This window comes from Hydra vulgaris, chromosome 02 (assembly GCF_038396675.1).
Source record: "Hydra vulgaris chromosome 02, alternate assembly HydraT2T_AEP".
Taxonomy (NCBI): domain Eukaryota; kingdom Metazoa; phylum Cnidaria; class Hydrozoa; order Anthoathecata; family Hydridae; genus Hydra; species Hydra vulgaris.
The window spans coordinates 23,658,037-23,802,215 of record NC_088921.1 but is presented as its reverse complement, the minus strand read 5'-3'; the positions used below and the strand labels follow the sequence as shown (position 1 = coordinate 23,802,215).

At 27.5% G+C, this 144,179-nt stretch overlaps 5 protein-coding genes across 10 annotated transcripts in view; 2 read left to right on the top strand and 3 right to left on the bottom strand.

Annotated features, from left to right (window-relative positions):
* The window catches only part of LOC100208376 (chordin-like protein 1), a 52,222-nt gene extending 51,666 nt beyond the window's left edge, over window positions 1-556 (bottom strand). Inside the window, exon 1 of one of the 2 annotated variants that reach the window (XM_065790348.1) lies at window positions 233-556. The gene's annotated coding sequence lies outside the window, so the exon portion shown is untranslated. Of the gene's footprint in view, window positions 31-232 lie in introns of those variants that run through there. The other variant, XM_065790349.1, reaches the window with a different exon arrangement.
* A 26,791-nt stretch (window positions 557-27,347) lies between these two features.
* Window positions 27,348-35,417, bottom strand: LOC105843101 (MATH and LRR domain-containing protein PFE0570w). The gene is made up of 3 exons (XM_065790347.1): window positions 34,756-35,417; window positions 33,421-34,620; window positions 27,348-30,365 (listed from the first exon to the last, which is right to left on the bottom strand). The coding sequence occupies exons 1-3, from the start codon at window positions 34,805-34,807 to the stop codon at window positions 28,084-28,086; spliced, it is 3,534 nt and encodes a 1,177-aa protein (XP_065646419.1). The 5' UTR covers window positions 34,808-35,417; the 3' UTR covers window positions 27,348-28,083.
* A 323-nt stretch (window positions 35,418-35,740) lies between these two features.
* LOC100198178 (uncharacterized) lies at window positions 35,741-121,324 on the top strand. Of its 2 annotated transcripts, XM_065790345.1 has the most exons (13): window positions 35,741-35,825; window positions 35,995-36,104; window positions 50,941-50,965; window positions 51,302-51,616; window positions 65,149-65,480; window positions 74,993-75,020; window positions 77,855-77,980; window positions 79,828-79,907; window positions 88,991-89,056; window positions 101,410-101,476; window positions 110,310-110,513; window positions 114,307-114,536; window positions 120,894-121,324. In XM_065790345.1, exons 2-13 carry the CDS (start codon window positions 36,015-36,017, stop codon window positions 121,161-121,163), a joined length of 1,833 nt encoding a protein of 610 aa, XP_065646417.1. In that variant the 5' UTR covers window positions 35,741-35,825; window positions 35,995-36,014; the 3' UTR covers window positions 121,164-121,324. The 2 variants fall into 2 exon arrangements, with proteins under 2 accessions (XP_065646417.1, XP_065646418.1); XM_065790346.1 differs by lacking the exons at window positions 35,741-35,825; window positions 35,995-36,104; window positions 50,941-50,965; window positions 51,302-51,616 and adding an exon at window positions 64,017-64,131.
* Window positions 121,325-124,723: 3,399 nt separating this feature from the next.
* LOC136076450 (uncharacterized) lies at window positions 124,724-128,939 on the bottom strand. Its single transcript, XM_065789833.1, has 4 exons — window positions 128,708-128,939; window positions 125,704-128,411; window positions 125,293-125,545; window positions 124,724-125,083 (listed from the first exon to the last, which is right to left on the bottom strand). Exons 1-4 carry the CDS (start codon window positions 128,855-128,857, stop codon window positions 124,859-124,861), a joined length of 3,336 nt encoding a protein of 1,111 aa, XP_065645905.1. The 5' UTR covers window positions 128,858-128,939; the 3' UTR covers window positions 124,724-124,858.
* A 12,984-nt stretch (window positions 128,940-141,923) lies between these two features.
* Window positions 141,924-144,179, top strand: part of LOC100198846 (uncharacterized) — a 97,683-nt gene continuing 95,427 nt past the window's right edge. For 3 of the 4 annotated variants that reach the window (XM_065790340.1, XM_065790339.1, XM_065790343.1), the window contains exon 1: window positions 142,002-142,147. In XM_065790340.1, the coding sequence (XP_065646412.1) occupies window positions 142,058-142,147 (90 nt within the window). In that variant the 5' untranslated portion in view covers window positions 142,002-142,057. Of the gene's footprint in view, window positions 142,148-144,179 lie in introns of all 4 variants that reach the window. The other variant, XM_065790341.1, reaches the window with a different exon arrangement.

The following is a 144,179-nucleotide window of genomic DNA, read 5'->3' as shown; positions in this document are numbered from 1 at the left end:
GTAAACTTTTCAAATAATTTTAATAGAAATAATATTTTTGTTTATGTTTTACTTTCTGTTTAATGTATTGTAATCGATAACTGTTTGTTATGAAAAATAATAGCAAATGATAATGATTAACAACATCTAAATTTATACTAAAAATATTGACTTAATTTATCTAAATAAAAAATTTAAAAAGACACACAAAAAACGTATTTATCATTATTATAAAATAAAGCAAACAACTTACTGTATAAAAATGTTCCTTCGCTCTCTCTATTGCGTACCTTAAGCAATTGCAACGTTTAAAATTATGACAACCAAATGCTTTGCTAACTTTTTTCCTGTTTAATTGCCTGTTTCTTGTAGTAGTAGCCGAATAATATCTGTTCATAAGAAACAATTGTCCAAAACTCAAGTTCCATAAATGGTTATAAAATAGATTAGCAGATCTCCAATGCATCGACGGTGCAAAGAATATTGTAGTTCTGCAAGAATTTGATATTATTTTATTCCAATAGATATTATTTCTATTGTATATAGGGCTGATAATAGTTTTTTTCTCGCTACCGGTATTTTAGACTTTATGTTACTTGGATGATTGAAGCTGGGAAGTAGGTCTGAAAAGCGCGTCATAGCCAGATAAAAATTCTAGTTTGACATTTTGCGGGAGCAACCCAAAATTTAAAATAATAAACGTTGAAGAATTTAATACCTCGTCATTTTTTTATATTAAGGTAACTAATATTAGCGTAATTAACGTTTTACACAATATAAATAAATTTCATTTTTTAGGGGGCTCAACAAAAAGCTTATCTGTAAAGCGATACGCACGGTGATAAACTCGTTTTTTGAGACTACGCACATAATAAAATATTTAGTTATTTTAATGCAAAAAAATAAATAAATATATAATAAAGATAAAAAGTTTTTTTATTTTAGGTTTTTACGCTCTAAACGTAGTCGTTTATAGATTTTACTAAAAGTTTTATCATAAGTTATACTTTTTTATGACTTTTAATGATTTTCTTTGAGTAGAACAGTTTTTTATATTTTCTCGTACTTATTTTATCCACTATTCACCTTTTTCACACAAATAGAAACTCTATTAGCAATTCACCACAGTTTTATATATTATATCTATATATTATATTTATTATATCTTACTATATTCTTTACACCTGTTATATCAACATATTATATTATAATATTTATTTATTGTAATATTAAATCAAGATTTTTATATAAATACAGCGATATATGTATATTTATATATTATACCGATATATTTTTTTATTATATACTGTTTCTTTTATTAATAAGATAAACCAATCGATTCTATTTTTATAGTTTTATAAGAAACAAGTTATAGTAAAGAAATTTAGTTAAATTCCTCTGGAGACCGAAAAAATAAATTAAAGACGTTCAGCATATTTTATGATTACATGATACTTAATGCTTGCAAGAACCACACCGTTATTTTTAAAGAATGCTTCCAAAGGCTTAATAAATAAAAGATGATAAAAGAATTTTTTTTTATTGCTAGAAAAATAATTCGTGTTATTAAACTATTAGTATTATAAAAAATGCAATTCTAAAGAAAACAATTGATCCGGAAAAACAGGAAGATCTACCATAAAATAGCTACCTATCGATGAGCAGAAACTAGGAAAATAGCTTTTACGTTATTGTAGTGTATAGCCATTAGAAAAAATACAGTGGTTTCAAAAGATATCGACACATCTAAATATTTTTGGTTCAATTCCAATTTAAATTAAAAAAAACTTAAATCAAAATATCATCTGATATTTTTTATGTTTCCAAATAAATTGCCCTTAAATTAATCTTGCATGAAGAAAATTTCTCTTAAATTAATCTTGCATGAAGATGACATTCAATCTTGCGTAAAGATGACATTCTAAATACTTTAGTGCTTAAAATGTTCTTGCAAACAAAAATAATAAAAGATAAATATAAAAACCTTAGTATTAACAAAGTTATTGGAATGCCATCAACTTGTCAATCTAAAAATAAATGATCGTAAATACCGTGGGAAAAATAAAATAATACTGCGCATACTGTAACCAGGTCCGGTATACACTTTTCTCAGTTGAGCTTAACGGACCTTAAACCAAGATTATATTTAAGTTTTTTAACCACTAGTATAGCAAATTGATAATATTACAATATTATCGATAATATTACAAATATTTGTAATCAGTTCTTTCGACAGTTGTCTTTACCCTGCTTTTAAAACAAGTATATTTCCGTTATTTCAAACAGTTCATAGTGCTATCTTTCTTTAAATTGTAATTGATGCTTTCAATGTCCAGCAAATCAATAACGCTTCGGGCATAATGAGTCAAAGTTAAATCAAACCAAATAATGAATATATCAGGATGTTCGTCATATTAAAATAGAATCAAAGTATTTTTAATGCAATCTTTTTCATGCTTTCCTTAGCCAGATTGCTTGATTAATGGTCCAGTTATGTGTTTAGGACTAGTTACTTATACTTTGCTATAGCAATATATACGTTGCTTTCAAGCTTGGATTCTTTTTGTACATGAGGTCAGGAGAAGTATTATTTTGGTTACTATAGTAAAAGGCATCATTTTTATCACCTGTTGAGCTTAGCAAAATTAAAACACTCTCGCAGTCAACACGAATAGCGAATCTTTTTATATGAAAATCTTTAGGTCAATTTTTTTTTCATTTTGTAAACTCTTCAAAGTTAAATTCAACTAATATAAAAAATTATCTCTTTTTTTTATCCTAGTATGATTTTATATTAGCTTGAGTTTGAATTTATGAATTTCATAAATCAATTATGTATGCATATATTACATTGATCATATATTACAATGATCGGACACACACGAGTGTCATTTCTTTCAGCATGGAAGTGACTGGTGTAGCGCTTTCTCATTAAATATATACTCGTGTGTCCGATCATTCATCTATATTGAATTTTAATTTGTAAACACTATCTTTGAACGAAATACATTTTGTATTACTAAATTTTATATGTTCTACAGTATTGTGCAAATTAGTTCGGACAGTGGTTGAAATAACACAATTATTTGCCACATTGAAGTTTTATTCAAAAAAAAACATGCCAATGGTACAAAATATGATATAATTAATAGGAGATATGAACTCCTTTTGCTTTTACAAGTATTTGAACACGATTTGGCATGGATTCGATCAAAGTTGAACACATTTTAGTCACTTGCTCATCATGATACCAGGTCCTAATTACAGCACTAATTAGCTTTGCCATTTTCGAACAATCTTCTTTCAGGAGTCTTTGTTTGATTATAGCCCATAAGTTTTCAATGGGATTGATGTCTGGAGAATTTCCAGGCCAGTCTAAAATCTCCAGTCCACTTTCTTCAAAGAATGTGCGCATTTTACGTGAAGTATGGCATGGTGCGTGATCCTGCTGAAAAATGCCATCTCCATCAGGAAAGTCCCTTGTCATACTAGGAAGCAAATGAGTCTCCAAAACAGCCTTGTATTTATCACTATTCATCATTCCCTCTACGTGAATGACTCGTTCAAGACATTTAGCACTAAAACTACCCCAAAACATCTTCTTAGGCGGATGTTTGGGTGCTTGTTGAATATGTCCTGACCGAAGCGGTTCACCTTTGCTTCGTCTCACAAACTTTGACCTGTAGCCATGGACTTCAAAATGCGATTCGTCGGAGAACACTACTTTTTTCCAGTCGTCTGCTGTCCATTGAGAATACCTACGTGCCCATTCAAGACGTTTTCTCTTCATAACCGATGTCAATAACTGTTTCTGAAGAGGTTTTCTGGCAAATCTGCCAACTTCAAGGAGCCTTCGTTGGACAGTTGAAGAAGAAATATTTACGCCTGATGTGGACAAATCTCTCTGAAGGTCTGCACTTGTTTTCTTAGGATTCTTTATACTTTCTCTGATGATAACTGTATCATCGCGAGGTGTTGTCTTGCGTTTTCTTCCACATCTTCCTTGTCGCAGTGTTGAAGATTCACCAGTGTCTTTTTTTTCTTTTCAAGATGTCACCAACGGTTGACTTGGCCACCTTCATTTTCTTAGAAATCTGTCTAATGCTCAAACCAGCATGTTCTTTAAGAGCTATAATGCTTGCACGTTTCTTGGGAGTGATGTCCATTGTGAATACGAGGTGAATAATCCGTCACAACCTCCGTCACATCCTTTCTGCACAAAGCCTGGAGTAGCACTGAAGCCACTGATGCGTTTGCTAGAATGTCTTCCCGGCAGCAAAGAGTTGCCAGACACCACTAGACTACAGTAAAACACTTATTTATCTGAAAAAACAAGAGAATCTTTAGTATCATAGCTAAAAGTTGGGCTCATTGTGAAAATTATTCCGATTTTGTCACTGTCCGAACTAATTTGCACAATACTGTATATCACTAATTTATATCTTAAATCTTGTGGTATTATTCTTTATAGTTTACGTCACTTTTTAACACCTACATAAACAGGTATTTTTTTTAAAGTAAAATCTTTCTTGCTGTATTCAAAGAAACGCTTTTTTAAAATTTTTGATTAATTTATGAAATCTCTCAACAGCTCTTGCATTGGGTTGTAGTTCTGTTATTTTATGTTTGTATATTTTCGTTTGCTCTCTTCTTTAATATTTTCTTTTAAATTAATCATTATACTTTCATTTTTTTAAATAACTCTTAATTAAAAATAAATAATCTTTTAAAAAATGGGACTTTATTTAATCATTTCATTTTTCTATCTGTAAGTCAAACAATATAAAATTAAAAAATATTTATATAACCAACAATCATTTATATAACCAACAATCAACAATCAAACGGGTTACTTAGCGTAATTATTTAAAAAGAGTCTAAAAAAAATCAAAAAAGAAACAACAAAAGATGTTTGAGTGTTTTCTCTCCATTTATATATTTAAAAAAAAAATTTGTTTTACAATAAAATATTTTAGGTAACAATTGTAAGTCAAAAAAACTTTTTTTTCCTGCGACAATTTAAAAACATTTTATTCGTAAGAACCACACAAACTTAAACACATTTTCTTCAACATAAAAATGCTTTAAAAATTGCTACTCCCTGCTCATTTACCACCATACCCCCGTCATACAATTATACCTCCATCATTCAATTATACCTATATCATACAACTATACCTCCATCATACAACTACATGCTACCATACTACTATAACTCAATTCTTTACCGTGTTTACCAAAGAAATCTCTTTATAAATGCAAAAAATGTTTTTTATAAGACATCCATTATAAAATGAGATTATTGTTCGTTCTAGAAAGTTCACATCAGCTGGAAAAAAAAATCTAAGCACGACATTTTACAGCATTAAAGTTTTCTTTAAATAACTTTATTTACAAAAACGTTTTAATTACATAACTACTTACGATAATTAAAATCATAAAAGGAGATAAAAGATGAGAGAAGGCGACTCATTCACTTAAAACTTTGTGTGATCAAGTTAAACTCAAAAGTAAACGTCAAAAATTCCAAAATGTTAAATAATAGCATAAAAAAACGCCCCGCAGAAACACATGATTTTCCTATCATTTAACAGTTGGGAAAATAAGTGCATATTTACATTTAAAAATTTATTACAAAAGCCATTGCATGAAGTTAGAAGAAAACAATAAAAATTACAAAAATTTTATTAAAAATGTAAAACATATAAAAATTTAAACAAATTAATCGAAGGAAAAAAAAAAAAAAATTCTGATTTTTTAGACTTCTTTTTTTTTATATCTAGACTTTTACCAATGATAAATATTTACAAGTTCACGTTTTTAAACATTCATAGAGAGTGTAAATCAATGTATTGACTCAATAACCAACTCAGTTTATCGAGTTAATATGGAATAAATTAGTATCCCTTTGATGAGATCCTAATCAAAACCAGCGAGATACAACAAAAAAATAAATTTAAAGCAGATTGGGGCTCAAAAAAGATAAGGATAAAAATACGTTATCACAATCTTTTCATAGAACCCGTTTTGTACAGGTTTAAATAATATATTGAAATGGTTAAAAGCTCGTCTTAAAATAATAATAATAACTAAGTTACCGTTAAAATAGTCAAGACAAAAATAAATTAATTAAAAAAAGAAAAAAGAAAAACTTTTCTTATAATCAAATTTTAAAAGTTTCTTTTTTTTTTGTTTGAAGCTTAAACGAATTTAAGGACTTCATCATAAATTTATATTTCTTTTTATAGTCATTCTATAATTTAGGTCCTCAATAAAATATACAAAAGGGCAATTTTTAGTTGTTATTACTATTTGATCTTGGATTGTGCTTTTCCTTTAAATTTATTTCCAACTTATTGTTGTAGTTTGCTGGCAAAATGTTGTTGTAGTATCTACACATAAAAATTAGATGCTGATAGATATTTGTTTTAAATATATTCATCATTTTCATATCTTTTATAAGAGGTTTTTCATGTTCTCTTTTATGTTTAAAGTATATAGTTTAAAGATACGGCAAGCGTGTTTTTGTAGCTTACAAATTTTTGAAGTTTTGTTGATTGCGTACTTCCCTATAATATATTTGCAAAGTTAATTAAAGAGTGGATTTGACCAAAATATATTAATTTGAGACTTAACATATTGAGGTATGGTCGAGCTCAATACACTACGCCAATAGTTTTTTTTTACTGTATATAATTTATATGGGGAAGCTAGGATAAATTTTTACTTATAAGAATTCCTAAGAACTTTATACTTGCTTGCTTTTTATTTATTGTATCATTTAAATAAAGTTCGCGCAACTTATAAGGAATGGTTAATTCTTGTATTTTTTCATGGAGTAGAGTAAAGATCTGAATTATCAGGGCTAGCCCGTTTGTCATGTAAAACAAGTTTGATTTTTTAATAGATCTTGAACTTGACCAAATCTCGTTTAAAGTAACCAGTCTGGCTAACAGGGCTAGCCAATTCATTTAAATAACTCAAATTCACTCATTCAAATAAATAACCCGATTCATTTAAATAACTCCTACGTGTAGAAGTTTTTACAATGCTAAAAACTTGTCGGCGTCTGTTGCTTATAATGATTATAGAACTAGGATTCATTTTCAAAAACACAGTTTTTGAAAATTTTTGAATAAAACATTATCGATAATAATTTTATTTTCGGATTTTGTAAAAACTTTCGAAAACTATCGAATTGCTAAAATAATTTCGAAAACTTAAATTTTATCTTGAAAAGTCATATTGATTTCAAAAATAAAAAGTAATTTTAATATATTAAATTAATTTCAAAATTTATGTTGAATTTCGAAAAGTTAAATAAATTTCGAAAAAAAAAAGTGTTACGAAAAGTTAAATTGCCATATCTTAAGCAGATCTTCGAATGATGTCCTTTCTCTTTCAGACAAGGTGCAAAAACGCATTGTAAACTCAGTTGGACATGTTCTTGCAGCCAGCTTTCAAAAAAGAAATTACAATAATAGAAAATCCTGACCGGAGCAAAAATAAGACAAACTTGTCTTATCACCAAGCCCCGTTGCATTTGTATTTTAAAACATTAAAAAAAAATACTTACTAGTAATAACAACTAGTAAGTGATAAATAAAGCAGTATAAGTACATACAAAACTTCAGCAATAAAATAAATTTTTGCTTACAATCTTCCAGCGGAATAATTGAAAAAAATAAAATAAGACAAATCATAAAAGATGTGAATCACAAAAAGTTGCGTTAGGTTTTATTAAAAATAACGCAATATAAGTGTTTAGGGCTGATTAACAAATATCTACAAAAACATTAAACAAAAAAGAAAAACAATAACTAAAGAAAATGTAATAATTTTGAATGATTTATTAAATTCAAAATTTTTTAAATTCCAAAACCTATTGTTTTTAAAAAAGATATTTGAAATCTAGTATATCGAAGTCCATGTTTAGTAAATGTCGTTTTGAAAAAGGCCTTAAAACTTTCCAAAGTACAGTTTGAAAAAAAGTTTTGTTGGTCATTAAAGAAAATTTTTCCAAACAAAAGGTCCCCGATATTGAACTTAGTACGAATTTAAGATGATTAGTGTATTTAATAAAATAAAAGCACTCCTAGTAAGTTTAAAGTCAATTCCCTTTTAATTATTATGTTATTGATTAAAAGATTGGGCTATTTAGGAGGAATGTTATCGGCTTTACTAGGTTTAACGAACAAGATAAACTTTGTTTCATCTACATTTAACGAAAGCCGGTTACTTTTAAACCACTCTAATCTTTCGTTAAATATTTTTAAAAGAACAATAATATCTTTATGCGAATAAAATAAATTAGTGTCATCCGCAAATAAGATAGTATTTTATATTTTTGATGCTAAACTTATTTCATATAAAGAAAAAATAATAATGGTCCTAAAATAGAACCTAAAATAGAATATAATTAAAAAAAGCAATAGCAATATCTATGATTTACAATTATTGTAATATGGTAATACAATAACAGTAAATTTTGTATTGTAATTCATCTTTATAACACAATAACAAGAACTAAGAAATAAGTTATGTTAAAAATTGAAATTTTTTTACTAATCCAGTGGCCGTGCCATGTAACCTTCAAATAAGGTGCAACTAATATTTTATGAATTATGAATTAAAGTACTAACTTTATGATATACTGAATAAAATAATTTATTTTTTTGCATATGAATAAGGCTGTCATGAGATAATACTTTGCAAATGCAATACTTAAAATAAATGTCATGAGATAATACTTTGTCATGAGGCAATACTTTGCAAACATTTAGAGTTTAGAAATATAAACCAAGACAGACTTGCTGTACTGCGTTTGGTTCAATCGACCGCTTTTTAAAAAATGATTCTTTGTTTTTGCGCAAAGTAAAGAACAATGTTTATTTGCTATTCTAAACAACCTCATTTTTCAAAAACAACCCCTTTCCGTTAAAATTTAACGGTACGGGGCTGATAGGTGATGATTAATCTGAGAATGTAGAAAAGATTGTTTAAAAATAAAAGTCGTTATTTTGTTTAGATAATCTAATATATAATTACTCAGGTCAATGATTCCCTGACTCTTTAACGCAGTAAGTTTTTACTCATTAGAGGTTAGTTATAATAATAAAAATAAATTATTTTCTCGCGCTTTAAGTAATTAATCAATTAGTTTAAACTTCATCATCCGGTGATACAGTTTATTATCAGTTTAGACTTAATTAAAAAAATATGTAAAATTTCACTTCACAAAGTAAATTATTATTTATTTAATTACAAATATATAATAAATTATATATTTGTATGATTTCAAATGAGTACAATAATATAAATTCTTAACAAATTATTCTTGAAACAGTTATATTATTGATCTCAAAATAAAATTTATATGTGTAAATGGTTTCTGGAAACGGGTACTACTAGCGTCCATGAACTTAATGATTATCAAGTGCAGGTAAAAGTATCTCAGAATGCAGTGGGAACTCAGAATTGAAAAGTTCCCACTGCATTCTGAGATCCTTTTAAAGTCAGTTTAGAAATAAACCAACATAGAATTCGATTTTTTTAATTAAACTCTGAAAGCGTTGAATAATCTGAATAAAGAATATAATAAGTCATAAATAAAAAATATTACTTGTAATCATTAAAAAATATTCTAAATTACAAAGACGTTGAAAAAAGTTGACAAGCAAATTTCTTAAAATTTCTTAAAATTGTCTTTTAAAATACCTAGCATTTTGAGGTGCTGCTCCTAACGTTTTGAGGTACCAAATCAAAAATTATATAACAAACTTAAATGATTACTTTTATAACTTTTATTTAAATAACATTAACAAATTTAAAAAAAAATGTAATGAACAAAAAATATAGAAATAAGATCCAGGTAAACTTTAGTTCAAAATCCGCGAATAGAGAATGCTATGATGTATTCTAAATAAAATCAGTTATAATAATGAAGTCTTCAACGTTATCTTCATCAGACTGAAACTGAAAGCATTTTTTAGGTCCTATTTTATAAAATGGTTTGATCATATTTGATTTTAGGCCTTTTTCATCTTGACATGATGCTTGACTACATGCAGGTTTCAAAACATTATGGCAACAGGCGCATTCTCGTAGCTTAGTTGCTGCATTCTTTCTTTCCACATGTACATTCTTTCCGCATGTACATTCTTATTTACATTTATAGAATGTCTCGATTTGTTGTTGTTGCTTGGATTTCCTTTCTTATATTAGCTTATTAGCTCGTTTTTGGCTTTATCTTCCTTGATTGAAGAAATCTTTTTTTCCCCTCTATTGAGTCGTGAACTTGGGTTACTCTAATATTTTCCTTGTCTAATTTAGGTGTTATTTTGTTTTCAGGCAACAAGTTAGATATTTCTTCCAGTGGTGTTGATTTATCAGATATCGTTTGATAAGCCTCCTTGGCACTTTTGTATTTATGCTTCCAATTTCTAGCTGAGTCATGGCAAACAACTTTTGGAGATGAAATTGTTACTGCTGCTTATAACTAATTTATTTCAATATTTTTATTAATATGAAGCTCAGCTCCTAAAAACTTATCTTTCTGCATCCACTTAACACTGAGTCTTCCACTTAAAATGACAACTTTTTAACCTGCATTTATGGTTGTTTGTTATAATGCCCACTGTGGCCTTAACTCTGTAAGTATATTTACGAAATCTTTTCTGTTGATTTTCATAAACGAAGAATTAGCACTACAGATTTATCACTTTTGTACTCAGAGTGCAATTTTTAATTGGTTTGATCAAGGAGCTGGGAAACCCCAGTTGTGTCAGGTGAAGTGATAAAAAGTCTAATATTTTTGCTTCTTAAAAATATCAATACATCACTGTCAAATCTTGAAGAGTGATCATCAGATAGCAAAACAACAGGGTTTTTTATTGTTTTTTTTCTAAAAAGTAATCAAATATTTGATATGCATCTAGAGATGTACTGTGAACCTGACTTCCACTGTCAGTTTAGAAAGTTTGGAGTTCGTGGAGTTTAGAAAGTTTGGAATTCGTTCAACTGCTTCTTTTGGAGCCATGTATACACTAATCCCTTTTCCCTTTAATATGATGTAGCACATTGCTATATCTCCTCCACAGGAAACAAAAAGATAGTTACGCATTCTCTATTTTCCTTATCATCTTTTGACAACTTTCCCCTTTCCCAGCATTCACTAAACCATTTGGAGTATCATCAAATCCATAATTTATAAACTGGGGAGTTTCATTGTGATTATAAATTCTAGTGATACCTATATCTTCCTGCCATACACCTGTTTCTAATTGATTTGCTTTAATGAAAATATTTCACTCTATAAGTTCTTAAGCTGATTCGCTAAGGTGGTTACATGCCATTTCTTTTGTGCAGTTAAGGGCATGATTTATGGATACAGTTCCTTGTCTCTTTTTGGTAATGATTTGATAGTTTGCATCCCAACGCTTCCAAAAAGCTAAGCGTTTTGTTTGGAATGCTTCTTGAGCATTTAGTGATAGCATTGTAATCTGATGTTCACGGAGGTTTCAACATTATCCTTGTTTATTGTTGATTCGGCACTACTCAACTGTTTTCTCTAACTGCTTACTTTTCATCACTATCACATCTCTTAGAACATTGCATCTTGATTTTCTTGCTGGTTTAACTATAAATGACTTTCCTATTTCATATTTATTTTCTGCTGCAAAGGAATATTAAAACACTCGCACTCTACTTTAGTAACTTCTCATACTTGCACTCTACTTTAGTAAACGCGCATTGGGTTAATTTATTTCGAAATCAAACAAAGAAAACTTACTAAAGTGTGTTTTGAAGGAGATTTCGTGATGAAAAGGTAAGCAAAATATTAATTTCATAACTTCGAGAAGAAATTGAATGCAAATAACTTTTTTTTTTCAAATTAACTTTCATTTACCTAGCGTTTTGAGGTCCCTTAACCAAGCATTGTGTGGTTAACCAAGCATTGTGTGGTTAACCAAGCATTGTGTGGTTAACCAAGCATTGTGTGGTGAAATGTAAAAAGTATAAAAGATAAGTAAACCAAACATTTAAAAATATATTCAGCATTGAAAATAAATAATATATGTAGAAATTCATCATTACCTAACCTAATGCAACAATACTACCTATTATTTAACCTGACATTCTGAGGTCCCTAATGAAAAAAGTATGTCCTAAATATATATCTAAAGACATATGAAAACTGTATTTAAAAACTACTAAAACTTTTTGGCAATCTAGCAGGAGTATTTTTTCAACTATCAAAAGTAAAAACACAGTATATGCTCAAATGTTTAAAGCTTAGAAGGATCTTAAAAACACCTAACATTTTGGGGTCCCTTTACCTGTATACGCAATACATTTTTTCTTTAACTTCCTTAGCTTCACTTTACCTCTCAAAACATATAAATTTTATATATGTAAATGACTGCTAAATAAAATGCCCACAGGCGCCCGTAAATTTATTAATATCCAAATAATAGTAAAGGCGTGGAAAAAGAGCCAAAATACATTAAAACAACTTTTGGACTTAAAAGTAGTAATACAACAGTAATTATTGTAATTAATTAGTAAACACTACAATAGTTATTGTAATTGTTTTTCACTAGAGCAAATACAATTATTTTAAGATTTAATGTATTGTTAGATCAAAAATAATAATTAGATGTTTAAATGTTTTTCATCAAAGCAATATAATACCAATAAATAATGTTTTTATTACTTCTATAGTATTACAATACAATACTGTTGTATTGTAATATCATATAATATTGTTGTATTGTATTGTGCAATAGTTGGAACCCTATGCTGTAAAGTTAACAAAATCAAGGCTTTGACGGCGCCAATAAAATAAGCAGATGTTGATGTACCTTGCTTTTGAATAAATTCGACTAAGCCAAATAGCACCTATGGCTAAAGTACCTTAGCCTGTTCTGTTTATTGCGTTCGGATGGTCTATTTTAAACTTTTTTTTAAAAAATTTACAGGGCTTTTAATCAATAATGAGTTTGATCTAACACAAAAATTTATAAATTTAAAATCTTTGCGCAAGTATTGCGAAAATTTTCCGACCAATCATTTATTTCTTTTTTAGAGGGATTTACAAAATATCTTAATTGATTACTGAGGAATGTAAGCTATTTATAAATATACATTTAACCGCTTTGGTTAAAAAATCTCATTATTTGTTGATAAGAAATTTCTCTTAATTGATTTCTTTGAGTAATATGCTCTGTTGAAGCTGTTTCAATGCTTTTTAACAACTTAGTAAAGTTGTTCTTTTTATGAGCTTAATGACAAGATAGAAACTTTTTTGGTATCTTAGATAAATTTTGCATTTTCCATTCCGTTTGGTAATCTTAACTTACTTTTTTTAAAGTGTACTTTTATTTGACTACCCTGCAAACATGTCGGTAGCGGACCATCGTCTGAACTACCGCTGTTGGAATTTTGAAAGCGGTCCGTAGCTTAATTTATCTACGGAATGCCAATAGTGGCTTGGTCACGTTGAGCCGTTGTTGTTTTTATACAGAATGCCAAATTCTGCAATGCAGCATTACGGACTAACGTCTGTTTGGCTGGACTTAGCGAGAGTGTCAAAACTTTTTCAAACGTAAAAGATATATAACATTCATATATGTCTAGTATTTCTAAGATTTGAATTTTAAAAATTTTACTATGTGAAAATTAAAAATATAAGAATATGTTATCGATAGATAAAATTATCTGTTTAAGTTTTCTTTTGAATGTGTTGTAATTCCACTCTTGAGTAAAATCAAAATATTTCAAAACTATTTTGTTCCATAATAAAAACTACTCGATAAGAGATACAAGATCTACCAAAATTTTGTATGCAAAAAAGGTTGTTGGATAAAGTTTTCGTTTCGGAGATTTTCGGAGTATTTTTTTTCTTTTATGTGAGTATAAATTATAAAAAGAATAAGGGAAAGTGTTAGTTTTACATTTATACATAATATTATATACATTAAGTTGATATGCATTAAGAATGTTTATTTTAAGTAAAAAAGGCCTGGGCATGAGTAAAACGGTATTTAAAGTTTATAAGACGTGCAATATGCTTCTGTTGACGATAATGAAGTTCTAGTGTACTTTTACTTACACCCACCCCATGCAGGATTAGCATAATTAATATGGCAATGAATAAATGAGTAATATAATTGAATTAAAGTATATTTATTTAAAAAAGGTCTTGATTTTTATAGCATTCCTATACTTTTAGCAATTTTATTATTTAGGTTGTTAACATGATTTTTCCATGTGAGATTTTCATCAACATCCAAGAAATTAGTAACTTTAGCTCTCTTTATTTCAGTATTATCAATATATAAGGAAGATGTATTCGAAAGAAGATTTTTCTTGAAGCTGGGTAAAATAAGGATCCATTTAGTTTTTTTGATATTTATTGATAGTTGGTTTGACCAGTTAGAAATTTTAATGATTTCACTATTCATTTTGTTGAATAATGTCGGTAAGTTATTGTCACTTAAAAAAAGATTTGTGTCATCGGCTAACATAATGTTGTCAAATTTATTGCTTTATAGAGATCATTAACATAAATTAAAAAGAGCAAAAGTATGGATACTTGTGGAACTCCGCATGATATATTTAATAAATTTGATGATGAGGTAGAATCTATTTTAACAAATTGTTTCCGATTTTTTAAATAGTTTTTTAATAATAATAATACACTCCCTGTGATTCCATAGAGTTGTAGTTTTTTAAAAAGAATTTCGTGATCAATAGTGTCAAAAGCTTTTGATAAGCCTATGAAGATGCCTAGAGTATGTTGTGATTTTTCAAATAAACTTGCAATACCTCTAGTAAGTTGAAGTATTGCATGTTCAGCAGAAATATTTTTATGAATCCAAATTGATTGTTGTATAATTATCAAAGATAATTGCTTTTTAAATAAGAGGAAGTTTTTATCGCTAATGAGTCGTTTTATAATTATTTGTTTTTGTAATAATTCAGTAGTTCTATTAACAGAGAAAAAATGGGAAAATGATCAGATGAATTACTTTTAAAAAATCTTTTTTTAAGCAATTTATTTGAAGTATCGGTTGTAATAATATTGTCTATTAATGAAGCTGATTTTGTTGCTTCCCTTATAGGTTTATTTATTAAAAGAATTTATTAAAATAATTGCTCCATTTTTAAACAAATTGTTATAAAAATTTTTAATGTTATTTATGTAATTGTCAAAAAAGTTCACCAATTAAATAATTTAATTTTTTTTCGTGAAAACCTCTTTTTATGATATCATTAATTAAAAAGTTATTAAAACTTATTATTGCGTCTGATGGTGATGATGACTTTTATTTAATTGCGTCTGATGGTGATGATGACTTGTATTTAATTGCGTCTGATGGTAAGCGATAGCAGCAGCTTAAAATTATATTTTTATTTTTTTCGGTAATAATTTCAATAGTCGAAAAAAAAAAAATCTCTTTATCGCCATCAGAAATTCTCATGTCAGGCCTGATAATAAACTGCAAATTATTGTTTACATAAATAAGAACACCTCCACCTCGCTTGTTTGTTTTGCGTGCAAGCGGGACCATATTAAGCCTGAGAGATGGAGACTTTCGTTCAATGCAATGTCGTCAGAGCTGCACCACGTTTCTGTTACGCATATTACGTTAAAAATCCGTACTTTTCGCTCACGAACTCCAAGAATTTTTTAATGTCTCCTACTTCACTTCTAAGGATTTTATTTTCTTCTGTTAAAAATGATAATCTTGTTTCTAATTTTTCTTCATTAAACAATTTCATGATGTTTTTTCATGTATGTCCATTATTTCTTTTAGCTGTGTTATTGTAAAATTATTTGCCGTGTTTTTTTTAATTTTTATTTTTTCAGTTGAAAAACTTCTTTCTCAAAATACACGTACGTACGTCCGTACCCTGCGTTGCGCTGCGTCAAATATATATATACATATATATTTATATTTATATATATATATATATATATATATATATATATATATATATATATATATATATATATATATATATATATATATATATAGGTATGTATATATACATATATATATATATATAGGGTAGATTAGGGTAATATGAGCACCTTAAGCGAAAATTGGAATAATTTCAAAAATAATTAAGCTGGATTCAAAATTTTTGCGAATAAATAATATTTAGGGATCCACTCATGATCCACTTAGATATTTGGGCACCCGAAATTTTTTCTTAAAAACACAGAGATTTTAAAAAAGTAGCAAAAGTGCTCATGTTACCCAGACCACTTGGTAATATGAGCACTTTAAATTAGCTCAAAAAAATAACATTAGTTAAGTAAAGAAATACCAACCTGACAATTAAAACTAATTTTTGGAATATAATGATTCGTTATTAACAAAACTTATCATTAAAAGATCAAATTTTAAGCCACTTTTTGTTGAAACAATACTACTTTGTTTTCCGCAAGAAAAAAAAAAAAAAATTAGTTCGTTATTTTTTTAATTTTATCAACTCAAACCTTTGAACAATAAAAATTCAATTTTTTTGAATTTAAATTACAGAAAAATATTTAGTATTGTTGAAATATTAAAAAGTTTTACTATATTTTATTTTTATTCAAAAAACCAATTAAAACCACTGCTTTTTTAGGACTTTAAACTAGGTAATTTCAATGAAAATCACTGGGTAATTTGAGCATGCTCATATTACACAAAAATGGCATCTTTAAATAAAGTCAAAACTAAATAGTTCTAGGCATTATTTTTCAAGCCAAAATGAATTGGATTTTTAGCTAACATTTTTTTCTTTATGAAAAAATTAATTTTTATTATTTTAGCACCAAAATTTCGCGCCACAGATTTATTCATGCGTGATGATATTATTTTAAAAATGCAAAAAATTTAACAGCGTTTTAATTAGATGATACCCATTACTTACTGCATATAGATTTACGCTAATTTTACTGATTCCTGTAATCAACACATAAAGTCGATTCAAAAAATACATAGCAACTTTAACTTCACTGCTTACATCTGAGAAATCTTTAAGTATGCTCATTTTACCAAGGTGCTCATATTACCCTAATCTACCCTATATATATATATATATATATATATATATATATATATATATATATATATATATATATATATATATATATATATATATATATATATATATATATATATATATATAGATATATATATATATATATATATATATATATATATATATATATATATATACATATATATATATATATATACACATATATATTAGAGATGTGCCGGGTACCCGGCAAATCGGCTGTTTTACCGGGTACCCGGTATCGGCCATTTGTTGCAGTAATAGGCACCGGGTATCTTTTTTTTTATTTAAATTGAATTTTCTTTTGGTTTCTACCAATAAACTTCAACCAATAAACTTCTTGATATAATTCTAAGAGCGTTATGTAGTCGATAACCACAAAGTTCTATTAACTTAAAACAATCTCACTTAAAATATTTTCTAATATATTTTTGCAAAAAAATTTATACGGGTACAAAAACTGTAATGCTAAATAAAATAGTTTGAGAATACGAATAAAATGAATGGGGGTAAAAAATATTTAATAGCTTCTTTTTATTCCGTTAGAACACAAGACAATTTTTCTTCTTTCGAATGCCGATAGCGCTTTTCATTTGATTCAAGCACAAATCATAAAAGTAGAGATATAAGGTAAATATTTTACATATTTTAAAAATTATCGTTTTATATAAAATAATCGAAAACGTATGATATACGTTTTATATAAAATAATCAAACGTACTTTCATTATCTTTATAGAAATTTTATTTGAAAGAAAAATTATGAATAAAAAAAGTATAGCGTGGAAGTTTTTTAATATAAGCACGACTCCTCATATGAGCAAGTGCAAACGATGTGATAGTTTAGTTACGAGAGGAGGAAAACCTTTAAAGTCTTATGGAACTACAGCAATGGTAAAACATTTGCGTTTAGAGCACTCCAAAGAGTTTGAACTTGCGGGGAAAAAAAAGGTTTAATCATTTCCGTCTATTTCTGAAACCTCAGTTGCTTCTACCACCAATACAGTATAAAGTAACATTATTAAGGCTTTAAACAAAAAAAAACTATGAAATATTGATGACCACAGATCTATTCGAATCCATAAAATAAAAAGAAAACTTATCACATTAGATATTCAGCCATTTTCTATTGTTGAAGATAAGATTTAATGAACTGATTAAAGATGCTTACCCCAATTACAAATTAACATGTAGAACATATTTCAGCCCAAACGTAATCCCTAGCATGTATGATGAACTGTTTGAAGATATAAAAATAAAAATCTCCGCGGCAAACTATTTGTCTCTGACGACAGATATTTGGACAGCGGATACTGCGAAAATTGCATTCTTAAGCATTAATGGACATTGGATAGATCCAACTAAATTTTCCCAAGAAACTGCTGTTTTTCGAGTAATTCATTTTCCGGAAAATCACACAGGTGTTCATATAAAAGAGTATTTACAAAAAGGTTTAGAATCTTTTGAAATCCCGTTAAGCAAAATTCATCTTATTGTTACCGATAATGCATGCAATATGAAGGCTGCAGTAAAAAACAGTGGAATGATATCAATTCCATGCTTTATCCATACTTTGCAGCTATGTATTCATGACTCTATATTTAACCAAAAAACCATCAAGGAAATTTTAACTTTATGCAGATAAATAACGACTCATTTTAATCATTCACCAATAGCATGTGCAAAATTAAAATCAATTCAGCAGCAATTAAGTACTGAACCTCACAAAATGAAACAAGATGTTCCAACTCGCTGGAACAGTTCATTTGAAATGCTACAAAGTACGTTTGAACAAAAAGTTCCTTTGGCCACTAATGCAGCAGTGTTTGATGAAATTAAACTTCCTAAATTATCAATGGGGAATAGTCGAAAAACTTTGTTTACATTCTTGCTCCATTTGAAAACTTAACAAATGTGGTAAAAAAATTTGGTAGGAGGGACGAAACTTGCGCAAAAATTATACCATCTGTTCTTGCATTAAAAGTTTTATTACAAAAAGCTTCATCAAGTGATAAATACGCTAGGAATATGACGATGATTGATGAACTAATAAAATCTGTTATCTAAAAGACTTGATAAATTTTTGCTTAATAAAATGTTATGTGTATCAACATTTTTTTATCCACGATATAAATTACTTTATCAACATGCAGATGAAAATGTTATTATAGAGTGGGTTGAAGAAGCATGGAAACAAATGCAAGGAGCGCAAGATGTTGACTCGATGTTCCAATAGTAAAAGCTCCAGCCTCTACTGGATTCATTCAGCCTCTACTGGATTCATTAGCAATGATGATTGTTTTAAAGATGTAGCTTTTATGAGAACTGGAAGAAAGCAGAGTGAAAAACGTTCCGATGCAGAAAGAGAACTAATAGATATTGAAGTTGCTGACATAATTAAGAAGCAAACAATATTAAGGTCTGCAATTACTCAAGAAAAGACAACTATTTATCTCTGCCTCTTTTAGAAAATACAGGTTGTCCGTTTTTGTGGTGGATTAAATGTGAAATGCAATTTGAAAAACTAAAAAAGATGGCATTAAAATATCTTACAGCACCTCCGTCATCAATAGAAAGTGAAAGGTTATTTAGTGCTGGTGGGGACATATACGAAGCAACAAGGAGCAGACAAAAAGCAGATAACGAAGAATACCTAATGCTTGTTCATTACAATCTAAAGTTAATAAAACTAATAAAATAAGATACAGCAAATAAGTGTTGTTTAAGTTCTTTTTATTTGTTTAAATTTGTTTTATTTTAATCACACTACAGTCGAGAAAGTCTACCCTTTTTTTGCAATTCTTTGTCTCTCTTAATCTTTTATTTTCCTTAATAAAACTTTCATTGGCGGAACTTCAAATTTTTCCCCCTTCCACACAAAATATTATTTAGGCCCGAATCTTCAGGAGAGAAAAATAATTTTAACATAAGTATAGTTATTAAAAAACCGTTGTACAACTTTTGAAAAAATTTAGGGCCATACAACTCAGACCCCTTACCCTGCGTTGCGGAGTTTTGCTAAATGGTAGTTCCGCCACATAACTTTTGATTAGTTAGCGTAAAAAGCGTATTTTGTGTGAATAGTTCATCGCTAGAGATTTCACAAGTTTTTATTCCATCTTTTAAAAAAATGGACTCGGTGCCGGGTACCCGGAATCGGACCCGGTTTTTCAGCCAGGTACCCGGAATCGGAGACTCGGGATAAACTGGTTTCGGCACGGCACTAATATATATATATATATATATATATATATATATATATATATATATATATATATATATATATATATATATATATATATATATATATATATATGTATATATATATTAGAACTATTAGAAGTTCTAATATATATATTAGAACTATAGAAGTTCTATTGGAAAATTAAATTTTAATAGAAATTCTATTACAGGATTTAATTTCAATAGCTAATCCATAATAGAATTTCTATTGAATATTAGTGAACATAAGTGAATATTAACGTTGTCTATTATAGAAATACCGCTGATATAATTTAGTACTTTAGTATTTGTTGATGAAGTTAGGTTATTTTGAAGTGGAAAATTAAGTATAAATTATTAAATATTATTATATTTAGAAGGTAAATGCTTTTCTTTTTATATGCATTCATGCAAAGCAGTAAAAATCATATAATTATAATTTTCATCACAATAAGTTGAGTTATCAAAATGTTTAGCTAATAGGTAATAAACTAGTTAAATTTATAATATTGGTAATATTTTTTAACTGCTTATTAAAAAAAACTTGCAATTTTATTCTAGCGATTTACAATTTTCTTTATAAATTAATTACTGAGATCTTGAATTTTTAAGTTAAAAGTGTATGCAAACGCGATACAGGTAGAACCATGTTTTTGTGTTGAGTACGCACTAGGTTTTGTTATAGTACGAGGATAGTACGAATTAACAAAGAAACACAAATTATGTGTACATATTTGATATAAAATTAAAAGGGCGGACTCAAAGTACGAACAAAAGAATAAATACAAATTTAGTCCATTATTTATTCAAAAATATTTAGCTGTATATATTTATATCAATAGGGTTCAGTGGCGGATCCTGCATTTTTTGATCTTTGAGATAGCTAACTTCCAGACATGGAGCTAACTCTAAACATTTATATGTTTATACTTATGTTAAATAATGAGGATTTGCAAAAAATTGCGATGATTGGAGGCTGGCAACAAAAAAGCCCTAAATTTTTTGCAACACCTGCCCCAAACGTGAGAGCAACAAGTTGATGAAATATTTTTTGTAATATTTTGAACTAGACTTATATTCATCGATAATTTTTAAGTTTCATAGTATTATCTCTAAGCGTTCAAAAATTATGACGATATAGAATTTAAAACCCCCTCAATTTGAGGGGGTTGTATGCTGGATCCGCCTATGGAGTTAATACATAGATATAATTGTTCTAATAAAATACTTTTCTTACAATAGCATGGACTCAAAAAGAACTTATATGTGTGGAGCCAGAAAAAGGAAATTAAAAAAGGAGGCTGATGATAGATTATGTAAAAACAATAAAAAGATATCCTTATTTTTTTCATCAGTAGAACAGAAACCTAGTGAAGTAGTTGCAGATAAAGATATCAATGTCATTACTAGTACTTCTCAAGCAACCCAACAAGAAGAAATGTTATCTGTTTCAATTAACTTAGAGCACAATGAAATTTCGAAAGATCATAATGAATCTCGTTATAAAAGTAATGTAGATATTTTCGCAAATCCTAACAATCTCACCACTGCAATGCAAGTTTAAGAAACAGATCCAGAACCAAATATATTTCAGGAATTAAATTCATTAACAACAGATATGGGGTATTTTAAAGGAAAATTTCTTGTTATTCCAAAATTCTGAATTCAGCATATTGTAAACTATGTTGGTTATTTTCAAATAACAAAAATAACCAATGGCGTTCGAGAGTTCGAGACTGGAAAGGGCTAAGTAAAAAAATAAAAAGTCATGCTAATAGCCTAAAACATATTGAAGCATATCAAGTATACGATCATTGGAAACAAAACAGGACACTTAATGAGGATACAGAAACATTAATTCGTCATAAAGCTTCATTTTGAAAGATGGTATTAGAAAGGTTATTTAACATCACTTTAATGTTAACAAAAAACTCACTTGCATTTAGAGGTCACAGTGAAGTGTTGGCAGATGAAATTTACAATGGCAAATTTTTGTCTCATGTTAATTTGCTGTCAAAGTACGACGATACAATGAAACAAGTACTCAATAAGCCTAAAGGCACTATAAAATATCTTAGTCCAGCTATCCAAAATGAAGTGATTCAATGTTTAAGCCGAAATTTAGAAAGAACATTATTATTGGAAATAAATGAATCTGCCTTTTTTTTCCATTATTGATACCCATATCCGGAGTTTGGCATCCATAGTTGACACAACTCAAGACTTATCGATACGTTCACATAATTCGCAAACAGGACACTCAACCTTGTCAAATAGAGATTAAAAAAACATTTTTGGGTTTTTATGAAATAAAGGACCATTTGGCAGTAGGTTTAACCAATCAATTGTTATTATTGCTTAAAAATAAAGGAATAGATTTAAAAAAGTATATAATTTATAGTTACGCCTCTGATACGTAGGATACGTAGTATCCGTTATTCAATGCTAGTTACGCGGATTTACACTATTCCCGACGATATATATATATATATATATATATATATATATATATATATATATATATATATATATATATATATATATATATATATATAATATATATATATATATATATATATATATATATATATATATATATATATATATATATATATATATATACATATATATATATATATATATACATATATATATATATATACATATATATATATATACATATATATATATACATATATATATATATATATATATATATATATATATATATATTATATATATATATATATATATATATATATATATATATATATATATATATATATAAGCATATAAAATTAAATTAAAGTGTCGTATGATTTGGGAAAAAGCATTACTAACCCAAAATAACATGTGTTACTTAAGTACTAATACTTCTACAAGTTTTTAGTTTGTCAATCGTGTTTACCCAAAAATACAAAGTAAATTGATTTTTTTTTTTGCTTGAAAAAATGCCTCAGACGTGCTTCTGACCATGAAACAATTCAAATTTAATTAATTCATGTTCTTTTTGTGTAACTAATTGTATATTTAAAAAGTTTCTTTTTTTTTTTTGTAAATTAAACTTATAAGATTTGTTTTTATTTTATTTTAAACTAATTTGATTTTCCTCATATTTTTACAGTCATTAAAACTTGAATTTTTTTGAGCTTTTAGACAAAGTGTTAAATGTCCAGTGGCGGACGCAAAATGCCAGTTCTTATTTACACAGCTTTGTACCATAAATAGAGGAATGCAATGTGTTCCTCTATTTATGTTACAAAGCTATGTAAATAAGAACGTGTTACTATATATAGACGCAAATCGATGACAACTGTGATATCTTTTCTCCGACTACTGTGGTAGCATTTTTGAGAGCTGTGATGCTAATGTGAATGCTATAAAAATATTTGCTAATAAAGAAATGTTGCATAAATAAAATATTTAGATGTTTTTTTTTTAATTTATTTCAAAGGTTCCTGCTAATGATGAACATTTGATCAAAAAACGTTGAGAACTAAAAAATACGAATTTGAAACAATTTCTATATCATCCGCAATACATTTCTTGGGATTAAAGTAATAATAAGCGGGTTTATACATAAAGTAGACAAGTTTTTCGTAAAAAAGACCAGCAAATTGCAGTATCTTTAAGACAAAAAGACAAAAAGAAATTGTTTAACACAAAAAGAAATTGTTTAACATTAAATTACAGCAGCAAATAAATTTGACTCAAGCGTTAACAACTATAATGATACCGATGACAGTATTGCAAACAACTTATCTAAAAGATGCATTATAGCAAAATAATAGTGACCTGTAAATGAATGAGTTGAAATAATTAAGTTAGAAATAATAAGTTTATTCATGCAAAAAAAAACTACGTTAATTTTGTATTTTTGGATGAACACGATTGACAAACCAAAGACTTGTAGAAGTATTGGTAACGCATGTTATTTTGAGTTAGTAATGCTTTTTCCTAAGTTATACAACGCCTTTTGCACCTCTTAACGTTAATCTTGTATTGGCCTTTTTTGAACTCTGGACTTAGTTTCATCTGAAGTATCTGATTTAATTATTTAATTGCTTTGTTTTTTTGAAATCATTGTCTTGCTTTAGTTTCTTGAGTATCTAAGATGTACTTTTCTAGCATCTCAGATGGCCTTCTGACATTCAACTCCCGGGACTCTTTTGGTTTATTTCTGCTTCGACATGATGGTGCTGTAAAACTTTTTTTTAAATTACCTATTCTGTAAAATTTTAGTACGTTTGAGAAGACTTCTTTAATGTTGTTGTTAAATTTTGAAGTTGGCAAATTGTCGGGTTTAGATGCTGACAAATGATAGATGATGACGTATGTTTTTTAATGGTTTGTTTTGTCAGTAAAAAATACATAAATTTTTGTGTTGTATAAGTAATAATTATATGGTCGGGGCGAACAGAGAACAAGTTTATTTTCCTACTAATTCTATATTTACTTGTCAGTACTTCTATTCAACTACAAGTTAAATCCTTTAGCTCCGGTGACGCCTTTAAAAATACAAAAACAACGGCTGGATTTCAAACTACTAGTTTATTTTCTTCTAAAATCAGCGAAATTGATCAATCAATATTACAAATTATCAAAACTTTCTGAGTATTATCTCAGCCAGTTTCATTATCTTCAACCCAGCCTTTATTATCCTACAAGCTTATATTTTTCATTCTCGTGCCAGCAAAAGCGTACTACGCGTATGCTGAAATTAATAAACCAGTGGCTTAAACTCCAGCGTTTATTTTTTTTTTCCTGTAAATGCGTCACTGGAGCTAAAAGATATTGCTTAAAGTTGGCGAATTTTGAACAGTTTGGTGAACGTTTGCTGCAAACATCATGGAATCCAAATACACAGCTTCCAATTGGACGTTAGTTTAAGAAGCCCATTATTTTATCTACAAAGTAGTAATAATTTGGGAAACGAATAAATTCTATACTTCTTTTATTTATTTGTTTGTCCCTTATATTTTTTATTTTGACAATTTGCACAATTTTGTGCAAGATAATAATTAGTAAAATTTAATTTCGTGCATTTGACCAAGTAAAATTTAATTCAATGTCAAATCAAGTAAAATTTAATTTAATGTCAAACGAAGTAAAGTTTAACTTCCTACAGTTAGTTTATATAATAATTTTAGCAGATTTATTCAAGAAGATTGAAAATTTCGTATATTTCTGTGTAAGTTTATTAAATTACATAGCTATTTTAGCATTTGAGCCGGTTTTGGAATTTAAAACAAACGTGGGCCTGGGGTTAATTAAAGTTCCCTGTAATCCAGCCTTTATATAGGCTTTTTCAATTTTTAGGATTTGTAAAAACCGATTAGGATTATAAAAGACTTTAAAGAATAAACTTCACTTGCCTATTATTATTCTGAAAATGCACTAAAACTATATTTTGCGTTAATGCTTAAAAGAAAACTAAGAAGTAATTGGGAACTTTTATAAAACAGTAAAATAAAATAAACAATAAAAAGGAATTATTTGAATGGCCGAAGTCATTATACTCAGTACAAATTGACGCTCTAGGGATTAGATTATCAAATGTTGTAGTTGTTGGGAAAATAGACGTAGACTATGCCGGTTTGACACTAAAAATGTTCTTTTGATATTGTCGTACATACCTGGAGTATAATTATTGCTGGTTTGTATTTTTGTATTACCTATAGTTTTTATTGTAGTTGCAAGTGGTGTTAAAACATCTGGGTCACTATCGGAAAATGTGACCAAAAATTTGATTTGAAATATTGCATTAATTAAAAGAATTCAAATTATGCTGATTACTACCTTTTGTTTTAATTTTTTCTTTTTGTCTTAAATCAGTCATTAGTAACTTTAACATAGAGCAGCTGTGACGCAGAGGTTAGACCGCTTGCTTTAGAAGCTAGAGATTCAGGGTTCGAAGCAATTTTTGGGCATATTTCGCACTATAGATAAGGAAAGAGCCGCGAAGTTCCTAGTTAAATGCTCTTCCACATGCTCTTTGACAAGACCGTTAGGTCTTCTTGGGGCACTTAAAACAAAAATAAAAGATAAAAACATTGGTTTTTAAATTATTTCAAACCAGAAAATGCAATTAAAAACGTCATTAGGAAAAAATTAAATAATGCACAAAATGTAATACTTTGGAAATATATATCGAGCAGATTGCACGAAATATAATGCCTTTAGTAATTCGTGCAGAACTTCTTTATATTAAAAAATATTAGTTTTTTTATTTATTTTTTTATTTTAATTTTTATTTTTCTAAACATATTTGGTAAAATTGAGTGGCGACTCGTACTTATTTCAAAGAAGTGGCATACTCCATTGTTGCACAGTTACGTTTAAAAGTTAGGTGTAAAAAGATTTGAGTTTTTTCATTTTATGCGAAAAACCATTTTATAGTGACTTGAAACATCTTTTTTATTATAAATATTTGGACTACCGAAGTGACATTAACACTAACTGGAAAGAAAACGATTTTATAACCGCAAAACCACACTTTTATAAAATTAAATAAAAAAAAGTGTGATTTTTATGATGCGAAAGGCTGTTCGCACAAAATTGGATGCTGCCCAAAATTCAACTTATCCAAGTTGAATAAAAATTTCTTAAACTTAAAAAGTTAAAGTAAAACTTCTTTTTATTAAATTATTAAAATCTATAGCTACATTTAACTCTGTAAGTAATTTACGCCAAGTTTGTTTAACGTGGAAATATATAAAGTTCAGAAATTGTCGTTTATTGTTACCCCAAGTTTACTATACATTATCTATCTTAAACAACGAGCCAAATGATAATCGATCTTTTTTTTTTAATTACTATCAATGAAATATAAAAAACGTTAAAATAAAATATTTTAACATCTATACTTACTTCTAGGTAACAACTTTAATAAATATAGCTGAGAAAATCGTTAAGCTTCAGTTGTTTTTGTTGGTAACAATATTCAAAAAATCTACAGCCTCTATAAAACATGTTAATTGCCTTCTATGCTTTGTGTCTAATAGAAAAATGGTGGAGTAATAAAATAATTACGCCGTAGCTTTTATTGTTTAAAAAAAAAAAAAAGAATTCTTACAGCACATTTATTTCACATTAATTTTTACAATTATTATAATAAAAATTTATAATCAAATATTTACAATATGTTTTCGTGTGTGTTTTAGTATTCTTTGTAAATATTTTATTTTTTTCCCTTTAAATGATAAAAAAATCTTTAACAATTCTTAATGTAAATCGAGCTAATAACAAACCTTATTTAATACTTTTTAATAATAAAGATCTTTTTTACCATTTCGTTGTTTGTATTCAATTTTTCATCACCAGCACCTTATATGCCTGTCATCCTTTTTTTTCCTTCGTTAGTAATATTTTTTTTTTTATTACATATCGATCGCGGCGTTTGGGGGGTTAGGGGCATAAACCCCTCCCTCAACCCCCCCAAAAGTTTTTTTTCAAACTTTAAAAATGAAATATAAAGTTCAATATATAATATAAAAAGTATATAAAAAATATTATTTGACACCCTGCACATGATTAAAACCGGCAGCCTTGTATCCAATCTCTTTTTTTATTGTTTCCTTGTATTCAATTTTTTTAAATCTTTCTTTCGTTGTTTATATTTAATCTTTTAATAAAAAATCTGAGCATATTGTTTGTTTTGTTTTGGATAAGCTTTTAAAAACAGTTTACTTTATATTGAAATCAACAATAATGTTAATGGTTGATAATTACTAAGTTTGAGTTCTTATTTCAAAATGTTTATCGATATTTTTTATCTACTTTCAAAGTTGATATAGTTTATCATTTAATTATTAGTTTTGATATCTTTAGCACTTGTTACATTAAACAGTATTATTTTATCACGAGCATTGTTCGCCTCTAATTGTTTGTCTAACTTGCGGAGTAGGTTGGGAAAAGTTTTTATTATTTCAATATGTATTTTTTTATTGTTTTTAAGAACTTCAATTGGATCTCTAACTATTTCAACAGGAATACTAAGTATACTATCTCTTCTATTATTGTCTGAGCCTATAATATCAAATACAGCTTCTATTGGAATTTTATTTGAAATATTTTTTCTAAAATGAAAATCAACTTTGGGTAGAATTGATCTAGTGATATCAGCAGGATCAGTATCATCATTTTCTTCATCTTTGAACCAAGCGTTATCTGTAAACTTTTTGTAAGTTAAATCAGGGACAATAACATTTCTTTCATTTATTAGAGGTGTAAAGTGTTTCATCACGCGTGGTGTTAAGTGATGGAATTTTCTGGAATGTTTTTTCTTTTTAAAAACAGCATGTTGAGGAATAATTGGTTTAAAAAGTTGACTTTCTGTTTTATTGGTGTTATCTTCTGATACTAATGTTAAATTTGGTCTTAACTCTATTGTGTAATTTGCAGGTTCTTCACTGTGAAACGTTTCTTTCACTTTTTCTTTCAAAGACAGCTCTGGAGTATCTTCATTAATATCAAAATTATCAGGAGTTTCGCTAAAACTTTTTTTATAGGCTGCAACATCAACTATTTTATTGTTGGAAATTGGTTTTATAAACCTTTTTCTGCTGATATCTTCGTCGATTTTAATGGTTTTATCATCAATTGTAGTAAAATTACGATCTTGAGGAATACGTAGAGATGCCAAATTTAATAGAGATTGATTTTCTAATAACTTTCGCCTTTCTGAAGATTTATCGCTTACACGATTGTATATTGAAATATAATGAGTGCTATTTCTAATTATAGGATTACTTAGTGAAATCAAGGAGGATTTTCCTTGTTCATTCATGTTTTTATTTTTTCCTTGTTCATTCATGTTTTTATTTAGTTCTTTGTTTTTATCATTTTTGTTATCTTTTATCGTTGTTAAAATAAAGTCTTTGGTTTCACCTAATGCATCTGTAGATGCCGAAGAAATGAGGTTATGACGGTTTGAAATCCACGAATTTTCTAAACTAGAATCAAATTTTTTTAAGAAAAATAAAGGTTTTTCTTGCACATTATTACTGGATTCTTTTATAACATTATTCGGCTCGTTAGCATTATCATTATCGTTGTAAAACTTTGCGTGGGGCACAAATGAATCAGATAAGTTTGGTTTTGGGTTATTAATTGGTAGTTTCAAAGAGTTTTGTTTTGCAGAGTCAAATGAAGAATCCGATGTTCTTCTTTCGGAAGTAAATATCAATTTAGAATGTTTGTTTTTAGTTTTTTCGGTATTTTCATAATCATACTTTTTTAGGTTTAAACGACTTTTTCTAAGTAGCTTTTTTCTTAAGTACTGTTGTTCTTCGTTATTCAAAATTCCTTGCTGCGCATTTGTGTGAGACTCTAATAAACTTGAAACTTGTTTCAGATTTTTTTCTTTAGATTCATTAACAATCTGTTTATTTTTTTGATTAGAGTCCGATTTTTCTTTATCTTTTATTTCTTTATTTTTTATTTTGTAGTCAATTTTAGTTTGTTTATTTTTAATTTCTTCTTTCATTTTTTGTAATTTTTTTTCTTTCTCTTTAAGTAATTCTTTCTGGCGTTCAATTTCATTTAATTCTTCATCCAGCCTTTCGTTGTCCTGTTTAATTTCATTATCGTTAATTGCGGCGTCTTTTGTGTTACCTTCATTCATAAAATTTGTTTTTGAATTTGTTTTTTCGTCTATCTTTGCAGTGTTTGAAATTGAATTAGCAACGGTAAAATTTGATTCTTTAACTGGATTGGGCGGAAACTCAGTGCCTAGCTTTGAAAATTTTTTAATCCATTCTGAATTAGATTTTCCGTTAGTATTTTTTATTAGAAATGTTTTTAACTCATCTGTATTTTTTAAAAAATCGTAAACATTAGTGCCCAGTTTTTCTTCTTCTTTCTCTTCGTGATTTGATTCTTCAACTTGAGAAGTTTCAACACTTTCATTTTTTAAAAGTTTTTTGATTTCATTTAGAAGTTGCTGATTTATTTCTTTTTCGCTTTTGTTTTTAGCAAGCAATGTTTCTTCATATCTATCTCTGTCTTCATTTTGACTTTCATCAACTTTGCTTGATCCACTTTGTAAGTTTCCATTCTGCGAGTTCCCATTTATTGAATTAACTTCTAAAATCCGAAAAAAAATTAAACTTCGTAACAAATCAACATTAAGTAAATATAATATTTGAATTGAAAAGCTAAAAAAAACTAAAATGCTTCTATTATCAAACCTTTAACAAACAAGTTTTTGAGCACAATTGAAATTCTTTCTAAATATTTTTCAAGACTAAATTAAATTTCATCAACCATTATGAACTTTATCAAAAGTTGAAACTATACTAAGTTTTCTACTTGGCCCATTTCCCCTTCGTCTATTCACCCTCCGGCTGACTTTTACTCAAGAAAAAAATCTAATACCGCATATATAAATCATAAAATAGTATTTAATAGAGTAACAGGTAAATCAAGTCATAGTACTTTTATTTAAACAAATAGTAAATAATAGTAATTCCAACCATAAAAAATTCATGAAAACCAACATAAAATGTCAAATTACAGATGGTTAAACATATGCAGCAAAAATCTCAGAACGTTTTGTAAAAAATTATTTTTTGATTTTCTTTAAAGATTGTAATAAAGATTTGCAATTCTTTGCAAGGTAAATTTTCACTTTTACATTAAGTTGAAATTTACTTGTAAGGTAATTTATAGAAAGCAAGTAGAAGCATGTTATGCCTTGCTTGGACATGAAATTAGAAACTTGTTGGACAACAAATTAGAAACACAATTTAAAACCATTTCATATTAAAAGTTCGAAGCCTACAATAGCAAAATTTCAAAGCATCTAAATGTTTCTTGAAATTGGTTAGAGTTGTTTTTAAAAGAAGAAGACTAAATAAAACACACCCTTTACAGAAAAAAAGTTTGTTTATCAAGAATGAAAACTTAGCCAAAAGCTCAGGTGACATATGCTGTAAAACATATTCACAAATTACTAAAAATGTGCCTTCCAGAGCAGTATAAGATACTTAATAGAGACTAGCGTATATGAAAAAGTCTCCTAGACGAAGTTACTTGTAGCAAAAATAAACAGAGAAAAACTTGCATTGAATACATTACTGACAGGATATCTAGAAGATCACGTGATCTTATTATGAAGTTCTTTACAATCTATACAACACATCAAATAAACAATATTTTTTGACAATCTATTCCACAAGAAAAAAAAACAATATTCTAATAATATTCATAATCTAACAATATATAATAACAATATAACAAACAAAAGAAAGTATAAATAAAAAAATACTAAAAAAAAATAAATAAAATAAATAAATAACAAAAAACATAAAAATTCTCCAAATGAAATAACTAGAATTAAAAACTAACGATCATAAATTTGTTTGAAATTTTGGCCGTTTGCGTATATGTTAAATTTGCATTTTTTGTTTGTGAGTGACCTTTTTTAATAAGAAAATTAAATTGATATTTTTTCATTACTTTTGTTCAAATATTTATCAATTTATAATGACGCAGACGTTGGCATATGGTCAGGTGCCAAGGGCGCAACGTTTAAAAGGCGTCAAAATCATTTCAGATAAATCGCATATACCTAACTTGTGTAATTGTCAAGGAAATAAATTGCATATTATTGGTTTTTCCCAATAAAGGATGTCATTGTTTTTGTTATAAAGCTGTTATGAGAATAAGCATAATTCGTGCGCGAATGCATTTACAAAATAAACTGAATATGCAACAAACTTGGTTTTCGTTTATCTTGGTGTTGAAAAATGATAAATTTAATAAATTTACAAATCTTTAAAATTGTTTCTTTATTTGCTTTGTGTCAGACAAAGAATCAGTGTTAAATGAAGTTTTACAAATGCAGAGACGTAAAGCTATATTTTGATTAATAATACCTGTTTTTAATAAAGTGTTGTGATTTGAATTTGAAGTCTAATATATTTATTTATATATCTGTGAATTTTGTACTGTAGTGTTAATATTTTCCGATATATATATATATATATATATATATATATATATATATATATATATATATATATATATATATATATATATATATATATATATATATATATATATATATTATACATGCTATAAATATAGATTTATGATTTGAATTTGAGAATACTAGTTGCAAAATTTGTTTTGTAGTGTAAATACTTTTGTGTCATTTTTTAGAACTATTCTGTTTCTATATAATTTTTCTCATTTTCTACAAGTCGGTAATATTACATCTATAAGCAAGGCCGCAGATTGGAAGGGAGTGGGGGCAAAAAAGGACAGTTTGTCCCGGGCGGCAGATATTCAAGGGCGTTTAATGAAAAGAAGGTAACTATAAAAAGAAGATCCTTTTTCTATAACATTGGGAAATTTTTACAAATAAGGGCACCAATCAGAATTGCTGTCCCAGGCGGCGCGACAGCTCTCGGCGGCCCTGTCTATAAACAGAATCAGAAATATTGCAGAAGAACTTAACTTTTTAACGGGTGAAGCATTTTAGAATATGACCGCAGATCAATTAGAAAAGCAAGATGAATTGATATGCAAAAAATATTCGGATATTGGAACAATTAAAAATTGAATGTTTCAAATACCAAATTGCACCCATTATACAAGTGAAACATGCCATCTGAAATTGCTAAATATTTTAGAAGAATGGGAACTGAAAGAATCATACCCAAACATGGAAAAACTTTAAGATTATTTCCTACATTGCCAATAAATATAGCTACAGGTGAAAAAAGTTTCAGCAAATTGAAATTAATCAAAAACTATTTATAATTAAAAATTATTGTTTATGATTTTTATGGTAATGTTTTTTTATGGATAGCTAATAATGATTTATATTTATAAATCATTACTTTTAATATATACATAAACATGTATATATATATATGTTTATGTATATAAATAACTTGTTAAAAACTAGTACACCACTTCCTGGCAAAGTGACGCACTTCAGACATAACTGTTTTGAACAAATATCTAAAATCTAAATTTGATGTTGTTATCTGACTTGGTTTAAATTGATGAAAACATCACTTTAAACGTTTGTAAACGCTACTTATTTTTAAATAGCAAATGACGTCATCGAGACAATAAATTTATTATTGCGTCACCAACTTTATTGCAATTTACTGTATTAAATTTTTACCTTGATTCTCAGAAGTTTCTTTACTTATTGTTAAACGAACTTTTGCATTGCTTTTACTATCTGGTTCGAATTCTACTTTTCGTTGTTGGTTAGAAACTTCGACATGATTAAACAATTTTTTTTGTGATGGCTTTGAATCCCTTTCGATGTTTGGTTCTGCTTGGTTGTTAAACAGTTTTTTGATTACTTTAAACAAGCGTATATTTGTATTATCTATTAAGCCTTTTGACTCGTGACGCAAACTCTCGTCATGTCTGATATCATTTACTTTAGTTGAATAACTTTGTTTCAATTCAGAACTTAGCGGATCTTTAATCAAATCCAATGCAGATTTATTTTTTTCAAATGTATTGAGTTCATTCTCTTGCATTCCAGATAATAGCTTTTGAGCGTTTTTCAAAAAGTTTTTGTTTGTTTTTAAAGCCTTGTACAATTTGAACGTTAAAGATGTTGTAGGATCATGGTGAATTAAACTTACAGTTGGTCTTGGTTGTTCTCGATTGGTCACAGTTGGTGAACTAACAAAATTAACAGTCTCCTTAAGTAAATCTACTGAAATATTTTTAGCGGGTTGTAAATCTGCGGAGTAGTTCTCTTTAATTGTGTTCTCATTTACCCATTTGTCTTCTTTTATTGTATCTATTTCTCTACCATGTTCATCTTCAATTGTCATTGAGTTAGGAATAGTAATAACTGCAACATCGCTATTTTGGCTGTTTACTATCGGTGCAACCGTTGGACTAATAGAATTAAAGCCAACAGGTGATTCAAGAGGGTCAATTGTTGGTCTTGTGTCCATACTGCTTTCAATGTACCTATTTATTTTAGCATTCATCTGATTAGCTTGATTTTCTAATATATGATCTTGCGACATTCCATTTTCGTCGCCATGGTGAACTATATTAATAAGTTTTCTAAGTTGATCTGCCATCCCGGTGTTATCTGATGTGTATTCGTAAAGCCCGTATTTGTCAACATCACTAGCAATAGAATATGCGTCATTTTTACCGCTAAATGACCCGTCTTTTATTGTTGTACTAACTGGAACATTAATTGTAGAAATACCGTTTAAATTTTGATATTGGTTGTTTGGTTTGTTTGATTGAATATACTCATTAACTTGGTTTCGCCTTTGTTTTTGATTCGTGGTTGGAATGATTTCTGCAAGAATTTCGTCATTTTCATTTATTCGAGCCTTCACTAAAACCCAAATTAAGCTATGTTTATTTTATCTTTGCATCAATAATAATGAAACATATCTCAAAGATTTTGCAGGTATCCATTAGTCACTGATTTTATTTACTTAAGTGAAAAATGGTAATAAACCGTACTTACCATTGCAGCAACAATGAAGCACCAAAAAAAGAATAACTTCATAGCGCGCCATTGTTAACGTTAATGAAGTCAATACTTTTCATAAAGTTTTAACATTTAACTCATATTCAAGTAATTATGTTTTTAAAAAGAAGTTCCTAGTCTCTCGCTAGTCTCTCATTTCTCTTAATAAGATGTAAAACTCTCGACAAATAGAACTTTTTAGCTTTTTTGAAGCGTCGAGGTCAGGTCAACTTACAAATACAACAATTCTTCGAAAAATAAATTTACTCATCAAACTTAAAATCAAAAAATATAAAATATTGAAGTTATATTGAATTGCAAATCACGCTTTTTGAAGTATTTACCCTAAAAAATTAATTGCTAATTTTTATTGTAAGCATAAAATTCAGTTTGAAAGTTTAATCAGGCTGCACAAAACTATCTGCTCAAAGTGGGCGAAGTTTGACGGCTGAGTTTGTTGTAACCAACCAACCGTGCTTCATCTCGTTTGAACAAGTTAAGTGGCTTGGACGGTTTGTTGTAGCAACTTTCTGAAAAATTGTTTCAAAAGAAATGCTTGTCGAATTAGATACGAATTTGACATTACTTAGTCTAAAACCCAATCTGTAGAATGTACGCGAGATAAATATTTATTTTACACTAATACTCGATATTTGCTTTAAAGAAGATTATTAATCAATGTTTATACAAAAAATATACTTCTGTTTTTTAAATAATAAAACACCCACAGCATACATTTAATAAAAAAAAAACGTGTAATGTGCATTAGTTCAAAATAAACGTAAAAAATATATCTCAAACAAAACGTAAAAACTCAGATTAGAAATTTTTTAAATATTTTTTTTGAAATAATTTCAGTAGTCATAATAGTAATAAATTCAGTAGTGAAAAGAGATTTTGTAAGTGATGTCAAATGTTTTTTTTTTTTTGTACAACTTTTAACATAAGCTCTTAATAGCAACATTTATTTTATAAGTTATTTATTAGAGTATTTTAGAAGTTAAAAATGCCATTTGGCAACATAGTGGTATTAGACACTAAATTGGTTTGTGGTAAATCTTATTAAGGTATGTTATAGGTCGTTTTAGAGCAAAATATTTAATGCATATTTTTTTTGGCAACTTTAATGCGTGATAATGATTAACTAACAGTACATGTTGTGTATAATTTGTTTTACTTTCAATACATGTAATCATCATAGAAATTTTTTTACTTTATAATTAAATTCATGCTTAGTTTAAAAATATATTCCAAACATGGTGTTAACTGAACTGCAGATGTCAACAAAGTTTCGTCAAGTATTACTTTTGGTATTGGTGTGTTTTTTAATGCAGTCTGTTAGTAAGGTAACTTTTAATTTAAAATTTTACTGCAACTAAAAACACATACTTCCCAAATACTTGCCAAATAACCAATATAACCAATATGTCAAATAAAAATCCACCAATACGTCAAACAAAAACCGGCACAACGTTAATATAACTTTAGTTCAAAAATAACTTGTGATCTGAGTAGTAAAATTATTTATCTAATACTTTAATTTTATTCTTTGTAAACTATATTATAAAGCTATTGTGTAAACAGAAACGATTCTATAAATAAAATCAGGGGATGAGGGGGTGTCGATAATACTTAAAAAGTACCGACTAGTTCCTTAAAAAAAAAAAGGGGTCTTCAAAACTAAAATTCACATGATTGAAATGTGTCAAATATCTGACTAAATTCGTCAAAAAATCAAATATAACTAGAAAATCGCCTGCTTTGGGGGAAAAAGAAGATAAAAGTACCCTTAATTTAAATTGTTGAGAGCATTTTTGGTCTCAACACGGATCTTTATTTATTAATTGCACTAAAATTTTATTTTATTATTATTATTCAGTGATCAAATACAAATACAATAATCTATTTATAATTTGATGAAGAGGTGCTACACCAGGCCCCCCTATACTGACGAACATGGAGATACAGGAGCTACAGACAAAGCAGCAATTGTATCTATAAAGTTACTTTCTTATGTTGTTTTTGAAAGCGTTGATGGATTGAGCGTTCACTGCTTCTTGCGAAAGCGCATTCTATGGGGCGACAATTCTATTTGAAAAAAAGTTATACCGCTCCTCGCAGTTTTTTACCATCTGACGTTCTAGTTTATGGTTATGGCCTCTTAGAATATACTTATCTTTACTTTTTGAAAATTTTTGCGGGACGACAAAACTAAAAAGCTCGAGTTTACGATGTGTGTGAGTGTGTGTAAATTTATGCATACAATAGAACGCTCAATGTTCTAAAAGAACAGACCAATAATAAATCAAATAGAAAATCACTTATTAAATTTTTTTCATTTTACACTGTGTTTCATCTATAAAAACTCATCTATATATATATATATATATATATATATATATATATATATATTATATATATATATATATATATATATATATATATTTATATTTAAACAACTTTAAAAAGTATTCTACACAATAGAGTGCTCAATGTTCTTAAAAGAACAGAGCAATTATATATTATATTTTATATATATATATATATATATATATATATATATATATATATATATATATATATATATATATATATATATATATATATACACAATTCTTTGTTCTGATTATTTCCAATACTTTTTGAGATTTTTTGTTAGACTATTTATAAGAAATTTAATTCCGGATTAACCCGGTTGATGGGCGCATGTTATCATAAAGGTGATGCGCCCGGCCATCAAAAAACAAGGTCCCCCGATTTTTTAAACGTATATGTCATTACACTTGTATGTTTTTTGGAACTTCTATATCACTCCTGCAAGGGTATAAAAATATAAAAAATGACTAGCTTTTTAATACATGAAATAATATGACTAAGAATGGAATGAGAATGCTAATCAAAACAGAAAAATAAAAAAAACTAATTTTTTCAGTTTGCTTTAAAGTTTCTAGTTTGTTTTTTGTCACATGTCATAATTAACTTTTTTGTCATAAGCATAATAACTTTTTTTTGTTATATGCATAATTAACTTTTTTGTCATATGCATAATTAACTTCTTTGTCATATGCATAATTAACTTTTTAATGTAGTTCAAATATAATTTTTTTTTTAAATTGATAAAAACGTGGAAAGAGCATAACTTATATTATCAGCATAACTTCTGTTATCAGCATAACTTATATTATCAGCATAACTTATGTTATCAGCATAACTTCTTTTATCAGCATAACTTACATTATCAGCATAACTTATGCTATCAGCATAAATATAAACATAACTTAAATTTAAAAAGTAAAGAGGATAACTAAAGCGTTATACCGCTTAGTATTAGTATTATTTCAAAGCCGTACAAGCATTAAAATACGAGAAACTAGATGGGCATTTTTTTTTTATTAGAAGTTAGTGAGAACAGCGAAAGTGAAGTAGTTTTAAATGATAGTGGCGAATTTAGAATTAAACACTTTTCCATTATCATAAACAAGTTGAAAAGTACTTGAAATTAAAGCAAAAGTATAAATTTTAAAGATGCGTAATCTTCAAAATTTATAATTTAACATAGTGACATTGCCAACGTGAAAGCAAGAAAAGTTCTCCCTAAATAAAAAAGTAATTTTTGTTTTGCTACATTTATTTTTAAATATGTTTTTTTAGGAATAGGACTTCCTTATAACTTTTTGCAATCGGTTCCGAAGACCCTTAGTTCGGCCTTGATGAAACATATTGTAAATTTTTACCACACTTCACAGCTCAAAAATTTACCAAACAATCCTATTTAATAATAGTTTTATTTAAGATAAGAGGCCGGGTGAATAAAAAAAAGCAATTGCTTTTACTTATTAATTGGTCAGTTTTACGTGAATTTTTGTGCCAAACTTTAGCAGTTTTGCACAAATTTTATTCACGTAAAATTATGCAATTTACTCAGTAATTGCTCAGCCTTACGTGAATAAAAACTTAACCATAATTGCTGAAATTTTTATTAACGTAATGCTGACCAATTACTGAGTAAAAACAATTGCTTTTTTTTATTCACCCGGCCTAAGGTTTAGTAAATTCAATGGGATATAATCAATCAGTTTTATCTAACTTATAAAACTAAAATTTAAAATTAGTTTTTTCTAAAACCGCCATTTAACTGTATACAATTGTTAATTTAAAAAAAAATTATAGTCATCTGCAAATATAAAATATAAATATTGATAAGAAATATAGGTCATATGCTGTAAGAACATTAGTGGTAAATTAAAATAATGGTACATTAAACCCTAAAATTAAGCAACGGCTAAAATAGTAAATAACACGTGTCATTGAGTGTTTAACTGTTGTTTTGAATTCTTTTCATATAAACTGCTTTCTGTTGTTAGATAATCTTTAAACGAAAGATAATTTTTTTCAGTTCCATGTTGAAGTTTATTTAGCAGTATGCCATAATTTGCGGTATTGAAGGCTTCGGTCAGCTCAATCAAAACCTCTAATGTAAAAAAGCCATTATATAGAGCGTCAGATATATAATTGACTAGTTCAACTATTGAGATTTCAGTTGAAAAATTTCTTTGGAAACTATTTTTGATACAACATTTCTTTATTAGTAAGATAATCATAGAGTCTATTAAACATTATAAGCTTAAGTAATATAAAATACAAAAAGTCAAAATATATTTTGGTTTGTTGATTGATATGTTTGCATCACCTCTACCTTTAAAAATTATTTTTACCTTTAAAAAATGTTGTTTGAGCAATTTTTAAATTATCAGGAAAACTATCTGATTTATTAGAAAGTTTAAAGATATGAAATAGCGAATTTTTAATGACATTAAGTAAATATTTTACAACATAGATGCTAATTTTATCAAAAACTGCGCTTATATCCTTAAAGTCTATTAAAAGTCTCATTAAATCTCACAAATCTTTTTTTTTCTATAAATTAGGTTTAATCTTTAGTGTATTAAGTATCTTTAAATAAAAATGAGACCTTGTTTCATTTTTATTTAAAGATAAAAATTCTGTAGCTGACAGGTACAAGGAACTTGTACCTGTCAGCTACAGAATTTTTGTTTAAATTGTATACAAAATATACAGAGTTTTTGTTTAAATTGTATACAAAATTGTATACAATTTAAACAAAAAAAAACAAAGCGAACTTTATTATTCGTTCATCAGCATGTGTTTAGAAATGATACGGAGCATCATTTTGAAATATTAACCTCCTGTAACAACCTTAAAACCAATTATTTTTCCATAATTTCAAAAAAAAAACAGATTTTATAGAACTAGCTAAGTAGGGTTTTTTTTTTGAGCACTTGTTGTTTTGGTTGCGCCTTTAATTAAATATATTTATAAACAATATCGTTTTTTAAATATCTGATGAATTCCATCGTGACGGAATCACCGATTAATATGCGTGACGGAATCACCAATTTATGGACATAAATCGGTAACTCCGTCACGCATATTATTATATTAATATTATATGATTATTATGTATTTATAGTTTTTTAGTATAAGAAGTATTTCGGGCCAATGTGTGACAAACACATATATCATATAGAATAACAATATGCACATTACAGTTATTTTATTTTAATAACATAAATGTGGAAAAGAAGCTCAAATCGGTGATTCCGCCACGATGTAATTCATCATCTATAGAAAAGTATTTCGTTTCTATAAACAAATAGAACCCGCTATGTAGTCACTTAGAACGGTCATGGTCGGAAAACTAGTTAAAAAAATCAAACTTTTTCTCCGCAGAATTGCCGAGAAAAGGTTTGGCTTCCTAACTAAAAAAAGTAAAAAACATTTCTTTCAGGCAAACATTTAACTTGCTTATGATAATGGAAAAGCGTTTAGTTCTAATAAATGTTCTAAACACTACTCAATTTTTGTTATTGTAATTATAATATTTAAGCGATGTGCATCCCATGTACAACGTACTCATCCACGGGGCCGTAGATAAGCTGATCTCCGATATAAACATTTGAATCTCGGTATGTTTAAAGTTTTTAATCTTTTTCATTTGAAAAGAGTTATAGTATGAGCAATACAGCAACGAATACAGAATATTTCACACTTACAAGTAGATTTATGCAACCCTTAAAAACACTATCGCTCGATATTTAAGATGTAGGTATTACAACAATGTTAAAAAAATTTATTGTTAAGAGACAGATTGCTTCTAATCCTCCTCATTATTCCCCTACCCCCTACTAGTTTAAAAAAATTTGTCTTCGACCATGCTAACTAAATAATAACATTAACTTAACATAAAACAGAATGAAAATTCAAACAGAAAACACGTTTGAATTTTAATTTCATTGAACAGTAACTACTTGTTTATGTATTTTAATTTAGGTTCAAAGAATTAAACTACATCGATTGCAGAACCGTTTTTAGGCCATTCTGGCCCATTCTGTTATTGAAATAACAAAATAACTTAACAAAAAAAATCCGTACTTCAGCACGATTTTTTTTTACATGTCTTACTTAACAAATAAATATAACTGCATTAGATCAAAAACCAACTAGTAAATGTTATAGATAATTACAATACGTGAATCCAAAAAATAAGCAAAGGAAAATCAGATATTTGTGCTTTACAAATCGTGACTTTAGCCATATCTTGTGTTATCTCCACCTTTTAAAAAAATTTAGTTATTGATAATATTATGTACATCAGAATAATGTTTTTCTACTGTATTGAAACCTAAGTTATAAAGTAAAAAATTTGCGAAGAAAACTTATCTAATAAAAATGTTTTTGCATGTCGTCTCCTAAAGTTTATTTATCAAATCCTTTTATCTCAAAACTCAAAAATGTGGAGATAAAACAGGATAAAACAAAGTATTGACTTTTTCTAAATAATACATTGTTTTCATCTGGTTACATGATTGTATTATAAGTAGATAAAATATTTTGATACCTTTACGCGGCTTTTTAAATCATCGAAATGATCGATCACACCTTTCGCGTTTTTTAAGAGGAACGCTTTTAGTTTGAAGAACAGCTATAAAGTATAGCCATTTCTGTCCACTTTTTGACCTGTAACTATTCTTCACCCTTTTTAAAGTTGAAAAGGGCCTATCTCCTGTATAATTTGTAGCAGTAGCAGAGAGAAACACTAGTAAAACATCATTGACATTAAGGAGAGTGGATTCAATTTCTTTGATCAAATAACTAGAGGTAAACCCAGATAATTTGTTTTCTGATTTTACCGGTACCGGTATTTACGGGTACCAATTTCAATTTAAGCGGGAAATAAATACTCGATAAATTTATAAAAATTTTGGGCTTACATGTGATTTTTGTTGCGACGGTATCGTGCGCTCAAAACTTTTATGAATCTATCCAAACAATGCGGACATTTATTTTCCAAATAAATGCTTGTGTTAAAGTACACTTTTTTTTTATCCACATCTGGAAAACGGACTAGGAATCCAAAATGAGAAAGAAGTAGAGCCTTTGTCTTTCAATCATTACTAAAAGTTGATACATGATTGACAATTATTTCTCTCTTATTGGACATGGGCACAACAAGTTTATTTATTTTTCTAATATACTTGTAACGCATGTAGTTGTAGTGTGCTTGTTTAATTTCTGTCACCCAGCACACTCCTAACTCAAAATATGTAACAACAAATAACTTTCAAAATATGAAACAACGATTGACATTTAGGCCCAATCAGACTTTTTAAAGTTGTATTGCTAGCAATTTTTGTTGAAGACTGGTTTACCAAGAAGTTTTCTGGTATTAGAGTCAAAAGCGACTTATCTGCCATATCTTTCTTTAATACATTTGTTATCAAAGCATGTTTACTAAACAAGACAAACGGGATGACTTCTTTAGACAAGTACCATTGATGATAACGGAGCTTATCTTGTGTCCATTTCTCAATTATTTCTCTTATTATTATCTCTCCCAGTGAAGTCTTATGCCTCAATTCGTCATGTTGATGTTTGCGTACTCCATTTCGTTTCTGTTAAGCAAAATACTTGTAAGTGCCCTTCAATATTATAGGTTCTTTTTTAATCTGTCAAAACAGAGTGCTATACCGTTTATTCACCACTGTCAAATCAATTTCAATTGCTTAAAGCATTTTGTTTACTTTGTTGTACTTTCCTATAGTTGTGCTCTTGATGACAATGTGCCGTTTCCGGCTGATCTATTTTTTTTAGAAGTCTACTAGCTTCTACTATAGTGTTCTACTCTACTATAGTGATGCGTTTTATCATTATTCAACTCTTTTGAGATCACCTTGAAGTTTAAACGCATGGTTCGTATGTACAATTACATAAAATTTATTGACCTATATCTAGGAACTTAAAAAACAATATATATCAAACATAAAATGCAACAGACGAATTTTGCTTCTTCTACATACGTTCAAATTTATCGTTATATTTTCATATTTTGTTTTTTTATTCTAAATAAATAGATTCAAGATATGAATAGAATAAAAAGAGTCTATTCTGCCTTTTTTTAAATCTTTTTAATGTCTTGCCTGCGCTGGACACGGGCAAAGACGGGGCTGATCGATTGACATCTATGACGAAATTAAAACAGTTTTCTAAATTTTTAATAGGTATTTTTGATACCTATTAAAAATTTAGAAAATTTTTTCTAAATTTAGTCCTAAAAATGTAGAAGATTTTTTTTTGTCTTGTTTTTTTAGTGCTTTTCGACATTGAGCTAAAACAAAGAGATATAATAGCTGGAGGAAGAACGAAGTTAAAATACGTCATTTCTCAAGGAACAGTCGTAAGGCCGGTTTCCACAAGACGAAATATTCGCGCGAAGCGACATTTTTCGTCGAAAAGTATGCGCAGATAAAACATTTCTGGCAATTATGCTTGTGCAGCGTTTTCGCTGCAGTGAAAAAAAAGTCGGATTCATTTCGACTTTTTGCGATCGCCATAAACCAAACCAATCAAATTTTGAATAATTATATCACGTTATTCAACAGTAAAAAAAGCGAAAGCATGTTGCTTTTAAAGTGGCAAAGAAACAAAGTTCTTAACCTGGTGTTCTTATTGATTTTCTATAAACTCACTCTGAACATTGGCAAACATTAGTAAATTCATCAAATATAGAGCAAGACTTAAATCAAGAATTTACATATGTAAGTTGGAACACTGTCAATTCCGAAAGTTACACTTCATAAAAAGGTTTATCTTCAAGTGGCCACACGAAGATAAACTTTTTTGTAAAAAACCCTACATGGAGTTAAATCTACGGTTAGTTTTTGCAGTAACAGTTTTTAAACAGAAATGTTCATATCAGAGTTTAGCATTTATTTTCTCATACTTCTTTATAAAAAACCTTATATTAAATTATTATATTACAAAATGATATCACATCTTACATACAAAAACAGAAGTTTTAAATTTAATGCCTGGAAAGAAATTTCCACATGCTTTAAAGTAAAAAGTATGCTGAAAAAGTAATAATCGCTTTTAGTTAAAAATGCAGCGAAACCTTATGCTGCCATTTTTATTGTTGACAACGAAAAAAAGTAGCGCAAAAGAAAGTAAGTGGAAATCAAAACGGCATTTCGTCGTAGCGAAAAAATTCGCCTTGCGCGACTATTTCATTTTGTGGAAAACGGCCTTTAGATGTAACATAATTTTCTATTAAACACCGCGTAGTTATCATAATTTAAAGTTAACCAATCATAATCCACTTTTAACAAAAATTATCCAATGATATTCAAAACTTTATATATAATTAAAGCATTGCAAATAAACATGGAAGTTTAAAAAAGTTTGTAAACAATATTTAGAGTTAGTTTATTCTTATTTTTTTTGTTGTGTTTTTGAAAAAAATTGTTTACGCTGCTAATTATTTACAAAATGATTTTTACTATAACTTTAATTGGAATTTTATTACTTACGTAAGCACTGTTGTACTTTTTTTCGTTCAACTTTTACATAACCTTAACAGGCCATGAACACGAGCGGCGTTCACCTTTTATTAATCAGCAAGTGAACATGAACTGCCACCTCAATTTTTTGCGTTTGCGTACATACATTTGTTGTACCCTTCAACTAAAATATGTATAAATCACTTTCAAAAAATGAGTTAGTTAACTGATCAGTGGATGGTAATTGGATTTTATTTTTTTGCCAAGTTTTACTCGACATATGCTGCTTGAAATAGGGGTGAAAAGTGTATATATATATATATATATATATATATATATATATATATATATATATATATATATATATATATATATATATATATATATATATATATATATATATATATATATATATATATATATATATATATATATATATATACAAATTATTTAGAAGACATGTTTACAGACCTAAACAACAATCTATCTTATCTAGCAGCACTACTTGCATGTTCTAACTATTTGTCAGTCAATGCATGTAAACAGTAAAGAAAGAAAATTATTAAGAATGTTTTCATTTTTATCAGAATAAATCATTCCGATCGTAATAATTACTTTCATATCAATCAGCAAAACAACTCTACAGAAAACAGATGTTTATTCATTATTGCTAAAAACAATTTCAAAAATTTTTTCTCTAAAGGCAAAGGGGTCGTCCATAAAGGACGTCATTCAGAATTTAAATACTAACTATAAGTTAAAGTTTATTGGCTCCCTTCCGCAGATATTTTAATAGAAAATAAGGCACTATAATACTCTAAAAATCTCTGCGCACGAGAGCCAACAATCTCCTTCTTACCATCAGTTAAACTTAGTATGACGTCCTTTATGGATAACCCTAAAGCCCACTATTCTTAGGTTATAAAATTTTGTATTTCATCTTAAAAATTAATCTATCGTGACCTGGAGAATCTTATTCTCAGGTCATGAAATCTTGTATTTCAAAAATTACGCTCTCGTGACTTTTGGAGAATCTTTAATATTATCTATAATAAAGACAAATCCGTTATTCAATCTCTCTTGTATAGTTCAGGTTATGTCCTATCTCTTATAGACAAAGCTGAATTTTTTGTTAAAAACTTCTCATCAATATCATCTCTTGATTCCATTAGTCGTGTTCTACCTGATATAGCCAACAAACAGGTCAATCCATTGCCTAACCTTCGTATAAGACCAGCTTCTGCATCTAAAGTGATTTCCTGCTTAGACTCTTGCAGCTTGTGATCCGGACAAAATACCTGTTTTAGTCTTGCATAAGTGTTCTCCGGAGCTGTCGTCTGTACTTTCAAAACTATTTCACAAGTGCTTATTAGAGTCTTGTTTTCCAGCCTGCTGGAAAGTGGCATCTTTTATTCCTATTTTCAAAAACTCTGGAGAGCAATCCAACTTGTCAAACTACTGTCCCATTAGTATTCTTACTTTCATAAGCAAAGTTTTTTGAGTCTTTAACAGTCACAAAAAAATGACGAGACTTTATTGAATGACGAGTAACATGAGAATAAATTTTAGTAGATGGCACAAAAGACGCTAGCTTTTTAGAGCAGTGCCTATTATTGTATTTTTAGAAAAGAGGAAGAGAAGCAACACTACGACGGTGTGATGATGGTTGGATCGTGGCTGCATGAGCAGGTCCAACTATGTTTACAATGCTGTAGCAGAAGTGAGATTCTTTTCAAGAATCTCACTTCTGATCAAATTTACCCTCTAAGCAATCATAGAGTGTTGGCTTATTATCATGACAAGAATAAATGGTAATATTATCAGCGAACAATGCCTCCTTAGATGTAAAAATATCTGGAAGATCGTTAATGTAAATTGAGAAAAACTTGAGAAACCCCTGAAGTTACAGAATTCGAGGACAACTTTTATACTACGATAGGAAAGAAAGGATTCAATAATCTTAAAGATGTTACTAGATACACCGTAAGAAGAAAGCTTATGGAGAAGACCAGCATGCAAAACTTTATCAAAAGTTTTAGAAATGTCAAGTGCGATGGTCTTAACCTCTCCACCTTTATCTAATGCAGGATAAAACCTGTCGCTTATTACTGTTAGAAAATCAGCTCTAGAACAAGAAGATCGAAATCCATATTGATGATCAGAAAGTAAGTTATTAGATTCAAGATGAGAGATTAAGTGTTTGTTAATTAAAAATTCAAAAGCCTTGCTTATGATAGGGAAAGGACTAATGGGGCGGTAGTTGGACAACTCAGATCGCTCTCCAGAATCTTTGAAATTAGAAGATAACAGATGCCGGAAAGCGGCATCTGTTATCTTCTACAGCTTATTGTCGAGTTGGAAAGTTGACGATTTGTGTTAGAGATTTAGAAAGGCAAAAGTTGAGGGCCTTAATGCCTGTAGAATTCGCAGACACTAGAGCCAAGCCATTTAGTGTGATTTTGTGAAAATTACAAAAAACAACGATATTGGCTGAAGGATAAAGAGAAAGTGCTAGGTCAATTTGATTAGAAATAAGATTGAAAAAAGTGCAGTCTTGAGATGAAGGAGAGCGATATAGAACAAAGAGAAAGACGATAGAATGAAATGGAGCTAAATGAAAGCACACAAAGAGTAGTCTGTGGATTAGTTACCGACAAATGGGTGAACTCTTATGAATGTAAATGCCCAGGCCAAGCATGTAATTATTGGAGTCTTTATGAATTAAGAAAGATAACCATCAACACTAAGATCACAAGACGAGACAGCCGAACTCAAATTAGTCTCACAATGAGCAAGTAGGTCTTGTGAACTTTGCAAGAGATAAGACTCAATAGAAGAAAAGTTACTTTAAAGACCACAAATATTAGTGAATGATAGGTTTAGAGAACTCGGTGATATTTTTTGTGCTTTATAGTTTTTGGTACTTTATTCATTTTTAAATTTTTTAAAGGACATGACTCAAATTATAGATAGTACTCAGTACACTCTTTAATTGTCCAAGCAATGGCCTCAATACTATTAATAAACCCTAAGCCGTAAGAATGGGCTCCAAATGTGGTCTCGACAATGCATACCAAAAATACAAGCAGGAACACCGTTCATGCGCAACATGGCAATGTTAAATCTCTGATATTTTTCAGCTGTTGGTGGAATCAGTCTCTTTGAAAGCTACCACAGATTTCGATAAACCTGACTTATAGCCAGTCTCAGAACCATAAAACTGAGTTTTAGAGCTGTACTCTCATTAGGAGATAACAGAATGAGTTACCTAGTAAAAACAAAAATGCAAGGAAAACCCATGCATTGAGTCAAGAAGATCCAGCATTTAACATCATAAACTGGAAACAATGTATTATAATTACACCTGCACCAGCCTAATAGATGAAGAAGAGGTGCGAGGCTGGCCAACAGATAGAATCTGTTTACCCTTTAAGTTTTTGCCTAGGAGGCCTTTTACAAGAAAGTAGTCGGATGCGTTTAACATCTGCCCAAGATGAATATTTTTATCGAGACACCATCTCTAGCCTTTACTTAACCAAGAGCCCAAGGAAGGGGGTGTTTTAAGATAGAATTGGCTTCTCCTAGCCTTTGCCTAAAAAAGAATATCCTACAAGGCAGGCACCTTCCTTTCATTTTTCATAATTCCCGTTTTTAAAGTAAGAAATATAATTAAATTTCACCACTTTTTTTTTCGTTTAAGAAAGGACCACACTCTAATTCTTTGTAATAACTCTAGTTAAACTATTTCGGACATCTAAAAAAAAAATCGAGCTACATCAGCATTTTTGTAGCTCTCTCCAGTAAAATTGTGATAAAGGTCAAAATTACAGGTGTTTTGTTTATTATTACATATTTTAAGTCGTTTATTGGATTCCTTGCCTCAAAATATGTAAGTGTACACATTTTCAGCTTTTATTGCACACAGAACAGAAACAATGACCAAAACCATTTTTAAAATGGCAGGTTTTTGTTAGTTCAAGGCAATGTTTAAAGAGTCATATCTTTGAAACCATTTTGAATTAGACGATAAAATTTTGGAAATATTCATAACTTATTAAAATCTTTGAGTGGTGTAAAAATTATCAAAATTTGAGATTTAGGGTTGCATGCCTTGGATGTTTTCACATGGAATCGCCCAATATAGAAAAAGCGGTGTTCCACAAGGTTCTGTACTTGGAACATTTTTGTTTTTGTTACATATCAATAATTTCTCCTCTAAAATTAATAATAAATGCAAACTTTATGCAGATGATAACAAAATTGTTGCTGTGGTTAACAACCAAGTAGACTCAAAAAGCTTGCAAGACGATATTAATAATCTAACTGAATTGCCTGACAATGACAGGGATGATAAATTTCAACATCAGAAAATGTAAAATCATGCATTTTGGAAAACGTAATAAGAATTTTGAATATTATATAAAAAAATTCAAAAACTATAGAGAAAGACATTGGTTTATATTAAACTAAAGAGAAAGACATTGGTTAATATCAAACTATAGAGAAAGACATTGGTTAATATCAAACTATAGAGAAAGACATTGGGTAATATCAAACTATAGAGAAAGACATTGGTTAATATCAAACTATAGAGAAAGACATTGGTGTGTTAATACAAATACTATGAAGCTGAATCACCATGTAATAATGTTGTAAATAAAGCAAATAGTCGATTAGGACAATTAATCAAATCATTTACTTACTAAGACAAAAACACAATGAAGATTTTGTACTGTATTTTTGTTAGACCATTCTTGAACATGCATCACCAGTATAGAATCCTTATAATAAAAATGATGATAAATAAATGAATGATGATAAATGATGAATAATAAAAATCATAAATTAGAAATTGTTCAACAATAAGCAAATAAATTGATTCCAGTTAAAGCATCTACCTTATGAAGAAAGGTTAAAAAAACTCTAACTAACTTCCTTAAAAACCGGGGGAATAAGATATGATTTAATTCAATATTTAAAATTTTTCAGAACCTGGACAAAGTGTTTTGGTATCAGCAACCAAAAAAAGTAATTTCTGTTTCAGCAAATGGTCCGCTGCAAACATTAGAGGACATAAAGCACGTGTAGATATTGAGCTTATAAAAAGAAACAAACCAAAAGAAAATTTTCTGACAAACAGAGTTACAAAATTAACTACCAGAAGAAATCATTTCTGCAAAAAGTGTAAAAACCTTTAAGAACAAGCTTGATAAACACGGATATTATCAAACTCTGATCTCTATGAATATTACAAAACTGTAATTGGCGGTTTTTACATAAAGTACATTTTATGTAAAAACCATTAAACTTATTTAAGAAAACTAATTAAATTTATGTTTTTTCAAAAAACCACAAAAATCCAACCTAATAGACTGCAATGATTTTTATTTTTGTAATAAAAATAAAAACTAAGGTTTTACAGAACAACAGAAACTTCTGTTTTTATTTTTATTTATTAACTGTTTACACACATCAACTGACAAATAGGAAGAACATGTAAGGAGTGCTGCTACATTGTTTGACAAATAGTTAGAACATGCAAGTAGTGATGCTACATATACATATATATATATATATATATATATATATATATATATATATATATATATATATTTATGTGTACATATATATACATATTTATGTATATATATACATATTTATGTATATATATACATATATACACACACATATATATATATAATTATGTATATATATACATATATATATATATATATATATATATATATATATATATATATATATATATATATATATATATATATATATATATATATATATATATATATATATATATATATATGTATATTTTCAAAAAACCACAAAAATCCAACCTAATAGACTGCAATGATTTTTATTTTTGTAATAAAAATAAAAACTAAGGTTTTTACAGAACAACAGAAATTTCTGTTTTTATTTTTATTTATTAACTGTTTACACACATCAACTGACAAATAGGAAGAACATGTAAGGAGTGCTGCTACATTGTTTGACAAATAGTTAGAACATGCAAGTAGTGATGCTACATATACATATACATATATATATATATATATATATACATATATATATATATATATATATATATATATATATATATATATATACATATATATATATATATATATATATATACATATATATATATATATATACATATATATATATATATATATATACATATATATATATATATATATATATATATATATATATATATAATACATATATATATATATATGTATACATATACGTATTCATAGCTTTATAATAACTTTAACTGTTTGAACATTTTTTTCTCTTTTAGTTGCACCAAGAGAATATTGCACAAGGTAACATTTGAAACCATATTATTGTTAGCGCACAAATTCAAAAGCTCATTTTATTCCATGATTATGCCATTAGTATTTAAATTTATATAAAACTATTCCTATTGCACAAGATGCATCTTAGAACACGCTACTGTGTCCTCGCAACGATGTCACTACGCTACAATTTCTACATTGTGTAAAGCAAAGTTATTCAATTATTGCCTGTCCTTACTTCTTGACCAAGACAAAGCATAGAAAACAACCTTGTTAATCATGTTTTAAAACCAGAAAAACTTAATGAACTGAATTTGTGTTGAAATACTTGTTGAAATATTTGTGTTATATACTTTCGTTTAGATTCACACCTTTGTTTGATGGCTTCAGGTAAAAACTGTCTGGAACAGAGTTCAGAAATAGTAACTAACACTAAACAAGAACATATTTTCTTATCCTGCAAAGTTGATACAAATTATATAAAAGTCTCTCAAATAAGATGGACAAGAAACAACAAGGAAATCAACTTGGGTCCACCTTACACAATTACATGGGAGAAAGGAAAAGTGTTAATGATTCGACCTGTGATTATTGGTATTACTGATGGTTATTACGAATGCATTGCAAGTTTAGGAACAGTTGAAATAAAAAAAAGTGTCAAAGTTATTGTAAAAAATGGTAAAAATATTTATATTTATTTAATAATCGATTGTTTATCAATATTTTTATATTCAATAACATTGATTGTTATATTCAATAACATTGATTGTTAATCAATATTTTTATATTCAATAACAACCAATTCATATACAATAATAAACAATTCATTTTCAATAACCAATTCAAATTCAATAACAATCAATTCATATTAAATAACAACCTATTCATATTAAATAATAACCATTTCATATTTAATAACAACCAATTTATATTCATTAATAACCTATTTCTGCAGCTCAATAGTTTTATATTTCTTTATAATAAAGAAATAATAAAAAAAAATAAGAATAATAAAACTAATAAAATCTATAATATATAATAAACTTTCAAAATTTTGACAATTTAAAACATTTATTTTTGTAAACAAATGATAATAGTTTAAAAGATTTACGGCTTTGCAGATTTTGCTCCGAGAATGAGCCACAAAATAATAGTTCGTTTGATAATATATTCTTAAAATAATTTACGCTAGAAACCTCAAAACTTATCATATCTCAAATAAAACAATTTTTAAAAAATTTGAACAGAATACTGCAGATCTTTATTTAGTCAGCGTATTTTTTGAATTAAGAGATTATTATATCGCACCAAGATGTTTTTGAGAACATTCAAGTTTATATATGTTTCCATGTATGTCCGTAAAACAAATTTTTTTTGTTGTACCGTAAACTTTTACTTAGAATCATGGCTATCTAGAAATACAGGCCTTGACAACGCGCCGAATTTTTTTTTGACTGGAGGCCGAGTGAAGCGCTAATAAATAGAGTGGATGTGGACAAGAAAAGCAAATTAAGTATATTATTAATTAGATCTAGGAGTCTTATAAGTAAAATTATACAATAAAGTTCTAAGGTTAATAAAATATAATAAAGTTATAACATAACATATTAAAATTTAAATAGACTGAATGTCATGACAGTTTTATAACTTTTTGTCTTGACTCCTTGGAGCATCTTGGAGATTTAATAATTGCTAAATTTTTTAGAAATATGTTTGCTAAAGTGCGGCAGTGTCTTTCATCAATACCAAATTGAAACTTTTACGATACAGATAAAAATTGTTTCATCAAAAATGATTGACAAAATTCTTCTGATAACTGCTCAAACAAAATAAAACAAAAAATGCACCACTGAACAATGTTATCAAAGGGAATAACAAGACCACCTCTATTCAGGTCATCAATATAGGCACCAAATTTTATATAATAAAATTTTGTATCAGTATAATCATAGCCATTTTTTCTTTGAACGTAACCAGCGATATATACAATTGAAAGCAATGATTCTGCTTGAACTTTATCTTCTAATTCTGGTAAGTTATCAAAAATCTCACATTCCTGCTCATTTAAACGTCGAAAACAATTATTACAGGAATGACCATTAAAACAATCATCAAAACACTGCATTTCTAATTGGAGAGAAAGTTTTGCATGTTGGATTCTAACTTTTTCTATGACAGACTGAGCAGTAATAAAATAGGTTCCTCCAGAACCCTGCCTAAGCTTGCTGAAAGCTTTCTCCAATGGATCGGTTGTGAACCACCCCAGGATAACATAGTCATTTCCACAATCCAAAAGATACCTTGCCATGTTAACTAAGCCCCTACATACATGAGAAATAGATTTAGAAGTATCTTTTGAAAGCTGCTTAACACGTTTAGGGCCTGACTTTTTCATTCTTTCAACCATATCTGCTACATCCAATAAGAATAACAGACTTTTATCTGTGTGTGATCTTATAACTGAACGGTCCTCATCTTTATAACGAATATCTGCTCCAACACCTTTCACATTACAAATTTTCCAAAACTTCACAAATATAGAAATAAACTTGATGGTGCCAATAACATCATTCTTTTTAATGGATGGATGATTTTTTAATGCTGCAATTGTTTCATCACAGAAAACTCGCAAACAAGTACTAACTTTCTGCCGCTCAATTGGTTTGGTGAGATGGAAATATCATTTAATTTGCTAAGCTTTAAAAGATTGCCAGACTCTAACTCATAAAGATTCTTTAAATCAGCCCATTTTGCTATATGTTTATTACCATCAAACTCAAAAACTAATTCTCCGTTTTCTTCAGTTAACCAATTATTACGAACACACTTCATAACATGAACAAAATCAAATAACAAAAATGTGTGCTCGTCATCTCCGCACCAAGGTTTTCCTTCAATTTTATTCATAATTTTGAAAAATCTTTGATTTACTCTATTTCCATCAGCAATAACCGATAACAATTTTGCATTGGGTTGATTGTTAATCATTTCAATAATTGGTTTGCATTGATTTAAAAGAAAATCAGAATCTAAGCAACTGATTGGAATCATTTTTATAAGAAACTCTGGTCCACGAAATAAACATTTTACCATTATAGCCAACATAGTTTTGGCAAGGACACCGGGTTGATCAGCAGAATACCCAAACAATGTACCTCCATGATAAGTTAATATAGATTTGATATAAACTTCATCAACCAACAATACACATTTACGCTGTGTATCTTCAATACTCATCAAAACATTTTTTAAAAATTCCATACTATCTTGTGATCCAACTTTTGAAGTGATTCTTGTCAAAGTTCTAATACTTGGTAATTTATAGTCATTGGAAATACGACTGTACAGTAACCTGGATATTGCAAAATATTCAAATGCACTAGTAATTATATCAGCAGAGTAAGTAAATTCACTAATTTTCTTTAGAAACATACTCTCCATATGTTCGAGTAATATTTTTTTTTTATGGCAAATATCTTCGTTTTTTAAATATCGAATAATCTCATCGAAGACAGACCAATACTTACAATAAGATGATGACTTACTTGATAGAAGAATAGGAATACTGCAAGATGATCCAAGGTGAAACGAAGTCAATGTTAAATCCCTATTAATAATAACCAAAAACTTTGCAATACCACATATAAATTCTTTTGACTGAACGTAAACAACATCATTATTATCATTTATGTTGTATACAATAAGATCATTATTCTGCAAAAGTCTCTCCTTGATGTTATCAAATCGAGAAAGATCATATTCTCTAAAACTATCTAGTTCATCTGATGATGTATTTCTTATAGTGAATGATGAAAGTTTTGTTGGTCTGGGTTTAGAAGGAGGTAAACTAAGACAGCTAGATGGTATGTTAGGAAAGACAGTCGGTGGTTCTGTAGGACTCTCTTTTGCACGATATGATGTAAATGATTTGCAATCTACAGGCCAGTGAAAACGACACACAACAGTGTACTTGTTAACAACCAGATTTTTCCTAGGAATAGCTTTTATCCATTTGTCTTTTTCGTATTCATCGCTAGGAAATCGATAAGTGGACACCTTTGTAGTTGATGACGCATAACCACTATTACAACATGGTACACAACATTTTCGAGGCATATTTGATAATTCTTTATTGAATAGTATTGAATTCTTATATTGAAATATATTGCACTTCTCATTAACATTTATCTAAAAGTGCGAAGTGTTCAATTAAAAAACGTAAGTTAGATTAGAAAACGGTACAAAGTCGCTAAAAATTTGTGTTTACGCCAATCGCTGTAGAGTATTACTATCGTAAAACAAAAATAATTAAATATCGTGGAAATCCAGCCATATTCAATCGGCCTCCAGTCAAAAAAAATTTCGGCGCGTTGTCAAGGCCTGTATTTCTAGATAGCCATGCTTAGAATACAAATCTTTTTTTTTTTTAAGTTGTAAATATGGCAAGTACTTATATGAATCTGTTCAAACATTAAACATCAAAATGTTAAAAATAGTTTATGTTTTGATTATTTAAAGTTTTACTTTGTTTATTGGTTTTGATTATTCCTTAAAAAACGATTTAAATATTTCGGATATTTTTCTCAAAAAAACTAGTCAGAATACTTTGTACACAACCTCAGCTAGTGTAGCAGCTTGTTGTCTAAGTTGCATAATTTTTGTTTATTAATTTATTATGCATGTAAAATCTAAAGAAGTTTGTTAGCCTACTATAGTTATGTTTTATTGCTATAGTATAACATACTTTATTGTATACATTTTTTCGCATATGGGGTAACTTTGAATAAGGTTCAAAGTAACCCCACTACATAAATAGTCAAAAATATGAAACAACCTAAAAAATTTCTTTGTCATACATGTATTAGATATAATATTATTATGAATAAAAATTAAAGTATCATTTGTATAAACAGTTAGTCACACATACATACACATTGTTTTTGTATTTGAACACACACAGACATAAATATTTATATACGTGTGTGTATAAACATAAACACATACACATATATAAACATATGTGTGTGTCTACATCGTAGACACACTCACATATATATAAATATATATATATATATATACATATATGTGTATATATATATATATATATATATATATATATATATATATATATATATACACATACATATATAAACATATATGTGTGTCTACATCGTAGACACACACTCACACATATAAATATATATATATATATATATATATATATATATATATATATATATATATATATATATATATATATACATGCATATATAAACATATGTGTGTGTGTCTACATCGTAGACACACACACGCACATATATATATATATATATTTATTTATATATATATATATATATATATATATATATATATATATATATATCTGTGTGTGTCTGTGTATCTAAATAATATTTTTGCAAAACACTAATAAATTTTAAATCTTGTATGAAAAATATGTCATGTAATATGTGTATGAACATTCAATATTGTGTTGAATTAGGTTTGTTGAAAGTACTGTTATTTATCTTTAAATTTGTTTTTGTTTAGCATTTCATAGCAGTACTATCCCAGGTTTATACAAAAAAAAAACTGACGTAAGGCAGTATATAAATTATACTGAGTGCCAGTTTTAAAATTTTTGTTAACAATAAACATTATAAGATGAAAGCATTAGATGTTCATTGGGTGCAAGTTACCACCTTGCATAATAGAGTTTAAAAACTTAATCCGAAAACACATGAAAAATCCATAGTATACAAATATACAAAAATGTGCTTCTAGTCAAATTGTCTCTCGATATGTTTATAAAGCTGACCATTTATGGAAAACAAGGGCCAAAAGTGGACCACTTAATGTACAATACAATTAAAGTCTGGACGGTTTGTTTCTATTCACTCTTTTGACTGGTTTGTTTTTGTTTTTTGTCAAATTGTAGGAGTTAAAGTTCCTATTAGCTATAATCTAAGCAATCTATACAATGAAAAGGTACTTGAATTTACTAAAGAAAATAGTATCATATTGCGAAGAAAACAGTATCTTGTTATATAACTGGTATCTCTACCCATTTATTGCAACCTCATGATGTTACATTGTATGGACCTCTTTAATAGTATTAGAGAAAAATACTTGATCAATCGAAAACCTCTTGTGCCAAAAAAAGAACAGACAATTACAAAAAATAAATCTCCTTTGTTCTTTCTTTGCTTATATACATTACATTTTTTCAGATCAAAAGGTAATCAGCAACTTAATAGCTTAGTGGTTTTGAAAGAAATATGGGATTTACCCATTAGGTATAAGTATAATCTTCAATCCTTTGCCAGATGGTAGTTGTAATTTTAGTAAGCCAAGCAGTAATTAGTTTACTTAACTATTGTTTTATGTTGATTTCAAGGAAAAATCAGGCTCAAAAGGAATGTTTTTTCAATCATTTAGTCACTGCTTTAATATTTGCATTTTATATCTCATTTTCTCATAACAATCCCAGTTCCCCAAAATTCCTTTTTTTTTCTTTACACACTCTTTTCAAATTTTTTTCCAGAATTTGATACTCATTAATCTTGATAATCTTTATGAACAAACAACCTGATCTTGCATGGTATCCATGGTACCTTTTTTTTTTTTTCAACATTTTTACTTCCAACAAGGCTGCAAGCAAGATAATGATTAATAGATTACAAAACAAGACTTAAAAGATTGCAAATTATATAAATTAGGATAACAAGATGAAGGAAGCGAATTCCAAAAGACTGATGCTCATGGAAAATAACTAGATAAATAAGCGTTCTTGGGGCACTTAAGAACACACACAGTAAAAGAACGAGACTTGGCACAAGAAGATGGCACAAGAGATCCTAGCTCTTTAGAGCAGAGCCAATTATAGAAAAGAGAAGCAACATGATGACGATATGATAAAGGGCTATGTTTATAATGTGTTTTTGCACCTTGTCTAAAAGAGAGAAAGCATTACTGGAAGATCCACTCCAGATATGGCAACAGTATTCCATACAAAGAAGAATTTGAGATTTATTGATATGAAAGATAGAATCCTTAGTAAGAAAGTGGCGAGCACAATAAAAAGATGCAACCTTAGCAGATACTAATTTTGTAATCGATTTGATTTGATCCAAGAAAGATTGGGAGTAAGAGTTAATCCTAGAAGATGAAGGGTAAATGACTCATTGAGTACATTACCGCTCATAAATATAGAAAGATCTAGATTATTGTGATAACAATAAGCTGAAAAAATTTGAGTTTTATCTGAGTTAAAGTTAACCTTCCACTAAGAGCCCCATGCTGTAGCAAAAGTGAGATCCTTTTTAAGCTCCAATACCCCTTCCAAGCAATCAGAGAGTGTCGGCTTCTTATCAAGACAAGAATAAATAGTAGTGTCATCAGCGAGCAATGCTACCTTAGGTGTGAGTGTTTCTGGAAGATTAAGTGTTTGTTAATTAAAGACTTGCTTATGATAGTTAGAAGACAAATGGGATGGTAGTTAGACAGTTCAGATTGCTCTCCAGAGTTTTTCGAAAATAGGGATAACAGATGCCACTTTCCAACAGGCTGGCAAACAAGACTCTGAAAAGCATGCATGAAATAGTTTTGAAAGTATAGACAACAGGACTGGAGAACACTTCGCAAGGCTATAACAGGTATGTTGTCCGGACCACAAGCTGTAGAAGAGTCTAAGCAGGAAATCACATTAGATACAATAATGTCACAAATCTACCTGATCATCTTGTCAGGGTTTTCAAAAATTCAGGGTTTTCAATTTTTTTGTTAAATTTTTATTTGCAATTTTTTAATAATAAGTTTAAAAGTCCTGACTTGAGTCCAAATAGGTTTCAGTAAAAGAAGAGAAAAATAATTTTTTTTTTTGTCATATTAAAAGTCTTTTATTATGACAAAAAATTTGTTAAGATAAGTTATATTAAGCTTGTTGTCAGGGCTTCATTATAAAAAATAAAATATCAATTAATGTACAATAGGCCGGGTGAATAAAAAAAAAGCAATTGCTTTTACTCAGCATTTTTGAAGTAATTGTTCAGCTTTACATGAATAAAAATTTTAGCTAACTCTCTAAAATTTTTATTCATGTAAAGCTAAGCAATTTACTCCCAAAACACTAAGTAATTGTTCAGCTTTACGTGAATAAAAAGTTCTAAAGTTTCCTTTTCATGAAAACTAGTGGAGTAGATATTTATTAATTTGTTAAAGAATTATTTTGTTTATTGCAAAAAAAACATTTTTTAAGGTATTTTTTTAGTGCATATTTTTATTAGATTTAAGTTTTTAACTTTTTATTTATAATAGACAGGAATGTATTTTTAAAATATTGATTTTTTAAACTAACAATAAGCATTTTGCTAAAAAAGTTGAAAATTATTAATTTAATTTTAATGACAAAAATCAATATTTTATATTGTATTAACTTTTTATATACTTATTTTTATATATTTATATGTAAATATATATTTATACATCTATCTTCTAAACATTTAATTTTTAGTAATTATGTCTGATGATTATTTATTTTATTTTGTCTGTTAGATTAGTTTAAACATTAAGTTTTCAAAGTTAAAAAATGTATATACATTAGGACAGTGCTAATCTAAATTAGCAGGAATAATGATATCAGTAAATGGATTTAATTATGAGGGGCATATCACTGATGATCTTATACTGTAATGACTATATGTGAGGACTCCGCTAAAAATTTTGCGACTCAGACTCCATGACTCCACAGCCCTGGTGTAAACCATCCCACCACCTTTTTATAATTCTCTCTATATAAAATGATTAGACGGATGGTATTTTTAATTTACCGAATACCATCCTGTTACTTTTTTTTTCCACTTCAAGCACTATATTTATATATATCTTATACTGCTGATTTAGGTGAGCAGTGTGACATCATACTGAAATAGCCTGCTGCCGGGGGCTTTTGTACATACATCGACTGACAAATAGCCTGACTTGCAGCAGAGTGCTGCTAAGTCGACTGAGGGTTTGGGATGGGGAAGCAGTCTTTTCATTAATTTTTCATTTTTTTGTTTTTTTCGTCTTTTTCTAAAAGAGCTGTATCGATTTAGATAAGCAAAAAAAGTGAGCAAATGCTAACATAAATAATCTACAGTAGATATATATGTATATATATATATATATATATATATATATATATATATATATATATATATATATATATATATATATATATATATATACAGGGCAGCCAGAAATAATTTTTATACCGCGTTTTTGCCGTACTGGGAATTTTTATTGTTGTTGTTCTAGAAAATGTTGGGAATTTCCTAGAAAAGGTCCTAAAAAACTCAAAAAACACTTTAAAAAAAAAAAAAGATCGTTGACTTTTGGGAATTTTAAGCCCATTGAAAATTTCGGATATATATATATATATATATATATATATATATATATACATATACATATACATATATATATATATATACATATATATATATATATATATATATATATATATATATATACATATATATATATATATATATATATATATATATATATATATATATATATATATATATATATATATATATATATATGTATATGTATTCTTGGATATTCTCGGCAACAACTTCTAGACATTGTTAAACATTACAAACCATCCCAACCAAAAAACAGCCAACAAATTAACACAAATAATACCATAACACTTCCGTGGGTTCCTAAATTAAGCCTTTTTATTAGACGTGAGTTTCAAAAAGTTGGCATAAAAACAGTTTTTTGTTTTGGAAGATCTTTATTGAACAAAATAAATTAAGCTACAACGAAACAGTTACCCGGTTGTTTGCAAACTTGAATGTACATGTGACGCTTTTCATATGGGTGAAACCAGTAAAAAGATAAAAACACGTATAGCTGAACACCAAAAAAACGTGACTATAGCAAACTGGAAAGCGCCTGGAATTGTCAAACATGCACGACATTGCAAAGTTATAATTAATTGGAATAATCCTAAAACACTTTCATTTATCCCAAATAATTATACTAGAAAGATCAGGGAGGCAATTGAAATAGACAGATTGCAATGTTGTTACCCAAAAAATAAAATTCTAAACTGAGACAATGGCAACCTAGTGATGACTCACCATTGGAAACCATTTTTTGTTTTTATTTAATTTTAATTTAAATAAACTTTTATAATATTACACAGGAATGGCATCATTATTATAAGCAACAAATTTTAGTTTGAAAATGGCTCCAGCTATATGAGCTGAAGTAACATTTAAAATTAAAAATTTTTTATAAGTTTAATAAATAGTATGTTACCATAATGATGTTTTTTCAATTTTATATACGTATATATGTGTATGTTTATATATATATATATATATATATATATATATATATATATATATATATATATATATATATATATATATATATATATATATATATATATGTATGTACATATATATATATATATATATATATATATATATATATATATATATATATATATATATATATATATATATATATATATATATATTAGGGTGGTGGTAAAAACAACTTTTTTTGAAAATGTCAGCTGACAACCCCTAAATGTGTTTTATATAATAAAATAATACTGGATTTAAAAATTTTTTGAATAAAAAATATTTTTACGGGTGCCACAAGGCCCTTATACATCAAACAGGTCCCTAATAATATAAAAAAAAAAGTTTTTCAAAAGTATGTCATGTTGGGTCTCAAATGATGCAAAAATATATAAAAATTTCAAAAATATGAATCATTTTATAATTAAATTTTTATTCTAGATTTTAGTAAACAAAAAGTTACGTTTTTTAACTAAAAATGAAAAATAGGGAATTTAACAAGATTTTTTTATTATAATTTTTTTTATCTATGTTTTTTTATAAAATGAATATTATTTTTGAAATTTGTATATGATTTTGCTTCGTTTGAGACCCAACATGACATACTTTTGAAAAACTTTTTTTTATATATTATTAGGGACCTGTTTGATGTATTATGGCCTTGTGGCACCCGTAAAAATATTTTTTATTCAAAAAATTTTTAAATATAGTATTATTTTATTATATAAAACACATTTAGGGGTTGTCAGCTGACATTTTCAAAATTTCAAAGTTGTTTTTAGCACCACCCTAATATATATGTATATATATATATATGTATATATATAAATATATATATATAAGTATATATATATATATGTATATGTATATATATAAATACATATATATATATTTTATAAATGTATATATATATATATATATATATATATATATATATATATATATATATATATATATATAAATATATATATATAAGTATATATATATATATATGTATATGTATATATATAAATACATATATATATATATATATGTATATATATATATGTATATGTATATATATTATATATATATATATATATATATATATATATATATATATATATATATATATATATATATATATATATATACATATACATTTATAAATGCAGCAATAGGCCCACACGGATAATGTCACAAAAAAATAGGAAGGCTTCAGTACATACAACAACTATCAAATAGCCTGACCCAAAACGGAGTGCTGCTATATCGACTGAGGGTTTGACATTTGGTAGCAATCTTTTTTTTCATTATTCTTTGTTTTTTTCTTCTTTTTCTGAAATATTAAAGCACACTTTTAAATGTTTAGAGTGCAAAAATAATATTAGAAAATTGCGATTTAACCTTTAAATTGAGTATTGTATAGCATATATATATATATATATATATATATATATATATATATATATATATATATATATATATATATATATATATATATATATATATATATATATATATGTAAAGTTTTTTGAAAAAATATTTAATTGTTTTTTATTTTAATATATATTATTCAATATTTTGCTGATCTATTGTGATCAGTGTCATCAAATATAAAAAAAATCGTTACAAAGAAAATCGTTATGATAAAAACAAACCTTTCAAAAGATAATGTCAAAAAGAGCATGAAAAAATACAAAATAATATTAAATGTTGATGTCAGATAATAAAAAATTGCCCCCAAGGTTTTATTGTGGCGTTATCACCATTCCTATTAAGAACATTTTCGCTACTTCCTAACGCTTGTCAAACTTTAACTTTGTTTATGTCCAGGTTTCTCAAATTTTCCGAATATGATTTTCTAGAGCTACTGATATGGTTTTCGGGTTTAACCAGTCAAAGGTTTTTTATTATTTTTCTGGTGCTCAATACATCTTAATATAGTTTTCTTTTTGGTTTCATTAATGTATATAGAGTTGCACAAACATTTTATTTGATAGATGCCTGGGTTTGTATTTGGAGGAAGTTTCGTTTTATTGTTACATAATATATTGTTTAAATTTGGAGTTGATGTAAATATAACTTTTATGTTTTTTAAATTCTTTTCTAAGTTTGGGACAAGCATATATATTTATAGGGCATTTCCATTTCTGTGCGTGATTTTTTATTTTTCTTTGTTTTAGCAATTAAAACCTGCTCCTTAAAGCAATATGCTTGCTACTATGATTTTCTTAAAAAAAATTTATAGCAAAAATATTTTTATCATGTTTTAGGTTACCTGAATAAGTTAAATATATATGTTTTGATCATTTTATTTTTTTTGCATAATAATATTGCTACAGTTTGAAAATAAACAACAGTTTTCAAAATGCTATACTTTAGCTAGAAATAATTGATGACTGCCATTTCTCATCAAAAATATATTAAATATGAGTCATAGAAGTATAATATTTCACTTAAAATACTCACAAGCAATTTATTTTGTTAAAAATATCTACATTAAATTAACAAATTTGCTAATCTGTACGTGACTTCCGTGTGTGATCATTCATGAACTGCATTTAAACGATTGGTGTGACTCCATGATACATAGTGCAATCCTGTAACTTTCTTAGAAGCTTATCTAATGTTTAAAAAATTTTTTTAAAAAGTATATATAACGCTGAAACTTATATTTTCCTAGAAATTAAAGTTTATTTATCTAGTAACTAAAATTTGAGTTTTTCTGTTCTGTGCGTGATTCAGCTTCAAACTTTATTTATTCTTTGTTAACATTACTAATGTAAACCATATTTTTACAAAATATTTATATAGGTTAGAATTAAATGAGAGCAAATTGGAGATCGCCAGGTTTGTTATTATGAAGATAATAGACAAAACATATACGAGTTTCCGTGCATGATTTTTTGGAAATGCTATATATATATATATATATATATATATATATATATATATATATATATATATATATATATATATATATATATATAAATATATAGTTCTATAGTTTGTTGCATTTGGCAAGCACGGAAAGAAAAAAATGATTCCTACGCCAACACATACGTCACTTTTAATTACTTTTGATTTTCGTCCAACATTTGCGTGTTGGACGAAAGTCAAAACCATTAATTTAATTACAAATTAATCGTTTTTTAAAAAAATCACAAAATCGCAAATTTAATTGACCAGAATGTTTTTAAAAACATTCTGAATGTTTTTAACAATAATAAACAATGTTTTTATTTTTATTATTTTTAATAAAATGTTTTTATTTTTAATTTTTTTAATAAAATGTTTTTATTTTTATTATTATTACTGTAAATCATGCGCAGAGTGTTGCTACATTGACTTTCTTATAGCCTGACTCGGTAGGGAGTACTGCTACATCGACTAACAAATAGCCTGATTCGCAAAGGAGTGCTTCTATATCGACTGACAAATAGCCTGACTCGCAGCAGAGTGCTGCTACATCTACTATCTTTTAGCCTGACCCGCAAGGGAGTGCTGCTACATCGACTAAGGGTTTGGTTGGGGCAGGAAGTCCATCAATTGATAAAAAAAAATTCCGGTCTTGCATTTTAATTTTTACTTTTTGTCAACAAAATATGGAAAAAACTTTCTGACAACATATAAGAGTTCTATATATATATATATATATATATATATATATATATATATATATATATATATATATATATATATATATATATGTATGTATATAGATATGTATATATGTATATAGATATATATATATACATATATATAAATATATATATACATAAATAGATAGATAGATAGATATAGATAGATATTTATATATGTAGATGTTATTAACAGTGCATATAACTATATAGTTTTTTCATATAGAGTTACCAAGTGGTTTCCCGATTATTAAAACACACCCTGTAGATATACGCCAACCTGAAAGAAAAATTATTGATTTTAACTGTGTGGTTTCTGGTAAACAACCACTGCAAGTAGTATGGTTTCACAACAGGATCCCAATTACTTGCAACAATAACCATCATGTATGTACATACAATTCATTGGAAAGTAGTGATTTATTTATATCAAACTTGAGCCTTCGCAATGTATCAAACTCTCACACTGGATTTTACCAATGCGTTGCTTTTAACGAATATGGACAAGCGGTATCCTATCAAGCTATGTTTACTGTGGCTCCCAAAAGAATCAGGAAAGTAAGTTAATTATTTTTTAAATTTAATTAAATCAAATAAGAGATTAAGATCAATTTAAACAAAACAAACAAATGTCATCAAATGAGTGCAAATCTAAAAGACAAAAAAAAATGTATGAGTGCAAATCAAAAAGATCCTAAGGCCGCTTTTTGAAAAAAATTAAGACCACAGGGACCACATTTAAAGCTTTTAGTCATTTTAATAATAATTTTTAAGCCTATACATGACACAAGAATATAGTATAACCATAACTTTATTTGTGTTATTTTTGTTAGGGCCTTAATCTCATGTATTTAGAAAAAAAAAAATTTAAAAAAACTATATTTTTGTTAATAAAATTTCAAACAAAAAATTAAGTTAAAGATTTATTTTAAAGTCAAGTAAAAGTTGTGAAAGTTGATTCCTTGTGTGAAAATTACAAAATAACAAATAATCATGTGGAATAAGATCAAATAAAAGTCAGAACATAGAAATGTTACAAATGATAGATAAACCTATGGTCGGCCTTGTAATGAATAAAAAATGTGGTGTGTGATGTCATTAAATTTTATATTTGCATTTCCTATTTAACAACATTTACTTTTTAAAACTACTGCAATTCACACCAAAATTACCTTCAAAAACATTTAAGTTGAGAATTAACTAAAAAAGTTATGCAATTTTGTTATGTAGAAATGATATGAGATATTTATTTTGCTTGTGATTATTTAAAATATAAAATAGTTCATTTTTTCTTTCAAAGAGACTCCCAAAAGCCAAGACAAATATTTATTTTGTAAATAAACATTAGAAAAGTTCTTAGTTAATTAAAATAACAAAAACAAATTATTTATTGAGATATTATATTTATTGAGATATATATAACAAAAAACATTTGTTTTTTATGTTTTTGGTTGAGAGGTTAGAATTAACTTCACGAATCTGCATAGTTTTTTCAGTTGTAAAAATATCTGGTTCGAATAATAAACATACTTACAGGCGTGGTCAGGAACGGCGTGTTATTTATATGTCCATTATATGTCAACACAAATAATAGTTTGTTCTGATGATTTGACCACAGCTAATAACATTTCATAAATGCACTGTTTAAAATATATTTTTGATTATACCTTACTTTTATCTATTAATGTTTTTATATTAGCAAATAACTCTTATATAAAGTAACAATTTACTGATAATGATTTTTGTGTTAAGTATCAAATAAAGTATATAATTTTTAAAATTTACAGTATATAAATTAAATAAGTAAGCATTTTTTATAAAAAACGGTACTAAAAAAATTAATTTTGTTTTTATAAATGACGACTTTCTTGGACAAAGATAGTCTCTTCAGCAGGGATGCAGAGTCCCAAAAAGGGCTCTGGATTTGAAAGTCAAAAAAAGATTTTTTCTACCCAGTTTTTGGTATCCAGGTGCTCTAAAAATATAAATAAGCTTATGGACTACTTTTGGGATAAAATTAAGAATTTTAGGTTAAAGAAACAATCAATTTTTATACTTTTGGAGCCTTTGTATAATAACAGCAAGAACTCCAGGACTTTGGGCTAAACAACAAGTTCCAAGTCATTTAATCTTGTGAGTTTTTTCAACATTGCAGATCATACTAATATTTTTAGAGAATTTTCCTGGATACTAGAGACCAAGAAAGTATAATATTATAAATATTAATAGAGATATAAAGCTGGAGTATTTTCGGGACTCTACATCACTGCTCTTCAATGAACTTTTTTCAAGTATCATTAAAATTTATCCACTTCAAGAGATAAAAAAATAATTTGTTGATAAAAATTTACATATGTTTTTGAAATTCACCACAGTTAAATATTTTTCACAATCTGTAATGTTTTTATATTAATGAAAAACGCTTAAATGAAATAAGAAAACAATGCTAATGGTTTTTTATACTAAGTGTTAATGAATATTATATAAATTTTTTTTTTATTCATATAATTTTTTATGGTTTATGTTAATCTTTAAAAATTATATATACAAATAAAAAAAAAAACAATGTATAAGTGTATGTTTGAACAAAGCATGAAATGGTTTTAAAAAGAGGTAATTTATTATCTATTTTAATTGCGTAATTATTTAATAGTATGTATTTTCATAGAAACTTACTATTTCTTAATTAGTAAAAAAAAAAAAAGACATGATTTAAATTATTTTTAATAATAATTAGAAAATATTATTTGCATGGTCATATATTATTGGCCAAATATGGGGTGCGATCCTATGCCTACCTGACCTTACTGCACTTATATAGATTGGGTTTTCCCTTTTTATAAAAAAACGTTTACACTATATAAAGCTTTTAGTTCAACTGTAGACTTTTGACGGAATAAAAATATTTTTTTGACTTTTGACGGAATAAAAATTAAATAAAGATTACAACTTTCATACTTATTTTTATTTCAATTAAAATATTTTGTTTTCATTTACTGTGAAATCAAATGAATCAGTGTTTTTAAAAGGGCTGATTTGCTCAAAACCCGTTTTTTGAGAAAACTAAAAAAAACTCTTTATATCTTCTTATTTTAAACATACAGAATTTGTGTAATATTTTTTTAAAATATGTATGCAAGAGTAACATCTTAGTACACTTTGATATTTGTTATAACATTCCGTTTGTTAATAATTAAAATACGAAATTTCGAAAAATTGGGCATTTAAAAAAAAAAAATAATATTTTTATTTTATTTTTTATACTTCACCTCCCCAAAGCCGAGAAGGCCACTACAGATGAGGAGGCTACTTGTGGTTATCACCCTCTCTCAACTCTATAACTCCGAAACACGAACCTTGACGAACAAGGCCGCTGCGCGGAGAAACAAGTTGAATTTAGGAAGGAAAACAAATTAAAACTCTTTAAGAACTACAACTATGCACTTTAAAACAATGTTTAAACATGACAGTAATAAATATAATATATATATATATATATATATATATATATATATATATATATATATATATATATATATATATATATATATATATATATATATGAATTAATATCTAAAATAGCTATCAGTAAGCATTAAGTTTTGGCATATTAGTCTAGTTCTTCCTCAAAGTCACTTTCAGAGAGATTCTCACATTTATTAGTTGGCCAGGAGTACAGCTCGTTATAAAACTCGTTGAATTCTTCAAGAATAAATTCTTTTAATTTGTTAAGGTCTTCCACCTTGGCTTTTTTCAGTGTAACTTTGCCATTTGGATAAGCTAAACTATCCACTTGTGGTACAGTACCCTTGTGTTTGGACATAAAAAAGTATGACAGACCAAACCATTAATATTGGTGAATGGCTTTTTTTATCATGCTCATATACAAAATGAAACAAATTACTAATAGAAAAATAAACCTTCTTTTCTTATGGGGTATTTTTACTTTTGGTTTGTGAAGAAATGCAAGATTTTTTGTAATATTTCGGGCTCCAAGTTTTAAAATTCAAAAATTCAGTTGCATCTACTATTTCTTCCATTGTAAACTTTTATGATCTGGAGCCGCGAATAATAAGCTCAGTGAGTTGATGCATGTGATAAAGATGGTCATATGTTTTTAAAACACTTGAAATTATACCTAAGTCCCTATTGCAAGGGAGAAAACTATACCCTATCATTGGGAAGAACTGTTCCACTTTATCAAACCTACCACTGTCAGTTAAGTATAAACAAAAATGTGATAGGGTTTAATTTTTCTTTTGTCTACTACAGTTGTCACTAAACAAATGTAATTTATTATACTTTGGTGGAACTGAGACCAAATAATCATTTAAAAAAGTTGCAACTTCATTAGGTCTTTTTTTTCCTTGACCTTCATTGTATATATATATACATGACTTTTTTTATCTTTGATGTTATGTATAGAAAAAACATTGGTGATATTTTTTATAATATTAGTAGAATTTCATGTAAACATAAGTTTAAAATGATTTAAATAAATTACATATAAATGTATATATACTAGCAGAAAGCAACCTGTAATACAGGTTATGGTCGGTCTGTTACATAATTAATTTATAGTGGCTGTTTTCCACAATTTAAAGTTGTGAAACCTTAACTAATACCCTTTTAGAAAAATGCCTTCAAGTTGAAAAAATATCAACTAAATTCTTGTAATATTTTTTATAACATAAACTTTAATTAGTTGTTAAGATTAATATGAACTTAACTTATATTATACAGGAGTTATTAATTTTTTGGTATCCCCTTGATTAGTTTTTCTTTAAAAAAGAAAATCTTAAAAACTATAAATGCACACAAAATAAATAAATTTATTAAAAATAACTAAGTTTATTATAAATAACTAAGCAATTGAGTACAAATACGTTTCAAACAAAAAAAATTTAATTTACAATCAAACATGTGTGTAACAAATTTAAAAAAATATGTAAACTTAGATCTTTTATATTGCATTAATGCATCATATGACAAACCTAAAATAAAAATTGTAGCAGATAAGTAGACATAAAAGAAAAGAAAAAAACAAACAAAGTGGAAAACAATTTACCTGCTTTTGGTAACCTGTTGTCATACTTCAGTTGAACAATTAAAAAACAATTAAAATTTTAATTAAAAAAGACCAAAGCAAATCAAATATACAACATAATATATTATAAAAAAAAAAAATTAAAAAAAAAAAAATCACCGAAGAAAAAGTGGCAACAAAAAAGTTATAAATATCTTCACTGATATAAGACATTTACAACCTTTTGGTTGCTGTTTTTTCTTTGGTATCTCCCAACACCCCGGTATGGATGAGCCCTCCATTTGAAGGAGGGCTTATCCATACCGCCATTACTACATTAATTATTGAAGGACCTCTCAGAGAGAGGCCCTGGGTGTTGGGAGCAATAATTTCTGTAGTGCTCAAATGTTAACAAATCTAGAATTACAAAAGTTCTCAAATGTTAACGAATCTAAAATGACAAATAAAAGAATATAATTAAAGTTATAAATATTTGCAAATTTTTTTAGTCAAAATATAAAGCATAACCTCACCATTTTCAAAGGTAACAGAAGATGATACTAAAGATATTTAAAAAAAAAAAAGAGAGTAAATTAAAAAGGGTTAAACATGAAAAATTTTATTTTAATAAAAATATGAGTAAAATGCAAAAAGTTAAAAAATGTCATATTTATTAAATAATTCTTTCACTTATTGCACATATTTGTCCATACAAAATATATAAAATATGAAACACAACCCTATCAGTTCTGCTTCTACCAGACACTAAAGATAAAAAAATATACCTCAAAATAATCGATAAAATAATATTTACATATAAATAAATATATAATTATAATTTTTTTACCTATTCCCCTCATTTTCTCCATAAAGTTGCCTAAAGTAAGAAAAAAGATAACTGAAGCTAAAACTAACTAAAAATAAACTAAACCAAAACTATAAACTAAAATAAACTTTAAATCATAATATCTGTACCTCAGAAGACAAAGGTCGGTTGCCCAGTTTTTTGTGAATATGAGTTATATTTGAGACCTTTTTAGTTTTTTCAGTATCTACACAGATACTGTGTGTAAAGACTGTTGTCCTATAACAATGTGAAACAAAATTAGGTCAATATAAAAGGTCTGGTGTCCCCACAATGTTCAAAGGAAAAACGTCTGTTGTCCAGAAATGACTTTTCACTTTTTTTATTTAACTTTTTATTTTTATTTTTGTCAAAAAAAATATTTCATGTGCCTTAAGACAAATTAAGTAAAACACGAAAAAAATTACATAAATTTAACCATCAAGATTAAGCCAATAAAGACTAATTATTTTACTATTTCCTCTCTCCTAAACAATTTCTAAAATGTGACAACCGACTTTTGACTTCTGAGGTACAGATATAAATGCTTCATTTATTTAACTATACTAATCATATAATTTATACTTAGTTTTTGTTCTGCTCTAACAGTCTACAACCTTATCAATAAACTATAATTATTTTCTACAACTCAGTGTAATTATACATAGATATATTTTTTAAGTAATTGAAAAATTTTTAAAATTATAATATATAAGATTTTAAAAACCTGAAAGTTTAAACCTATTTCAAAGAAAACAGTAATATTAAAAAGTATTTTTATTCCTTTTTTAAAAGTAAAAATGCTTTTTACCTTACTTTCTCCAATAATACTGTCGTCATCTAAACAGAAAACCAAACAAATATTCAAGTGGATTCTTTCTTAAATCTTCTTTAATTACTTCATTACTAAAACTAACAGCACACAAACAAAACTGCATTTGTTTTTGGCATTACATTATTACAAATTACTTACGATTAGCATATTCAATTAATTAAATTATGATTAGCAGTTTTAATCAATGCTAAAATTCAATATTATATTTTTTGTATGTGTCTAACTCATTACGCAACTAATTAGTTTATTTACTAATATGTGCAGTAAACACATCTGGACATAAGAGCCAACTTGTCTCAACTCCATTTTTTGTGAATGAGTTAAGTACAAATTTGATATTTATGTTGCATATTCCGTCTGGGCCTTCTAATAGTTATTCATTATGGTTTAACAGGAAACCACAATCTTAAATCCATTTTATGAGCCAAAAAATCTTAAAATAGTTTTTTTACTTTACTATTACATTTATACTTACAAAATACTATCACATTTTGCTACCAAAAATGTTTTAAATTGGCATTTAAGGGTTATGTAATGCTCATAGTTTTTAACGTGACATAATTTCATGTTTGCAAACCAAGCTGACCGGACCTGGGTCTTGTTAAGTCTGCTCAACACTGGCCATTTCTATATTATTTGTATGGTCTCTTTATTTCAATAATTTTTAGTAAACGGTAATTTGCTATAATAATTTGCTACCATTTCCTAAAAATTCCTTTTGTTATTCAAAATTTAATTTTCTTAAATATTTTGACACTAATAAAGAGGTCCCTCCCCTCTTTTTGCTTTAATGATGGCCAGGTGAGTAGAGTTATTTTTATTTAGAGAAATCAAGTTTTTGATGAAGACCTTTTACCAAAATAATAAAATGTAAAACAATGATTTACATAGATAAGAATTTTTTATTTTTTTCCTCAAAAGTGTTGCAAATGCAGACTAAGCTTATTAATTAGTTAGATTTAATAAAACCTGTAATAACTAATTAATTAGTGTTAATTAATTAGTTAAACATTTAATAAAACTTAAGTAACTCGATATTTGACAAATGCGCAAAACTACAATATTCTCCATGTTTTTAAAGGTTTTTAGTTTGTTTTTAGTTATGACCTCCCGTTTAAAAAGATCCCCTAAGATGTGTACAACAAATTATTAGGCATAAAATAGAGAAAGGTAAAAAAAAAGTTGAACTAATTGCATATATTTATATCTTTATAACTAAAAAAAATTTACAATAAAAGGAAATCAGGTTTTTTTTTATAAATCGTATAAATGCATCATATCGTAAATCTAAAATAAAAAAGTAATGAAATTATGATATCATAATTACAAAAAAAAAATACATCACATAAAAATTGAAAATTGATTTACCTATTTATAGTAACCTATTTTGATATTGCAGTTAATATAAACATTTATAGAAAGTGTAACTATAAAATCTGTTTTAAAGTACAAAAGAATTAACAATACTAAAAAAAATTATATCTAGCATTTTGTCAATTATTAATTTCAACTCGCCTAAGCCTATCTCTTTCATTTCTGTGACGATTAACTTGCCTATTAACATTTCCATTTTTTTAAACTAATATCTGCTTCTATCCTAATATCATCCATTTAATAAACTTCACTTTTAATAGAAAGTAAAAAGTTTAAGTAAAAAATCTTTAAAGAATCTTGAAGATTGTGATCTTTTCTATATAATTGATCTTTTCTATATAATTTTTCTACTCTAAATAGTTCACACAAATAATTTTTAATAATAAGACACTGTCATTTAAAATAAATTATACAATAATCTTATGATTTTAAAAAAAAAAACATCAGCTAGGAGATGTTTAAACAAAAAATTAACTTGTAAATTTTTTTATTTAGATTTAAAAAAATTAATTTAAATAAATAAATCAGCAAATAATTCTAATAATAAACATACTGCTAATACAGAAAAATTAAAAAAAAACGTTGTAAACCCTTTTTTGCAAACTTAAATATTATTTCTTTAAAAAAAATTTTACAAAAAAAAATTCACAAAACTTTACATTATTTTGTTCTTCTATACCACATAAATACATCACCTGATAAATCTAAAATAAAAATGTAACGAATGAGTAAATAAATAAGAAAAAGATTGCATCGAAAAATGAAAATCATGTACCTTATAGAGAAAAGCTGTTGTGATTTACCAGAGTAGTTGTTGTTAAATATTATTATTTCATGTTAGCATTTAGAAAATAATTTATGCTGGTAAATCATGATTCCAAAATGTTTATAGCAAAATCAGAGAGTATACTAAAGTATACTCTCTGATTTTAATTGTTTAAATATTTTTGTGGTTCATTCTTGAAATTGCTTAAATGGAATGATTTTTTTTGAAAGTTGCGCACCGAAGTCCTGCACCAAGCTAAATGTTAAAAAGCAACAGGTATTCAAAATTGCAATGTGCTAAAAGATTTGGGATAAAAAACATACAGGAGTAGAAAGGTAATACCAAACAGTTAATGCAATGTAAAAAATGTGTAGATGGCATGCCATAATTGAAGCTTAAAAATTATGTATATATGTATGTGTGCCGCACTTAGAAAATACATTAAGAGGGTATAAGAATGTATGAATGTAAGGTAAATTTATAGAATGTGAAGAGATGTGTATAATTTAAATGCATGCCATAGAAAGATTTTTATGCACAAAAAAAATAAATGGTTACAAAGCAAATATACAAGCAATGGATTTAAAAGTAAAACAATGAAAAGTTAAAAGGTGCTAGAATTTGAACCACAGCCATTCTGTGTATGAAAAAAACACCTTATTCAAATAAGCTAATTGTGTGTATACTGATGAAACAAATAAATTTAATTATATAATTAAAAGGGTAAAAATTAATGTAGAAAGTAAAGCCTATGAGGTATATATATATGCATATATTAACAAACCAACATATGAGTGTATATAAACATATAAGTATGCATTACATAGACGTATTCACATAGGGACATAATATACTTGTTACCTTAAAACAATACAAATATATTTTACAAACAGATAGCAATTTATATTTACCTTACCCAATTTTGTTGCTGAAAATGAAAACCACCCTAAAAAAACAAAAATAAAAACAGTACACAAATTATTTAAATTATTAATTAGTTTTAATTTTTTTTTTCCATTTAAATTTGTTAATTTTCTATTTTGATTTTTGAACAAATTATTGAAACGCTTAATATAATAAAACTTGCAAACAACCGTGACCAAGTTGTTTTAAATTTACTTAGACTTGATATTTAATCATTCATGAATATATTTTTTAGTGATTTCTTAGTTGTAAGGTTTATAAATGTGTTTTGGAACTTAAGTTTTATGACTTTTTTATTTAGACAACACTTAATCATAAGTTAAAGCCTGGTATGTATTTTTATTGCTTAATTCATACCTTTACAATTTGTATGTATTACAATCATATACATTTAAGTATACTTTGTTTAATTACACTTATATTATTAGCATAGACGTTTAAATATACTTTGTTAATTATACTTATATTAAAAGCATATTACAATCATAGACATGCATTTTATTTATTTTTACTCTGGTATGCTTAAAACATGGGGGGAAGGTGGTAAAAGGTGGTGTAAATTTTCTTAAATCTTATTTCAATGTATAACTGGTCTATAATCAAAATTTCGTAAATCTAAATTATTACTTTTTATAGGACATCCACAAAACAATTTAATTCTAGTGTGGCTTCCTGTCAAATACATATTTTTTAACAGCTGTTTCATCATAATTTCAATAAAATTATATACATTCCTTAAAAATCTTTTTAAGGTTTCAATAGAGTAACAGTAGCAGATTTACAAAATAAACTTATTGATCAAATAAAATTAAGTTTTAAAATTTGAGGTTAAAACAGAGTCCTTAAAACAGAGTTTTAAAGACTCTGTTTTAACCTAAAATTTTAAAACTTAATTTTATTTGATCAATAAGTTTATTTTGTAAATCTGCTACTGTTACTCTATTGAAACTGGTCATTCAAGAGATACTCATAGCCTCATGTGATCGTATTGATTGACTAGGATGATGTTTTATGAATGACAAAAACCAATTAGTTCCTGTAGACTTCCATTCCTTTCATTTTTGTGGATACTTTTATACAATTTCTCTCTGGACATTTAAAAGCTAAATATCTTGTAGACAATTCTTAGACAATGGAACATTCCTGAGCGTTTATAGCAATATTCAGCTTCCATAAACAGAGAAAAAACTTGGCTTCTTAAAATTAGTTGTTACATCAACAATTATTCAATCAATATTCTGATGTTTAGTCTTTTTGATTTGGTTTTATGAATTATTTCATAAAGAATTAATCTACGAGGGAATTATGGTGTTGCAATCATTAATGATTGTGCAAATAAAAATTTCCAAAACTTTATTTTTTTGTCCATAGGGAATTGTTATTTAGCAATCATTACATAAACATCGAAGGAGAATTTGAAGGTGTATTGAAAAATCAAGGGAATTGTTTCAAACTCATTTATAGATTACAAATACTTACATTTCCAAATGTCCACAGGTAACCTTTTGAATTAATAAGAAACACAAAATACTGAAAAGAATTCTCTTAAACAAAAGCACTTCTTCTTTTTTTATAAAAAAAAAAAAAAGTTTTTAATTTCCTTTTGCTTATAATAGTCTATTATAATTATTAAATATATAATAATTATCTATAATAATATTAATTATATATGGAGAGATTATATATGGACTTATTATATATGGAGATTATATATGGACTAATTATATATGGAGAGATTATATATGGACTTATATTTTACAAAAAAAACTTCTATTATAATCTATGATAGAGAGTTCAATATTTTACGTAATGAATTAGTTAGCCTACGATTAGAAAAAAACTTCTTTAATAAAAATTGCCAAACTAAATTTTACATTCAACATTTTACTATTTTACATTTCTTCAAAACTAAATTTAAAATTTTAAAATCATATTTAATTTGAGTCTTAAATTAAAAAATTTTTTTTGAAACAATTCGCTTCTTTAAAAAATTCTTAGTAACAAATAAGTAGCCTCTTTGTCTGCAGTGACCTTCTTGATCTTGAGGAGGTGAATTAACAAAAAAAGTTGCAGTTAAATGCTTTTTTTACGACCTAATTTTTTATGAATAAACGTCACATAAATGAAGTTAGAAGATAATTTTTAAATATTCCAAAAAAAAAAGTTTTCGATTAACTGTAATGCGATGTTTAATTTTACAAAAAAGTGAACGCTTTCAAAACTTACAAAATAAGCAAGCTGCGTAATGTTTCTTAACAAGGCCTTTTTTTTTTTTGGCTGATCTAGTTCTATTGCTTAATCTCTAAATTTGTAAAAAAAATAAAAAAGTTGTAAAAAAATAAAAATAAAATAGTATTTTTGTTTAAAAACTTTTTAGATTTTATTTAAGAAGTATTTTATAAAAAACATTTAAACACTCGTACAATTTTCTTATGTTCTAATTAATAATAGAAAAGCAGAAAACAAACTTTGACACTGTGACTTTAAAAATATAGTGGTACCGGTGGGCGACCACGAGTGTACACCTCTGGTCTACTGACATATCAACTATAGACAACATTGTCTATATCAACTATCTACTATAGACAATGTTGTCTATGGTAGTCTGTTCTCTTCCTGTGTCTGAAGTCTTTCCTAATATTTTATCATTCTTTAAGTTCGTTTCTCTTCTTGTTTACGCTTTGTTTATTTTTAATTATCTCTTTATATTAGTTTGGTTTTTTCATCACATTTTTTAAATGTGCCAACTTATCAAAATATGCAAAAAAATGTGTCCAAGTTGTTAAAGAAAAGTTATGTGCATAGACATATAAAGACATGTAACTGCACGCCTTTTCTGAAAAGGCTTGGTACTGAAACTGAATGCTTTTTCAGTAAAGCGTTATCAACAATGTTTCATGTGCAGCTAAGTTCATGTTTATTGACAAATAAAAAAAAGCAGGAAAAAAAAATTTAACACATCTTCTAGAGTATATTTCAGAGTGTATTTTTTTTATATCTTTAATTTGTTTATAAAAACTTATTCAAGTTCATCCCCTGCTTTTATTTGTTTATAGTAGATTACAATGAATATCAGTCTGTTTGTGTTTCTTTATAATAATATTTTTTTATTTAAATTTTATTAATAACTTCTTAATGATTATTAAATTATTAAATCGTATAGCACATTGTAACGGCTATATAAATGATTCAGTGGCTCATGATGTTTACAGGATACACATCACTCTTAGAATTTGCTGTGAAGGTCATAAAACTCCTTATCCAAATTTGCAATGGTCTAATCCTTCTTGTAAGTAAAAGTTTTAAGACTTTTTTAATTTATTCCAAATAAACTAAGAGTTACACATATGTAAGAGCTAAGAGTTATATGTATATGTATATATATATATATATCTCTAGATATATATATATATATATATATATATATATATATATATATTTAAACAACTTTAAAAAGTATTCTACACAATAGAGTGCTCAATGTTCTTAAAAGAACAGAGCAATTACATATTATATATATAATATATAATTATAATTATATATATATATGTATATAATTATATATATTTATATAATATAATTAATATATAATTATATATAATTATATATATATATACATATATATATATATATATATATATATATATATATATGTATATATATATATATATATATATATATATATATATATATATATATATATATATGTATATACATATATATATATATATATACATATATATATATATACATATATATATATATATATATATATATATATATATATATATATATATATATATATATATATACACACATATATATATATACATATATATATATACACATATATATATATATATATATATGTATATATATATATATATATATATATATATATATATATATATATATATATATATATATTTGGACCTTGGCAAGAGTAAATGAGTGCAAGAGCAGAGAAAAACTCTCCTAAAAAGAACATGGTGAGCTATGCGAGCTGCGCCTCTAAATAGTCTTATGAGAACTTTTAGTTTTTGCACAAGCTATCTGTTTATTCATTATAAATAAATTCAAATAAATTGCTTATTAAATACAAAATTCTGTTTCATACTTGCTACAATTTTACAATATGTAATGTTAATGTTTTAAGAATATATAAATGACAATCATCATTTATTGCGCCATGAAAAAATTCTTTAGATAATCGCTGTTTTCAGGTTTTCACACAAGCTATCTATTTTTAGGTTTTCACACAAGCTATCCATTTTTAGTTTTTCACACAAACTATCCATTTACTTATTAACAGCATTACTTAATTGATAAAAAATTTGACAAAGAGCTATAAATGTTTTTACTGCTTATAAAAAATGTTTTATATTTTCTTATTGTAATAGAATTCAGACATTTTAAGAAAATATTACAATTAAAAATTCCACAATAAAAGTGAATAATATATTAAAGTAATTAATATTTAAAATATATAATTTATTACATAAAATAAAAATTATTATGCAATAGCTTAGAGTGCAATAACTTTATAGTTTATTAGTTAAATAATTTTATATTTTATCAATTTAAATTAGATTGTAATAATTTTATATTTATCACTCAGCCCAATCTAATCAAAAGCATTTGCATTCAATCAGGGCACTATTTAAATTTTTTTTGCGACTGTGTCTTTTAAAAAAGCATTATAATTAATTATGCAATTAATTTTTTTTATAAAAGTGACTTGGTGTTTTTCATTTCATCAAGAGAAAAATTATATTTTTGCGAGAGCCGTAAATTGTACCCATAAACCATTTAGGGGAGTGATAGAGAGAGCAAGAGCTAATGCTCTTGCTTCCCGCCGAGGCCTGTATATATATATATACATGTATATATATATACATGTATATATATATATACATGTATATATATATATACATGTATAGATATATATATTTGTTTAGATATATTCATGTATATATATATACATGTATATATATATATATATATATATATATATATATTATATATATATATATATATATATATATATATATATATATATATATATATATATATATATATATATATATATATATGCATACATACATGTATTATTTAATAATCAGTTTTTAATTGCAGTTGGGAATAATACAGTGAAGAGTTTGGTACTTGGTATATTTCCTATATTTGGTCATTATGGATGCTTCTTATTAGACAAAGTAAAAATGTTTATAAATTTATTTATTACCAAATGTTAATATATTTACAAAATAATTAATAATATAAAAAATTTTTGTGTTGTTTTTTTTAAGAGAGAGATTTCCAAAGCTTTATATATAGTGCTTTTGGTATAAATTTTGAAGGGCCTAAAGAGCATTTTGTTACAACTTTAGTTGGCAGGATTGAGACAACTGCATAGTTTATTGCTTTGTGTTTCGTGCATCTATGATAAAGTCAAGTTCTCTAATAATTTAAAACAGCATTGAACATTAAAAATTATATTTACCACAAAGTTGTTTCAATCTTTTTTTATCTATTTTTTTGGTCATTGAAGTAAATTTTCATCTGCTGAATCATACCTCCTGCAAAGTTTACCAGACCTTATGTAAGGACCTTATATTTAGCTGTTTCATCTTTAAATCTTGAAGGAATACCAAAGTGATAAGTTGTTTTCATAACTTAAATAAACCTTAGAAGTTGAGAGTTAATAAAAATTACCAAAGCAAGTTATTTATCAAGGTATTAACAAAAAACTTTTCAGCTATTTTTTAACTTTGTCATCTTTTTTCTATTTCTGAGCCTGATTCTGGCAGTTCTGATTATTATTATTATTATTAGTAGTAGTAGTAGTGGTAGTGGTAGTAGTAGTAGTAGTGGTAGTGGTAGTGGTAGTGGTAGTGGTAGTGGTAGTAGTAGTAGTAGTAATAATAATAATAATAATATTAATAATAAAACCAATAATTGATTTTTATTGATTAAATCGATTAAATTGTATTATTTTGTATTAATAGATATACTTTTTAAATTTATGGAACTGAAACATTTTTTAGCTTTAAACTAACCTGATAATGCAAACCTTTTAGTTCTAAATTATTAAAAGAAATTTTAATAAATAAAATTTCTTTTAATAAATTCATAGTCTTTAGAAGGTATGATTTTTAATGACGGTTAAACCAACAAAATTATAGTCAGAAAGGGTCTTTTCTGCCACAAGACGACAAGACTATTTTGCAGTAAAATTAGAAGTCAATTAAGTTACCAAAGTTTAGATAGTTCAAGCTTTCTCTGAGCATATTTCTAAGTAAAAAATAAAGTAACCTTACTGAAATTTACTGAATTAAATAATGATTTCCCTGGTTTTTGCAAACCTTAAAACTTACAACTTTACACGCTTATTTTTTTTTTTTTTTTGTGCTTTGTTCTCTTTCTAAATTTGTACTTTTTGACAAAGCCTTTTCAGGATTTACATTATCATCACACTTCATACCATTACCTTAAGACCAAGTAGGATTTCTTATGTGTTTTTTTTTTTTTTTAATGATGGTCGGCTGATGTCTTTAGTCTTTCTAATGAAAGTTGAGACTTCTGTGGAATCTACTAAATTCGAGCAGGCTTAAAAGCTTTTTTTTTTTTTTGTCACATCACTCAATCCTATGGTTTACTTCTCTATGCAGATATTGTTTCTAATTTTTTTTTTTTTAAAAAGAACAACTCAATTTTTAGAACAACTTCTTTAGGAACAAATTTTTTATCATTTTTATCATAAGAATTAATGCAAAAAAGCATTGTCTGAAGGTTAACTGAATATTGCTGTCTGAAGGTTATTGGTTAAAGGTCATTGTGTGAAAGTCGTTGTCTAAAGGTCTACTATTTTCAGATTACTAAATCTGTTTTTATCTCAGAATCTCTTATATATAAGATTGATTGCTACAACAAGTAGGACAATGTATCTCTTATGATAAGATTGATCTAGTTTACCTCTCTCAAGAGGTAAACTAGACCAATCTTATGTATAAGAGATGGTAGATCTCAAGATCTACCATCTCTTATCGTAAGAGATCTTGTTTAACTCTTGTTTACCTCTGAAGATACAACCTCTTAAGGTAACAAGATCAATCTTATGTATAAGCAGAAATATTTGCAAAGTACTTTTCCTTCAAATCATATTTTATTTTTGATAACTAGCAGTAAGCAACCCGTAATACAGGTTAGTAATAAATAAATAACAATTTAACTTGATATATTATCTGAAAAATATAAAATACGAAATCATCTATATATAGGGCTGCCATTATTCCGGTTTTTCCGCTGAAGAATGCTATAAAAGTTTTTATTAGCGCTCTCCTTGTGCACATTGTGCTCTCCTTCATAAAAATCGGGACAATGACAACCTTATCTATATAATATAACCTTTTTGGTTTTGCTTGCTTTTATTGGTCTTGGCATTTAGTAAAGACCATGTAACTAAAGATATTAGGTTCTTTTTAATAACAGCAAGCACTAGAGAAGGAAAGCCAAGTATAACTTTCCAATACCTAAAAAAAAATCATCTTAAACAATCATGTTAAACTACAAAAGCATTATTTTACATATTTATTATTGTGTTTTAGAATAGGTAAGTTTATTAATAAAGGGGAGCATTACTTTACATTTTTATTATTGTATTCATGAATTAGTGACTCGTAAAACATTTCTTAAACATGGTCATTATCAATTATGGTACCAAAAAATACATAAGAGTTTAGTAATAACATAGTGTTCCAATAATTCTCTTCTTTATTAATAAACTTTCTTTAAACAGAGAGGTGACAACACAAGAACTTGAACATCAGAATTAAATCACCTCTTATTCTTCTTTCTTCAAGTATTGTAAGACCTAACATAACTCTTTGCTGCTTGGCGGTGTGATGATTTGATGAAATAAACTTTCATGTATTATTCAATCGTCCTTCGTCGTCAAAGTATATTATGCGTGGTTATAATCAAAGACTTGCACAGCAAAAGTACTCAATTGCATGCCAAGAAAGAAATTCTTCACAAACCATGTTGTGTTGCAGCAGAAAACCCTGCCGCAAAAAGTAATTGACGCGACTTCCGTCAACATTTTCAAAAATCGACTAGATGAACATTTAAATTAGTTAAATTAGTTAAAATTTTTAAACGATAACAGGAAATAAACTCTCTCCACATATGTTTTCAGTATACTATTATGTTCTTAAAGTAAGGTGCTTGTGTCGCAGGTGTGCAAAAGTATCTTAAGACTGTTAGTATAAAGGTGCCTGATGCAGCATATCTTTGTTGGTAATTTAAACATAGTGAACATTCATGATTTTTCAAAAGTCTATAAATTTATTATGGATTGTTGTAAATATTTAAATTATTGACCACTAAAATAAACTAAACTAAACTTAAAAAAGCAAGTTAGGCAGCGTTTGTAGTCTTGTGTTACATACTCACCCAATCTTTAGTATTTTAATGACATCTATATTCTACTTTTTTCAAACCGTGTTGTATTTAAAACTACCTGACACATACAGAACTAAATGAGCACATGAAAGATGTTTACTTGTAACAGTATTATTTTTTCAAATTTTGTGTTTGTTAGCCTGATGTAAAAAAAGTAAAGATTATGTAAGTACATAATCTACATTATATTATTTAAATGTTAATACCAGAATCGGCAACCTGCTGCTCGCAAGCAGGTTGCCGACCCTGGTACAAACATTTGATGTTAAAATCTCAATGTTATAATGCAATTCTCTAGCTCCATGCGCAAATACTATTATAATATTGAAAACAAGATGTTAGTAGCTCTTTAAAAAATAAATTTTTTTTTTGTTATTTATAAACTTTGGGTCTTCTCTTTAAAAAATTGCTAACCCCTTGTTTATACAAATTATCAAATGCATTATTTTGTTATGCTAGACTATTAGATTTAGTTTTCTTTCAATGTGGAATTGGATTAGGTCTAAAGTTAAAGTAAGAAGGATTGGCACATTCATGTTTTGTGACTTCACTATATATAAATTATGACAAAAATATTATGATAAATATTTAACATTATCTAGGAGTAGGTCTGTTGATGGGCCCGTTGGTTACTACCGTTATCCCAAAATCCCAAATTACCTAAATGCTAATGTTATCCATGCAAAAACAATATATATATATATATATATATATATATATATATATATATATATATATATATATATATATATATATATATATATAATATATATATATATATATATATATATATATATATGTATTTTATAACTTTCAGATTAATTATATATAAATATATATATATATATATATTTTAAGTTTGCAATTAATAATCGTAATATAACAGCTTAAAAATAAAAACTTGTTTTGTAAAAGAAGATACTGAAGATCTTATCAAAAATTTCAATAGTTACAATTTCTTTATCATAGTAAGAATTGCGGAAAACATAGAGGATACTCTCCTTCATCAAAGTTTTAATGTTTCTCTTTGTTCTTTTAAATTCCATAACTGGAACACTTTTATATACTTAAAAAATGTTTATAAGTTAAAAGTTGAACTAAGTTTTTTTTTCTAAACATTTTACTTTTAAACACTTTTTCTTGAAGTTGTAATCTACTACTAATACTACTATCAAAAAATATTTAATTTTTTTTTCATATTTTTTTAATTGTACATAAGAAAGGGGGGAGGTATAATAATTGATGACGTTATTTTATTGAGGGGTCTCTGAAAGTTTGACAAGTTGTTGACAATGTGAGAGAGGGGGAGGTAAAAATTGCCAAAAAATTGTTGGCGTAATTAATGGACAGCCCCTTAGTTACAGTCATAGAAGTTGTTATAATAATCTTTAACTTATCAGTCGTGATATCGTAGAATATCTGAAAGTAATAAGAAACAAAAAGTTAAGTATTATAAAAAGTAGCTACATGTAAGGTTGAATTTCGATTCAAATATAAATGATAGCACTTATCTGATGGGTTTAAGAAACTATAATTGGTAACTTTGAAAAAAAAAATGTATAATGGTATGTCGCTTAACAAGTTCTAGTATTTATATTTTGATACTGATTATAGTAAGATGAAAACATACTTATCATAAACTATTAATTAACAACATTTGAAAATAAATTTGTGTACTTTTTTCTACCACACATCATTATATTTGGTTGCAGGCAAAAGTAATAAAAAGATTCGGTTTACCACATCTTTTTATTACTTTAACTTTTTAATAGCGTTTTCATAGTTTTTTAAGACTTCCTAAGTATATAGAAAACTATAATGCACCTTAGTCTAACTTTATGATTGTTACCAAGGTTGCTTACAATTTCATGTAAGGCATCATATCGCGTGCTTCTCAGTTTGCTTTGGTTATTTATATGAAAGCTAGACACTTTAATTTTAATGTATGCATCAGCAGCATATTGCTGAAGTAGTTTCTTGTCATAAATTACACAGCTCACCAAAAGAAAATTTTTTTTCTGGTGCTGAGCAAACAATCTGTTTTTTGTATAGCATTTCTTATTTTGTTTTTAAATATACAACTCATTTTTCACCATCACGTCAAGTTGCAAAGATATTTTGGTTCAAATCTTTAGTATTTAGGGTAGAATCCCTAATATTGTCACAAAAAAATTATTCAAAAGTATGTCAACCTGGGTCTCAAAAGAAGCATATTTTCATAGAGATTTTTGAAAACTTTAATTATGCCATCTTTTGGAAAAGAAAAGTAAATAAACTGTAGGATCTAAGTTAGCTGAAATACTCAATATAAGTTCTAAATGACCTTTTGGGTAAATAACTTCTCTGGAAGCATGTGGAACACCATCTTCTCTAACGAATACAACTGCAACTTCAGTAACTATAGTTTGCAAATAAAACATTAAATTATCTAAGCAAAGTTGATTGCTATGTTATTGTTTTCTAAAGTTTACTTTTGCAAGTTGGTCAGAGATATCAAAAATCAAAGTATTAATTGTATAAAATTGTAAAAACATATCTAAAAAGAGATAAATAATGTTCAACGAAACATAAATCAACGAAAATAAAATATCAACGAAAACCTGCAAACCTAATAACTAAGATATTATTTGGTAATAAAACAAAAACACAATGTTAAATTCTCTATCTATAAAACAATTTTATTTAACTATTTAAAACTGTTTTAAAAGAGAAAAAATAAAAAAATAAAATGCCTTATGTAAAACAGTATATTTAAAAAAAAAAATCAAATGCAATTACTTTAGAATATATGATATATAAACCTCTACAATTTAACTCGTTAGTTTAACCTTTGGTTTACGAGGTCAAAAATTAAATAACAAGTATTAAAAATAGTTTTATTATTCAACAATTTTTAAAATAAAAACCTATAACAATTTAATTTAAGATTTATTGAAATCCATATTTTTTTATTAGTTTATATAGATATAAAAGTATATAGTACTTACTAAATAAAAACAAATACAAACTGATTATGAAATGAACTTAAATTTATTTAATATATAAAACAACATTTATTAGTATCAAATATTTTTTATGCAACAAAGAATGCAGACTACAATGCACAACATAGTTAATAAAAATGAAGTTATGTCAGTCAGTATATACTTAATAACACAACATTCTTTTGACAACTTCCAGCAGAATTTTTTTTTACTTTGTCTTTTCCTTCCCCTATAACATTTTAAAGTTATGTTACGTCACAATTGGTTACAATTGATAACAAGGTTACATTCTCTAATTATTATTTAAATATTAAGTAAATAAACTTGAAAATGCAGTAAATATTTGTTTATCGATACTATATTGCTAAATACTATCTTTTGTTTTATTTTTATTGTAAAATAGCTTCGTCTCAATTGGTTACTTTGTCACGAAAAAAAATAAAGTCTTAATTTACAACATTATGTCTCAATTGTTTTTTTAAATAACTTTTTAAAGTGTAATTAATTGAGACGTAACGTAACATAACTTAATCTAGATTTGAGACGTAACTAAAATACGTCTCAAACTTAAATTTTTTTAACGTTACATTATGTCTAAATTGGTTACCCTTTTAAAAAAAAAGACGTAATAAAACATAAAAATATTTATAATGTGACTAACCCACAAGTGTGGGTTAATTTTTTAAAAAATTAACACGTTGTGTTTTCAATAATCAAATACATAAACAATCAAATATATAAATAATAATGTTAATAGAAAAATTTTGTTAAATACCGTAACTCATGAGTTACTGTATTTAACAATGCGTTTGTCGAGGCATTTGTAACTAAAATTTTTTTTTATAACTGCTAATTATCACCGTTTATTTTAATTGTAAAATAGATTCGTCTTAATTAGTTACATTTTTTATTGTAACTAATTTGTCACTAAAAAAAAAAAGAAGTTACAATTCGCAAAATTACGTCTCAATTATTTTATTTAAACTTATAAAAGTGCAACTTTTAAAAATTGTAAACTGAAACGTAACTTAATGTTAAGAAAAATCTATATTTGAGACGTATTTTAACTAGATTTTGTTACGTTACATTACATTATTTTTTTGTCAATAATACAAGTGTAATACTTCACAAGTTTTTATAAACCCATAAGCAAAAATGTATATAAAATGTCAACCTTTCTTATGTTATACTTTATATATCATGCACATCAAATTGCTTATGCCAATTGTGTAGTTCGCACTTTGCCAATTGTGTAGTTCGCACTATGCCAATTGTGTAGTTCGCACTTTTTGCTTGGTTACGCAAAAATAACGGACGTTTTGAAAGAAAATATACATATAGATATAGAGAAATATAAAATATACTGAAATATACGCAAATTTATGTATATAAACTTGCATGTCCACAAATAACAGTCTTATTTTATTTAACTTTTCATGTTAAATATGTAAATAAAATCCTTCTACTGACAATAATCTTTATCTATAAATAATAAAATGAATTGAACTTACTAAAAAGGCCCTCAGGTCCTTCTAACTGCACTGAAAAATAAAACAATGCTTGCCTAAAATGTTCTAAAAAGACTAAAGACAAAACTGAAACCATTTACTAAAAAAGAAACATACTAAAAAGCCTATTTTACCAGTCATTTTAGTACTAACTTCTTCTAAAAAAAGAAAGCAGGCTATGAAAATTAAAAAAATAAAAGCAACCAAAAACAAACAAACAATTATTTTAATTTTTATTTTAGTTTTTAAACAATGAACAACATAAATTCTTCTTGAAACTAAAAATTTATCAGCTCTAATTTGCTTGCAGACCTTGCTTAAAAGACCACGTGGAATACAGAACCGCATATAGAAAAGCCTAGAAACTACTTTAAAATGATGTAAGTCGACTACTATTAACTATTAAATTATAGTATTAATATAAAGATTACATTTTTCCTATCATTCCTGAGAAAGTTAGTCCATGGTTAGTCCATTGTTTTACATCTTAATCAAACTAATAAATTTTAACCAACACCTAATTGTTACAGTTGTTGTTTAATAATAGTTTGCTGTTAATATTTGTTGCAATACTGCTAAAATTCAACTGAAATACTAATGAATGAAAACACTTATGTTGAGTCCTCCACTTTACATCTCAGATTATCTTTCTCTTCCGGCCTCTCATGGCAACCATTTGTTGTTTACTTCTTATTACTCTGCTATTTACAATTATTTATTTTTTTAATCAGAATCAGTTTTTATGCAGATTTATGTTTTTTTAATGCAAATAATTGGGTTTTTCTATGATTAAAACTCATTATTCTTGTATTGCTAGATTTTCTCTCTCACTTCAGCAGTTCAGCTCTGAGAAGCTTTTATAACATATTTTTATTTGTTCATTTACATTACATTTTAGATTGTTCCCCTAATTTATCTATGGTTTTAGTTTATCAAACATCTTAACTACTTTTGATTTTGTGGCATTAATTATCACTTACATTTTTCAACAGCTTGTGGTCTGGACTACAAGCTGTTGAAAAATGTAAATGTTGACTAATGCTACAGGCCATTTCTTTCACAGTTTTCTATGAATAATATACAGAACTTTCATTTACTTTTTAAAGTATTATTTTGTATCTGAATACTTCTTTTCTGTCTGCACGTAAACATGCATGAAAACAGCATTTGTGGTTTCTATTTTTTTAATTTCATGTGCTAAATGTTAAGCAGAAACTTGTAAATATCTAAATAAGTTTTTCATTTTAAAATCAAACAAAAAATTAATATTTTATTTTTAAGATTTAAAGTTTTTGAAAATTTAAATAATTTTGTTAAGTTTTTCTATATTTTTTATAATTTCAGACTACCACAGAGTTCAAGTTTACACCTGATATAGGATATCGGAGTGGTAATTCATATGAAGTATTTGTAAGTTATTATTTTCCTTTATTTAATGTTTTTTTTTAATCTTAAGATATTAGATTTATTCATTTAGTAATTGTATATGTTTGTTGTATATACATATACAGACCAACCTCTTTCATTTTATCTCCGCTAATATTGTTGTTATTGGTGATTTTAATGTTTATCATACTGAACTACTTGGCTCTACTCGCCTTTTCTCAATCTTTTACTCAGATAGTTAACTTTTTGCCTCATTTTCCAGACAACCCTAATTACTTACCTTACCACTCCTTGATTTTTGTCTTTTCTCTAACCCTAGTATAAGTTCAGTTTCTCCTTGTTCTCCTTTACTACCCTAAAACTAACTGGGATTCTTTTTTGTGGTTGTCTTCGTGATGGATTTTAGGCTGACTTCTTTTGTCTCTTTGCTGATAAATGCACCAGCTATGTAACCTCCTGGATTTAGGCAGAAACTTTTATTCTTTCTTTAAAGTTTTTTTTTCCTTTAAAACGGTTTTCAATTTCATAATCGTTTTTTCAATTTTTTTTATAAAAAACAACTTTCTTTTAAACAAACATCTTTTTAATATTGCGAGAAATCAATTTAAAAAGGTGCTGTCTGATGCTAATCTCCAATATTCTCAGTTTGCTAAATCTCATATCTTATCTTAGATTTTAGGTTATAGAGACTTTTGGAAATTTTTCAACATTAACAAAGGTGAGTTGAACATTGCATCTCTATATCAAAGATCTGATCTTATTATTTTATATTCTGATAAAGCAGAACTATTTGCTAGGAAGTTTTTATTTAATTTGACTTTTGAATCTATTGGGCATACTCTTTCTGCCATTCCAGTTTAAAAGGTCAACTCAATTTTTGACATCCAAATCATTTTAAGACTTAATCATTTAACTTTACATCTTCTTGAATTATCATTCACTTCTGACTTCTCGTGGAAACCATTTGAAGGAAACATATCTTGTGAAAACAATCAATTGTAAAATTACCATCTTGCCATTTTTTAACTCCTAATTCCATCTCTACCTCTACAAACCATTTATTTGTCCCTGTATGGAATACTGTTGTCATTTTTTGAGTGCTTCTTCTAATGATGCTCTTTCTCATCTAGACAAAGTCCTAAAATGGATTGTAAATGTATTTTAACCTGCTCTATCTGGCAAGTCACTCTCAAGTGACTCAACCTTGACTAAAAGATATGGTGGCAAAAGATATGGTGCCAATGTTAATGAAAGAGAAATTAAAAGTTAAAGTCAACTGTAACTTTGGTATCAGCCCATCAATTTAATGGTACCATTCAAGGAATAAGCTATTAAGAAATTAAAAAAAAAATTAGGTCCTTCCTAAGTTGTATTAAACAGTACAGCTAAAATAAATGCAATTTTATTGCATTTATTATTTATAAGTAGCAAAAAGGTACATCTAAATAAAAATAAAAAAACACGTTTCATTTATTGACATTTTCTGGTTCACTCCACAACCCCATAAAAATTCTAGAAGGGTTTTTTTGCAATTTACAATTAAGGTGAGCTTCCTCTCATTGATTTTTTCATGGGAACAGGATAGGGAAAGGAAAAATAATCACATGGACATACGTAGTATAAGTTATAGTTAGTCTGAAGGAAAACTATGAATGCTTACATGATTATTTTTCCTTCCCCTATCCCATTCTCATAGAAAAACAAATGAATGGAAACTCATTTGTTTCTTTTTTGAACTTAATTTTTATTCCCAGACCAAAATTTGGTAACAGTTACAGATGTTGGCAGTACTGCATGAAAAGCTCTTGAAGGTTAAGAAGTTTTTTCTAATAAAATTAAATTTATGAAAGCAGACAGATGAAGAAAATTTAGTTCTAATATCATAATGCACACATGAAACATTACAGTTTAACATTAGCACATTATTGAATATGATGCAAATTTACAAAGTATTTTTAATTTTATTGTTTTTTAAATTTTTATTGTTAGTTTATTAATTACCATTAATAAAAATAAAAATTTTAATAAAAAAATTTTTTTTGTTTTATTTAATGCAAGTTCTATAATTTCATTAATATATATATGTATAATATTAATTGTATAGATACCAGGGATGAAACCAGAATGTCAAAGTTGAAAGTCCAGGAGTCCCTGTTTTTAACTGGAGTCTGAGTCCTGCTCGTAGTAAAAATTTTCATGCTTCAGGACTTGAGGATTTTTTTAATTAAATGTGACACATCTAACCAAAACCAGTTGGATGTCGCGTTATGTTATATTGAGAAAACCATCAAAACATCTCAAAAATTCAATTTTTATCATTATTTATTTTTTTGCATAATTGTGTACATAATTATGTAAACAATTATGCAAAAAAATAAATAATGATAAAAATTGAATTTTTGAGATGTTTTGATGGTTTTCTCAATATAACATAACGCGACATCCGACTGGTTTTAGTCAGATGCGTCACATATATGAGCATATTTTTTTTTTAACATTTTTGCTTCCAACAAGTCTGCAAGTAGCCACTATTAGAGTTGGAAGTTATTGGAAGAAAAAAGATGAAGTTTATAAAGCAAGATAACAATTAACAGATGACTTAAAAGATTGCAAGTTGTATGAATTGGGAAAACATGATGAAATGATACTGACGTTCAAGGAAAAAAACTTGACAAATATTAATTTTTATTATTATGAAGCATTTAGGAGCAGTCACTGTAAAAAGATGAGACTTGATTGAATGATGAGTAACACAAGAATGAATTTTAGTAGATAGCACAAGAGACACTATCTCTTTAGAGCACCACCCTTTATAGTATTTATAGAAAAGAGAAAGAGAAACAACATTATGACAATGAGACAATAATTGAAGGTTGGCTGCAAGAGCAGGTTCAACTATGTTTACAATGTGTTTGCACCTTGTCAAAAAGAGAAAGGGCGTCATTTGAAAATCTGCCCAAGATATGGCAACAGTATTTCATACAAGTGTGGATCAGAGATTTATAAAAATAAAGAATAGAATCTGAAGTAAGAAAGTGGCGAGCACAATAAAGAGATGCAACCTTAGCAGATGCTAATTTTGCAATGGATTTGATATATGGTTTTCAAGAAAGATTGTAAGTATGAGTTAATCTTAGATGATGATGGGTAGATGATTCATTGAGTACATTACTGCTCATAAATGTAGGAAGACAGTCTAGCTATTGCGATAACAATTAGCTGAAAAAAACTGAGTTAAAGTTCACCAGCCACAGAGAGCCCCATACTGTAGCAGAAATGAGATCCTTTTCAAGCTCAAATGCATATAAATGTTTTCAAGGAACCCTTATTAACTTCTATAAGTTTATTAATTTAAAATTGTTTAGGCAACAGTTAAATAATTTTAAATCAGTAAAAGCACAAATTTATTGAATTACAAAGCGTATAGCAAGCCCTCCGACATATGAATTATTAAAAAATGTGCAGCGCGTTTATGGTTACCTACATTTATGGATATATCTAAGGATATTCTTCTTATGTATGTAGTTATACGTTTATGGTTAGCATACATTGCTTTTAAAGAGTATAAAAAGCGAATCACAGCATATGCGGTATATGAAACTTTTGATGTACACTGATAACTAGATGTCAAATTATGCTAGGCACAAATAATTACACACTCAAACTTGCGTTGGTGCCAAAGTTTGTTTTTCTAACGCGTTTTCCTAATGATATGGTTTAAACTAAAAGATATTGTTTTACTTGTAAAAAAATGATGAAAGTCTTATTTTTAAGTCATATAAGTCATTTTCTTAACTATTAAGTTTTTTTAAATGCAGTTAGGTGTATCATTTTACAAGTGTAGCAATTGAAGTCTATTAAATGTGTCTGAGCATGTTGTTAGAATAAAATTCATAACATTATATATTTAATATAAATTTAAGATAATATTAATATTTAATATACATGATAAATTATAACAACTGAACAAATGTTTTTGAGTTGTTATAATTTTAATTTAGCTTTTAATTTATAAGTTATTAATATATAATATATTTAATTTAGCTATTTAATTTATTTATTTTATATAATTTTTTTATATATGCTTTTATTAATCACAGTTTAAATAACTGTTTTTTGGAAATTTGGAAAAAATATAAAATAAGAGGCTGATGCACGGAGAAACACAGTAATCTATCTTAAAACTTCTTGCTTACAAGGCAAGAGCAATACCAATTTCACCACTGCCACATATAAACTTGAAGTTAACAAGTCTGTATATAAAGTATATTAGTAGAAATACCTTCAACCTAAAAGAAATATTCATTTTTTGAGTAAAGAAATGAAATTAAAAATAAATTATAATTTTTTAGCATAATTTAAACTTTATAAAGTCTACTTTAGCACTTCAGGGACTATTTTATCCAAAAAAACTCTGTTAATTGACTCAAAAAAGTTACTTTTAAAAAAATCAAAGTCTGGAGTCCAAGGAGCCCCTTTTTTTTATAAACTAGAGTCTCTAAAAATCGATAGGACTTTACATACCTGACAAAAACATGCTCAATGAAAAATCAAAAGCAATAGTTTAAAATAAAAAGAAATTGAATTTTTTCCAAAAATATAACAATTTACATTAATTTATATTTAAAATATTGTTAAAAACTTTAACTAACCAAAAGTGTCATCTTATTGATAGAGTAACAATATAAACTGATACTCAAAATTTTGTAGCAACTAATTAAAGATAGTTTATAGTAACACAATACACAAGAAAAACTACTAAAAACATATTACAATATCAAAGTTGAATATTATTTTATATATACATACTACAGGCCTTGTTTTAAATAAAAAATGCTTAATGCATTAGCTTAATGCTTTCAATGTCATAAAATTCTCTTTAATTTTTAAAGACGTTTTTTTAAATTATTGCAAAACGAGTTAAATGTTATTTAACGGTTTTTTTGTTATTAGTTTATACTAATGTTTATTTCTTTTATTTTTTTTTAATAATAAATAATTAAATTTGAAATTGCATTTTTAAAAATGTTTGGTATTAACAAATTTCTTTCTTTTCTCAACATTTGCATAAATGAATTAAAATAATTTAAATTTTTAAGTTTTTAAAATGCTTATCTTAAATTTTTAATTGCGGCTTTGCTAATTTTTTGCTTTTTACAAATGATTTTTTATTTTAAAAAAATTAGAGAGTAACAAATAAAAAACTTACATTAAATTATTTACTTTATTCATTTAAAGTTTATTATTTTATTAAATTTACATCGCTGAATATATTGTTTAATTAAAAAAATAATTGCTGCGATTTCACTTGCATTATTACAAAAAAAGTTAAACTTATGTTTTGTGCAACCTTTAGATGCAGTCGTATAAAAATAATGTTAAGGAAAACTGAAAAAAACAATTGTGATAAAAATAAGCTGATATTTTTTTAAGAACCAATAAAATTTAAAAACTGAACAATATTTAGTAATATTTTTGAATAGATTTGACAGTTAAGTTAAACCCGAGCATTAACTTTAATTTTAATAAACTTAAATATATTTTTCAAATCAAAATTAAATAAAATATTTTTTAAATCTAAACTAAATTATATATTTTTTTTATTAGAATAAAATTATATATTTTTATTAAATTATTTTTAAATTAAATCATATATTTTTTATCAGAATTAAATTATGTTTTTATGATCTTTGCTTCAAGCTTAAAAAATAAATCATTACAATAAAATAAAAACAAAATAAAAATCAACTTTTACTTTTTTTTTGAGTTTTTTTCATTAGTTAACAGTGCTTATATCTAACATAATTCTCATTCAAACTTTTGTAACAAATATTTTTACATAAAGGTCATTTAAAAGTTGATGTTTTTTTTTTTAAATTATTTACTACTTTTATCTTACCATTTATAGAATAATTTATAAGTTAAAAAACAATAAAAAGTTGCATAGCCAAAATCGCTTACTGCTTATGTAAAATTGCTTAAGGTGTATGTAAATCGCTCTACGCATAATGCTTTAAAACAAGGCCTGATACTGAGTATGAAATTAACGCCTTACCCAAATAACGTACATATAGTTATGAACGCTATACGTATAGTTATGAACGCTATACGTATAGTTATGAACGCTATACGTATAGCTATGAACGCTAAACGTACGTATAGTTATGAACAAATGAATATAAATATATAATAAAAAAAAGTTATACATAAAAGTATACGCATACATAGACGTTTTCATATAGGGACAATATATACTTACATTAAAATTATACAAATATATTAAATTGTTACATTAAAATTATACAAATATATTTTATAAACAGATATTAATTTATATTTTTCCTCTTTAATTAAAAAACAAGTAAAATGCAGGAAAGATATTTTTGTTAATGTTGACTTAAAACTGTTTGTTTTTTTTGCTTTGCCTTATCAAATTTTTTTGCTAAAATAACAACCAATCTAAAGCAGCAAAATTAAAAACAGTACACTAATTATTAATGTACTTAATAATTTTTTTTCAATTTTTGCTATTTATTTAAATAAAAAAATTATCGTTCTAATTTTGTTAGCTCTGCTTTGTTTGTTTTTAAAACTTGTTTTTTTCTGCATTGCCTAATATAAAAGAACTTACAAACGGCTGTGACCAAGTTGTTTAAAATAAATCACTTATGCGGCATACAAGATAAAAACCGCACGCAATGTTCAATCAAGCATTTTTTTAATTTTCTTTTCTTTTTGTTCTTTTTAATATATTTTTTTGTTTAATTTATTGTCATTGTTCTTTTCCAGTAAATTTTTTTTCTTATTGTTCTTTTTTTTTCATATTGTTTCTTTCTCATTGTTCTTTTTAAGTAAAATTTTTTTCCTATATGGAGAACTGGTTATAATCTGAGATTTTTCAGCAATGAGTTAATTAAATATTTTAACTTACTATCTTCTACTACATTCCGATTTTTCCACGTTTTAAATTTGATTATCTTTAAGCGTTTGAACGTTACGACTGTGTAAAATTAAAAAAAACCTCTTTATTTTGATGGGAGTGAAAACTTTACGTTTAAAAACTTTACACTAAACTTTAGAGCTATAATTATCAAGCCTTGATAAATGGAAGATAATTACAGCTCTTTTAATCGTAGTTAATAACAAAATAAATAACCTATAATTCTAATTAAATATATATATATATATATATATAAATTTTTAATAATATAAAAATAAAATAATAATATTATATTGGCTCAAAAGAACTTTATTTGTATTTGACTCATAGATAAGTTTTTTCCGGAAATTCCCATAATTCCGGAAACTCACTTAAAGCTCTTTTAATTTTCCAGAAATTTCCGGATGTTTTTTTGTTGTTAATTTGAAAAAAGTTATATAAAATTTTAAATGTGACTACGTTTGCATTTAAACAAATATGTTTTCTATAATTGAAATTTTCACGAAATCAATTTTTGTAACAATTTTTTTTTTTCTTTTTAATTCATTCAAATTAACTTTTTTGAATATTAGAAATTCCTTTTTGTATTAAAAGTTAAATAATCTAAATTCCATTCTAAAAGTTTACAAAAGTTTAAAAAATTAAAAAAAATGGAATTCCATCAGAAAAACAGAAAAGTTGAAGATCGTTTTTAAAATATAAATTCAACATGTAAAAAAAAGACCTCACATTAATGGTGCAAAACAGTTAAAGAATCTATTAATGATCATGCAAAAAAGTGCAGATAAAGAAAAGCTGGCAAATGTTTTGCAGCAGGTAAAAGAATAAAAAGTAATAATTTCTGAACCATTGTCTTACATTTTATATTTGAAATGTAAATAAATTATTACGTTTTGCAGGTTGTTTACAATAAAACTGAGATATTTTATTTGATTTTAGATAATTTTAGAGAAACATAATTATTCAGTAGTGTTTAGTTACTTTATTTATGCCTTTACCAATGTTCCAGAATTTACCCACATATCTTTGTCAATTTGTTGACTATAAATTTCCAGGTTTTTCTGGATTTTTTATTAAAATAATTTTCTGGGATTTTAGTCAAAAACTCATCTATGTTAATAAGAAGAAAATAAATGATATATATAAAGTATATATTAAAACAAAATGACAGGCTCCATATATGTTTTCCTGTCAAATTAAGCATAAGTGATAAATGTTCAACAGTGATTTTAAATATATTGCCAAAATAAAAATAAAAACATAAGTGATGAATGTTCAGCACTGGTTTTAAATATATTGCCAATATTATTGTTTTTGTCATTATTTTGGCAAATTGATCGAAATACTTGGTTTTATGTGTGGTAGAATTTTTTCTTGAACTAGAGTTATAAAAATTATGACTAATATCTTCACTCATATTCTTCAATAAAAAATATCTATGCTTTCTAAAAATTTCTGCTGTAAAGAAAATTTGTCAAGAGGAACTGCAGTTGCTGAATCCACTAGAGTATAAAACACTTCTGTCAGCCACTGATCTTTAGCCTGATTAAGTTGCTCATCTTCTGTTTCATCGAAGTCCAATCGTTTCTTTCTGTGATTCCTATTCTCAACAAATGTTTGCTGTTCAAGCTGAGCTTCAGTTTCAATTTTAACAGCAAATAAAATAGCATTTTGCTCAGCACTGTCCCTTGATACTTGAAGCTTTTCCAGTCATACATCAACAGACATTATAGCAAACAAAAAAACAAGTGTTTCTCCTTGAAGAATTTTATTAAGGGGACCCAAGATAGTAAAAATTTCTTTGAAGAGACATAAAGTCACAATTGTTTCATATGACTGAAATAGGGATAAAAGACCTTGTGCTTTACTTCGAATATTCATTTTAAATTCCATGCCATTTGAAATTTGTTCAAGGCAATCGATTACTGCACGGTATAGTGTCAGCAGTCGGTCTGCAGCATTTTGTAAGGCACTGAAACAAACACTGTGGGTAGCAGCCAGTTCAATAGACTGATTCGCATCCTCAAGAAGAGATTTGCACTTCTCAAAAATATTATTTCATTTCCTTAAGTTTCTGTATAGAAAAGTCTTTAATTTTTGCACATTACCAGGCTTGTTTTCTGTTCTAAAAAAGTGAACAGAAACAACAGAAGATTTTGCACAAGCTTTCATAACCAAATTTGTTCCATGAGATCCACAATAAATATTTCTTGCCATGGGAGAACACTGCTTCAAATATGTTGCAGCTTCTTTGTTTATTCCTTGCATATTGCTCGCACCATCAAAAGACATACTTACACACTTTTAAATATCTACGTTAATTGATTTGATTTTTTCACTTTTTCGCCAGTAGTTGTTCCAGTTTTAACCATTGAAATCAGATGTCCCTTTACAATGGCCTCTTCTGCAGCAAGCGCGATATAACGTAATACAATAGAAGTTTGCTCACAGAGTGTAATATCATTGGTGCAATCAGCTGATGGTGAAAAGAATACTGAGTTATTTACCTCTTCTGAAATACCCTTCTTGACTATCTGTGTTATAGTATGAATTAGCTTGTTTTGTGTATAATTAGAAAGAGGCGTAATTCTAGCACCCCTTCCAGCAAATTGTTTTTGAGTACTGCGAACATTTGAAAGTTTTTCATTCAATACCTCATTATACTGACTGAGTAAATTTAACAACTTTAGAAATTTACCCGCGCCACATTGAAAGATTTCACTTTTTTCAGAGTCATTATAAAAGTTGGCTTCCTCATTTCCACGTAAAGAAATACTCTCTGCGATCAAATACCGAATAGCATCAATAACTCATATTAGGTATTGATGTAGTTTCTCCGCTTCTTTACGTTTTTTGTTTAGATGTCTCATGGTTTCAATATTTAATATTTTATCAATTGTGGAGTCTGATAATGCATGGACCATAGCTTCAGCAGCATTTCGATGGTTTTTCTGGGTACAATGCTTTGTTATGATGTGACTTAAGTTTGACCAATTATCAAGCCCATCACGTAAAGAATTTGTGTCCTCTCTTGATCCAAAGCATAAACAAACAATAGTAGAGAGTAAGTTAGTCATGACCTTTTCTGCACAACTTCAATGTCATTAACTTTAACCAATTCAGTGTAGTACTTAGATAACCTTGAATGTTTTGTTGGCTGATTTGGCCATAATACATTAAATTGCTTTTTATCAATCATCTTTGCATTTTTCAGCTCCAGAAATTTAGCTGGATCATTTTCATTAATATTTACAACATTGTCTGGTTGCTTCTAAATAATCTTTTCTGCTGGAGTTAGGTCCGCCGCTGCAGTTGCAGGCACTTCATAGTTACCCATTTCTACAGGCACTCTCTCAGTTTCAGTAATGTTTCGGTTTCAGAATGTGTATGAATATTGTAGTTCTGCTCCTTTATCTGCTGCATTTATGACATTTTGATTATTGTCTGTTTCTTGTACAGATGATTGGTTACTAATCTCTGTTATTGGCTCTGTTTCAATAATAGGCTTACTTGTGATATTCATAATGGATGTTGATGTTAATTCTACATTCTCTTTTGCTGTAAATGATGTCCCAGCTTTTCTCTGTATTTGTGGCACTTGCACTGACGCTAGTAAACAACCGGGGCTTTGGCTGGGGCTAAATTTGATAACACATATATAATAACAGCCCTGGTCATAAACCTGGCCCCGGTCGCGGCTATGTGTTATCAAATTTAGCCCCGGCCAAAGCCCCGGTTGTTTACTAACTGACGCAAGACCTGCCTTTAACTTTAATTATTTTGGATCATTACCAGCTGCTTTCGATTAATGTTGTCGATTTTAGGCATTTTTTTCAGCACCAGATTTGTATTTCCATGTTGATTTTTTCTTTTTTTGTTCCTTCATTTCACCTGAAACATAAATAAATATAGAATTAAAATTAGTCCTATGATAGAAACCAGGGCATTGGTTTCTTTTGTTTGAGTTATAACTTCTATTGGTCCATGGAATTTATACATAGTAGTACTATTTATAAATTCCATGGACTGATAGGAAGTGGACTGGAGCATATTGAGTAGTAGTGAATTAAAGTAATAACAAAAATTCATTAAACACACAATATTATTTATCAAACATATATTAACGATATTTATCAATGCAAAGTAAATGAATTCATGCATTTTATATACTTATTGTTTTGAACTTTTCAATAACAATTTTCTCTTTTTTCTGTTGATGGGATTAATTTCAGATAAAGAAGAGACATTGTTTAATCATTCGTCGCTACAATGCTTGTTTTCGGTATTCGTTTCGTTTAGCAATACATCTGCCTATACCTTCGGTCGTTGTTCAGCTAATTCATTTGCTCTAGCTCGAAATTTCCGTTTTCTTTCTCGAGCAAGACAAGCTAATCGATCATTTTCAGTTTCCAGCTTTCTTTTTTATATTTAGCTCTCTTCTTTACATTTCTACGTTGATAAGATACTTTTTTTTACTTATTTACTTTAAACACTTTAATTATTATTTTTAATTTCTATTTATAGTAAAATATTAAAAAAATTAACTTACTTTTTTACAGTATAAAATCTATCAATTTCAGGTCAACAATGTTTTTTGTTATTACTATTCAACATCGATTTTATTTAATTATGCTAAACAAAGTTTGTTGCTTTGTTTGTTTAAATTACTTTTCTTAGCGATTTCTTTTATTTACGCTAAACTAAAGTTTATTATTACTGCTGACCTAGTGTTTGTTTTGCGCAAACACTAAACAAACAAACAAACCGACTTGAAAGCAAGTTAAATAAAAGTTGTAAAAAATGCCTTGATAGAAACTTATAGAACTAAAATAAATTTTTTCTGTTTGAGGATTGGGGGCCCAATTTCCTGAGCCAGATTAAGGGCCCAGTACAAGTCCTCATACCCTCGTACTGGGCCACCACGTCCCTGATGCTAATGCTTCAGAGTAGAAAAATATAAACTTAAATTTATGAAATAAAGATAAATTTTTACCTTGGGATAAATTTAATGAAGTTATTTGAAAGTTAATTATTTAAAGTAACTAGTTATCATTTAATGACTTGTTTATGTTTCCCGCTGTTTGCACGAAAAAATATTTGTTTTATTAAAAAGTATTCGTAGGATATGTTTTGAAAAATATCCAAGTTTTCAAGTAGTCAAAATTAGACAGGTTATTCGGATAATTGGATATTTGGTTATCCGGAAACCCTAGCGAAAATCAGCCTTCTTCATCAGTATATCACTAATATATATATATTGAATTTTTTTTTTTAACACTTGGTTCCAATGACTAAAAGCTAAAATCTCTTCTTTATTTGATTTAGTTGCTTTCATAACATTGTGATCTTACAAGGAATTTTATCTTTCTATGCATTTTTTTTTTAAGTGCTGTATAAATTATTTTATTTTTTTATTTGTTTATGCTTTATTTTGTAGATCACCACACACCCTGTCGCTGAACGTTCTCTAATTAAGTTTTTTGAATTCAATGGTTGTGAATCTGGTATGTGCAAAAGTCCTTTTTCTAAAAATTTTAAGGGTAAAAAAAGAACTATGAAATAATATATATATGTGTATATATATATATATATATATATATATATATATATATATATATATATATATATATATATAATATATATATATATATATATTATACTGTATATCCTACCTTTTTAGCATACAGTGCTTTCAGAAAAAGAGAAAAAAAATTAAGAATATATATATATATATATATATATATATATATATATATATATATATATATATATATATATACACAAATATATATGTATATACATACATATGTATATACATATATATATATTATATATGGCGTTAAATCTTTAATGTCTTTAATGTTTTTATTTTGAAGGTAATTTCCTGCTCTTTAATTTATTTTTTTTAATACTGGTCTGATTATTGTAGTTTTGTAGTTAATAAATGACGTCAATACAAAAAAGTTCTTCAAATAACTTAAACTCAAGTTATAAATATTGGGTTTTCCATTTGCAGTTAATTTTTATGTAGAAGAATGTCTTTATATATTTTAATAACAAAATTTTAAAAACAAAACAAATTTTAGTGCTATAAATAAAGATATTTATCTATAAATAAAGATATTTATATTTCAAAATTATACTTATACTTTTACTTTTACAAAATTATAAAGTTTTTTGCTAATATCTTTATAAATAATTTGTTCTGGAAAGTTTAATTAACATGAAAGTTATTTTTTAGGGTTTTTTATGGTAAGAACACAACTTGTCGCAATTTGTCTTGGCGCTTAGGGATCACTTTAACTGTCAAAAAATAATATTAACAATCAACCTTTTTTTAATATTTTAATACTACTCATAAACTAGTAAATCGTTTCTAATTGACGTTTAGTATATGAGCAATTCAAAAAATTAATGATAAAGAAAAAAGTTTAGTTAACAAGCAATTACAAAACTGAAATGTAAAAAAGAAGTTATATGTAATACGAACATTTTAAAGTAACTTGAATTAAATTTATTAAAATTTTTTTTTTACTTAAACATAATTGGGAAATTTTAACAGTTAAAAAAAACTGTAAAACAGAGTGTTTTAGAATTTTTACAAGAATTTGAATGGAATTTGATATAATAAATTTATATTTAATTATAAATTTAATTTAAATTTAATAAATTTCAAAAATCAAAAATTTTTAAAAAACAGAAATCTGTTCTATCTGTTTTTTTATCTAATAAAAAAATATTCTACAAATGTTTTTTACAACAATTAATTACACCTTAATGTTTTCCACATAAACTTCTCTAAAAGACAGTTTAATTAAGTTAATTGAAAAAAGTTTGAAAACGTAAATTGCTTAACGCATTCAAGAAATCGCCATTTTTATGTAAAATCCAAATAGTGTAACACTTCTTAACAAGGCCTACATCCCTCATCCTTCTATAAAGAAAAGCTGAAAAAAATAAGTTTTTATCAGAGGAAAAGAGATGCACCTAGGTACTCAGCACGCTTTTGACAATCTCCTTTGATTTTAAAAATTTGAAATTGCAAAGCAATTTAACTCATTCAAATGAATATACTAAAGCCAAACTGTCCTTTTACTCTTTTAACATCCACATACTTTTTAAACTAAAAGGTATTGTTATAAAATCTTCAAAACCCAAACCTTGACAAACAAGTCAGCTGCAATAATAAACAAGTTGAGCATGGTACTACCAGGAACATGGTGGGGATTGAGCTTGTAACTTCTTGTATAAAAAGTGCTTGATAAAACACAGCAAGTGTACAAAGCCCAGTGCTTCTTTTTTTGTGAAAGATTTTATAATTTACAGTAGCCAAAGGATTTGTAAGTGAACAAAAAAAACGCTTATTTGATCAATTGCTTTTTGATCAATTGCTTTTTGACAACCTCTATGTCCAGGAATCAGTACCAGAGAATAAAGATTTGCACAAATTTAATATAAGCTATTTAACGTAAGCGGTAAGCCATTTCATGTAACCTATTTTTTATAATTTTCTAATATATAAACAAGTTAAAAAAATCACTTAAGCGGTAAAGATAAAAAAACAAATTAACCTTATAAAAACCACTTATGAAAGTTGAATGACGATTACATACAAAAGTTTGCATGACAATTACATTTGATACTTGCTCTATTTTCTAATGTAATAACTTGAGAAAAAAAAATTTATTTTTATTAAACTAACTTTTCCATCAAAAATGTTCAGTAAAAGAAAAAAAAAATAATAATAATAATAAAAAATTTTTTATTTATCATCTTGCAAAAGCAAGAATATTTATTTAGACGATTTATCATAACAAACAATAACAAAAGTAGTTTTATTTAATAATTTAATTTAATAATTTAAAAAAAAAAAAAAATTGTTAGCTAAAACAGAGTTTAGATTAAATTTGATTTTATATTAGCGCCACATTTGATATTTTAAATTTTGTTTGTTTTGTTATGAAAAAATTTTTCAAAAAAATGAAATGATTTTATCAAAAAAATGAAAAAACATTAATTATTACAAACTTTAATCAACATCTTATAAAGATTTAATTTTTTTATATTTTAAAAAAAAAACTTCTTTTATGGATATAATTCTATTATCAATTTTTTAGCTTGAATTTATGCTTGAATCAATATAGCTCTTGAAATATGTTCTTTATATTTATAAATTTTATTTTGCAAAAATTAATAGTTTAAAAAAATAATACTTTATAATAGTTACATCAGCTTTTCAGATTGTGCAATATCAAAAAAGTAAAAACAAAAATTACTTTATAATTACGAAAGTATTTTGATTAAAAAAGTTATTTAAATTTAAAAAAAAAGTTGTTTTTTTTTTCTCTCTGATTTTCTTACTCCTTTTCTATTTTTTACAAAAAATTAAATTATAACATATAACACTGCATCAAAAGTATTCATAAGAGTTTTTTTCTTTGCAACAAGTAATATTTTTTGTTAGTTAATAACTATTTAAAAGTGAAAAATAATTTATTTCGAAGCCGCAATTTTAGGAAATAATTAAAAAAAATATATTTTTTATTCATTTATACAAATATTGAAAAAAGAAAGAAATTAATTTATGCTAAATGATAATAAAAAATGAATGAAGTTAAAAAAAAAAGAAACAAAACAGACATTCCTCAATATAATACATTTACAAAATAATGCTTCAAGATTGCTTTTACTTAGTAAAATAAACTTGTTTTGCGGTACCGTAAAATGAGGTGACTTTGGCCAAATTTAAAATCTTTTTTTTTTCAAAACTTAATTATAAATGATTAATATGTTGATATAAATTGCATTAGATGTGCATGATGCCAAAAAAATAAATAATTAAAATAAAAAAGAAAAAAATTATATCTTTGACCCTCTTTTTTTAATTTCAAAGGTGAGTCAAAGTCACCTCTATCCTGGTGGTGACTTTGGCTACCTAAAAGGAAATTATAATTATTGATTAAAATTATTTATCATTCCATAGTTTGAATATTCACAGATACATGGATACAGCGGCGGATCTAGCTTTTTGGGGGCCCAGGGCTTAAAAATAGCAAGGGGCCCTAGCCCTACACGAATAAAGATTTTTAATTGGTTATGCGATTAATTGATTTTCGGTTCATTATTTAAATAAAATGAAAGACAATATTAAAGATTAATTGTTTTTGTTATTCATTATTATATTCATCGTTAAACCTATATAGAAATAAAATTTATATAAATTTTATTTAATATGTTATAATTTTAATACCGAGCGAATGAAAAATAATCAGTGGAATTTGCACAAAAATAAACTTAATCATTCAAAGCTGAGTCGCAGGTGCACTATTTTTACAAAAGCTAGCAAAGACACTTAACAATTTTTCAATACAAAAGCATTTGAACATCATCGTAGCGATAACAATGCCAATACAATTTTTATTCTCTATTCTAAAAATTTAGTTTTCGTTCGCTTGAATTTTCACATACACTTACTTATGTTTGAAATAATTAATTATTTAACCACTTTTACATTTGATAAATGAATATTCGCGATAATATGTAAAATTTCTCTTTTCATACAGGCCCCTTACTGGTCGGGGCCCCGGGCTTTAGCCCTATTAGCCCATATATAGATCCGCCACTGCATGGATATTAGGTGATATGTTGTTAAGGCAAAAAAATATTAAAAACAACAGCTTGAAACTAACTTGCAAATTTATTTAAGATATAAATCACAAAGAAACCTTATTAATATTTAAAACTCAAAAAACTATGCATCAATCATCAAACTATCAGTGCTAGAGTTATTCAATAGATTATCTGTAATTATTTGCTGTTCAAGAGTGGATACCTTAGGTTTTTTTACAACAGTCATTTTTTTTCTTGTCTTATTTGTATTAATAGCTGCTTGCATATTAACTACATCAATTGATGACACACTTTTTCCTGGGACAACAGAGACTTTATGTCGCTTTTTATTAGGGGGTATATGATCATCACCTCTAGCTTCAACTAAATGTTATATGAAAGAATCACTGACAAGAGAACCGATTTCTACTGTGACATCTTTATTTGTAAATGTTCTTTTAGGAAGTCTATCTAGCACCTGTTTTCGATCAAGTGGGTATAATCCAGTTTTTCTGAAGCCTGCCTTCATACTTTCACAACCAGGTTTTTTAGTTTTTTTCATGAGACATTTAAGCAATGCTGGAAACTGGTCTTTTGGAAGGGAAGGAGCTTTACGTCCTTTGCCACTTTCCTTCCAAGTTGTTAATATTTTTCTCCAATGAGCTTTCATTGGTCGAAAATATGCAACATCCAATGGCTGCATTAAATGCGTGGAATTAGGAGGAAGTGCAATAAACTTGATATTGTTTTCTTCACACAAAGACAGTACATATGTATTTATATGTGACGACAAATTGTCTCCAATTAGAACATGTTTTCCAGAAGTTTTTTTAGTTCAGGTAAAAATAAAGATTCAAACCAATCTGTAAAACAACTGGAGTCAAACCATCCACTCTTTGAGCGGTTATAATGTGCTCCTTTTGGTCCATTTTTTGTCCAAGTTGTCCACATCGAATCTGCTTTATATACAATATATGGAGAAAGGGTATGCCCTTCTGCATTACCACAATACATCAAAGATGTAGCAGACTTAGTTGAATTAATTATCCTTTCAGGATATTTTGATCCTCGCTTTGTTATTACTAGTTTATTACCAGGGTCATCGGTTAAATTAGTTTCATCGTAATTCCAAATGTTTGATGGAGGAACCCCTGCCAGTTCAGGAGTGATGTTATCAAAAAAGTTATTATTAATAACAGTACCTACTTCTGCCCTCTTTCTTTTAATGTTACTTGCAAATCTAACACTTAACTGTTTATTTCTCTTAAGGAATGATTTTACCCATTCAACACCAGGCATATTTCCTGCAAATTGCCTAATAAACATTCCTTTACGGTCTGCATAAGACTTCACAATACTTCGTAAATCATAACAGTCAACTGGGAATCCAAAAGAAGACATAGTTATAGCATAGTTTGCAAAAATTTCTTCTTCAATTTCACTAAATATTGTGCAACCGCCTGGTTTTTTTTTTATGTATACCTTTCAGTTTATTCTTTATTGTTGATAGAGGAATTTTAAAGGTCAAGCAAGCATCTGTTTGTGTTAAAATACCACTTCTAATTTCTTTTAAACATTTGGTTAATGTTTCCTGGGTGTATGGAATATAATCACGACTCCCAGCAACACGTTTATATGTTCTTGGCATGGTTTCTTTGATATAAATATGATTATTAATTAATATTTTGTCCTAAAAACAAAAATTAAACAAATAAAAATATATCTATAGACAACATTTTCTGAAAAATAAATCAAAAATATAATATTTAAAATCAAATAATTACATTTTTTCGCTTAGGGTAAAGTCACCCCAAGTTGTGGCCAAAGCCACCCCATAAACTTTACTTAAAGTTAATTTTAATTAGAAGAGTTACAAATTTGGCAAATATTATACAAAACTCATCTTATCTAAATTTACTATTAGTTATAACATCACAAACCACTCAAATATTAACAGCAGTTTCAGCCAACTCACAATTTTGCAGCATATAAATTTAACAATTTTTAAAGACTCTAATAAACAAAGAAAAAATTATATGAATTGTTTCGCAAACTATAATTAACCTAAGTAATAAATAAACAGAACAACTTTACTTTTGTGATAAACTTAATTTGGAAGTCGAAGAACTACAAAGTAGTTTTTAAAAGTTAAAACTATTTTTTCTAAATTAGTCAATTCACCTACCAGGCCAAAGTCACCTCATTTTACGGTATTTGCGTTAGTTAATTTTTATTGCAGTAGTTGAAAAAAGAATGTCCTTAAATAAGAAAAAAAATTAAAATAATTTTATGAGGTCTAAATTACGAAGAGCTAATGAGCTAAGCCATTTTTTGTTTAAAACAAGACCTGGTATTTATTTCTAATATGTCAATTTCTAAATTTCTAGTAATTTATGCGGAAGTGGTGTAATGGTAAAGGGCGAGCTTCATAAGCATGAAGTTCCAAGTTCAATCCACACCACGTCCCTGGTAGTTCCAGGCTCAACTTGTTTCTTCGTGCAACAACCTTGTTTGTCAAGGTTCGTGTTTTGGAGTTATAGTTGAGAGAGGGTTGTAACAACAATTTAAGTAGCCTTCCTGACTGTAGTAGCTTTTATTGCCTATAATATTATTTATATTATGATTATTTATATATATATATATATTATATTTATATTGGGGAGTTGAGTTAATAAAAAAATAATTATTTTTTGTTTGTTAATTTTTTTTTGTCTGACTTTTAATCTTTATCACTTTTGGAAACAGCGTAATAAGTTTGTAATCGTTTACTTTTTTTGTAATTTGAATCATTTAATGATTTTTTGTATACATTAATACAAAATTTTATACGCATTTGATGTTAAAACTTATTTATTGAGAATCGTTCTGCAAATTAATTTCAAATTTGTTTTTATGTCTTAATAGGGTAAAGGAAGGTATGTTCGTGATAAATTAACTAGATGTGTAATTACAAAGTCAATTTCAGTAATTTTACTTAATTACTTTAATTGTTTGATGTACATAGAGTAAAGTTACTAGAATCTATGCAGTTTTGGGATTTTAATTCCTTTGATAAGTTTTTATAAAAGCTCAAAAGTCATTGAGAAAAGTTAGGTAATTTTGTGATATGATATTTAATTTCGTGATAGTGGTTAGGTAATTTCGTGAATACACAATAATATTTAAATTTTTCTTTATTAATTAAGTATAACATCTGGTATAATATAACAAAAAATATCAACACTTGTTTTGAATTCATAACTATTCAATCAGACTTTAAGTTCATAAAATATAAATATAGTCAGGCTTATAAGTTAACAAAATTATAATAATACTTTCATTACTTTATATTTATATATAAAAAATATATACTTTTAACATAGGTAGCTTAGAAAATAAAATAACAGACCTACAAAAAACTCTTAATATAATAACTATAATATTAACCATACTTATATCTGATTAACTTATTTTTCTAAATCACATTCTTGTTGACAACATGTATCACACATAAATACTTCACCAATGTCCTCATATGTTTGACAACTCTCATGATAAGGTACTAAACAATAGGAACACTGCACCCATTTTTTTCCATTTTTTTTTTTTACATCACTGTTGTAACTTTTTTTACAAACACCGCACTCCCAATCATCATCTTTTGAAGCATTTTTATTTTTTTTACTTTTTTTAGAACATACAGGAATAGAATCCTTTGAAGTTAATGGAATAGGTTGATCAGGAGGAGTCAGACACTTTGCACTTGAATCCCTTTTTGGCCTATTAGGGTTAGGTGTGGTTGGCTCTACAGATGGAATAGTTAACAATGTTTGTATAGCAGTATTACTGTGTGGTTGAATTTCTGTACTTTGAATCTCTCTGTTTGTCAATTGAGATGGAGCTATTGCTTCTGGAGGAATGGCATTTTTATTTAAAGGGCAAATGCCACTTTTTTTAAATGCATTTTCTATATTTTTTTTAGAAAAGCTTTTAATAAATGCTGGATTCAATATTGCATGAAAAGTTGTCCGATTTGGTTTTTCTCCAGGATTTTCCCTCATAAAGTCATTTAAGCTAGTGGCACAGTTTGACTTAAGTGGCTTGTATATTCCTACATCTAGTGGTTGTAATAAATGACTAGTATGAGCTAGACTAGAGAAAGATATTATTATCATTTAACTATATAGTTATATCGTGCTTAAAACAATTTTTAATGTCATTATATTTAATAAAAGAAACATGATTAAAAATGTAAATTCATTTGAGGTGAAAACGTTAAGAAAATGTGTAACTGCAATAAGGAATCATAAGTTATAGGAAGTTAATAAAAAAACAAAAGTTTTACCATTAAATCAAGCATCTTTTCTAGTTTAATATTTAATAAAAATAATTTACTTACCTTAAAACACAAGTCTGGAAATAAAAATGTTGGACAAGTACTCCAAACAAATGTGCTGAATGCACGTTAAATAATGCTAAAGAATGTACAAACTGATAGTAAACAATTGACGTATCACACGCACCCAACGACTATTTGTGAATCGACAGTAGTACCCCGGGGTACCATTTGACGCAATTTCAATGTTTTTGACTAATAGGTATTTTCGCTACAAATGCCGAGCGAAATATCACGAAATTACATATATCACGAACATACCTTCCTTTACCCTATATGTTCTGGAAATTTAGGAAATTATATCACTGAATGTTTGAAATTTTTGTTCTAAAATGATTATAATTTTTTTGTAGATAATGGTTGCCAGGTAACACCAGCCCCCATGTCTACAATAAGCAAACAGCCTAGTGGTTTTGCAACTTTCGAAAATGAGTTTTACATAACAATTTTTGTTGTTTTAAGTGTATTTTTTGCTCTTGCTGGTGCGTGGTGTTATATAAAAGTCAAAGGCAAACTTTGTTTTTATAAACAGAATAAAGCACTAATTCCTCTGTGTGGTATGTATGTTTTGTGTCTTTTTATTTCTTTCTTTTGATTACAATACATACAAAAATAAAACTTTATTTTCTTTAGTGAATGGATGTTTTTCTTGTTAATTTTAACATGCCAATTTCAAATATGTGAGCTATTTGCTTGTATCAGATCAAAATTTAAAATAAACTTAAATTGAAATATTGACCACTTTAATAAATTAATGTACTGATATTTCGTATTATTATCAATGAAAATATTTAAAAAAATTCTAGCAAGACTTTTATTATTTAAAATATATAATTTTATTTAAAAAAAAAGAAATTAATAGAAAGTTTTGTCATTGCTCATAAACAACTTGATTCAAAACAAATACCAAGTTTATTGAGTAGGTTTAATTTCTTGCATATTGACTTCCTATGATATTTTACTTCTGGGGCATCCTGCTGGAGCAACCAGCAGTAGTCTTCTAGCATAGCATTACTCCATCGTCCTTGTTATTGTGATTCCATCAAAGCAATTTCCTGATGGAAACGCTCTCCATGCTCATCACTGACCAAGCCAAGATGTTCTATAAAAAAGTTGAGATGGGAATCAAGAAGATAAATTTTAAGAGACATCTTACATCCCATGTTCTGGAATCTATGCACTGTTTAGCCACTTCTATGTAATTACTAGATTTATTATTTCCCAAAAAGTTGATAACAACCGATTTAAAAGCTAGCCATGCCTCAAGATCTTTTCCACTTAGTAGATCTTGAAAATGTTGATCACCTATTACTTTTCTGATCTGAGGGCCCACAAAAATTCCTTCCTTTATTTTAGCATCACTTATTTGCAGAAACATGGAACAAAGATATGTGAAGGCAACACTCATCTTATCCAAAGCTTTTTCAAAATTTTTCATCATATCCAACTTGATCTGTAAAGGTGGTAATATGATGTCTTTTTTTAAAACCAGACGTTCATGCAAAATATTTTTTTGACCAGGTTCCGTATGATCCCTAATCCTCTTTTTTTTATAGTGTGCATCTCTATTTCGACTATTCTATTCACAGAGGAAGCAGCAGAATTTTGTGTATCCTAGTTGTAGACCCAGGAGGATTGCAATGACTTTTAAATCAAAAATAAAATTAAAAAAGAGTTCAAATATTTTCGAGTAGCCATGTCAATAATATTTATTGTGAAAACTTAGTACAAAAACAAGGATCAATAAAATTATGGAATAGAATATATATTGCAGATAAATTTTGAAAAAATGTTTAAGAGCTGTTTTTTTTGGAACGCAATGTGATAGAGCAAAACAGTTTTCAGATTTGAAATCAGCGTAAAAAACTTATATAAATACACTTATTGTTGTATGGGAAAGAAAAATTGTGTCTGTTATTTTATTGAAATTGAAAAATATACATTATAATATTTTATTGTAATTACTGAAATAAAAATTTGCACTTTGCCACTTTTAATCCAAACAGTTTATGCACCAACACAAGGTAATCAATAGAACATGGATACACTGAAATGATTTACAAAATTTTGTTTTCAAAGTATAAATGAATCGGTGAATGTTAAAAGGGTGGAAGTCCAACAATGTAAATATTTGGGAAACTAAAAAAGACAGCACTACTTCCTCAGAAAATTTTTGTTAAGGGTTTAACAATTTTTTTTGAAGGGGATAGTGTTTTTCATATTAAAAGCAAACATTTTTATTTTTTTATATTTAAAGAACCTATAAACCAATTAACACAATTGGACTTCAGCCCTTTAGCATTTAACAAATAATTACTGCTTATTTTATTAAGATTTTAATTTTGGGCTATAGAAAATAACGTCATTAACTGCAATAAATCTTTACAAAGTGTATATTTATTAGGGTGGCTCTTAAAACAACATTTTTGAAAAAAACCTGTTCCTACCCCTTTACTTTGTTCTATATAATACTAAAACACTAGGTTTAAAATTTTTTTGAACAAAAAATTATTTTAGGGGTAGCTCAAGACCCTTAAAAATTTGACTGGTCCCTAAAATTTTGAAAATAAAAGTTCTTCTAAAGTATGTCAACCTGGTACTCAAAAGAAGCAAAGTTATATAAAAACTTCAAAAACAGTAATCACTTTACAAAAAAAGCATGTTTAAAAAAACTATTTTTTTAAAACTTGAAAATAATGAGCTCTTAAAAACTATTGTTTTTTAGCTGAAAATAATTTTATTATTTTCAACTAAAAAACAATAGTTTTTATGCATTTATATAAGAAAAGAGTTATTTTTTTGTAAATTGATTATTATTTTTAAAGTTTTTATATAATTTCGCTTCTTTTGAGTACCAGGTTGATATACTTTAGAAGAACTTTTATTTTCAAAATTTTAGGGACCAGTCGAATTTTTAAGGGTCTTGAGCTACCCCTAAAATAATTTTTTGTTCAAAAAAATTTTAAACCTAATGTTTTAGTATTATATAGAACAAAGTAAAGGGGTAGGAACAGATTTTTTTCAAAAATGTTGTTTTAAGAGCCACCCTATTATTTATGGATAGTTTATACATTTTAACAAAAAATATAAGGGAAAAAAGGTCTATTACAGAAATTTTATCAGCTATGCTTAATCATTTTTTCCCAACATCTTCTGCCTCTCCATCGTTTCTTTCTGCTGTAGGCCATTGCAGTAGTTCATTATAAAAGTTAATATGATCATGAACAATATACTTAATACACTTTCTTAAGTCATTCAGTTTAGCAATTTTGAAGGAACTTTTTCGTTTGGGCTGTTCTGGCAGGTCACTTTGTTGTGAGTATTTTTTTCTCATCATAAAAGTATGTTTGACAATACCATAGATATTTTCACTGGCTTTACATTGACTTATGTTGTCACAATCAAATTGAAAATGGTGAAATTTGCTTATTGCAGACTGAGTTTGTTGGTTTCTGGGTTTACCCATTGTTTTGATTGAGGTAACATTTTTTTTATAGCCGACTGGCCACCAACTTTTAACATCGTAAATTAGAGATGAACTCTCTACATCAACCACTAAAAACTTTCTTTGATTACTACTTTTTAATATAATTTTTTTTATTTCTCGAACGCTGTACACTTTGTCATGCCTTCTTAACTCTCTTTTTATAATCAAAAAGTCACGGTCACAGGGCAAAAAGCTGTGCCCTCTGTTTGGGAAAAGTTGATTAACTTTTTTAATCCAATTATTGTCAGTAAGCGCCATAAAAAGTTTTGAAAAGCAATTGTTTTTATTTTATGTCTCCGCCCCCCTGCCCACAATTATCATCATAAAAGTTGAGTTCATCATACTCTTGAAGACAGGTAGACAGGTAAAGGAGCAAGTTTCATTTGGAGACTTTCTAGCCTGCCCCTCATGATAAAGAAGATTGTTGCAACGTTTCTCTTCACATCATGAATAGAAAATACACTAACCATTAACTGCCTTAGGTAAATAGCTCTTGCACAGGTATTTTGGGCAGTGAAATATTTTGCATATAATCTAATGCTAGGGGCAAAACATTTACATTTTTTTCTTCCCTAGCGTCCTGTACATCTTGTTTTATGGCTTTGTAAAATTTTTTTGCGCGTCTGTTATGTACTGCCAACTCAGTTACTGCTGTTTCCTTAGCAATTTTATTAAGGTGAGGTGATTTTATCTTTATCTATAACTCTTCACATATGCAACAGGTGTCTACTTAATGTTGCCCAAAATGTAAATGAAAGTGTTGATTGTAGTAGTTATAATAGTTATAATAATGTTAATAAAATTTGTTGTAAATTTTGAATGTGTGAAAAAAAGTTTAAGAAATTTTTGTAATTGTTAATTAGAAAAAAAAGAGAAACTTGTTTACATTTCTCACTGTGCATCATCAAATAAAGATATTGAAAAAGTATTGCGTTTAGCAGAACAACTTTATTCAATTTCAAATGTTCAGGTTTGTATTGATCTATGTAATCAAAATGCAATTATTGATTGTGGGGGTTTGTCGCTATGGATACCAGAACATCTAGGTATTGCTGATAAGATCATCATGGTTTTTTCGCCTCCTTATTTAAAGGTTTGTTTTTTTTATTTTTATTTTTATCATGTTCATTGATTTCTTTATAATAAATTTATTTTCATATTTAAAGTTTTTAAATTTATTTAAAAAAATTTTTATTATTATTGTTTCTCAATTATTCTCAATTTGTTAACATATACATAAAACTATTTTAAAATGTATCAATATGCGATAGTGGTGTAGTGGTAAAGCGCTAGGTTTAAACAAGAGGTTCCGAGTTCAATCCCCACCACATCCTTGGTAGTTCCGGGCTCAACTTGTTTCTCTGCGCAGCGGCCTTGTTCGTCAAGGTTTGTGCTTTGGAGTTATAGAGTTAAGAGAGGGTTATAACCACTATTAAGTAGCCTCCTCATCTGTAGTGGCCTTCTCGGCCTTGAGGAGGTGAAAAAAATATTTATATAAAAGTAAGATAAAAAAGTAGTTTAACTATTCTGCAGCGCATGGTGCATAATACAAAGCCATTTTTAATTAAAATAAATTTGAAATTTTCAAACTTAAATTTTTTAATTTATTTCCTCTGCCATTTTTTTCACAGCTTGTGATATTATGCCTTGGTGAAAGTATGTTTAAGCAAAAAAAGATTTTTTCCTTCAATAAATTTGAAAGTGAAAAGAAATTTTAATAAAATTTTGTGGTGCAAAAAACTAAATTGCACTGTTAGGGTATCAATATATGACGCAATTTCATAGTTACATTGATTAAGATAGTCTAAAACTATTCTTAAAAATTTAACTTAAAACGTTTTATGATTTGTGGGCTTTCCTGCTCACAAATCATTAAACCTGAAAATAGTCTAAATCCCCCAAATTGAATTCAGACCCCAATTCCTTCTTCCTTCCTAGATTGTCTGGATCCACCAACCTAAAAATATCCCTTACCCCCTTCTTCCTTTACTTAATCTGCCCTTGCTAATAGAGGATCTGCCCCTGCTAATAGAGAGCAAGTTGGTTTAATCAAAAAATCAAATCTTTAAAATTTTTATTTATTTCAGTCTTAAAATGTTGTTTTTCTCTTAATTTCTTCATTACTCATTATTGACTTAAAAGTGTTAAAAAAATTATCTGTGAACATCTTTTGCCAGTGTTCCTTCAGAAACGAACTTGGAGGTATGAACTACAAACTTTTCTATTTATCAATCAAAATGATCATCCACATTTTGCAAAGCATCAAAACTTTTTTTTTTTTCTGAAATTCCAGCATTAGTAAAATAATTTAAATCATAGAAAGAAAGGGCTGTTAGTCCCAAGAAAAGCAGTTTAAAGTTGATCATACAGAAATTTTTGATATATCTGCAAAGGATGCCAATGTTCCAAATAAAAATAGTGTTGAATAAAAATAAAATAAACATAGGATGCAAAATAAAATCCAAATAAAAATAACTGTTATTATTGTTTAAGAATTTCAAGTTTGTAAAACATGAAAATCTTATTTTAACTACATATTATTGTTATTTATTTGTTATTTATAAATATATTTAAAAATTTTAATATCTTAAATTTTAAGATATAAAAGCCACTTATTTTTAGTACTTTATTTTTAGATATCTTCTTAAAATATTACCATTTTAATTTTTCCCCAAATAACATCAAGTACTTGTATGGCATCCAATTTAATTCATCCATCATTATTAATTAAAATTAAAGAGTTCTAGATTTTTATTATAGATTGCATCTATAAATATTTGAACAAACATTGTTCTATAATGGTTGGGCAAGAAAAGCTTCAAATTGCCTGAAACAAAGATCTCATTGCAAGCTTTAATTAGGTGTTCAATTCTGCATGGAGTATCAATTCTAAATCTTGTATATCTATTAACAGCAACTGAATCTTGTATTTAACAAGATTAAGTTGCTGTTAATGGAAATACAAGATTCAGAATTGATAAAACTGAAGCATTTTAATTTGTTTGCATCAAATGCGACATTAAAAGGTGAATTTGATTTTGGCTGAATAAAAAAGAAACAGTTTATAAAGTTAAAACACTATTTACTAAAACTATTTACTAAATATAACACAAATATTACATAGCTAAATAATTAAAATAAACATTTATGAAACAATTCACATTGTTGCTATTTAATTATACAAAATATTCAATGTTTAAATAAGAAAAAATCGTTATTTCTACTTCTAAATATCTCAGGTTTTCAAAGTGTCTGTATGTGCATTCTTCATCATCAATAGATGAGACATTGTATAGATGATTTTCCTTAGACTGATTTATTTGTGAAACAAATAATATATTTGGATTGTTAGGTTTTCTAACTTCAAAAGACTAAAATGTTTATGTAAATGTATTGTTTTAATTCAATACCATATAAAGTATATTTGTTTTGAAAAAAGAAACAATGCAATCTAGCTCTTCAAACTGAGGATGACTTTTCACAATATTATAGCATAATACACAGCCTGGTATGATTTCATAGCAGCCAAATCTAACTGATTGAGCCACAAATACTTTATTGCAATTGTCCGCATTTAAAATTGTACTCAAATAGTTTGATACTTCTGTTGTCAAATGAAAAAATTGGGCCAGAGGTTGGCAAAACCCCTTAAAACCAACTTTCATATTGGGGTAAATTCTTTTTAGTTCTTTTTAATCTAGAGACATCTAGCAATCTAAAACTAATTTATTTTTTTCCCTACTATGATTTTTAAGCTTAGTATATCTTTTGATTGATTTGTTTTTTAAAGTGAAACTTGCATTGACATACGAACTTGTTGTCAAGCTAGCATCAAATATTGGGCTTTTCGACTAATTTTGTGAATTGTGAAAATTGGTGCAAAAGTTGATTGAAAGTTACACCAAGGTCCAAAAAACATTGAAAAAGTTTGTCATATAGTTTTTAAGCTCAACAGCGTATATAAAGAACAAAGTGATGAATGAAATAATGGATGATAAAATCCAATAGAGAAAAGTTTTCTTATGTAAGTGATGAAACAAAATTTAAACAAATGTAGTGAAATCTATATTTTTTTGGGACCCAACAATTACAATCAAAATCTTGGTATGATCAAAATGGGAAATGCATATGATGCTAAAATGTTGTTGAGGTTGCCAAATCATCAATTTGCAAAATCAATCACCTTTAGCATTGATCCTGACTGAGATTGCATTGATCAAACTACGGATGGGGGAAGTGTTTGCACTAAAAGCATTTGTCTCTCACAACAACTTAATCATTATTATCATGGATTCCACTTTTGTGTAAAACAACTACTAAACTACACGAAAAAAGACAATTACTGACATCAATTGAGCAAATGAGTATTCATCAATCAGTTGCAGAGAGTTACATGTCAGCATGCTTATCTCAGAGTTCTTTCAGCACGCCAAATGTGCTTAGTTCAACAACAAACGAAGAATATAAAGACAAAAATAATATTGACACAAATTCTGATGAAGAAAATGATGATAAGGAACCACTTGAGTATGATCTTGCATTGTCTAGTACTAAAACTCTCAAGGATGTGCAAACTATAACAAAAAAAAAGTAGAACCTTAAAGTAGACTGAGAGCTTAATAAAAAAAGCCTAATCTCTTGAAATCATATTCAAACTTCAGGTTCTCGATGTCAGAACTTAATGGAACCCTGCATTAAAAATGTTGATGACTTTTAATAACATGATGGCAGCTATTAAAAAGACTCTTCAAACATCTGGACATGGTGTGCCTAATTATTTAGAGACAAGCATTCCTCAATTAGCAAATTTTCAACGATGTATAATGGCTATGGTTGCCACGAGTAACAATAAATCTGACTTAAACATTGCCAATGGTGCATTTGAATTTTTATTGGAAAAATTTCAAATAGAGGAAAGTTTTATTTGTAGTTATTTTCTTGAAGAAATCAAAAAAAGATTGTTAAAAGGCGTTTGATCTTAACTCTTAACATTCTGCTAAAGTTTCTCAAAAATCTAGTTCTTGAAGAACTGAGAGTGTCCTCAATCTTGATCTCATAAAATAAAGAATTTATTAAAAAAGCAAAAAGACTATGAACATTTTTTTTCACTCAGCCCAGTATAGATGACAGAGATGATGTTATAGAAATTCCATCTGAAGCTCAGCAGACCCTCGAACAGGCTCGCAATGCCCTAAAGCTGTGTCTTCTTGCTTTCCTTAAATATTGAGCGACTTCAAATTTCAGCCAAAGAATTTAACAGATTCGGTACAACTGGATTCAAATCAGTAATATAAATGTGTGTGTGCGTGCGTGCGTGCGCGCGTGTGTGTGTGTGTGTTAAAAAATGATAATAAAGTTATAGAAAATATTATATATAAAGAAAAAAAAATGTCCGGTTTTAGGCGACATTCTGATAAAACCGCACATATAAGAAAACATTGAATTTTTTAAATTTTAACTTTTTTCTTATTATTTTTTTTAACACAACTTATTTTTAAAAAATATTATATATTAAAAGTTTTTAATTTAATATAGTTTCTTGATATTTTTTTACTTTTTTGATTTTTTAATTAACTTTTCGTTCTTGCTGCATAAAAATTATACTATCAGAATTAAATTTTCAACAAGGTTGTGCTAAAATTATTTTTATATCAGTCTCGGTTCAAGCGCCATTTTGTTCGCAAGGATAAAAAATATATAAAAAATTTTGACTCCCCGTTAAAGTTGTATAAAAAAAAAGAATAAAATGGAGTTGAATCGGTATATAAATTTATAAATTTGAATAGAGGAAATAGTTCTGTATTTGAATCTATTTTTATTTTTTTCAATGCCGTATCCGTTTAGTTTTTATTTGATAATTTCGATCAGTGTGCGGAATGATATCATGTGCGGTTTGACCCGGTTTTACTCTATATTATATGTCGAAAATAGTCATTTTATATTTTTATATTCATATATTATAAACTACATGTAAAACTCTAATTGAATGAGAAAAAAAATTTTCATTCTAAATTTTTAGATAAAATGGATTGTTATTTAAAAAAAAAAAAAAAAAAAAAATTTAATAATATTATATATAATAAATTATAATTATATATATATATATATATATATATATATATATATATATATATATCAGGCGGGTATCCAGCATTTTTTAATGTTTGAAAGCATTAAAAAATGTGTGTATATATATATATATATATAAATATATATATATATATACACACACTTATACATATATACACATATATATATACACACACACATACATATATACACATATATATATACACACACATACATATATACACATATATATATACACACGCACACACACACATATATATATATATATATATATATATATATATATATATATATATATATATATATATATATATATATATATATATATATATATATATATATATATATATATATGATTGATAAACTTCAAGTATGTTTTAAAAACAATAAATAGATAGATACCAAAAAATATATACTCAGCTACTTCTGGTGCTCGATGAAATTTATCACAGTAAGAACTTTTTGTACACGCGTATGCTCTGAAAATCACACAATAAAAATTTTGTTGTATTATGCCAACCAAAGCAATTCGATGTTCTATTCCTTTCATTTTATAAAAATTTAATCCGAATACTTTATAGAGTTACTGCCGACAGAGTTACTCCGTTGACATTAAAATTTTTTTTTTTTCAGAGTTTGGTAAAAATATTTAATAAAATAAAGCAAGTTGTTATTTATATCTAATTGGGTATAAAAGTAATACTGCTTTTAGGTATGTGCAATCTTTTCATATAAACGTAGTTATGTGCATTCTTTTCGTATAGGCGTAGAGGACATTTTTTAGAAATATTAGACTTAGAGGATTCGAATCATGTGAACTAGAAAGTGATTTTGAAAAGCTAATGAATAATAAAAATAGTTTTCTGTTAAATGTTAGCCCTTATAGTTATTATTATAAAAATGAAATGGATAAATAAAATATAAGATAAACTATTGTGTATGAAAATCATGTTTCTGGAAAAACTAGATGTTGCATTAAGTCAAATAAAAGTTGAAAAGATTAAACAAGGTGAGAATGGCATCATTTGTAAAAAATCTTTTTATCTACCTGTATGCATCAGCAAAAGTCTTCAAAATCGGACATCGTTAAGATATCTTAATAAAAACGTCTTTACTAGACTTCAATATAGTAAAGGCTAGTACAGATCCAGACATGCATAAGATCGCTGGAAACATTTTTTGATATAATCTAAACCACTTAAGATTTTGTGAATTAATTGACTATTGTGTGTTTTTTTGTTTGTTTTTTTATTATTCTTTAAAAATAACGATTCGTTTGACATGTCGTTTTGTCTACGCTTTCAATGTAGTACAGTAAAGTAACCATCTTCAATTTTTAAAATAAGTTTTTTTACATTAGGCAATAACATCTCGAATAGCAACAGAGGAAATTATTTGTAAAGTTAACATGGAGGCAGATTTAATAAGAAAGCTTTTATACAACAGTTGTCAGCGTTCCTCTCAACTTGCCGTTGTACTCGATGGTATGAAAAAAGAAGATACCCCTGCTGAATTTAAAGGGCGTGCTCTGTTCAGTTTTCCAAATAGATATGATGATCTTGACCAAAATTGGATTGCGTTGCTTTGTTACGTGCTAGATATGAATCCTGTAGAGTTCTCTCCAAATTGATAGTAGAAAAATTTATATAAGATTTTGTAATTTAAAATATAACTTTATGTAATGTTACTTTTTATATTAAAAAGAATATTTAAATATTATAGTATATATTTTTGTAGTTATTTGAGTACTTGTAAATATTTTCTGATTAGAATCGATTTGATTTTTTTTTACATATTTGAAATTTTGCTTTTTTTATTTTACCTGTCTGTTATTAAAACTTTTTCTTTAAAATTGTTTTAAAAGTCGTAGGATCTGTTGTCAGCATAATGCGTCTCAAAAGTAATATATTAAAGTCGTAATAATTTAAGTCGAAAAGTAATATTTTTATAAATGTCAATACCTATAGTGTGTTTTTTTTTTGCTTGGTTTCACGCACGCACAAATTTCTTTTTGTGAGTCAATACCTTTGTTTGTGTGTGTGTTTTTTTTATTGGTTTCACACACACACATTGCTTGGTTTCCCACACACACATGCTTGGTTTCACACTCATTTTGTGTGTGTTTGTGTGAAACCAAACATTTATAATTTCCACACATAAATGGGAATCTTGACTATTTTTTCTTTCACAAATCAGCAATCGCCTTTATCCTATGACATATACGCTTGTGTCTTTTTTTCTAACTATTTTTCCTTTTGGTATTTTGAATAGGACTAGCTTTGGAGTTCGTTTTTTTTTTTTTTTTTTCGCAGTGTAAGTCATGTCTGACGAGGGATCGTCCATAATGTAGCAGCAGTGGCGCACTTGCCTCAGAATCAAAAGATCCGTGCTTCAAACCCCACTTCTTGACAAGTTTTGCGACACCGGTTAGGAAGGAAGTGTGAACTTAAAATGCTACTACTAAATGCTCTCCCGTGGTGCTCTGTGATAAGTCCGTAAAGACTTCTTGGGGCACCTAAAAAAAAATTACGAAACGCTAAATTTCACTAATAAACGAAACAAAACAAAAATCAAAAGTTTTCCATCGCACAGCTTTAAATTAAATAAAAGTTAAAAAAGCGCATTAAGTTTAATGAAAGTTGACGTGTAAAATAACCTGAAATATCTAATTATTTTTTTTATTCCCCCATATCCGTGTACGTGATTCTTGGAAGATTTGCTAGTTAACTGCTCTTCTGCGGTGGTCAAGACCATTAGATCTTTTTGGCACCTAATACAAAAACCATTTAAAAAAATGGAAAACAGTTTGGTTTTACTATGGCTTGTCTTAATAAAGACTTTAAAACTTTGTAGAGAGTTCGTAAGATGTTGGTAAAAGTAAAACTGTTAAGCTTGTGTAAATCTGTAAAGGAACAGCTTTCTTGTACGTCATTGCATGTTGTTTTTGTTTTGAAAAATGATAATGTAAACCTTATAATATAATATAATTTTAAAATCGACAGAAAACGAAATTTTTTTGCTGGAGGTTATCTAATCTAGTTTTAAGAAAAAAATGTTTATTGCCCGTTCTGTTCAAAGTCATTAAAACCATATGTGTTATATTGTATTGTAATTTATATACTTATGTTCAATCGTAAATAACTTTTGAAAACTTCACAAATTCTTTTTATTTTGTATTTAAAGCGTGTGCTTGAAATAAATGTGAAAGAATAAGCGCGTCATTTTTTTATGGTGGTTGTATTGAAATCTTATTAATTGTTTTGTATTTTGTTTACAACGTGTTGTGGTTTCAAAAAAATATGTTAGTTTTCGGATCTAACTTGAAATTAGTTTTAAAAATGACAAAAGAAGAAGACGTAAGAGAACAAATTTATGCACAAATATTTACAAAATCCTAATAGTAGCTACAATTCGTAGCTACTATTAGGATTTTGTAAATATTTATGCATAATTCAAAAAGTGCCAAACCGTTCTGAAACTCAAAAAAGGTGCTAGAACCCGCGGCAGAAAGTTGTATGACAATTTTATTTCTAAAACTTTCTGTATTATTGAAGACGATGAAATTTATATCAAGTACGATCATCAACAAATTCCTGGTGCTGTTTATTATATTGCCAAATATAGAGGAAAAGCAGATAAGAAATTTAAATACACAAAACATGACTAAAAATGATTCTCTAAAAAAGCTTTGATTTGGCAAGCTATTTGCAGTTGCGGCAAAAAATCAGCACCTTATATTTCTCAGTCCACACTTTCTGGTCAAATATATGATAAAGAATGTTTAAAAAAACGCCTTTTACCTCTCATTAAATCACACAATAACAGACCTGTGTATGACCTGATTTAGCTTCAATTCATTATTGTAAACTAACTATGGAATGGTATAAAAAGAATAATGTGAAATTTGTGCCTAAAACAGAAAATCCTCCAAACTGCCCAGAATTGAGAGTTATTGAAAAGTACTGGGCTATTATTAAAAGAAAAATTAAAAAAACAAAAAAGCTTTGCAGAAACATTAAAGATATTAAAATATCATTTAAAAAAGCATCAAATAGTTTTGATTCTTAATTCTGAGCGCAAGCTTATGGGTACCATTAAAGCAAAAGCTCGAAATTTTATTAGATTCTCGAAGGAATAATTAATTTTTTTTTTTTTTTTAATGTTTGATCTTATATTATTGTATTGAAATTATTACTTGGTTCGAAATAAAAATTAAGGAGTACTTTTTTTTAGTTGTTTTTCTACTTTCACATTTATTTCGTGTACACGCTTCATTACTTGCTTTTAATTTTCGTCTTTTAAATTGTAAAACTATTGAAAATTTTATTTGGTCAAGGAATACTTCTTGTTGTTTAGATGTTCTGATGATCCAATTGAAAATATATTTAAATTTTTCATATCTTTTTATAATTATAATGTTTTTCTTTTATTCGCGTAGTTTTTTTATTCGGTAGTTTTAATCCTTTTAAAAATATTTTAAAAGAACTCTTTTAAGAGCCGTTTATTCTAAGAATCAGGCAAATTCCTGAAACTGTGGAAGTGACCTCCTCCAAATTGCTTGAATTTTTTATATATTGATCAGAATATAGAAAAAACCTGTTGGGGAAAAAAAAAATTTTCAAAAATGTTTCGTTCACTCGGAATCTGGGCTTAAATTTTTGAGATTTTTTTAAAAATTTTTAGAAATTTAGTTTTTGCCACCTTTGAACCCATTTTTTTGGCAAGGCAAAAAGTTGCACATAGCTTTTGTAGTTAATATCAGACGTAACCCAAAAGCTCTCTCCAAAAAATATAAAAAAGTTGCGTGACACTGTGCGGTTGGCTAATTATCATAGTTCAAAAGTACAAAATCAATCAGTTTTGTCAACTTTTAATCGGAGTTAATTCTAGCGGCGAAGTGTTGCACACAATTTTTCTTTTAGGATTTGAAATTATCAAAGGTATTGAGTCTAAAAATGCAAAGAAAGTTATGTGATACCTAAGGCCTATTAATATATTAAGGCTTGAAATTGGAAAAAAATGTTTTAGTATACTTACAAAATGAACCATTACGGCAGAGGCGCTTAGTTTTGTAAAAATGTAAACATATCCAACTGTCAATACAAAAAGGTCCTAACATAATAATAAAAAAAATTCGTGTGATTTTGTCACACGCATGATATAACATGAATTAAAAACTGAACAAAAATCTAACATCAAGATAACTATATTGCTAATTAAATAAAACATAAATCAAACATTTAAATGTTTTTCCATTTAAAAATTAGTTTTTCATTTATTAATAGAGTCATTTACACACATTATCCACCACATCACACATAATTTCTACTCTGCTGCAGTAAGTTTCTCTAAGAATAATGATATGACTGTATTATAGTCTTCTTCGGATAATGAATAATCGCCACAACCACTGATTAGAAAAGGAGCATTTACTAAACAGATAATTTTATCAGTTTGGTTATTTATCTCCTCGGTAGTAACTGGCCAGCGAAAAGTATTCTTCTCTTGCCCGTTAATCATACAATTAACTCTGATCCCAGTTATAGATACCTAAAAGTATTAGCGCAACATTTAAAATAATATAATAAAGAGTTTATGATTTGTTTAATTTTGCTTACATTCAATAAAACTTGTAAAGTCTTATATAATGTCATTCTGAAATTATTTTTACATTTTATTTATATTCCTTTTATTTTAGAGCACTGTTTTGTAAAACAAAATAAAAACTTGAAACTAATATATACTTTGAATAATATTACCTCCACAATATATCCAATATTCCATTGTTTTTCATATGCAACAGCAACCCAATCATTCACTTTCCATACAAGACAAATTTCTTTTGCAAGATTGGCGATGTCTTCCTCATATTTATTATCATCTTCATTGTCTCCTGCCAGATTAAAGTCATCATTTTCGCCATAAACTTCTTTGTTATCGTTAACCTGACTATTTTCATTATTTTCTGTTGTCGGTTCTACCAGCTTACCTTTTCTTTTCAGGTTACTAAATCTATAACAATATCAATTGTACATATTTTTAAACATATGTAAACAAACACACAAAATTATAACTTTCACCTAAATTTTAATTTCATATTTGTAAAAGAACTATTTAACAGTCAGAAACATAATCTAATTTGCAAAAGTTTTGATAGCAACAATGCCTACCTTGAAAATAAAGATCTTATCTGTTGGCTAGTTACATATTGATCAGGCGGAAGTTCTCTCCTCAGCTGCATGTGAACCTGCTCAGGGCTCATTTTATTACCTGATTCTTCTCCACGAATAAAGTATTTATACAACAGTTCTTTCTGCTGATTTGAAAATCTAAAAGAACTTCGAACTGGTAATGCCCAACCTTGCAATAGAAAAATGTTCATGCAATGTGGTTTGTCTTTTACGGAAGCACTGTTAGAGGATGAAGAAATTGGCATATTTAGTTGTGAAGTAATTTTCATCTTATGAACAAACGAGTTGCGAACTTTATCCAATGATGTTAATGATTTCGGAACTGTATGAAGACCGGATAGCATGTGTTCTTCTAACTCAGCATCGCTTTCAAATGATAAAGTACAATTCATTTCAGTGCGAAATCTTAATGAATATAATTGCCTGTCACTTCTTTTCTGTTTTTCCTTAAGTGACTTGTTACGCTTAATTGAATTATCTTTTTTGCTATATGGCAACAACAACTTAATCGAGGGTTGAATTTTAAGATTTCCATACTCTTGTTCAATTCCCTCACCGATATTGAAATAACGCCACATCTTCATACTTTTCTCATCAAACTCAAATGAGTGATAGTTGCTAATGTTCTTAATCTTTGGTCCAGTAACTACAGTTTTATCATTGCTAATTTGAGCAACTGCTACTTTTGCATCTTTAGCGCCAAAACTATAATGCATAGCCTTGTGTATATCTTCAGCAGTCAAAAGATTATTACCAGAGTCAACGTAACTCCTTAAAATTGTCTTTACAACTGCACGCTCCTTGTCACATTGATCTTTTCCACAACAGGGTTCATTATAATCATATCTCAGCAACTTTATATCTCTCTCTTTGCATACATTGTAGATTGCTTCAGCTGAAAGATTTCCCTGATAGCAGCCGGCATTATCAGATTTGGTAAATATTTTCTTGATATGCGGTTGATCAATTCTGAATTGGTCTAAAACTGCAGTGGCTAACGAAACAACATCACCTATTCCCTGATCACACCTATACATTGAAGTAAAGTAAACACGTTTGAATAACTTTCCTGCTATTTTTATGAAGAATATATCCACATGTAAACTCATTCCTTTCTTGCCAAAATACTCTCTTTGGCCCTCTCTGTATCGAACCGGAAGAATTTTTTGACAAAAATCTTTAAGCCAGAAAGCAGTTTCATCGTTTAATTGCTTAAAAGCTTCGATTTTTGCCTTTTTCTGTTGAGAATCTCTCATCAGGTGTTTTATGTAGTTGAATACATCCTTTACAGCAATTTCCAAATCATAAATAGAATCAGCATCGTCAGAATTTTGAATTGTTAGTTCTTTGATCATCTCGATAGCTTTGCACAAATCATAGCAATCGGCACATACCACTTCTGATATCTCTGTGTTGGATTGAAGATTTTTTTCAGATGGATCTGATAAGGCATGTTTTGAGCTATGAGAAGAAATGTTTGAGTCATTGACACTACAATTGGTTTGATAACTTGTTTTCAAATACCTTTTTCCTTTTTCAAGGGCAGCTTCAAGAGATTTAGAACTAAATCTTTGTGCCAATTTTTGTAATGTTTGAAAACCATTCATGCCTGAAGCAGTAACATCATCTAATCCAGCTAAGCTTTTTCGACTTGAAGGTTTTATTGCATGCAATACTTTCCACAAACTTGAATCAGATAATGGTATATAATTGTTTTCACTACAACTTTTTCGATAGAACATGATAGCGTGGCTACATTTTGTCGTCAGTATTGCATGCACTATCTTTTGTTCTTCACCGCTGTCGTATTTTAATTTGGTTATTCCATAAGCAACATCATGCAAAATACCGCTTGTAAATATAAAGTCTAAGAAATGTTCACACTTTGTTTGATCAAGACTAGATCGGACGAATACTTTCTTCTCTGGAAATGCCAACCCTTTATGAGATGCATGCCATTTTCTTGCTGTTTCTATACGATGTTTGGTACACTCAAATGTGTTCATTATAAACTTTTTGGTATACTTGGTATGGTCTAATAATGAGAGGATAACTAACTTTCCCATGGAATCACTTTGCTTATATACTTTCTGAGCACGAATAATTTCAATTGGGAGAGGGCTATTTATTTCATCAACATTTTTACTGTTAAGAAAATCTATAAGTATTTCCTCTTGTCCAGGAGCAACAGCTTCCGCAAATTTTTTCTTTAATAAGTTTTCTAGGCGAACATACTTGCGTTTTAACTTATCTTTAGTAGTATCTTCCAGATATTCGAACTTCCTTTTTAAATCAAATTCTTCATCTGGAGTAGCAGGTGTCATATATGTTTGTTCTTGTTGTGTTTGTGTTTCTGTACATAAATTGGTGTTTTCGTTGACTCTAGATAAAGCAGTTTCTTGCTTTAAATGGGGAAAACACAGCATTGCACCAACTGAAAATACTTCATTGTATCGCTTTGACATTGATATGACGACATGTATTGGTGACGCCCTTAAAGCGGGAGATTTTTTTCCTTTTATATTTAGATGGTGAGGATGAAAGCATGTTTTTGGAGGACTCCATGCAATACCAAACGTGTACCGGTGAAAAGCACATATTTGTTCATCCTTTTCAAGATTTCTTTTAAGTCTATTTGCAATAAGTCCATTTTCTTCCCAAATATTATTATCGTTTAATCGCATGACCTAAAAACAATTTTTTAAACAATCATTAAGTGTGTCATTTAAAGCATTGTTTATAATCTGACTCTTCACGAAAAATGTTTACAAGTTTGAAATACATTGTTGTTATTATTAAAATACAATATTGCAAGAGTGTGATTAATTTAGTGATTATTTATTAAAAGAGTGAGGAATTAATTAAAAGAGCTATTTTTTTTGTTTAAAGAACTTTGTCTCAAAATCTTATTGCAGAGAAGTTATAAAGTATGTAATTATAAAAATTATATTACAGTCTGCGTAAATTTAAAATACATAATTACCTTTAAGTTGATGAGGTGTTTCTTAACATCAACATCTCCCAGCTGATGAATGTAGAACATTTTGTTTATAATTTTATGTTTTTTGAATGATCCACAATTTCCTTTTGAAAAGCAACAACAGTTTTCATAAAAATATTTGTTTTGTTTCATACTCAACTAAAAACAAGTTCTATTTATGCAGTACCTATTTCTCAATAGCAATGATAAAATATATACTCTATTTATGCAAATTTTAAAGATCGTTAAAATAAAGTTAAGACATTTTTATGGTAAAGTAAACAACCGCCCACTAACTTGTTTCTCCACAATCGTGATATCAGCGATTCTTCTTCCTTTCGATCACCACAAGTTATTTGGTTATGACGTAAATTTAAATAATTCACTTCTGATCATGTATTGTTTTTTATTATTATTTATTTCAATTGTTATGATTTCTATATCATAGTCAGAAACGCTTAAATTTTTTCTTAACATTACGTGCAATGTTTTGTGTAATGCTAAATGCTAATTTTGGATGATAGAAATTTTATTGTGAGCGAAAACCTCATCTGTGTGTCCAAAAAAATATCTCTTCGTACTTAATCATTTTTAACAATTTGTACCTTTATTTTTAACTTAATATCTAAAGATCACACGAATTTTTTTTATTATTATGTTAGGACCTTTTTGTATTGACAGTTGGATATGTTTACATTTTTACAAAACTAAGCGCCTCTGCCGTAATGGTTCATTTTGTAAGTATACTAAAACATTTTTTTCCAATTTCAAGCCTTAATATATTAATAGGCCTTAGGTATCACATAACTTTCTTTGCATTTTTAGACTCAATACCTTTGATAATTTCAAATCCTAAAAGAAAAATTGTGTGCAACACTTCGCCGCTAGAATTAACTCCGATTAAAAGTTGACAAAACTGATTGATTTTGTACTTTTGAACTATGATAATTAGCCAACCGCACAGTGTCACGCAACTTTTTTATATTTTTTGGAGAGAGCTTTTGGGTTACGTCTGATATTAACTACAAAAGCTATGTGCAACTTTTTGCCTTGCCAAAAAAATGGGTTCAAAGGTGGCTAAAACTAAATTTCTAAAAATTTTTAAAAAAATCTCAAAAATTTAAGCCCAGATTCCGAGTGAACGAAACATTTTTGAAAATTTTTTTTTTCCCCAACAGGTTTTTTCTATATTCTGATCAATATATAAAAAATTCAAGCAATTTGGAGGAGGTCGCTTCCATTGACTGCCTGATTCTTACAAAAAATGACTCTTAAAGCGAGAAATCAGAACAGCTCATCGACATAATACGCATTAAGTAAAAGATTACTAAATCTGTCCGACAACATCTGTGGAGTAGTCCAAGATCATCTGTACATTTTTGTCGGAGATCGTCTGTTTTTTCTTTTTTTCTAGATGAATTTTTTCCAGATGTTGTGACATCTGAAAAAAATCTTACTCGTAACTACATCTGGTTGAAATAATGCATTATTAGTTATTTTTTTTTGCGTATGTAGTTACATCTGAAAAAATTTCTTTATGTAATAACATCTGGTTAAAAAAATGCATTATTGGTAAATCTTTTTTTCCAGATGTAATTACATATTAAAATAATAACTTATTATTTAGCGCAGTTGCATATTAGATTTTCATTAAAACATGCAGCAAAATTTTGTTCCCAGAACATGCGAAAATTTGTTATGAGACAAGTCATTGATCAAAGAAAAATTCAGTATGAAACTTTATAGCCACGAAAAACTCAATCTAAAGCCGCAAAAAAAGTCGAAAAAACTCAATCTGAAGCTTCATCGTTAACAGGAGTTAATTGAAACACAATACAATCTATTTTAAGAAGGTACGATCGAACGAATTCAACACTTTCTGGTTCTAGAGGCGGCGCTCGTCACGTTGTTTATAATGAAGAGATTAGAAAACAATTGAAGAGTTTATAAACGATAATACAACGACAACTATAATTGAAATTAAATATGCTTTAGTTGTAAATGTTTCGATTGCAACTGTCTAGAGATGGGTGACCAATCTTGGATACACATATAAAATTACTCGATAAATCTACGACGTTCATGTTAAACGACATTTATGTAAAACGATCCTTGAGTTATTAGGAGGTATACTTCAGTCTAACCTATTCATTCCTATTGAAATATTGTTTATAATGATAAAAGTCCATTTATTTAACACATGTTTCGCAGTCATTCATGCGCAAGAAGAAGAGTAACACCAAACTCGATCATTCGCTCTAGGCAGCGTAACGCTTCGATGATATTGGTCGTCAATGGTTTAAACATTATTCACTGCAAAGCTGTTAGTGTGTCATTCAACACAGTTTTGTTTCAATAATATATTGATGAGGTTGTACGAGTTTTGGGGACAGAGGAAGAATTTACTCTGGTGATGGATAATTTCAGAATCCATCATAATGTTGATATTAGGGCTCAGAACATTCAAATAAAATATTTGCCACCATATTCACAATTCTTGAATCCATGTGAAGAGATTTTTTTTTATCTTAAGAATAACGTGCAAAGAAATACGGCCCCAGATGGAGAAATGAACAAATTACAAGAATGCGTGAGGCATGTTTATTCCTAATGTTTATTTATCGATTACTCGCACTGCAAAAGCATTTTCGATACGTGTCTTATGTCAGATGACGTGCCTTGACAGTAATTGGAAAATAAACAGTAAATTAAAAAAAAATATATAAATAATATAAAATGTTGAGAATGCACACGCGTTAAATGTTTTAATAGGAAATCACGATTGTTATAATTGATTGTCACGATGTTTTAAATGAACGTCATGGTTGTTTTAAATGAATATCATAGTTGTTTTAAATGGATGTAATATTTGTTTTAAATAATAAAAATCTAAAAGTCTAATATGCAAATGCGCTAAATGTTTTTATAGAAAATCACGGTTGTATTAATTATCATCACGCTTGTTCTAAATAAACGTCATTTTTTAAAGATGAAATTCAATTTTAATTCACGGATGTTTTAAATGAATGTTGTTTTACCACTAAGTTAAAGCCATGTAAAAAATGTGTAAACGGCATGGAATAATTGAAGGTTAATAAATATGTATATATGCATACATTTAAAAAAATATGGCATCCATTTAAAATTAAAATAAATTCCATTAAATTAAAACAAATTAATATAATACTATTATAAATTTATATAACATTAAATAAATATATAAATAAAAACCTTTTTGTTTTAAATAGTATAGAATGTTGAAATTGCGCATGCGTTAAATACTTGAATAGGAAATCACGATCGTTTTAACGATCTTTATTGCCACGATGCTTTAAATAATCGTCATGATTGTTTTAAATGAATATCACGGTTGTTTTAAATGGATTTTATATTTGTTTCAAATAGGATGCAAAACCCGACATATATATATATATATATATATATATATATATATATATATATATATATATATATATATATATATATATATATATATATATATATATATATATATATATATATATATATATATATATATATATATATATATATATATATATATATATATATATATATATATATATATAGGGGAAATGCAACTATGGGGTCATCAATAAATGATGTGAGTGTTTTTTCTCAATTTTTCGACTCCCCCTCCTCCTTTGTCAAACTGTCAATTTTTGGCCAACCCCCCGTTATAAATGATGTCAGTTTTAGTGTACTCCCCCCTAAAAAACAATTTAAAAAAGTCCCATCACCCCCCCCCCCGCCCCTAAAAAACAAAACCATTGATTTTTTTTCTGACTAAATTATACATTTATATAATAGTAGATCTCATCAAACTATATTATATAATAGTCGATATCTCATTAAATAATCAACTAAGCAAATAGTATTATATATCTTTAATATAATCTTCCCATGGGTTGTTGAAGTGATCATCGATTGAAACAATAGGTAGTGAATGCTCTCCGCGCTCTAAAAGGATATCGTATTCTTGAGGTACAATCAAATTCGTTGCATCAACTTCATTTTCATCTAACCATTCAGCAGTTTCCGAACTCTTCTGCAAGGCGATGACTGCCAAAAATTCTGTCTGACGCTTGGCAGCGATACGAACAGGTCGGACCCTTTTGATTAGAGGGAGTGTTACAGCAGAAGAATGGATAGACGCGTGCTTTTTCAACATAGCTTGAGAGGCAAAATAGATATTGCACTTTTTACAGATTCTATCAGCTAGGCTAGACTGAATTGATGGACAAAACGCATCATACGACAAAATCGGAAATCCTTTGGCAGTACGAGGAAGAATACTTTCAATGTTTGATGCGATGAGCATAAAGACGGATGATGGAAACAATTCTTTTGCTCCTTCTGAGACATCTACTGCTTTGAGCCCGTCTCTCGTTTGGTTGACAGGTACAGGTGGTAGAAGAAATATAGCTCTAATTAGAGTAAAGGAAGAGCTTCTAATAGTTCAACAACAAGAACAATTTTCACATCTCACAATTTGAGTAAAATATTGACTTGTACGAAGATGATCGGCAATAAGAACGTTGATCTTGTAATAAAAGGCTCCATGACTCTAGCTCTGATTTGTCTGGATCAATATACTCTGCAATGGTTGGATAACCGTCAATTTGTAGATCAGACCAAATATCAGCCAAAGCCTGTCCAGCAAAACCAAAGTTCTGTTTTTCTAAATTTTTATCTATTGTCCTGCCTGATTTAAAAAGATATGTTGGTTATTATAGGTTAAAAATTATATTAATATTTTTACAAATTAATTTTTGTCAATGTAATTACATTGAGAATCAAGATGAGTTCGGTAATCTTCATGCGGAAGAATCACCCCAGATAATTTTTTACTTAGAAGTGCCATTCGTCGCTCAGCTCTGTTGAATACACTGCGGCCTGGAGCGTTCGTCATGATGAAAAGAGCGTCAAGGTTATTCTTCAAGAAATGGTGAATCCCGATTTCAATTGCTTTCTGGTATCTGGGATTTTCGTCGGGTCCTCCATCGACGCTAAACACAACGATAGGCTTAACCATATTAGTTTGAGGATCTCTGGTAATAGAGTCGAATTCTTTGATATTCAAGAGCCGCTGAAAGTCTAATCCATGAGCAAAGGTTGTCGAGTGTTTTCCTGATCGAACAGCAATGTAGGTAGGTCCAGAATAAGTAACAGCATCTGTTTTTCCGAGACCATCTTTTTTAATTGTAGTTCCAGCGTATACAGATGTTATAAGCTTGTGTTTAGCAGCGACGACCCAGTCGTGGTCCGGGAGAGTTACCCGGTACTCCAAATGTATCAACAACGGCGCCTGTTTTTTGGCTACTGTGATTCCAATCGGCACTCTAGCCTTGTCGTCTTGGCTAATGAAACACACTTCATCTGGCCCTAAAATAGAACAAACATCTTCCACATATTTTATAGTTGAACTGCAAAAGAGTCCGTCAACATGTTTTAAATGAGATTCATTCTGAGGACTGATAACAGGGACTGTTGTGACGTGCCTTTTGCTTTCTAATGTTAACTTCTCGAAAGTAGACGAGTGTAGAGGGCGCTCTTGCTGATTGCAAATCCAATTTTGTTCATTTCGGATGTCAATTCGTCGAGAGTTTTAACTCTCTAAATAATAAAGAAATATATTTGGATATAATTAACTTTTTTACAGAAAACGGGATTTATTTCGTAAATTATATTCAAATAAATCTTGAAATTAGTTGTTAACATTTCAAGGATATTTTCAATAGTGCAAGTACTAATTAAGAGTATAATTCTTACAAATACAACATTAACAAACATAGCTAAGCTATCATTACCCGAAGAACCTCTGACCGACGTCTTTCATCAGCGGACCAACCATGGAGAGCAATATCCATAATCGCCTTCAAAAGAAGAGCTTGATCTACTTCTAATGACGGTCGACCAGGTTTCTTTCTGATTTTTAGTTTTTCTTTGACTTCTGTATGCTCCAAGCAGATTTCCTCCATTCTAGCTTTTTTCAGTTCTCTAGTTTTCTTCTGTTGAGCTTAATCATACTTTTTTTTGGCCAGCTCTTTACATAGATGAGCTAGTTTCTTCTTTTTCTTTTTCAATCTTCCTCTTCAGCTTCAGCAATGAATCCACTTCTCTTTATAGTCTTCAGTCCAGCAACTTCACAATTTGAAGCTGCAATCTCAGAATTGAGTCGATCTTGAGCCATTGTTCTTGCATTTTTTTGATTTTTCGTGGTCAGCAAACTCAAAGTTAATACACTTTGTTGATCATCAATAACAGATCGCTCATTGGTGAGCTCAACAAATTGTGAGGAATTCTTGTCAAATTCAAGTGAAGTATACGTGGGGGCAGACTGTTTTGGAGTATTGGCCCAAAATGATAGTTGCTTGCTCTTAAACTTCATTGCCTTTTCATTAAATAAATTGATTAAATACATTACTCTTGATTCAAGATCCTTTTGCACCAGTTTCTTTTCTTTTAACGAATTCCATATACTATGGACTTCTTTCTGGATATTAGCCTTTTTTTTATCGGGATGAGCATTTCCATACGAGACCATCAATAAGTTAAGTAATGCGGTTTTATCCATATTTTAGTATTGATTTATTAGTATTGTTTACATCACAATCAGAATAATGATTTTGCTCACCTTTAGCGCAAGCTTTTTAAAAGAGTTTCTTCAACCCGCTAGCGTTTCGAATTTTCAATAGACTTTATGTTTTTGCATTGCATCACTTTTACAATCAACCAGAGAGCAATTAGAGTTTCGTATTTTATAATCCGCAAGGGAGCGAATAACGATTGTGAATTTTATATACAAAGAGTTAATATTTCTAACATAATTTGATTCGCAGTCAAATGGTAATTTATTAATAAGACGATAGTAATTTTTATTTTACGTTAGTAGTTGTTATTTATTTAATGTCTCTGGAAAACTTATTATATTAATTTATAATATTATATTATAAATAATTTAATAAAATATCAAATTCTCCGCATTAAATATTAATTTCCCCACAAACAAAACATCATTTCTATACTATTTAGTAGATGTAAATACCGTTAAAATCTGCTCATTAAAACTAAAAAATAGTTTTTATTTTGTTCAAAAGATGAAATTAAATAAGTATTCCACTAAATGCACAAAACTTGGATATAAAATGCATGAAAATTTCATTTTTGCTCAGTTAATAATAAATCGGGTCGTAAATCTGAGGAGTAGTTCTCTTTAATTGTGTTCTCATTTAACCATTTGTCTTCTTTTACTGTATCTATTTCTCTACCATGTTCATCTTTGATTGTCATTGAGTTAGGAATAGTAATAACTGCAAAGTCACTATTTTGGCTGTTTACTATCGGTGCGATTGTTGGACTAACAGAATTAAAGTCAACCCAATGGGCACCAACGTCTATGAGACGTCTATTTAGAGTCTCAGGTATTTTGAGACATTTGAGATAAAAGTGAGACATTTAAAAGACGCCTTAAAGATGATCGCATATTAGGTATGTGGAATTTCGAATTTTTCCGTCACCTACTTTTTCCGGAAGTTCTGAATACTGCTTTTTTGACATTTTTAGTCTAACAAATTTTTTTTTTATTGCTACATCTTACTTTTATACTCGGATATTTTAAAGCTTATATATGTTTGCTTTAATAATTTCATAAATCTGGCTGCCGCTAGGCGCCACTTGGTTTTTTTTTTACGTTTGAACTCTTTTAACTAACAAAAAATTTTCGATTGCGCTCAAAAATTTTTATTTGCACAAAATTTTAAAAAACGCGGAAAACATACAATACGGTCCTACTCATTCTAAACGTATTACTGAACAATAATATATATATATAAATATATATATATATATATATATATATATATATATATATATATATATATATATATATATATATATATATATATATATATATATATATATATATATATATATATATATATATATATATATGTATGTATGTATATATATATATATATATATATATATATATATATATATATATATATATATATATATATATATATATATACATACATATATGTATATACATATATATATATACATATATATATATATACATGTATATATATATGCATATATATATACATATATATCCTAATTTAAATTTTGTTCTTATTAATTTAGCACTTGTCAAATTAAATAGATTTAATAATCTATTTTGGTTGGTTTGGTTGTGGTTAGTTATTTTAGATGTTAAAATGTTGTTTTTATTAAGGCTTAATGAGTGTCACAAGAAATAAGATTCACTAAGTTATTTGACTCAACAATCTGTCAATACATAAAAAAGAAGACAGTATACTTGTATACAAATTTATTAAAGAACAAGATTTGGAGTTTCAAAGCGAGAAGTTTGAGAGTAAATTTTGTTTATTTATTTTGATTATGGTAAGAGATGGGTTCAAAGTAAACTAACTGGTGCAAAGTTTATGAGGAAGAACTCAGCTTGGCTTGAAAATGATTTTAATACCACATTAATGAAGGATAGTAAAATTAAACAACTCGGCAGACCTACATTATCATTTAAACGAATCATTCTTAAAAACAAAGAAAAGAAAAACTGCAACTTTGTCAGCTTCAAGTTCTTATGAGTTATTGTTTGCTAAGCTTGTACTACTTGTAGCATGCATTGTCAAAGATTTTTGGTAATTATGAATGCATAGGGACAATAAACCCATACAAATTTATAAAATTCTATAGCTGCTAATTAGAAAAACTTATTAATTATACTAGAATACAATTTTTTTTTACAGGAAAACAAGTTTATCTAGCAACGTGTAACAGCACGATTAATAACACTAGTTAATCGTATTAAACTTAAACAAGTTTTGCTTTCCACGAGAGAGGATCAAAGCGAGGATCTCATAATAAAACACCCATAGTATTCATAGCAACTAAATAAAAAATATCCATAGCAACTAAATAAAAAATATACTACTTTTTAATTAAAGTATCCATAACAACTAAATAAAAAATATACTACTTTTTTTAAAAGCGCGACCTCATATTGTTACATATTTAAAACTTGGTGATTATAACACGCGTAAAAGTATCTGCAAATACCAAAACTAGATTTTTGCTATCCGAAATTTGGTATCCATAGCAACGAATTAAAAAAATAACACATTCATAAGAAGTGCAGACATCATATTATTACTCATCCTAATTTTAATCAATATAACCCTAATATTAAATTAGTTATATTCTTACTTAAAATTCCCTCTTAGTAACAGAAATAACCTTTTTAATTCCTGTTTCAAATTTGCATTTACATTGTGCAATAATATTAAAATTGGGTACATTTTTTTAAGCCCAAATGAAAACACTTTGTAAGAATAAAAATTACTCCATTAAACACTAATATAATTTTTGGTTGTGTAATATTATATTTTTTCTAGTTTGTCCATCAACTAATTTTATTATGATTATTATGCCTATTTTCCATTTCTAGTGTGTATAACTTGTAGTGTCGTTACTTTGTTAAATTAAAACTTTCAAATCCATGTTTTTTAATTGAATATTTTTAACTTTTTGATTATCTTTTTCAACCGAAGTTGTTGCTTTAATTATTACTATTATTTTGTTATTGGTAAAGACATAGGTAAATAAATAAATTCTTAAAATAAATAGTAAAGGCATAGTTGTTTTTACTTTGTTTTTAACAGTTATTGATTGTTTGTTGTGATCTCCACAAATAATTCTTTTTGTATGTTGTATGTTGTATGCCTTTTTGTATGTTGTATGTTGTCAATCCTACTCATTTGATGCAATCATATTTCATGATAGACTCACCTTAATAATTTACTTTCACTCTCTTTTGAAGAAAAATTGTACTCATTTATAGTATAGTATACATAACAATGTGGTCTCTTGTTGCGCGGGAAGAGGATGGAAAGTTCATGAGTGATGTAGTTCGATACGTTTGGATTGAAGGCGAAATACTTTGATTGCCACCAAAGGGTCTTTCTGATGACCGTGCCTCATCAAAGAAAATGGTTCCAAAAGATGACTGGAGACGCTACTCTATATTGAAAATCTGAAAATATTGAATAAAAAGAAAATTTGTTTATTATTGCTCATTTTATCTCTCTCGAGTGTTGGGATTCCAAATGTCTTTTTATTTTTTATTGTAACAATCTATAACCTGGATTATAATTACTAAAAATTTGAAAGTGAAAATTATTTTCACTAATGATTGGGTTTAAATCCAAGACGTATACCCAGGTTTGTATCATAAATCTCTAATCCTTGGGCCTCATTTTGATATACTATTATATCAAAATAAGGACTTTTCATTTTTCTAGCTGACAAGGAAGAATGCATGACCTGCAACTACACTACAGCAGCTGATAGTAGCAATGACAAAAAAAGGTTGAGGAAAACTGTGATCAGAGGGTGGCTTTACTACAACCACCTGCACTTAATCAATCATAGGGAAAAAAACGCAAGAAAAAAAAGACCTGTTATTTCCTCTGATTTTGAAAGTGATGATAGTGAAGTACGCCAAAAGATACCTCGAAAACAAAAGAAATCCCAATTTGATGTATCTGCAGGTATCATTTTACTTTTAAAAGTAACAACTAAGTTTTCCGTGAACACTTTTTTATGAAATACTTTTTTGAAGTTGATTAAAGTATAACTTTTTTCTTGTTGTAGTAAGCATGTCTGACAATGGTTTGGAAGATGAGGAAGATAAGGAATTTGTACCTATGTTAAAATCAAGTGAGTATAACATTTATTTTTCACTTAGTTTGTTTTAGTGTTTCTTAAAAAACAGTTCATCTCAAATTGATGCAGTGTTAAAAGTTCGAAAAGATTGTAAGCACTATGTTAAGTTTTGGAACTTGTAACTATGTAGCAATCCATGTTTAAAATATACTTTTTTTGGTTTCCAGATTTCCAGCGCTCAGTTCTTTCCTTTCAACGCAAGGTTCTTTTTTGGATACGCAACAACAGGGGCAGAGTTGGAAACAGTTCATTAAGCAGCCCAATTAATTTCTCCTTGATTTAAGATATGGACATGGTGAACACTACCGATGAATTTGTGGAATTTAAAAAGAACATCTCGAATGACACACTTCTATCAGTAAAAGTAAAGATGTTAATAACAATTCTTTAAAACATACTCGTATACTATTAGTTGCCTAATAAACTCCGGGGGTTGAAAAAAAAATTAATAAGCGTCCCCTACCGTTTATTAGGCACCTAAGAGTACATGTAAAATTCTATTTATTTATGTATTAAAATCCATTTAACTGAATTTTACACAGGAAAAGATAAAATTACTTTTATAATAGTGGCTCAAAAAAAAACAGCAAAGAAATGTTTAGGGGATTTATGGTGTACACATAAATTTTAGGCTTTCCCTGTTTACAGCCCAATTAATTGAATCGTTATGCATAAGAAGATCTTTTTTTATTTATAAAAAAAAATGAAGTTTTAGCTTAAACCAATTGTTTTTTACTCTAGCTGACGCAGCTTTTTCAAGTGGTTGGATGCGACTAAAAAGACTGCACCAAAAATATCATGAAACGTGTTCTGAGCAATGGGTTAATGGCTAACTTGAACTTGTAGGGCCTTGGTAAAAGAACAAGTAGATAAACTAAATTTGCGGATACGAAAATCTACCACCTTATATACAATGCTGTACTACATAAATTTCCAAAAACAATGGAAACTGAGTTTTACAAGAAAACTCAGAGCATATTAAGAAATGATCCAGCATGCAAGAATGCTGAACTAAAAAAATAATATATTGAAATAAATATATAAGTTTTAACTAGTTTTCATTGTATTGTACCTTCTAATATATGTGTATTGCATGTTTTTGAAATAATACTTTTCATCTTTACAATATAAAGTACTCATCAGATATTTATTTTATATAACACTAATTTAGTTCAAATATTTTAATATTTTTGTAACTTTTTTAGAGCAAATTAGTTGTCTTCAAAATTACTGGTATGAGGTATCTCAAAAACATCTGATAGGTGGTAGTCTCACAAATGAATAATTTGAGATGCCTCAAATACATCTGAATTCAGACGTCTAAAAGGCGTTAACATAGAGGCCGTCTTTAAGATTACTAATTTGAGGTTTCTTGATGACATCTAATATGCAGATGTCTCATTGATGATTGATATGAGATGTCTCAAAGACATCTGAATTCAGACGTCTAAAAGGGGTTAACATTGAGATTTCTTTTAGATTGCATTTAGACACCAGTCTGAGACGTGTTTAAATATCTAATAGACATCTTGGTGCCCACTTTGAACAGGTGATTCAAGCGGGTCAAATGTTGGTCTTGTATCCACACTGTTTTCAATGTACCTTTTATTTTAGCATTCATCTAATTTTCTAATATATGATCTTGCGACATTCCGTTTTCTTCGCCATGAAGAACTATATTAATATTATAGTAAAAAAAAAAAAATATTGAAGTTATATTGAATTTCTGATCACGCTTTGTAAAGTTTTTACTATAAAAAATTAATTGCTAATTTTTATTGTAAGCATAAAATTCAGTTTGATTGTTAATCAGACTGCACAAAACTATCTGCGCAAAGTGAGCGAAGTTTGACGGCTGAGTTTGTTGTAACCAACCAACTGTGCTTATCTCGTATGGACAAGTTAATTGGCTTTGACGGTTTGTTGAAGCAGCTTTCTGAATAATTGTTTCAAATGAAGTGCTTGTCGAATGAGATACAAACTTGATATACTTAGTCTAAAACCTAATCCGTAGTATCTACGCGAGATAAATATTTATTTTACGCTAATACTCAATATTTGCTTTAGAGAAGATTATAAACCAATGTTTACACAAAAAATATATTTGTTTTTTTTAATAAATAAAACACCCACTGCACACATTTAAATAAAAAAAAAAACGTTTAACTTGCATTAGTTCATAATAGACGTAATTGAAATATTTCAAGCAAAACGTGAAAGTTCAGATTAGATGTTTTAAAAATATTTTTTATTTAAATAATTTCAGCAGTAAAAATTTTTGTTAAGATGCAGAAAAGATTTTGTAAATGATGCCAAATGTTTTTGTTTTTTTAATAGCTTATTTTATATAGAAGTTAAAAATGCCATTTGGCAACATATAAGACGCTAAATTGGTTTGTTATAGGTTGTTTTACAGCAAAAAATTTAATAGCGTTTTTTTTTTGCCAACTTTAGTGCAAGACTATTAATCATTAACTAACAGTACATGTTGATTACAATTTGTTTACTTTCAATACATGTAATCATCACAGAAAATTTTTTACTTTATAATTAAATTCATGCTTAGTTTAAAAATATATTCCAAACATGGTGTTAACTGAACTGCAGATGTCAACAAAGTTTCGTCAAGTATTGCTTTTGGTATTGATGTGTTTTTTAATGCAGTCTGTTAGTAAGGTAACTTTTAATTTAAAATTTTACTAAAACTAAAAACACCTACTTCCCCATGCGGAATAACCAATATAACCAATATGCCAAATAAAAATCCATCATTATGTCAAATAAAATTCTGCAAAACGTTAATATAACTTTAATTCAAAATAAATTTGTAATCGGAGCAGTGAAATTATAAAGGTTAAAACTAAACTGAAGATTATCTAATACTTTAATATTATTCTTTAGAACATATACTAACATAACACACATATCTAATATGTAAACTATATTATATATATATATAATATATATATATATATATATATATATATATATATATATATATATATATATATATATATATATATATATATATATATATATATATATATATATATGTATATATATATATACAATTCTTTGTTTCAATTAGTTCCAATACTTTTTGCAATTTTTTTTTAGACTATTTATATGAAATTTAATTCCGGATCACAAAGGTGCATGGGCGCATGTCATCATAACAGTCATGCACCAATGTCGCAAAGGTCATGCGCCGGCCATCAAAAAAATGGGGTCCCCGATTTTTTAAACATATATAACACTGCAGTTGTATGTTTGTTGGGACTTCAATATCACTACTGCAAGGGCATAAAAATGTTAAAAATGACCAGCTTTTTAATACATATAATAACATGACTAAGAATAGAATGAGAATGTTAATCAGAAAAATAAAAAAGTTTTTTTTTTTTAGTTTGCTTTAAAGTTTCTAGTTTGTTTTTTGTCATATGTATAATGAACTTTTTAATGTAATTCAAATATGATTTTTTTTAATTGATAAAAAGGCGGAACGAGCATAGCTTATGTTGTCAGCATAACTTAAATTTAAAAAGTAAAGAGAATAAATTAAGCATTCTACCAAATAATTAATAAATACCATATAATTAAGCATATACATTCTTAGCATTATTCTAAAGCAGAACAAACATTAAAATACAAGATGATGGTTATTTTTTTTTTAGTAGGAGTTGGTAAGAATAGCGAGAGTGAATTTGTTTTAAATGGTAGTGACGAATTTAGAATTAAACGCTTTTCCATTTTCATAAACAAGTTGAAAATTTGCTTGAAAAAAAAAGGCTTTTTGCTTATGAGTCTGCAGAGAAAAGGTTTTATTTTCTAACTAATTTTCAAACCATGTCAGTTCCTTGTGTACTATTTATCCTTCAGATCAAAATTTCATGACTTGTCTAGTTTTAACAAGTTCATGGCAAATGAAAAGAGTATATCAGCACTAGAATGTTTGTAAACAAATTGTAGAAATAAATTAGAATCGGTATTTCAAATGAATGTGGACACATATTTTTAAATATATTATTTTAGGAATAAGGTTTCTTAATAATTTTTTGCAGCCGGTCCCCTTCAAACAGCCATTTAACTGTATATAATTGTTATATTAATAGAAGTTAGAGTCATCTGCAAATATAAAATATAATGTTTAGTGATAAATATAGGTCATGTGCTGTAAGAATATTAGTGGAAAATAAAATAATGGTATATTAAACCCTAAAATTAAGCAATGGTTAAAATAGTATAGCTAAAATAGTAAAACACACATGCTATTGAGTGTTAAACTGCTTTTTTGAATCCTTGCATATAAACTGCTTTCTGTTGTTAGATAATCTTTAAACGAAAGTTAATTTGTTTCAGATCTATGTTAAAGTTTATTTGGCAGTATGTCCTAATTTGCAGTATTGAAGGCTTCGGACAGATCAATCAAAACTTCTGATGTAAAAAAGCCATTATATAGAGCGTCAGATATATTATTGACTAGTTCAACTATTGCGAGTTCAGTTAAATGAGTTCATTGGAAACTATTTTCTATTCATTCTGACGTCAGATTCTGACGTCATATGGACGTCAATCTACATCGATTGACGTTAGGGTTTGGGAAAAACTGGCATTTTTAGACCCGACGAGTCCGAGTCGAGTCTAAGAATAATTATCGGGTCCGGGTCCAATACGTCTTTTTAACTTGCAATTTAACAATAGCATGAAA

Bases quoted from the DNA above. Each gene is read 5' to 3' on its own strand.
- LOC100198178 (XM_065790345.1), top strand. From the start codon at position 36,015: ATGGTGTTAACTGAACTGCAGATGTCAACAAAGTTTCGTCAAGTATTA. The intron at 36,105-50,940 runs GTAACTTTTAAT...TTTCTCTTTTAG, and splicing joins TAATGCAGTCTGTTAGTAAG to TTGCACCAAGAGAATATTGC. The intron at 75,021-77,854 runs GTATGTATTTTT...TAAATCGTATAG, and splicing joins TAATCATAAGTTAAAGCCTG to CACATTGTAACGGCTATATA.
- LOC105843101 (XM_065790347.1), bottom strand. From the start codon at position 34,807: ATGGCGCGCTATGAAGTTATTCTTTTTTTGGTGCTTCATTGTTGCTGC. The intron at 34,621-34,755 runs GTAAGTACGGTT...TTTGGGTTTTAG, and splicing joins GCTTCATTGTTGCTGCAATG to TGAAGGCTCGAATAAATGAA. The intron at 30,366-33,420 runs GTAAAAATTTAA...TTCGGATTTTAG, and splicing joins AGAAACTTCTGAGAATCAAG to AAGTTAATTCAATAAATGGG.
- LOC136076450 (XM_065789833.1), bottom strand. From the start codon at position 128,857: ATGAAACAAAACAAATATTTTTATGAAAACTGTTGTTGCTTTTCAAAA. The intron at 128,412-128,707 runs GTAATTATGTAT...AATTGTTTTTAG, and splicing joins AACACCTCATCAACTTAAAG to GTCATGCGATTAAACGATAA. The intron at 125,546-125,703 runs GTAGGCATTGTT...ATATTGTTATAG, and splicing joins ATAAGATCTTTATTTTCAAG to ATTTAGTAACCTGAAAAGAA.